General features: G+C 31.9%; 11 protein-coding genes and 1 long non-coding RNA gene across 23 annotated transcripts; 6 read left to right on the top strand and 6 right to left on the bottom strand.

The window, feature by feature from the left end:
* The first annotated feature begins 8,857 nt into the window (after positions 1-8,857).
* On the top strand, positions 8,858-14,134 carry LOC122584956. Of its 2 annotated transcripts, none has more exons than XM_043757048.1 (4): positions 8,858-8,960; positions 9,131-9,238; positions 12,222-12,412; positions 13,880-14,134. In XM_043757048.1, the coding sequence occupies exons 1-3, from the start codon at positions 8,925-8,927 to the stop codon at positions 12,387-12,389; spliced, it is 312 nt and encodes a 103-aa protein (XP_043612983.1). In that variant the 5' UTR covers positions 8,858-8,924; the 3' UTR covers positions 12,390-12,412; positions 13,880-14,134. The 2 variants fall into 2 exon arrangements, with proteins under 2 accessions (XP_043612983.1, XP_043612982.1); XM_043757047.1 differs by having other exon boundaries at positions 9,050-9,238.
* An 8,563-nt stretch (positions 14,135-22,697) lies between these two features.
* LOC122595484 (protein GL2-INTERACTING REPRESSOR 1-like) lies at positions 22,698-23,057 on the top strand. Its single transcript, XM_043767854.1, has one exon. The coding sequence runs from the start codon at positions 22,698-22,700 to the stop codon at positions 23,055-23,057; it is 360 nt and encodes a 119-aa protein (XP_043623789.1).
* Positions 23,058-27,327: 4,270 nt separating this feature from the next.
* LOC122595475 (serine/arginine-rich splicing factor 4-like) lies at positions 27,328-30,141 on the bottom strand. Its single transcript, XM_043767845.1, is given in 5 exon segments — positions 27,328-27,659; positions 27,662-28,196; positions 28,313-28,487; positions 28,599-28,817; positions 28,865-30,141. Coding segments are annotated over 5 exon segments (2,328 nt in total). The 3' UTR covers positions 27,328-27,537.
* Positions 30,142-36,608: 6,467 nt separating this feature from the next.
* Positions 36,609-39,065, top strand: LOC122603710 (ubiquitin-conjugating enzyme E2 variant 1D). The gene is made up of 4 exons (XM_043776495.1): positions 36,609-36,801; positions 37,690-37,829; positions 38,159-38,284; positions 38,774-39,065. The coding sequence occupies exons 1-4, from the start codon at positions 36,768-36,770 to the stop codon at positions 38,912-38,914; spliced, it is 441 nt and encodes a 146-aa protein (XP_043632430.1). The 5' UTR covers positions 36,609-36,767; the 3' UTR covers positions 38,915-39,065.
* A 2,904-nt stretch (positions 39,066-41,969) lies between these two features.
* LOC122607263 lies at positions 41,970-45,101 on the top strand. Of its 8 annotated transcripts, XR_006325024.1 has the most exons (8): positions 42,415-42,838; positions 42,924-42,946; positions 43,038-43,148; positions 43,446-43,490; positions 43,697-43,857; positions 43,950-44,026; positions 44,144-44,207; positions 44,838-45,101. It is a non-coding gene; the product is annotated as an uncharacterized LOC122607263 (long non-coding RNA). The 8 variants fall into 8 exon arrangements; XR_006325021.1 differs by adding an exon at positions 41,970-42,220 and having other exon boundaries at positions 42,698-43,148; XR_006325023.1 differs by adding an exon at positions 41,971-42,220 and having other exon boundaries at positions 42,760-43,148.
* Positions 45,102-50,023: 4,922 nt separating this feature from the next.
* On the bottom strand, positions 50,024-50,723 carry LOC122586112 (transcription repressor OFP6-like). The gene has a single exon (XM_043758220.1). It carries the CDS (start codon positions 50,684-50,686, stop codon positions 50,123-50,125), a length of 564 nt encoding a protein of 187 aa, XP_043614155.1. The 5' UTR covers positions 50,687-50,723; the 3' UTR covers positions 50,024-50,122.
* Positions 50,724-57,994: 7,271 nt separating this feature from the next.
* On the bottom strand, positions 57,995-66,148 carry LOC122579835 (lipid droplet-associated hydrolase). 3 transcript variants are annotated; one of them, XM_043752082.1, is made up of 12 exons: positions 66,062-66,148; positions 65,838-65,911; positions 64,258-64,329; positions 64,136-64,164; positions 62,561-62,611; positions 61,978-62,028; positions 61,748-61,807; positions 60,872-60,954; positions 60,094-60,241; positions 59,331-59,381; positions 59,123-59,227; positions 57,995-58,273 (listed from the first exon to the last, which is right to left on the bottom strand). In XM_043752082.1, the coding sequence occupies exons 1-12, from the start codon at positions 66,112-66,114 to the stop codon at positions 58,139-58,141; spliced, it is 912 nt and encodes a 303-aa protein (XP_043608017.1). In that variant the 5' UTR covers positions 66,115-66,148; the 3' UTR covers positions 57,995-58,138. The 3 variants fall into 3 exon arrangements, with proteins under 3 accessions (XP_043608017.1, XP_043608025.1, XP_043608032.1); XM_043752097.1 differs by having other exon boundaries at positions 58,201-58,288; XM_043752090.1 differs by lacking the exons at positions 64,136-64,164; positions 64,258-64,329; positions 65,838-65,911; positions 66,062-66,148 and adding an exon at positions 63,127-63,298.
* Positions 66,149-76,655: 10,507 nt separating this feature from the next.
* On the top strand, positions 76,656-81,131 carry LOC122584719 (putative HVA22-like protein g). The gene is made up of 7 exons (XM_043756768.1): positions 76,656-76,743; positions 77,105-77,190; positions 77,307-77,405; positions 78,648-78,704; positions 78,786-78,849; positions 78,973-79,173; positions 80,043-81,131. Exons 2-7 carry the CDS (start codon positions 77,159-77,161, stop codon positions 80,319-80,321), a joined length of 732 nt encoding a protein of 243 aa, XP_043612703.1. The 5' UTR covers positions 76,656-76,743; positions 77,105-77,158; the 3' UTR covers positions 80,322-81,131.
* LOC122595465 lies at positions 80,534-80,944 on the bottom strand. Its single transcript, XM_043767833.1, has one exon. The coding sequence runs from the start codon at positions 80,942-80,944 to the stop codon at positions 80,534-80,536; it is 411 nt and encodes a 136-aa protein (XP_043623768.1).
* Positions 81,132-81,646: 515 nt separating the features above from the next.
* LOC122606936 (transcription factor E2FA) lies at positions 81,647-86,120 on the bottom strand. 2 transcript variants are annotated; one of them, XM_043779832.1, is made up of 14 exons: positions 85,834-86,120; positions 84,967-85,159; positions 84,311-84,364; positions 84,128-84,213; positions 83,948-84,036; positions 83,797-83,851; positions 83,676-83,728; positions 83,541-83,591; positions 83,414-83,462; positions 83,243-83,308; positions 83,082-83,158; positions 82,468-82,678; positions 82,312-82,378; positions 81,647-82,074 (listed from the first exon to the last, which is right to left on the bottom strand). In XM_043779832.1, the coding sequence occupies exons 1-14, from the start codon at positions 86,062-86,064 to the stop codon at positions 81,947-81,949; spliced, it is 1,410 nt and encodes a 469-aa protein (XP_043635767.1). In that variant the 5' UTR covers positions 86,065-86,120; the 3' UTR covers positions 81,647-81,946. The 2 variants fall into 2 exon arrangements, with proteins under 2 accessions (XP_043635767.1, XP_043635776.1); XM_043779841.1 differs by having other exon boundaries at positions 85,846-86,120.
* A 7,095-nt stretch (positions 86,121-93,215) lies between these two features.
* Positions 93,216-96,219, top strand: LOC122605433 (2-Cys peroxiredoxin BAS1, chloroplastic-like). The gene is made up of 7 exons (XM_043778389.1): positions 93,216-93,473; positions 94,466-94,537; positions 94,650-94,731; positions 94,833-94,912; positions 95,030-95,155; positions 95,342-95,455; positions 95,914-96,219. Exons 1-7 carry the CDS (start codon positions 93,276-93,278, stop codon positions 96,028-96,030), a joined length of 789 nt encoding a protein of 262 aa, XP_043634324.1. The 5' UTR covers positions 93,216-93,275; the 3' UTR covers positions 96,031-96,219.
* A 3,179-nt stretch (positions 96,220-99,398) lies between these two features.
* LOC122585374 (cytokinin riboside 5'-monophosphate phosphoribohydrolase LOG7) lies at positions 99,399-104,967 on the bottom strand. The gene is made up of 7 exons (XM_043757506.1): positions 104,739-104,967; positions 103,731-103,828; positions 101,684-101,714; positions 100,904-101,003; positions 100,733-100,803; positions 100,330-100,473; positions 99,399-99,766 (listed from the first exon to the last, which is right to left on the bottom strand). Exons 1-7 carry the CDS (start codon positions 104,850-104,852, stop codon positions 99,671-99,673), a joined length of 654 nt encoding a protein of 217 aa, XP_043613441.1. The 5' UTR covers positions 104,853-104,967; the 3' UTR covers positions 99,399-99,670.
* Positions 104,968-118,074: the final 13,107 nt, after the last annotated feature.

Below are 118,074 nucleotides of genomic sequence, written 5' to 3'. Positions count from 1 at the left end.
GGGACTCTCTTCATACGCTCCACCTCTTCAGGTGTAGAAGCACCATTCTTGTTGGATAAATTAAGTCCTTCTTGCATAGGCAAGTTCCCGCGCTTAGAATTTTCCATCTTGAATCTCTTCAAGATCTTATCTATATACGCACTTTGACTTAATTCGATCAACCGTTTACTTCTATCTCTATAGATTTTGATTCCAAGTATGAATGCTGCTTCACCCAAGTCTTTCATAGCAAAACACTTTCCAAGATAAGTTTAGCGTCTTTCAACATTGGAATGTGATTTCCTATTATCAATATGTCATCGACATACAAGACAAAAAAAGTAACATTACTCCCACTAGCTTTGCGATATACACATGGCTCATCAGGATTCTGAACAAAATCAAACTTTATGATCCCTTCATCAAACCTTTTATTCCAACTCCTTGATGCTTGCTTTAGTCCATAAATGGACCTTTGAAGTTTGCATACTTTGTTGGGATATTTAGGATCGACAAAACCTTCTGGTTGTACCATATAGACTTCCTCGTCTAGAAAACCATTCAAGAAAGCAGTTTTGACATCCATTTGTCATATCTCAAAGTCATAGTACGCTGCTATGGCTAAGATGATCCTAATAGCTCTAATGTCCGCAACCGGAGAAAAGGTTTCCTCATAATCAACTCCAAAGAGTTGAGTATAACCTTTCGCCACAAGACGAGCTTTATAGGTGTGTATATTTCCATCCATGTCGGTCTTCTTCTTGAAGATCCACTTGCACCCAACGGTTCTACCATTTGGTGGAAGATCAACCAAGCTCCAGACTTGATTATCTTTCATGGATTTTATTTCCACATTCGCAGCTTCAAGCCATTTGTCAGATTCCGGATTTGATAATGCGGCATTGAAATTAGGAGGTTCATTCAAATCTCCTACTACGTGTTCTTCAAACTCAATCATAAGATTTAATCTATCACAAGCACGTATTGTCTTTGAGGACCTACGAAGTGGAATCGCTTCATCTTCAACTTGAAGTTTATCTTGAGATTCATCTCTTTGAACATTCCCCCCCCCCCCCCCAATTTAAAGATTGCTAGTATCTTTAGAAGTTGACACATCTTCTTGATGCTCATCAAGTTCAACAATTCTCCCACTGTCTTCTTGAGATATGAGTTTCTCCTCAAAGAACTCAGCATATCGATGGACCTTGACAGTGTTTTCCGTAGGAAAGTAGAAGTAGTAACCCATCATTTCCTTGGGGTAACCTACAAAGATGCACTTTATAGATCTAGGTGCAAGCTTGTCAGGCGTATCTCGTTTCACGAGTGCCTCACATCCCCAGACCTTTAAGTAAGACAAATGAGGAACACTTCCATGCCACAATTCATGCGGTGTCTTATCAACTTTCTTAGTTGGAACCATATTGAGAATGCGAACAGCAGTCTCAAGGGCATAATCCCAAAACGAAAAAGGAAGAGTCGTATGATTCATCATTGATCGAACCATTTCCAACAAGGTTCGATTCCTCCTCTCCGAAACACCATTGTGTTGAGGAGTATATGGAGGAGTAAGCTGTTGAACTATTCCACAAGCTTTAAGATAATCTTTAAACTCTTGACTTAAGTATTCACCACCTCGATCCGAACGAAGGATCTTGATGGTTCTACCGAGTTGATTCTCCACTTCACTTTTAAATTCCTTGAATGTTTCAAAGACTTCATGTTTATGCTTAATCAAGTAAACATAACCATAACGACTGAAATCATCCGTAAAAGTGACGAAATAGCTAGCACCTCTCCTTGACGCATGTCTAAAACATACATCCGAATGTATTAGTCCAAGCAGCTCTTTAGCCCTTTCTGGTTTATTTTGAAAAGGTTTCCTTGTCATTTTGCCAGAAACACAAGATACGCATTTTTCAAATGATTCATCATTTGTTTGCAAGACACCATCCCTTTGAAGTCTTTCAATGCGTTTCTTGCCAACATGAGCAAGTCGACAATGCCAAAGATAAGTCGAGTCCGAATTGGGTTTGACTCGTTTGCTAACATTATACATTGAATTATCCTTTGAATCACAACCACGCATATCAATTTCATAAATACCATCACAAGCAATAGCATCAAAATAATGAACATTATTTCGAGAAACTGAAATACCAATATCATTAAAGACATTAACGAATCCGTTGTTTTTCAACAAAGAAACTGAAATAACACCTCTAGTAATAGAAGGTGCATAATGAAAATCATTCAAAACAATTATTAAACCACTAGGTAAAACCAAATGATAATCTCCGATTTCTTCTACAGCTGTTGGTAGGCCATTTCCTACGAACAGTTGCAAAGATCCCGGTTTCAGTTTCTTTCCCCTTCTAAGCCCCTGTAATGAATTACAGATATGAGTACCACACCCAGTGTCGTAAACCCATGAATTCCGCTTAGAAAATGAATATAATTCAATGGTGAAGAATAAACCTGAAGTCCCGGACGTACCAGGCTGCTTCTTCTTCAACTCAGCAAGATACTTGGGACAATTCCGCTTCCAATGACCCACTTCATTACAATGGTAACAAGGTAGGTTCTTAGCGAGATGTTCCTTCTTTGCCGGAGGGGTCTTCTTAGGTTTAGGAGCAACAGCAATTTGCTTTCCTTTACCTTCAGCCTTGCCCTTTCCCTTCGGTTGTTTGCCTTTTTGGACCTTTCCCCCCTTGATCATGAGAACATTGGGAGTAGCAGTTTTCTTTGGTAACTTCTTTTCAAACTCATTAGCCATGGCAAGAAGTTCCATAATGGTTTTATCCATGCTATGCATAGTATAATTGCGTCCAAACTCTTCAAAATCCTTAGATAAGGACTTGAGAATTAGACCAATTTGTACTTGCTTTGCATAAGCATAATTCAACCTATCCAACTGCTCAAAATATCCTTTCATCTTAAGGATATGAGTGCTCACCGGTGTTCCTTGTTCATGTCGCATGTCATGAATTACATCCATAAGATCGAATAACTCCACGCTAGCTTGCTTCTCGAACATAGACTTGAGTTCAGTAAGCATATCACATGGAAATAGGGATGAGCAAAAGACTCGTAAACCCGTACCCGACCCGACCCGCCCGTACATCAGACGGGCCGGTTCTCGGTTCATGCTTTCAATGGTTTCCCGGGTTCGGTTCGGTTCGGGTCAAAACCCGCGGTTTATCGGTTTGACCCGTTAGACCCGAAATATACTATATTTTGATATTATTTCATCTTCAAAGCTTCAACTCTTCAAGAACTTATGTGTCTTCATCTTCTTTGGTTTTTTTCTTTCAAAAGTCGATCCAGAAACTTAAAAAAGGAAGATGTATGTGACTGTAAAAGGTATGTATAGTAAAGTGGACTTTTTTAATGGGGTACTTTGATCTTTGATTTGTACGTCGAAAAAGGATTTCAAGACAATTATATACTCTGTAATATAGTGTGTGTGTGTGTGTGTGTGTATATATAAGTAAAGAACCAAAGAAGGAAGGAGGAGGTTTACAACAACTCATTTTGTTTGTAGTTTCAACGTGGGGTGGGGTGGGCCGTGGGGTTGGGTGTAACTGTGTGATGTATTTATGTACATTAATTTTATTTAATATATTGTCTATACATAAATTCATGTGAGTGATATGGAATACAACTAGATAACTGGATGAGATGATTACGTGGAGAAATATGGAGCACATGTTGCATTATGAATCCAACGTATAATGGAGTGTGGATTTTAAATATAGGATTGATCTAACAGCTAAAAATGTTTCGTGTGTATACTTAATACTCCAGAATCGATATGCATTTACTTTTCTACATTCACATATGTAGTCACATACATCACTTGCTGCAAAACTCTTCATCTTCTATCTTCTTCTCCATCATTTTATTAAAAACCCATTATGCAACAGATTTTCACTTACATATTTAACCTACAAAAGGTTTTTAATTATCATATATATGCTTTCTGTATCAAGGCAGCAGATATTCAAAAATTTCAAGCCCAACAAGATTTCAAGCCTAATATCTTCTCGGGTCAACCCATGAAAACCGAACCCGACCCGCCAAAACCCGAGCCCGAACCGACCCGCCCGGGAGGTTAACGGGCCGGCTTTCGGTTATGTTTTTCATGCAGTTTCGGGTCGCGGGTCGGGCCGAGTCATTCCGGGTCGGGCCAGGTTTTGACCCGTGCACACCCCTACATGGAAATGAATGCTCAAATTGCTTTTGTAGGTCAGCATTCATGCTTCCCAACATCAGACAAGCGACCTTATTATGTCTATCATATGCAGCAGCATAATCCGCTAATGTTCATTAGAAGCATTGGCAGCAGGAGCAACGGGTCTTGGCTCTTCAAGGACTTGGTATTTCCTTTCAGCTCTCAAAACGATCCTGAGCTGACGATACCAATCATTGAAATTTGGCCCAGAAAGCTTTTCCCTTTCCAACATCGACCTAAATGCCGATTGATGTATGTTTTAAGTGGTATTGTTTGTTGCCATCTACAAAACAGACAAGTTCAATTATCAGTATCCTGATAATTATCCTTAAGAAATGTAATTTTACCCTTGTTAAATTCATCTAACAAATTACTTTCACTAAGGCTAGGATCCAACTTGACATACAATCATTTCATCAGTTGATCTGCTAGAAATGACGGTATTCAAAAGGTAATCGAGAATCGATAATTGCATTCATGCAACTCCTAGAATTATGGGACTTACAACAACACTGTAAAGGGGTATTAAGTGTTTTGTAAACATGTTTCGTCCCATCTTATGCCACGGGTTAAGGTCTCACCTCTTAACTCGTTTTAAGTCGCCCAATTAAGAACAAGTAGATAGTCCACCGCTGTCTCACAACGAGTGGTAATCCACCTTGAAGAGATACAATTCACCTACGTCTCACATAGAGCAAAAAACACTGGCAAGTGTTCTTAGCAAAGTGGGTGGCATTGACTTAACTTTAAATGGGTAATGCATTTGATGTGAATCAAAAGTTTATGTTTGAAGACTCATGCATAATCTTCGAAACATAATATTTAATAAAATTATTTGTATAGTCTTACAACACAAGAGAGCTCGGTAGCTCAATTTGAACGCACAAAGAAGCGCAAGGGCAAAGGTTTGCGATGAACACAATTAAAAACCCGCCCTTTTAGAAGGCTAGCGCACTCCAACTTATACCTCTCTTAGAGTTTGTTCAAATGGGTGAGCTGGTGTATCTCAAGGTTGCAAGACTCTAATTTTATTAATGAAATCTCCATTTCGATAGTTCTTAGTCAAGTTTATTTTCAAAACCAATTTTTGCATCATCTTTATACAACTTATAAGCAATACAAAAATTAATAAACTTTACTAATGCCGAACTACTTAATCAAGTAACAAGTTAAGGTAGGCCACCTAAACATGGTCACTATGGTTCATGCATATGTTTAAACCCGGCTCCCCCTTCCGGAAAAGAGGACCACATGCATCAAGTTACCTTGATTGCGTAAGCCTTTAAACAAAATAACTAACAATTAGCACATAAACACATAAAACATGTTGACTGGAAATTTTCAGTAGCTTCACGACCAGTTTAAGCCTGTTCTGGTCCGATTCAGATTTCGACCAGAACTACAAAGTTGTATCCCTATGAGTCGACAATTTACAGTCCGAATTTGGGCTTCTAACTCATTACCGATTAATAAATATGAATTTTTTAGTAAACTATCGCACATAAGGAAATTTACACGAAAAATTCACATTGTCACATAATTATCTAATAATCAACCCTAATTATTGGATCATCATGCTTTGCAAATATATCTCTATATATCCAGTAAAATCACAATAAATTTTGCATGAATTTCTTGTGATTTTACTATTATTTAACAACTTTAAATAATCAAGATGCACATAATTATGCAATTCATCACATAAATCATGTCAATTCACAATTCAAAACTTGCTTGAGGGTTTCAATCTCCATTGAATGAGGTTGAAAATTTAATTAAACAAAAACCCTAATTTTTATTTAATCAAGATCCGATTTAATTAATTAAAAATAAGAAAAACAACCTTTTAATTATTTAACAATTAATTGAAATCAACCAACCCTTAAACCCCCCTTCAAGTTTTGATCTTTGTAAGTAATAGATCACATATGTGGCTCGTGATACCACTGTTATAATATGAACACATAAATAACCATATAATCACGAGTAAGCGCAACGGGAGAAATCGAAACATATATGTAATCAAATTAATTAACAAAGACTAGAATTGAGTCGTGTACCTTATGCAAGCTCCAATAAAAATAATAATAACAAGATTATTATTAATGCTTAGGGTTTAAAGCAAAACTCCTCTACGATCTCACACTAGACACCCCGAATAACGTATGCTAGTACTCGATCACAAACCAAACAACCTTTTGCTTGAACCTTAAACTTCAAAGTCGAAACCCCTCAAGAAGAAGGAATTTCGGCCACTTCAAAGCAAGGAAGAAAAAGGAGAGAATTTGCTTATGTGAAAAAGTATATGAAAAACCAAGAATTAAGCATCTATTTATAGGGCTTAATTAGGTTAATCCTAACTTGGAAAATAAGCAACATAAAGGCTTAAACAAGCCTTCATGTGCCGTCCCCCCTTAATGGGCTTTAGGTCCAAGTTCATTTTCCGATTTTCACATTTTAATCATCCTCTTTAATGAATTAAATATAACTAACCCTTTAATTATGTTTAATTAATCATTTCGTGATCAAACTAATCAATATATTACTTTAATATATCAATTAATATTATCGAGTTACCGTGTCATTTCGTGTGACCCCGTAGGCTCAAATTATTCCCAGACATGCGATTTATAATAAAATGATCACACTCCAACAAATTGATCATCTGGTGTCTTTATCCCAAAATGACATTTGTTTTCTGTTGCTTGACATCAATAGCATAATGTAAATCTTGATATGTGATATGTATCATTTCAACCTACAGAAATAATTTACGATTCAAATAAAATATGTCTATATAGTTATATATGTTTTTAATTGGTGCTGGTAATACTTGATCAAGTTTGAAAATTTAATCTAAAAGAAATTCTATGACTTGGTTTGGTTTGGGCCAACTTTTTGGTTAACAGGTAGGCACATAAAGACTATTTCTTTTTGAATACGGAGTAAATATTTTATGGAAAGAAACTAACCTATTTGACTTAAAGCCAATCCAATCAATTAGGGACAAATGTGTAGTGCCAATTTTTAGCAAATTGGTAAGTTTTGACAAATTATCGACTAATGACAAGTCGACACGTGTCGTTGCAAAAAAACTAGCCAAAACTTGCCAAATTACAGGGTTTAGCAAACAAAACTAGCAAAAACTTGCCAATTTACCAATGCCAAAAAACATATAAAAGGTAACCGGGAATTAAAAAAAGTTGTCGGAAAACATAAAAAGTGATTTTTTTTTTTATATAAAATAGAAACTTGGGCTCATAACTTGGGGGTCGGAAATTTTGAAAGTCGGAGACGCCATGGCTACTAACTCGAAGGTTTACCCCGCCAAGATACGTCTCGGATCATCTGAGTCTCATTTTTACGAACATTTGTATCATCATCCCCCATTTAACGTAACACCGACAACCTAACTGTTCAACGATACATCATCGGCTAAAACTACTTTTTCCGGCTATCTATTGCTTTAATGGAACAAAATCCGACAATGCTACCAAAGAAAAATCTGGCAACGCTATCGCTAACTTAACACTACTAAGTTAATTACAAACATGCAATATATATAAGCAGTTCACTGTAAACCCAATAAAGGGCTCGCCGGAAAACTGCAGCAGCAGGAGGAGTTAACCGGAAAACCCAAGAAAAGGCTCGCTGAAAAACCGAAGCAACAACAGCAGTTCACCGGAACCCAAAAGGGCTCGCCGGAAAAACGAACTAACAAAGCAACAAGTAGTCAAATAGCCAACTACACCCTTGCACAATCCAAACAAAGATTTGGCCGTAAAAAAGTGAACATTTCTGGCCGGCAACCACCGGAAACCCCAAAAAGATCCCACCGAAAAGGATGCTATATAACGTTAGGAGCATCAACAAGTTTTATCGGCATGTATTCCGGCAATAGAAGCCAAGAAAAACATAGATCTATCCAAATATTTCCGGTTAGGTTTCCGTTGATAATGAAGTTTTTGCACAAGAACAAAAAAAAAACGATCACAAAGGCACGCCCCCGACGTTCACAAGGATCGGCCAAAACATGTCGATATATATAGCCAAAAACTAACCGATTAAACTTGCCAAAACTATAGGTTTGCCAAAGAGCCGAAACTAGCCGATAGAACAAGCCGACTACTCCCTTGCCTCTTTTTTGACTTGTGCATTTATCTGTTGACTTGGAATAGGTCCAAATTAGTAAATAATAATTTAGGGTTGAAATTTCTAACTACAAGTTATATTAAATAACTTCAAACTCTACATCATATTAAAATATTTAATAAGCTCATTAAATTTGGAGTTAATTACAAAAGTCATCCTTGCGATGTGCCAAAAGTTACAGGTTTCATTTATATTTTTCATAAATGATGATTTTGATCTCCGACTTTAGAACCCGTCAACAATTTTGGTTCAAAAACGTTGACTTTATGGCCAAAAGTGTTAACTTTTTATACGAAAGTTATTGACTTTTGGACCAAATGTATGGACGTGTATCAAAAGTCCGATATCAAAACCCTTACTTATGAATAATAAGTGTGAAACCTGTAATTTTGAATAAACTATGGGGATGATTTTTGTAATTAACCCTAAAATAAAGCGTAAACAGCAACTTTGTTCTGTTCAAAAAGGTTCTTCTATCTTCGTGTTTGGATTAATCCATAATTGGGTCGCAAATTGAAAAAAGCTGATTACGATTCCATAACCTCTTTACCGACCACAGTACATGCAGTTTTGTATTGTAATTAAACAAGATATAGTGGTATGAAATTTGATTATGTTAGGGTTTCTACTTTTAGTTTTCATATATTAATTTAATAATACTGGATGTGTATATATATTTTGTAACAGGAAAGTAGTGGTGGTTTTAGCAAAATGTCCAGGCCACTATTGTTAATTATATTGCTATTTTTGATGGTGTTGACTTCTCAGTTTGATTGGAACCATAAAATCATAGCCGCCGAATCACAAGCACGATCATCGGCTTTGTCGAATAAGCAACGTTATGTTCTCGACAGGCGAGAATCTGTTAAAGAGAAGGTCAGTGTGTGTCGAGTAACAAGGCTAGTTTGAATGTTTGTTTCCTATTCTTTTACTTACTTGTATATGTTGCATAGTCGTCTCCGTGATTCTATAGCGGCGGCGATTAATGTAGTTTGTTGACGTAAAAGGGATAGTGTAGTTATTTTAGGAGTTAGAAGTTGTAAGTTGATTTCATTAAGGGTATTACAGGTATTTTAAGTGAAGATGTTTAAAATAGTGAATAAGAGGGAGGAGCATATTAGGGTTATCAACCATTTAGTTGGAAAAAAATGGAGTGAACAAATGTTTTACAATGTAGTATTATAGGTATAAATATAAATATAGATATGATGTCGCCTTTACCTGGGGGCTTGTGGAGTGAGGCCGAATAAGAGCGAGTGTGTAGTTTTACAAGCAACAATTTTTATAAATATAGTTCAAGTTTATATCTAGGTGTAGACATATCCTTATTGGAATACCAGATAAAAACAATAGAATGTGATCATGGATGATTCACACTGGTATTACGTGATTTATAATTTATAGATAAATATATTATAGGATGCTAGAAGGTGTTACCTAACAGATTTCTAGGAAGATGGAAACTGATTTAAAGATGTTGCTAGTGATTTTCTGTTATCATATTCCTGAATTCTGGTCGTGTTATGACTTAAAGTAACTTAAAAAGTTACCACAAGATATACCTGTTCATGTATGCCTTATGGGATTAAATTCATGAAAAGAAATTGTATCCCATCATACCATATATGGTCCAAATAATAGACAGAAGTTTGGCTACAAATGAGAGGATGTACAGAGTCAGATATATGGTTCAGGTAGAATGGATTGTGGAGGAATTTTGAAAATACTGCATGATACTCTCCGTTAGAAACAAATTAACTAGCACCATCCTTGATCTTTAGTTATTTTTGTGCAATTACTCCATAACTGCTCTCTTGGATAATTTCCTCAATTCATGTGAACCCCCCTCAACTGATTGATATATGTCAACTCTCGATTGACAGATCGAAGGACGTCTTTAACAGACTGAATGAAGAATAGATCAAGTATTTATCTGGAATGTGAACTAATCATACTAATCGACTCATCCTCATGTCCAGTTGTCTCTGCTTTTTCTTGTCTAAAATCATCTTTTTTTTTACAATTAATGTTATGAATTTTGGAAACTTCAGAAAGCTTGTTCTTGATTATGTGGTTCTTTTTGAGAATTGATGCAACTTTACTCTGCTCTGCTTGACATCTTTAAGGCTGTTAATATGTTTGTTTTTCAAGGCATCACAACTCACTACTCAGCAAGACCAAACCTCTTTGGGGGTTCTTGATCTACAAACTGATTGGATGAAGAATAGATCAAGTATTTATTTGGAATTTGAGCTAATCATCCTCATCCTCATGTCCAGTTGTCTCTGCTTCTTGTCTAATCTTCTTTTCAAGAATTGATGCTATGAATTTTTGAAATTTCAGAACGCTTGTTCTTGGTTTTTTGGTTCTTTCCGAGAATTGATGATACTTTACTCAGCTCTTCTTGACATCTTTAAGGCTGGTAGTATGTTTGTTTTTCAAGGCATTGCAACTCACTACTCAGCAAGACCAAACCTCTTTTGGGGCTCTTGATTTACAAACTGCCATGCAGAGTTCTTTATTTAGAAGTATCTCTTTATATTCTAATTTTCTTGTCCTTAATCTGTCATTGTCATTCAGGAGGGTGTTTATCACCTCAGGACTAAGTGATTGAACATAACAGGCAATAAGCTAGATATCTTTAACGATAGGGCTAAAACAATGTTGGGACCTAGGGAAAGGTGGGGTGACACCAGAGTAAAAAAGGGAGTCAACACTGCTTCAGATGGTGTAGTCATCTCTAGTGTAGATTGGTAGAAGTGAAAGTAGAGAATGGAGATTTGACCGAGTGTCATTAGCTAAAGGATATGGACATGGGAGTGTACAGGGTGATGCTGTTTGTTTTCCACAGAGATGCTGACATGCGAGTGTACGGAATGATGCTATATGTTTTATACATAGATGCACTTGGACCGCTCTGATACTCTGAACTGATCCAAGGCTTGATTCCAGCTTAAGTGGTTCTCGCAAAAGAATCTCAAGGCCTAGTTCCTTTCATAATTATTGTAAGAGCCAAAGTTGGGCCCATTTATGCCGGTAGCGATAACTGGGTAAAGCCCGGTCCTTTGGGTCCAATTTTCTTTCTCAAGTTTTTTTTTTTTCTCAATTGATAGTTATTAATCAACAGGGTGGCTTATATGTGCATATAGAAAAGTATTGGACTCTAAATAATGTATTATTGTTCCTACGCTCAACATTAGTGTGTCTGTAAGTCGAGATGAATATTCTGCTAACAAAATCAACTAATAGAATATCTGATTTAATATCAAATGATGATAAGATACAGTACTCTATGCTCAAAAATCCTTAACATATTATATTATTATATGTGAAATTTTTGTAAAGATAAAAATTTAGCGTATTGTACTTTTTTTCTCATTAATACTAGTTTATGTTTGGCGGTGGCTCTACTTTTAGCCACTTATTGGGCTTTGACCGAGACCAGGCCTTAATCAGCTACTATTGAAGTATGTTGCCCCAAGTTGGAATGAAGGGCCTTACCAGTTTCATGACTGGGTTTATCTTAATCGGGTCTTTTGCAGATCTATCCCGGGCCTTTTACTGTTTGTCTTTGGTTGGGTTCCCCTTTATAGCATTAACCAAGTTAGTTTGAGATGCATGAATGTTAGCTAAACCATTCTAGGTTATGATAATAAGAATATGGTTAATTGTGCCTAGAATAGTAGTAATCATATATCTGCATTCTGCTTACTATGAAATAGTCTGGGTCATTGGTATCATGGGGACTCTGGAATTCTTGCAGATAGTTAAATACTTTTAATAACTCTGGTATATCACCTGCAGTGGGCTACAATCTAAGTAGTATTCATAACTCTTGTATATCATCTTGCTATTGCAGATAATCTTATCTCAGGAAAAGCATATCCAGAAACTTAAAACACTTGTGCAGTCTCTTCAAGAACAGTTGCTGCTGTGCAGCAGTGGAAAGGATGAGTTTGTAAATGACATTACCAGTTCATTGACTGAACTATTAAATGACCCCAGACAGAAGCAAGTCTTGGAATAGTCAAGATCATCTTCCCTCTGTAGGTAATTTTCTTATTAAACGTTGGACTTTGCATTAAAAGGTTACCAACTTTGGTCCAATCTCTATCTTAGGTGACCAACTATTTTAGGCCTTTAAAACCATGAAAAGTTTCAATTGAGATTACCAACTATTAAAACATCTGGTCTAAAGGTGATAGGGCTGTTGCCCGTTTGTTGCCAAAATGATGATCGATTTGACCATGCCGATTTTTTTTCATACATGGCGCTGACATGCATCTGAAAATTGGAAATTTTAGATAATTAACTAAAACCTATTTTTGAACCGTTGATGGTTTCTCTTGGCCTGAAATAAGTTGGTTGTTACAAACAGAATATGACCAAATCTGGTTACCTTTTGTGCAATATGCTCTTTGAAACTTAACTAAGATGATAGTTTAAATTTGGCTCTCACAAATGATTAAATGGCTGTATATCTATATCTATAATGAGTGGCACTTAGTGAAGTAGACATGTATTTCTTGCCGGTAAATCGTGATGTAAAGGTAATATGGCCCATTGCTCGTTGGTAGTCAAAATGATGACTCGGCATCAACTTTTGACCATGTCGAGTTTTTTTTTCATACGTGGCACTGACTTGCATCTGAAAACTGGAAATCTTAAGATAATTACCTGAAACCCATTTTTGAAGCTTTGATGGTTTCTCTTCGCCGGAAATAAGTTATAAGTCGGTTATTAAAAACAAAATCTGACTAAAATTGGTTACGTTTTGTGCAATAAGTACTTAGACTTTAAACTTTACTAAGCTGATAGCTTAAGTTTGGCACTCACAAATGATTAAATAGCTGTATGTCTATATCTATTATGAGTGGCAGATAGTGAAATAGACATGTCTATCTTGGTAAATGGTTATGGAGGTGAGCTATCTATAATTTGTGGACATTTCCCTTGGTAAATATGTTAATATTTCTTATTTATACTGTTTGGGAATGCAGTGGCTGAATGCTCAAATCTAGAGCAGAAAAAGAACTATATTCGTGCTAGAATCTTACTTTAGGCTTTAGAAGTGGTGGTCACCTCTTTTTATCCATCGGGTTATCTTTTTATACTTTGTGTCAAGTTTCATTCAGGTGTACTCCAACTATATGAGATGTAACATGAGAACAGAAGTGTGTTTTTTATGAGTATTATATTATTGACATTAATCTTAAAAAAACGACAATTTAATGAGACAACAACCTTTGTGCTTCAGTTATTAAGATGAATCAAGAAACAACTGCTTTCTGTTGTTGATGTCAGTAAGCTGTTTTTGTTTCAGATACAGGCTATATTAATTGTTACAGGGTGTAATCTAACATGTAGATATACATTGTATTTGATTTTTTCTGGCTTTAATCCTCAGCTTGTATTGTTTTATCTGAAGAAATACGTACGATGATGTTGACCGGTTTAAACCTAGAATGCTCTTTTGGATTCATTTAGGAAATTAATACAAGTTTTCGCCTTTTGCAGATTTATGAATACATGGGTGAATAGGCAAGATTTGTTGTTCATATTGTATTGGCCTCTAAAGCAGGTTAGTTATCAAATCCTTACATTTTAATGACATCAACTCTTCATGCTAACGGGTTGTGCTCATAAATTGTATACTTAATGTGTTGCATTTATATTAATAGTTGGTCGTCTGTGTGTTTAGTTTTGTAACATGTGCACATTCAATACTCTAAGCTACCATCTATTTATCAGATTGAAAAAATACCGGAAAAAGCTAGTGATTGTAAGTTACATGTGTTTCCAGATGTTCTCCTAGGCTCTAATTAATTGATCAAGGTTGATAACATGTTACCATTATTATTGTTATATGGTGGCTAATAAAACATTGCCATTGATACATATCATGCATCAATTAGTTATCATTTAATAGATGCCCTAACTTTTGCCGTTATCGTCTACTTTGAACTTCCATTAAAATAAAACAACCCTATTGATTCGAAGTATAAAGATTGGCCCCTTGTTGGGTAGAATCAGATGCACACCTAACTTGTGTATATTTTTAATTGGTGATAGTAGGGACGGATGTATGTTACTATAAGATCGCCAGATTATTATGAAAAGATTAACGGTGCACCAAGAATTGAGGTCCTGAACATTAAATGCATCCTAGTACATCCTGCTCAAGTGGATAAATTCTAGTTCTTTCATCTATTTTTAGAAGAGAAATAATTTTAGCTATTAGTATGCAATTTTTATAAAACAGAGGTGGCAAAGGGAACTGGTGGGTAATGGGTCAAAATGTTGGGTTTTTGTACAAGTTGAAATAGTTTCAGGTCAGCTTGGTCTGAAACAATTTTGGTCCACATTTTAGATTTTTCTTTTACATGTAATTAGCTTGCCAAATATGATTAAAAAAAATAATTTTGAAGCTTGTGAGCACAAAAAAGGCACTTTGGGTCACTTTCAACATATTTCCTTTTTAGTCAACAAGAAGAAGATACCGAATCACCCCAACTATTGTTTTTTAACTTCTTGGTTGTTAAGAGATTAAAAAAAAAACCTATCCACCCATTTACCAAATTACCAGTAAATGTAAACTTGTTGGTGTATACCAACACTTCCCGTTCTTATGTTTTTCCTTTTTATGTTTTTCTTTTTATGTGAGCACCATGCCAATTCTGTACTTTCAAGTAGAGCGGAACATTCTCACTCATGTCCAGTGAATGTAATGGACCTTAATGCCTGAATTTGAACACAAAGAGTGTTCAAAATATCAAATTGTATTAGATTTGAATCTAATCTGGCAATTGAGGTGTAAGCACGTGACAGAATTAAGAGTCACGTGATGAGAAACAAGCAAGTTCCAAAATCTGTTGAGATAAAAATGTTATAGGTGAGATTATTTAATAAAGTATTCTAGTTGAGACAATAAATTAAGGTCATGGGAAAATGGAACCATATTTATTCATAGAGATAAATAGATAGATGAGAAGCCCCACTGTAATTTAAGTTGTGTAACCATATAATTATATTTATATTTATAATTTATATTACATGTATTGAATTGTTGGGAATGAAGTTTGGCCAGGACTTTAAAACCGGATTCCTTAGTAGTTGGTTTGACAAGTTTCATTACTTCATGCATTACTATAGCCTCCAATCCAATTTACCAAGTATTTATTTTCTAAAACATTGTACCCTTAGACTTAAATCCTGATTCTATATTTAGGTGTAGTAGGTTGAAATGGTTAGTTTCAGTAACTGTATAAATAACCGAAACGGTTATATTCATAACTACAGTTCATTCATCATGTTCTTGTCGTAAGATTAATGTCTTTCTGATGAATAATTTATGTATCCCTGTGTAGATTGATCTATAGTCAACAAAACATTGGACACCTGGATAAAAAGTAGGTTTGGAAATCGAATTCCAGACTAGTGCTAACTGATATCTTTCCCAATAACGTCTAAGGAATGCATTTGAAAACCTTAAGCGCGGTTTGAGTTACGGTGCTAGCTCAGACCAAGCCAAAAAAGTTTAATGATTGATTGCTGGGAAAACAAGGAAAAAGACGAACCATTGGCCCATGCACGAGTTTAAACATAATACATATGTTATATAAAATTAGATATCTTATGTCTGGACAGAGTCTGGCTCGATCGCACCTGAATCAAATGTTTAACTGCATGCATGCTCACATGTCTAATCATCAGGGTACCAGGTACCAACAGGCAAACGTCTCAAGATGTTATGCTGACAGTTTATTATCACTCTAATAAATAAATAATGTTGTGAATAGTAACAAAAATATAGTGGTTGAGTTTTCTTGTGGCCGTTTCTACTAGTATTATAATTATCTAATATGTAATGCCTGGTAGAATTAAAGGATTTTTTTTAGAAATAGCATTTCTTTCTTAACGATATATCATATAAAATTGAGACAATAGTAACCACTTAACTACACCATGATCGAAGTGCCACAAATGGAAAAGAAATTACATCGATTGAAATGTGAAATTTGTGCCATGACCACGATATTCTTGATTGTAACCTTGAGTGGTGGTCAGATGTTTAGGTCTTAGTTCTCTTCCACTTATTCATGTCCAGTTTTGTAACACCTCGCTTATGACAATCACAATATTAACATAACTTTGTTTTGGCAAACAAATAAGCCCCCCCCCCCCCCCCCCCCCCCCCCTTCTTTCTCTTCTTCTTCTTCTCAGCCAATAATCGATTGGAATGAGCACAATTGATTTTTTAGAATTTTGAGAGCTCAGGGGTGGATGCAGAGGTTAGTGATTTGGTCTTTTGAGAGCTAAGGCGCGTCTCATGTGTGACTCGGGAGTGGATGAAGAGGTTAGTGATTTGGTCTTTTAAGAGCTAAGGCATGCCGCGTGTGTGATAGTCTTGTAGAATATAGTTTTCTTCTTCGTCTACGATTGCCTGTATAACATGTTTTGCCTTTTTAAATCTCCTCCATTAATTTTGTCATGTATACTTCTGGTTAGATTCATCATTAGACATGTTATTAAGACACAACAAACATTTTGCATGATAAAATGTAATGTAAATATCATTTTCATAAAATCATAATCATGTTGGACTATCATTTATTCATAGAATAATTAAATATTTATCGTTTTTGTGTATCTAACAACAAAAATTTGCATATAACCCACTTATCTTTGTGGTTTTGACAGAAAGAAAAACAACATGTTCTCTTGCTATACTGATGGTCATTTCCCAAAGATATATAGGCAGCAATTGTAAACTAAAAATAGAATAGATGTTATCTATTTTGAATCTTAAACCCACGATTATAAGATTTATAGATCAAAATAAACAACTAAAGGAAATGCCACTAGCTATCTGCTCTAATTATGACATTGCTATAAAAATTTATGTTATATACAGCTTGAAGAAGTTAGTATTGCTTATTTTTCGGAAAAAAGGATCCATCTTTTTCTCGTTTTCTTTCGTTGATCGTAAACTCTATAGCCAACGGATATGAACGGCATTAAAACTTATGCAACTTCCACCATCATCTTTCCAACGACCACATAGCCTGTATTTAAACTTCATCCGCGTACATAAGATACGGATGAAGTCATAGTGAGATATACCGGTTTGAAAAACTAAATGTGTATATATATATATATGTATATATAGATACAAATCTCGAAAAGAATTCATACGCACGAAGTGATGATAATACTGAAACATATTAAATACATTCATATGTATGTCGAGATTATATGACATGTATACACATTAACTTCAAGTGTATTTATTCAAGTAGTTACGTACTTATATAGATTGAAACAATGGACACTATGTCCTTATATAATTGTACTGAAGTGTTGCTCGCGCATTGCAGCGGCGACGGTCTATAACGCTTTAGACACCGTAACGGTTTATAGCGTTCAGATTACTTTCATGAGATGCGGCAATGCAGGATCTAACCATATATATCATTCTAAAAATAAGTCGCGTATTAGGTGCAAAAAAATAATGAAGTGCAAACACTAACCATGAAAAATAACCACTTACAATTGTAGGGGAGGAGACCATGACAATTAAAAAATAAATAGTCAAAGATTAAAATTTAATACGAATATACAAAAGACATAATTGGTTCGTAATTTCGTGAGTTATAAAAAGGTAATTATTGTTTAAACATTTTGTAATATAATTTATGACAAGTAAGATGTTTTTTCTTATCCGTAGCAATACCTTCGAGAATAATTTTAGAGTTAATGGGGATTTTATAACAATAGAGGTTTGGGTTTTTTTTATTAAGGGTAATTTTGGAATTTTAGAAATAAGGTGTGTGAAGATAGTTTAAATATAGAGGATATATTAAGTAATTCAAAGGTAGAGAGTTAAATGGGGGAGAAGGTAGTTTGTTTATATAGGTAATATAGATTGTTACATAGAACTACATGTAAACTGGTTTAATACCATTATTAAGTGTAAGATGTTTTTTGTTGAGAAAATAAATATTGGCTTAATTGCCAAGTTATATGCATACATATGTATACAATTATTAATATTTAATAATTTTCACCTTAATACTATCATTATTGTTACGTTTTAACTCTCTTTATTATGTATACATTAAATAATTAATAATTATCACCATAATACTACCATAATTTTTACGTTTAAATCTCTTTACTATACATGGTGGCTGATGTTGGCGATAAAGATGAATTGATGACATTGGTTGTCAAATTGATGATGGTCGTAATAGTGGTTGTTCTGTTAATAGCAAAAATAGTAAATCTTACAATGGAAAGTTTTGGTGTATATTGTACTGATCATAAGCTGAGTAATTAATTTAGCGTTCATATAACATGTTACTTCCTTCGTTCCAAATTTATTGGTCGATAACTTTTCCGTTTTACTATGTCCCTAAATAAATGTTAATTTATAAACTCTGCCAACAAAAAATCATTTAGATAAACATAGTTGACATTATCAGTTAGATAACCAATGGACAATACTGTAATTATGTAAATATGAAAAAGTAAATCATGTAACATTACCATTAAAAGAATGAGGTTAGGGTTTATGTGACTGTTAGACACCCAAGCTCGGGTGTAGAACCTTTCACATCTTTTTTTTTAATCCATAAAAATCATGGGGGGCCAAACATTTATAGATATATTAAAAAATTAGTATGTGAGGGGTTTTACACCCAAGCTTGGGTGTCTAACAGCCACATATTCCATTTTCTTTAAAAGAATATATGATAAGATTTTGATCTTTGACTTTCATTTTCATTACATTCTTGAGTTTTTTTTTAAAAAAAAAAAGAGGAAAGGAAAAGAATAAAATAAAAAAAAGGCATTTTTGAGATATTTTATAAAAAGAAAAGAAAGGGGATGACGAGAAAAGTCATGCCTTTTTTAAAACAAAACTTTCTGGCCAAATGGCTTTGTAAAGGAAAATTCATAACCTATTAGAAAATTAGTAATCTACCCTATTCACAAATGTATGGAGTAATTATACAAAATGGACATTATTGTAAAATTCCTTTCTTTTTACTTTCCTTTTCCTTTCTTATGGACTCGAGAATGTTATTAACTCTTTATTTTCTTTCCTTTCCTTTCCTTTTCTTTATGACTCGAGAATGCCTTTTTGTATATTTAATTTTTTTTCTTTCTTTCTCTTATCTAATCTTTTCATTTCTTTTCTTTTAATAAAAACTCGAGAATACAGTGTTAATGTTGTATGTGGCCTTGTGACTAAGCGTGTTGACATCCACCTCTCAACCTCTTGCTCACCACTTATCTCCAACCGACTTATACCACCTCATTTGCCCCTCACTCTTACCGCAATTCATTTTTTCATTGGCAACCCACCACCCACACTACACTATACCTTAGAAATACTATTGGAAGAAAAGACAAAAAGACAAAAAAGAAAGAGAAAAAAAGAACTACCCCTAGTCGATGAAGTGAGTCATAGAACCACTTAATCTCACCATATGACGCGTAAAAAGGGAAAGACTGTCGTGTAGCAGTGTGGCGCCATGCCAACCACTCGCTCACCACCTATACGATCGAACACCCTAATCCTTGTCATGTTTTATCTTATATGTTGTATGTGGCCTTTTTACTAATCCCTGTCATGAGGACTTATTGATGTGACAATAAAGAAAAATAATAGATCAAAAAGATTGCATTAAATAGAGGGATAGTTTGAAAATTAAAGAAGTGAAATAAATTTAATAACTCTATGCCGATCATATATAAATGAAAAATTGAATGTGGATCGTAAAAGAAATCAAAAGGAGTGTGGGTGGGAATTGTTAGAAATTTAGTTTTAGATATAAATAAAAGCATTAGATACAGCTTTATTATTAGGTGTGTACCTTTGGTGTTAATATTTGCATGTATATTGGTAGCTACAAGTTAATGCATGAACTATTTAGTTTTGGTTATTTGTACATTTGGTTTTAGCATATGTACATTGTACTTGCATCCATGTTTATTGGTAGCAATTGCCATAGCTTATTGCTATGTGGATGAATTCCTAATGACAAAATGTTAGGTTTTCATCTTATCTGACCGTTGTAATTAATTGTTTTTGGTACTCGTATTTGTTGCTATAAAATTTTTATAAAAATTTTTGTATATTTTTAATCTTATGGAGCTGCTATTGTCAAGTATTAAAACAAAATAAATATGATAAGAACTTGATTATTGGATCATGATAAAACTAATGTATAAGGATCTCAGAGCACGGGTATATACTTGGTGCATAACGATTTCTATGATGAATAATGATTTTCGGTCAAAGGTAAAAAAATTGTTTATTGTTTACTTTAAAACTTTTCCATTATAACCACAACGGTTAAAAACTAAAATGCAATATTGTAGCCTTACGCATCATAAGAATTGAAATACTAAGTGTGTGTTTTATTTATGTTTCGGCTAACTTTTGATGTGTATTACTTTGTTGAGTAATTAATATATCTTTTCAAAAAAAAAAAAGTTGAATCTTAGTATCGGTATCACAATTGGATATTTATCGACTCACCCGTACGAGTCATATGATGTCAGTACAATACCTCCATACTAACCCTCATATGATTTGGGCACCATGAAGGTTCAAACCTACATCTTTAGAATTTTACATGTGAGCCTAAGCTTCATTGGTAATTGATACTTTCAAAGAAATTATTTTTTAAGCCAGCGGGGATCTAATTTGAGACCAAGGTTACCAAATATCTTCATTATCCCTAGGCCAACTCCTATTGGAATATCTTTCCGAAAAGAAAGTATTATGGTAAACATTTTGAGTTTATCCATGGGTTATGAAGACCATATAATGTTGGAGTAGTTACGTTAATTTGGATACACTAGTTATTTGGTTAATGCACTACATTGACATGTGGCTCCAAATTTACTTGAATTTGTGCACATTTTAATTTGCCACCTTGTAATAGGTCATTGTATCTTATACAAAAACTTATAATAGAAGACATGAGATGTCGGCAGTTATATATTTACCGAAGATTCAAATTGTTTTTAGAATAACCTTTGTAAAATGACGTTATATCTTATGTTATTGAGTAGAAAACAAAAATAAGTCAATATCCTTTCATGGAGATTGGCAAACAGCCAAACACATAAAGCACCTATACGCATACTTATAATCTAGACAAACTGGCATTTGTGATGTTCATACATGGTGCCCTATTTATTATGTAGATCAACAAACAGAACTTCATTTTTTCACTTCACCAGACCGCTAGAAACTTGTGGCAACACATTAAATCATGGTAGAAGATAGGGAGCATACACTTAGCCAAGGTATATGAGTATTGTATCTTGAGAGTTTAAAAGTTTGTAAAGCTTTGAATTGAATGCAAGAGTTCAAGCAACAATTCGGATTCTTTTGGGAGACATAAGACATCAATAAAATTTTATTAAGTAAAAACCAAGTTACATCTTGGGATTAGAATGTAGTAACCTTTATTACTCTTAAAAAAACATGAAAGGGATACTCTGGGACTATGTAAAGCTAATTTCGTTTGTATAAATTTCGTATAGAATTCAAGTCCTTTGCCTTCTAGGTTCTTGTTAAAATGCATAAGACATTAATTCCCTCCTTGCCATCTAAGAAGAAGACTAATTTGAATAGAATTAACCATAAGATCCTATCTAATAGTAGTTAAACTATCTAAAACGAAAACAAACAATCAAAAAGGAACCCAAAGATTTAAAAGGCAAGATGAGAACACCAAACTTGTAATGCAACATGATAAAGAAAGATAAAATGATATCTAGTCACACAAAAAGTTAAACAAGCAGGAAATTTGACACATGAAAGTTATAATTACACACCAATATTGATTAAATGAATGACAAATGCCTAAACAATGAATGATGGGGAAGGAGTTGGCCTTCAATTTGTTGTAATTGCCATATTTACTACTTATTTCCTTTTTCTATACTCTTCTTGGGATCTTTCCATCATTTATTACCATCTCTCTACCCCCCTCTCTCTCCTCTTGGTGTTCTTATATAAATTGGCTAGCTTACTACATCCTCTAAACCAACAAACCCAACTCACTTTCTTGTGCTTGTTTTCTTGATCACCACCTTAATCCCCTTCCTCTCTCTATTGGTCTTGACAAAAAGCTATCAACTTTAAGGTATACAAATATTACATACGTATATATAAAATCATGGTTTTTCATGATCATGTTGTTTCTTGATCAATACTTTGACCTTAATATATTTCTTGTTTCTTTTTTTTCAGGGAGTTGACTTTCATCTTTTCATACTCAAGAATCTTGGTTTTGAAGCAAGCTAAGGAAACATGACCAAAAGAAATGATAATAGAGAGGTACTTAAACTTGACTTGAAACTAAACCTATCACCTCCTAGAACTCAATGGCCAGTCATGACCACCACAACCGAATCACCAAACCGGTCATCACCTATTACCATTTCTCCAACCAACTCATGTGTGTCATTGGAGCTTGAGACCGCTGATCATGATCATGAGCTCCGATACTCGAGCAGCCCGGAAACAACATCGATGATGCTAGCCGGATGTCCACGGTGTTTGATGTATGTTATGCTTGCTGATGAAGACTACCCCAAGTGTCCTAAATGTAAGAGCACTGTTTTGCTTGATGTTTTGCTTGACAAGCCTATCAAGAAAATGAGAAATTAGTTAATTAGTTATTTTTTTAGAAAATGGTTTTCAATATTAATTAATTAAAGTTTAGCTCTAGGATATTAGTGGGAATTTAATTATTATGTTTTATTTCATTTTGTAATGAGTGATGTTTACCTAAAACTCTTTATGTAATTTGAGGTAATGAAATATTATGTTTGAATGATAATTCCATTTTTAATGTTTGTTACACAAATTAATAATTAAGTTTTCACCAAAAGAAAGGTGGTTTTACTAATAAGCCAATTAACTAAATGGTTAATATTTTATTTAGGATAATATGTAGATAATCTCAACATTCGACATAATTTGTGTAAGCCAACTAATCTTAAAAACGAAAAATAGAAATGTTTATTGCAATACGGGCCTAATTTTGTTTCCTAATTAAGACTACTCTGTTCCGTGTCCTTGAAAAGGTGCCACGTCCAACAACTCTAAAAGTTTGACTAGTAAATAGTCAACTGTCAATACGAAATGTCCAAGCAAAATAGCAAATAGTTCCAAAGTATACTTTTGGAGGAAAAAAAAAGTTTAAACTTTTATGTTTTATTTAGCACTGAAACAACCAATAACCTAATTATGAAAACTTCAAATATTACTTTAATATATGTTATATAATTTTGTCATAAAACATATTATATTATTACGAACATGGTACCCGCGCAATGCGGCGTCAGTAATGGGGAAAACGGTCAGTTTTATTAGGGATTTTGGGTAGTTACATAAAGAAAAAAAACAAAAAAATTTAAGGGCAAATAAGGTATTTTAAAAACAGATTTACTTAAGGAAGGGGGGAAATTTGCTTTATTAAGGAGTAGAGATTATTATATAAATATGTATATGTATATCTAACTTAAATTGCAACTTTGCTAAAGTGCATAATGAAATACTGTATTTCACCGGCCGTAATACTATTCAAAGGTGTTTCAAGTTGATATGTATTAATGACCTAATGCATACTTTGTATGTAATCGCCAACTCCATAGATAACGACTCGTTATTCATTTATGATTTCAATTCAAAAAACAGAACACTTAAAATGTGAGTCAAAAGAGTTATGGCATGTTTAGTTGAAAAAAATGTTTTTAAGTTTTTCATTTTTAGTTTTCTAGAAAATGAAAAGGTTTTTTATTTCTAAAAAACCCTTGAAAATTTTGAAAACGCGTTTAAAATAAAAGATGGAGTTTTCATTTTTTCATTTTAGAAAACTATAAAACATGTTCAAATTCACTTGTTTTCTAATTTTAGGTTTAGAAAATAGAAAAGTGAAAACGAAAACTGAAAAAAATAATTTTCTAATTTTAGTGCAAAAGTTGGAAAAAGGGAATTTTCATTTTCTAGGAAAACTTTTATAAAAAATTACAATTTGAACGCGTTTCCTGTTTTTCATGTTTTCTTGTAAAATGAAAATGGAAAACAAAAGAGATTTCTTGAACTAAATGCACCCTTAGTTCTTTTTTTTTTCTAGAACAGTGCGAGTGAAATGAGTTAGGAAGCAATTTAACAAGGTGTGATAAGGGATTTTAGGTTTAGGACGAGCTTAAAGATAGCCCCACCCCAAAGATATAAACAACAAATTTGACTTGGGACCTGTAAAGCAAAATATGCTTGTATAGTTGTATCTAACAAATCGACCACTCAATCAGGATGTTAATATTTAATTAATAAATTTATAGACACTATATAAAATATAATTTTTAGATATATATACCAAATAAAATTTAAAATTTTAGGCCCTTGAAAAATCTAACTGTTTCTATGGACGTTCACTTTCTCTTATGCTTACGCTCCCCATCATTTCACCTATTACTTTTGTGTTTTTTCATCATCAAATCAATCAACTTTTGGTTTGTTGGTGTAATGAATTTAGTTCTTGTTTTACTGCAATATTTGGGCATTTATATCCCCAAGAATTACTTCTAGTATGGTTGTATTTGTTTAAATACATTTTTGTCATTTAAAACTAGCTAGAAATCATAAATTTGAACCAACTTAAGGAAGTTACGGTCTAGTTTTTCCCTTTTTTTTGTGTTTTGGTTGTAAATGTTGATGAAAAGTTTTTATGGGAATTATAAAGAGTAAAGATCCTATTTATTTCCATGCATGTTCTTCAATTAATTAATTACAATGTTTTTATTTCTTTCTCTCTTTTTCTTGTCCACCTCAAACTCACATGATCACTTTATAATAGCTACTTCAGAATGTTCAAAAAATAGCTACTTCATTTCATCATGTCTTAAATAGCAAGAGGGTGTTTGAGTTTGAGTTTGTGTTTGAAAAACTATCTAATTTAATAAAACTTGTGTTTGGCGAATTCTGTCTCCAAGAGTTTAAACACAAGATTTGAAAAGTAATCTGGAATTGTCTTTCAAAATGTAGTTTAGAAAACGTAAATTACGACTTATATATTACCTTGTAGATCGGGTTGAGATTTAGAATAAACCTCTTAAGGAAGACTAGAAGAACCAATAGCAAAAATCAGATAATTATGTCAATTGTCAAACATATACACTAACTACATCATATAAGATTATATCTCATGTTAGTTAATGTCAACATACATGCGGCGTTGAATGTATGATTCACAAAAACAAAATAGTAGTAGTATAATAAAATAAAATAATACATGTGGTGAGATAAATATAACTCTATATATAACGGAAAGAATGGCGAGAGTTGTGTATGTTGACCATGGAAGTCCATTTGTGCAAATGCATGCTTGTTCATGCATCTTCAAACAAACTCAACAATATTATTATTATTATTATTATTATTATTATTATTGTTATTGTTATTGTTGTTGTTATTGTTATTGTTATTATTAAACAACCAACAATGACATAAGGTCAAGGTGTGCTACTATACAACTAGATGCGGTATTTAATACTTGTTACACATATATTACTTTCTTTTGTATATTGCAAATAAACTACGAGGCCCTTTCGCTCAATACGTAAACGTTAATCCCATAATGGTGGCAATTTTGATTCAGCTTGTTCCTATATATGGGTCGATCTGTCTTTTGTTTTATCTTCAACCGGAGTAGTTGAACTTCTATAATTTAAAAAAAAAAAAAAAGTTGGATCGATGTATCAAATCACATGCAAGACTTCACTCACAAATGCATTCTAATGAACAAAACTTTCCCATGTCAAATTTGGTGTTATTCTAATACGAGTATATAATTTTGGTGTTTATGGGACGCCCAGCCCGAGTCATTTTGACTTGTATACTAAAAAAACGCGGCCACCTTCTGTTAAAGTTTAACCAAACCGACAAATGCGCGCAACCATATTGCAGCATCAAAACAGGCCTCACACTTCTTTTTTTAGATCCAAAAATGCGGTTTGAACTTTATACGGAAAATGAGATATGTTGATACCCGTCAAACAATTTGATTTGATTATATATATACTGGTTTTCAGTCGACATCAGAAAACTAATAAGCTATATATATTGATCAAAGAGAAACAACACAATAAAATAATAAATAATCAAAATCTACTTTAAAGAGTTTGTTACTACTCAACTTCAGAATGTCACGCTGATAAGTGACAATGGTTGTTTCTATGGTGTGGTGATAAATACATTAGGATTAACTTTGAGCAAACACTATTTATCATAAATATAACCTCAAAGATGCAATACTAGATTGATCATCATATGTTCAAGGGGCAATCAGTGAATGCAAACTCGTGTATGCAATGCAATAAAGAAAACAAGAGAGTAGTTAAATAAAATAAACAAAAGATTAACATTAAGCAATGTTATAAGTCTTAAAAGCCTCGAGCTATCCTAATTTTCTATTGGGATGAACAGAAAGTCATAAAACATTAAAAGGGATAGCTGGAAGAGGGTTGGGTTGTGTTCTATTTCAAACGGGCAAGATGAGTAAAATTAAAGAAAAGTAGCCAAGAGGATGGGTCAACTGGGCTAAACAGGCTGAAAGTTTCATAAGATCTAGATTGTTGTTGTGAAATCTTTTTAGTGATTATAACTAACACCCCAACAAACTACAACTTTTTTAACAACAAAATGGACAAAAGAGTTCGCACCACACCCAACTCATTGTGAGTGACCCATCTCTGACCTGCCCATCTTGTCACCCGACTTGGTAAGTGGTAACTAGTAAGAAACTATAATTGAATACTTGGTAGTAACACCCAATGGTTAACAAGAATTGTCCAACCAAGGTGTACAACTTTCCATTTCAAATGTATGCATATATTATGATCCTAACATGACATCACAACCATCGTTTTACAAGTTTCAGAAAATGCTTAATAATATTAAGAATAATCATTTCATCGTTTATGCTCCTTAGCAAAAGCATGTTAATATATAAACATGAAGAGCATGTATGAAATTAAAAGACTTTTAGTCAGTACCTACCTGCCAAAGCTTCACAAGATAAAAGTCTCAGCAATGTACATTTCCAAGCATGAATTACTAGATCAAGTATGTAAGTTGTCAACTTTCAAGACTCCTCTTCACCCCACCCACTACTGCTTCTGACATATTTATCAACAATCCCAAACTCCTTGTTTTGAAAAATTCTTCGAGCATAATTCTCGATTGAAATTGGACCCTTTTTAAGCAATATATGACTTCCCAGGGCCACAACCGAGCACAACCAAAAAATGATTCCGCAAGTAAACCTTTGTCAACTTCTACTGGTTGCTTCAACCCATAGTGCCTTAGGACCATTAAGATTTCTTCTGATGTCAAGCACATTGATCTGGTAGTCTTGTGGGATGGTGTGTTAAATTCTGATACATCAAAATCACAACTCTGAAGATCCTTTGTCTCTCTCTGACTAGTTGGGGACAGAATCACATCATTAAGAGCGTCATTCTCAAGCAATGGCTTAGACAAATATTTTCCTTCATCTAACCAAGTATCCTCTTCACTCTTTTGAATATGGTTCGTATCCATGCCGTTATCCACTTGTGAATGTATCGCTGCATTCCCATTTTCCACCAGTTGTGCACTTCCAACTTGAATGTCATTCTGTTCTTTGGGATATTTTCCTTCATCTAACTGAGAATCTTCTTCACTCTTTTGAGTATGGTTTGTCTCCATGCCCTTGTCCACTTCTGAATGTACCACAGCATTCCATTCTCCACCACTTGTGCACTGCTAACTTGAGTGTCATTCTGCTCTTTGGGATATTTTCCTTTATCTAACTGAGCATCTTCTTCACTCTTTTCGATATGGTTTGTATCCATGCAATTGTCTACTTGTGAATTTACCACTGCATTCCCATTTTCCACTAATTGTGCACTGCTAACTTGGAAGTCATTCTGCTCAGGACTGTTAGCTTTCAAGAAAGAGTCCTTTTCGCCATTTTGCAAACTTGGAGGTGTTGAATACCAGCAGCCAGATGATGTAGTTGCATACAAAGATACACGAGAGCTTGAACGAGACCTAGAAACCGATTTCGACTTGTGATTTTACTACTTAAAACTTTTTGCTATGGAAATAAAAGTTAAGGAAGAAAATAACGACTAAGATTCAAAATTTGAGTTTGTAGCAAACCTTGTGGAAGACTTCGAATAAATTGAGCTTGACCTAGACCTAGAAACCTTGTCATCTGACTGGATGGGACTTGACTGTGGCCTCCTTAATTTCTTTGCACGATGCTCCGGGCTCTGACTTTCCCTGATCCGTTTCACCTTAACATACTGTTTTCCCTGGGATGCTTGAATTCGGTTATCTGCTGTAGAGTAATCAGCCTTCGTGTATAGACGGTGCTTCCTATTACTGGATGCCTCCCTAGTGTCCTTATGTGACCTTGTGGTTACAGCATCTTTAGCAGGTAGCTCCCTTCCTCGTGGTTCCGTAGCTCCCTTCCTCGTGGTTCCGATCCCATCCTTCCCAGTCCATCTTGATCTTTACTGTTGTAGTTTCTTTTATCACTTTGTATATGCTTAAATCTGTCAAGTTTCCTCTTGTAACCCCATTCTTCGGGACAGTTTTGCATTTTCTGTTCCAATTTCCTACAGTTGTAACACGCCTGTCGGGTTTGATCCAGATTTTGTTTACTAGCTTTCACAACCCCTTTCCTTTGTTGAAAGTCTTCTGCTGTAGGGTAGCTATCTTGACGAACAAAATTAATTTCATCGCCATCAACCCTTTTGTTACTACCACTGCAAGGTTCATAACGATCAAACCTTAACCCTTTGTTTAACTCATTTTCGTTTTGTAGGTCATCAATCTGCTCTTCCCTTTCACCATTACTGGATGCCTCTCTAGTGTCCTTATGTGACCTTATGGTTACAGCATCTTTACCAGGTAGCTCCCTTCCTCGTGGGTCAGATCTCATCCTTCTCAGTCCATCTTGATCTTTACTGTTGTAGTTTCTTTCATCACAGTGTATATGCTTAAACCTGTCAAGTTTCCTCTTGTACCCCAAGTCTTCGGGACAGTTTTTTACTTTATGTCCCAATTTCCCACAGTTGTAACATGTCTGTAGGGTTTGATCCAAATTTTGTTTACTAGCTTGCACAACCCCTTTCCTTTGTTGAAAGTCTCCTGTTATGGAGTAGCTACCTTGATGAACGAAATTAATTTCATCGCCATGAACCCTTTTGTTACTACCACTGCAAGGTTCATAACGATCAAACTCCGAACCCTTGTTTAACTCATTTTCATTTGGACCTCCACCTATATTTGACAACGCTTTCTTCATACCATGAATTTTTTCATTCTCTTTATTACCGTTTCTGGCATCTTTAGGCTCATCTTTTATAACTGGTTGCTTGTGACTTGTCCTAGAATCATTTCGACTATATGAAGGCAGTTTTCTATTAACATAACTTTCATCTCTACAGTTTCTTCCATGTGAATTCCAACCTCGATAACTAGGCTGGTTGTTTGACCATGACAATGTTAATAGCTCACCACATATCTTCTTTCCCTGAAGCGTTCTAAGTGCTCTCTCAGCATTCACAGGATAATCATAAACTACAAAACCATATTTATCTTTCACTTGTAAGCTACAGCGACCAAACCTTTGGAAAACTCGTTCAAGCTCATCTCTACGAACACAAGGGGTAATCTTTCCAAGATGCAAAGACATCCTAAAAACAAAGACAAATAACACAATGTTAGCTCATAGAGAATGAGTACAAAATATGCATATGATTGATTTAGGATTAATAAAAGCAGTCTCTGAATTGCTTAAATTTAGAGACAAAAATATTTAGATACTATTAACTATTGAAGCAATCAAGCAAGACACAGATACTTTTTAGGTCAGGGTCACCCATGCAGAAAAAATGAACGGGTCAGACAGCTTGGGTAATAACAGCCAATTTTAGTATTGGGCAGGTTGACGTGAAACACTTCTACTCTTGAATTTATACTTATTTTAATATACAAAGTGAAAATGTGATTAACAAAGTAAAAATATCAATCCACATTCTTTTCAAAAAAAACAATTCTTCCATTTTACCCGTTAGACTTATCAAAGACTACACAATTTACACGATTATACAGATGGGAAACTACACATAAAAGCGTAAGTAGAAAGGACATTGGTGCTTACACATTGCTGATTCGCCATTTTTACACTTTGATGCATCAAAAAAAGTATATGATTAGTCCTTTTGGAAAAAATGGTGTATCAAAAGTGTATAACCCCTGGACTTCTAACATTTTGTTTTTCTTCAAAACTATACTTTTTGTTTAAACCTTACCCTTATACATATAACAGCAATTAGTGTTAATTTATTACTTTTATTATTATTATCATTATTGGGCCTAATTCAAGAACATAACAAAGGGTTTTTGGCTTTCTAGACAAGTTAAGGTCTCATGTGTAGATATTTGATGTTACTTTTAGGAATAGAGATACAGATACTATTTTATTTAGCATACAAATTATAGCAGTCCCTGCGCATAGACTTATATATGCATTTTGCTCTTTTTACATATACTCTATAGCACACACATAGTATACTTCACTACACTCTTGTCGGAAATCATTCTACCCTCGAGTAAAGGTATAACCATAAGCATCTTACATCCACCGTACCCCTGCCCATGACGAAATTGAGTATCGCTATCGTTGTGTAACAAACGGATTCCGTACTTATAAGTGAAGTCCAATAATAATATTAATAAAATGCTAAATATAGCTTTAGGACTTAAGTTACCGAATACCGTGCATAAAAAAACTGTAATTTCCATATCAAAAGTTCACCCATTTTATAGTATACAACTATTTTATACACCTATCTATCAAAACCTAATAACTAATAAGGAAAATATGCTTAATAAAAGTGTTAGATTTATAGATTAAAAAGGAAAAATAATAATAATAATAATAATAAATAATAATAATAGTAAGTAAACCACAAACTAACATAAAACAATCAAGAATAGAGTAAAACTTGTTGTTCAGAAAAAAAATATATAAAAAATGGAGTAAACATAATAAAATTGTTGCTTTATAAATTAAAAATAAAATAATAATAATAATAAAGATACAAAATGAAAGTAACCCAAATACTGAGATAAAAGAATCAAGAATGGAGTAAAATTTGCTGATAAAAAACAAAAAAAAAAAAAAAAAAGAAAGAAAGAAAAAAGAATGGAGTAAAACTCATGAACTTGACGCAACCCACCCCAAATAGCTTACATTTGATCAAACATGTTATATGCATTTTATATATATGGTAAAAAAGTAAAAAATAAAAATAAAAATGGTAGATGAAAAAAAAGCTCACCTGATTGAAAATGTGGGTAGATTTATTTATGGAATGATATGAGATTATGATTCAACGTTGCCGTTTTTACGAGCGATTATACTTTTTTTTAGGACAAACATCATAAAGGTTTTTTGGACATCCAAAAATAAATAAGGGTTTTGGATATTTTTCCTTTTGAGGATTGTACTTTTTGAATAGTTTACTTCTTTGCGAGGGTATATACCAAAAGAAAGGGTGAAATCTTTTTCTATTCTTTTTCATTCTTAACGTAAAGATGTGATAAGTAAATGGGAATCGTGTATAAAGTCATTTTATGAATTATTAATCGTATATCATGTTACGAGTCTTAATACCCGTACGATGTACGGATTGACCATACGTATATCATACAATTGACGTTTTGCAACGATTTTGTAAATTCAAACATACCCTATTACATTCATTCAGTCCCTTCAATAGTAATAGTGTTTAAAAGAGACTATATAAGTTAAGAAAAATGTGATCCGTAATAGTAATAAATGTTAGTTGTTTTAAAACTTAATTAAAACAAGATTGTGTGGCTTTAATTTTACAATTAACCAATCAAAAGCTATATTTACCTACTAATAAGCTCATCCTATCCTAAAATCTCTATAAATTTTAATTTAAGCTCATTTTATTTAAAATTGGACTATCTATGTAAAAAGATATACAACTTATGAGATTAAATTGTAGGAACAATTTTTATTTAATTCTCAAATATCAAATCAATTGGAAGTGAAAAGTTAAGAATTCATATAAATGACTAAAACATTACATACTAAAAAAACAATATAAAGTATAATAAAGTTTATATTATCATATAACCATGTGTATACACGATACTAATATATGATAATATACATATAACTAATCATAAATAAAATATTAAATATAACCAAATAATAATTGTAATAGTAATAATGAACAAAGATTATATGTTATATCTATGGTTATGTTTTTGAAAAATCTAAATAATAAAAGGATAATTGGGAATAAATTTGCATACCTTTGTTTATGTGTATTCCGATCTTTAATACCATTCTTGAGTAGAAAAGACTACACTTAACATAAATAATTTATGAGATCTACGATTAAAGCATTAAACTAAAATAAACAAATATAATTAAAGACGTAGATATACGGCTCGAAGTGGACAACATGTAGTTGAGTAAGAACTTTTTATAAGATGATAACTTAATATTAGAACAGGAAACGGAAGAAGAATCGTAAATATATATATATATATTAAAATAAGAAATTAGTTAAATAAGTTTTCTTTAATTAATAAATTAATATGATTAAAAAGACACTTGTCGCTTTAATAGAATGCCACATGTCAATTAAAGGATGTTACAATCCTTTTTAGTTTATTGGTATATGAGTCGTATCGTAATAACAATGAAATTTAATATTATATTTTTTTGAAAGGCGTAAGTCATTTGCTCGCAATAAAAAGTCTATTTTATGTTGTCTTAACCGGGTCTGCACTATAAAACCCCCTCAGTCGCAATACCTTGTATGAGAAAAAATCTCTAATTAAACCACCTAAAGACACAATATTTAATTAGGATAAAACTCTGACCCTCAGTAAGACTGGAACCTGAATTTTGCTTCACTAAAAGACTTGTGTTAAATACCTTATACTATTGAGCTATCTACTCATTGGTGAAATTTAATATATTATATAACAAAAATATATAATGTATGCGTGAAAACATACATTTATTCATAATCTTATCATGTTTAGTAAAAATGAGATATGTCACATGAACGTTGCCCCAAGAGACATTACGATTATGTATATGGTAGCATATAAAATTAAAAGTATTATTTAGATATTTATTGTGTGTGATGATATGTAAAACATGTTTTGAGGATCATTTTATACATCATTTAATTAAACGTCATAGGAATTACAAAAATGTTAGATATGTGTCATTGAATTGTAGTTGCCATACAACATAAAAGTAAAAAAAAAAATCAGTTAGAAAAGCCAAACACTTACAACACAATACGTAACATTTAAAACCCCAAACAATATATTCGAGTTTATATATTCTTTACAAACATGTACATGAAAAAGGTAAATAACAAGGGCTACATATACGTAAAATTCATACTTGTATCAAGAATTTATATTGGTATATAGATATGTAAGTTCATTGGTAGAAGATGGTTGTTAGTATTTAAAAAGAAAATGAATATATATCTAAAATAATAATACATAATTAAAAAAAGCAAATAAATATTAAAATAAAAAAAATCCAAAAAGTAAAAATAAATGTTGGCACAAAATTCAATTCATGTAACACTGCATTGTGGGTTGGAAATATTGTAAGTATACTTTATTAAGTTATAAGTAATGTTTATTGATAGTTATAAAAGATTAACATAAATCAATCTCTTAATTTACAAACTCAAATAGCATTCAACGATATTTAAGAAACGTTTCGTAACTCCCCTTAAAAATCCAAACAGAACTTAACAAATAGTAACATCAGTCAATCTCTCAATTTACAAACTCAAATAGCATTAATGTTAAGACACGTTAGAAAAGGACCTCATTTGCAATAGTTTCCGTAACTCCCGTTAAACATCTAAACAAAAATTGACGGTCGTTAGCTAATTAGGATCAATATTGCAAATGGAGTTAAACACAAAATTAAAAAAAAAATCATGGCACGAAATCCCAAAATTCAAAGTTATATATATATATAGGGTAAAGTTATATATATATGGTAAAGTTATTTTGAGAATCTTTTTTTTTACGAGAACCTTTGAAAACTTTTCAAATCAAGCCCAACCGATGATTAATCTTTACATGAAAATTGTTTTCTGAATAACTTCTGTGTAATTTTGAAGTTTCTAATTGTTTGGAAGCATGATTTATCATCCGTTATATAATTATGTGGAGATTTAAATTCTTGATCATATGTGCACGAATATTGCTTTGATTACATGTGATCGACTTGCATACATGTGATCATAGTAGTATATATATAGTAGTATCTACTTTTCTTATTACTTATTTTTTAAAAAAATACTAATAAACATTATTAGTAAAATTTTATTATATTGAAATGATATCCTATTTATGTTATCTATCATTTAACTCCTAAAATACTTACATTATCTATTATTTTACATCAATTACCTATATTATTTGTGGTCACCGGTCAATGCCCTATCACAAAGGTAATCCTTTTAGTTTTAAAGAAAATGCTAATGACATTCATAATGATTAGTGTCTTATTACATGCATAATAACCGAAAAATAGTAATATATACATAAAAAAAACACCCCCGAAATTTTCACAAAGCAAAATACAAATTTCAGCACACTCAAATAATTTATACTCACAACACTTAGAATTGTCATTAAGAAAAATGATTACTTTATCTAAAAGACTTTTTAAAAAAATCTTCTTATTAAAACATAAGATTTTGACATGTATTTCCATTATTTTTTTTCCTTACTAATTCCTTATTTTGATCTTATAATAAGAACGATTTTTAAAATGATAGATTGTGTTTGTTTGTTTTTTCTCTATTAAGTTATGTATGGATTTTTAAGAAGATAAATTTAATTTTTTTAATGAATTTACTAGATTACTTTTAATGAAATATTCCTTTGAAAAAAAATAAATAAACGTGTAAAAGTTGATTCATTCTGAAATTACTTTTAAACCCCAGTGGCCAGAGGTATTTACACTTCCCACTATGCGGGGCCCGGTGGGTTTTCTTCTAGGGTTGTGGGTTCGAGCCTCGGCTGACACAATCTTTGGGTTTCCCATCTAGGAATTTTTCACAAGGAGGGGGGCCGAGAGACTCCAGCTTATGCTCAGCATCTCGCGAGGTCCAACGGTAGTTGGTTAAAATTGTCTCCAGCCACGTCTGAGTCGAAATACACCTTTCAAAAAAAAAACTGGAAAAAAAAAGTTAATGAAGAAATATTAGTTCTATTTGTTTTCAACTTTTTTTTTTACCGGAAGTGTCAGTTGTTAATGATTTGAACCCGATCAATGACATTCAAAGAGGCAGTATGATAAAAGTTAGAACCTGCGCACTATTGCATAACAGGATTGATAACACGTATTCTCACACACTCAAGAGATAAATATCTGAAACAATAAGGAAGCAAAATTTGATACCAGGCTTTCAAGCCAACATCCCCTCTATCAGATTCTTCAAAAAGGGCCCTAGTTGGCCACTTGATCTAAGACCAAGTGGTTTAGATTTGTTTTTAGCTATCAAATGTTGAGTAAATAAAATAATTGAATAAGTAATATAATATCGATATGAGTTTGATTTTATTTTTTTATTTGTCTATTACTTTATGAAAAAAATTATCGACTTTAAACACTTTTTTATCTTAAAGTTTTCATTTTTATTTATTTCTAGTTTTTTAACTTCTTTTTTAAATCAAAACTATTTGTAAAATTTTATGTAAAGTTGTGAGAACTAATTGTACCAATATATTGAAACCGTCAATCGACGCTGCAATCACCATCGGCCAGTTGCCGCCGCAACCTTAGCTGTCGCTAGTCGGTGCCGCTGCTACCATTGTCGTCGATTACCACTGCCGCACGCCGACACCACTCGTCATCGTCGTCGTCGCCACCATCACACCGCCGCATCGTGTAGATAACCTTCTAGTATAAAATAAGGTAAAACAAATATTTTTTTATTGAGCTAATTTTAAATCCAATTGTAACTTTATTAAAAATAATAATAATAATAAACCCTAATAGGATATACAAAATAATGGTTATCCTCAAACTAATATATGGCGTTTCGGCCTATACGATCGATCACTTCTTGTTGTATTTTATCTTTTCCTTTTTCTTTCTTTATTCCCCACTCACCTGTTTTTTTCCCTTTTCTTTTTCTTCTTTTATTTGTATCATATCTTCCATCAAATCTGTTAATCATCACATTTAATCACACCCAATTTTGGGTATAATATTATTCAATGACGCTTGGCTCAGGTGGATCCAGTGTTGTAGGTAAATTTCCCTTCCTTTATTTATTTATTGTTTACATAATAATATAATATGTATAATCATGAACCTTGCATTTGATCTGCTGGGTGTCCCCAAAATTTCATTATATTGTCTAAAGATTAAGTTTTTATAATACCCAATATCTTTAATTGTTGTATTATTGAATCTTTATTTTGGATTAGTAATTATTAAGAACATAAGATATTGTTATTAATACATTGACTTGAACATTTATATAAAAAAAAATATATATTTTTGTCAATTACCCTGGTGCTTGTTAATTCCCAATATATCTATCATGTAATTAGGTTTAATCAAAGTTCTACAGGGTTTATTAAAGAGAATTGATATTCGTACCACAAAACTTGATATATTTACCATACAGTACAATTATTAAATCATAATAAGTTAGTAAAACATGTTTGTGGTAAATAAATCAAAAGTTGTGGTACGAGTATCATCCCTTTTATGAAAAATATGTGCTAAGCTTATTTTATTCTTATTTTATGGATGGATACCCCGAATTGTCGCGTACATCTGAGTCCAAAACTCTACCTTCAAGGAAAAACTTCATACATATACTGCAATCTGGCAGTACTTTATTTCTTTGTATATATAGCTTAATATAGTTGTGATCAATGGCCATTTAAGAGCTAAGTTTGTAAATTAATTTTTAGGTAATTAGAATTTCAGTTTAGACTGATTAATAGTCCATTTTGAACCTAATTAGATTAGTGTATGAATGTGTGTACAACAACGGTACTCAGTATCTGCATAAGCGGGGTATGGGGAGTGTATCTATGTGTGTGTGTTTTTGTGTGTATGTATTTGTATTTTTATTGTTTGTGTGGAGATTTTGTATTTTTCTTAAGTGTTTGAAGCTTGTTGCAGTGCCTAGAAATTTCAGATTGTTGGAGGAGCTTGAGCGCGGGGAAAAGGGTATTGGAGATGGGACCGTGAGTTATGGAATGGATGATGGTGATGATATTTATATGCGATCTTGGACCGGTACCATTATTGGCCCTCACAATGTATGTTTTTTCTTTCCTCTTTGTAACTTTATGCTTCACCATTATACGACATTTTGAGGCGTGTTTTGAAGTCTTCATTTTCATTTTCTTAGTTTTACTGCTAATCAGCTCGGCCAAATCATTATTTTCATGCTAGCTGCAACAAAACTACTGATTTTTGTTTATACAGATATCTGTTTACTCACTTTCTAGATTAATTCGAGAGCCGTTTACTCTCATCTAACACTACAATTGTGGCTTTATTTAAAACAGATTTTGTGTCGATTCCATCTATGTTATAAGCCTAAGCATAACTGTCTGTCATATTTGTTTTTTGTGTTTATTTTCAGTCTGTACATGAAGGGCGAATATACCAATTGAAGCTGTTTTGTGACAAAGATTATCCAGAGAAGCCTCCTACTGTTCGTTTCCATTCACGGGTTAACATGACCTGTGTCAACCATGAAACTGGCGTGGTAAGAAGCTATTACTGTTTGCTATAAGTGTCTTGCATCATAATCATCAATCCTTGTGGCTTTTACTTATTACTTTGCTTGATTTATGTCTAAATGTCTTACTTGTGGCTTATACTTATTACTTTCCTTCTGTTTTTCCCTCTATATATCAAATTATTGCAGTACTTACTAAATAACCAACATTTGTCAACCACTTGAACATTTAATCATCTGATTGTAGCACATCAAGCAGCAAAAGCACATCCAAACATTATCTCCCTATAACCTATTATATTCCTGTTTGTTATCGGATACTGTTCACCGAAAGTGACGATCACTTTCAAGAGTGCACATTCCAGAAGTGATAGCACAACGAAATGATTATATTCTTGTTTCTCTTGGGCATTATGACAGATTCTTACAACTTACATGTTAAGAATTTAAGAATGTTTGATATTTGAATAGAGTTACTTTTTTGGAACAAAAATGATTACCTTGTTGGTTCTACAGGTGGAACCGAAGAAGTTTGGGATACTAGGGAACTGGCAAAGAGAGTACACTATGGAAGATATATTGATTCGGTTGAAGAAAGAGATGGCAACTGCCCACAATCGCAAGCTTGTTCAACCACCAGAAGGCACTCATTTCTAGCTTGTGCTGAAGAAATCGTAAGAATGTTATGATAGTGGAAATTTGATGATTGCATCTATATGGCTTCATGGCAAAAATGTGAATGTTACTGTTTGATTAAAATGGGATTTGTGTTTGTATCAAATGTTTAATATGTTTATCCTTTTGCATATCTCATACTTCTTTGGGTGATTGCGAGGCTCTGCATAACTGATTATATATAACACTTGAGCGTTTGGCCTGGCAATGTTATTAATGAGTTATGGCTAAAGGTGGCAAAACTGGTCAGGCAGACAGGTTAGACAAGAAATTTAGCTTACCTGTTGGCCCTAAACAATCCGTTAAACTGTGCATAAATGATTTGTATTTCAATTATGATAACTGACATTTATTTTTAAGAAAAATTTTGGTACCGTTTTTAAGAGCTAACAATCTCTATCACGGATCTCTTAACACGACACAACACAACACGCTTGGCCTTAAGAGGTTTCGTGTTTGGCTTTAACAGACCCGGATCTGTTAAGCAACGAATCAAATTCAAGTTTTAACCGTTCTCAGGTTTCTTATCATGTAATTTGTTAAATTTTGTGTCGTGTTCGTATTTAGAAAAATTGTGCTCGCATTTAGTCTCAACAGATTCGTGTCTGTCGTACATGATGTCCCCTATACCATTTTTTGCATATGAAAAAGAAGATGCTAATTCATTAATTGCATCGTTACGTATTTCCAATTTTCAAATGATACAAGTTACGAAATCCGTATTGTATTGAAAATATAATATCATTGCATTATTAGATCCAGTGGGCTGTAACCATACCAAACAAGTGTTGGGCTGCCAATAATTACATTGGATCAAACTTTCTTGGATTTTGTTAACATATTACAAACTTACATAGTTACATCTATATAGACCAGGTTAAATTTCATTATTAATCTCGAAGAATTTTACATATATTATACGAGTTGAGTTTCCACTCTCATTATTGTACGAGTTTGACCATACTGTATTTTACCAACATTTCATTATTAATCTCGTAGAAGTTTACATACATTAATCTCAAACTAGTGTCATTAGTTGCACAATACATAAAACTTGTTGGAAAAATTAAATTTGATCCCATAAATAAAGTTTTGGTCGTTTTTAGTTTATTGTACTTTAACAGCTCTTTTTTTTCTTTTCATTATTCTCAAACTAGTGTCATTAGTTGCACAATACAGACGATGCTACTACTACTACCAATAATTATAATAAAATAACAATTTATAGGAGATACTTTTTAATTGTCATCATATGGGACTAGGTTTAGTCGAATCCATTGACCAAAATCATGATTATGCTTTGTTTACTACTTATGAAAAAGGAAATGATTATAACCATTTTAGGAAACACATGACAGGGGCACGTGCACAAACTCATTTCACATGCTATGATTATTAGGAAGGAACCACGAAATCTTTGGTCCAAAAGATATCATCAGAAGCATTTTTCTGAATTTTAATATCAAAGAAGGTGTTTGGTTGATAAACTTGAAATCATAGAACTCATAAATTTATTCATATTACAAACCCAACCAAAAATGATGGGTTTCAAAATCCAATTTCATTCCTAATTAGAACCCAAATTCATAATGATTATTTCATGTAAGAAACCAAACCAGACGCCATTTTAGTTTATTGAATTTACGGTAATAATAAGAAATCGATAATGAGAAGGTAAGTATAAGAACCAAAAGGTAAGGACAAACTATAAATATATGTAAAAAAAAAATTAAAACACTAGCTCGTTGCAAGTTCATGGAACTAGATGAGCATGCAGCCGGACCCTCTTTAGTTATTATCGTTATTAAATATAAGTAAATGCGATAAGAAGTTTTGAGGAAGCTAGGCGTGCATTGGCGGCTAGCATACATGTTCATGATTACAAAGGCAGACGTGAATTAAACATTTGGCGACTATGATATGATTTTTCTTTTAATAACTAACAAATATTAGTCATTGGATTATAAGTTAGTATATATCAATCAAAAGGATTTAAATCTCAAACCGTCACATAAAAAACCTTTATTAATGGAGACATCTTCATGTCCAAAAGAATATAAAGAATGTGTGAAAATTTTACAAAAAGAAGGGTTTTTGATCAGAAAATGAAAAATTATTATCGGAAAAACAAAATGTGACCTGAAATGAAATCTAAACAAAAGAATCATATTTGTATAATTTCTGAAAATTTATTAGATTTATAACTTAGTAAAAAATAAAATTAATACAAGTCATACAACTATATTCAAACTATAGTTAATTACAAAGATCATATATCCGTGTACTTTGTCAAAAATTAAAGTTTTATCCTTATCATTTAATTATTGTTTTGATCTTTTAATTTGGAGCTCGTCAACAGTTTCACTACAAAAAAAAACAATCATTTAGAGACAAAGGTAGTGACTCACAATTAAAAGTCGCTATTTTGCGATGTGAATAAAGACTTGTTTAGCGACACCTTTCTTGTCATTGTCGCAACTTAAGTCGAAAATCGAGTCGCAAAATATTTCAATTTTACAAAGTCGCAAATGTTGTAGCAAATTAAGTCGCAATTTTGCGACTTTCTTAAACATGTGGCTAACAATATCGTAATCTTGCGACTTCCTAATATACATTGCTAATGGCGGCGTCAATTGGCGTCATTTGATTAACTCATCTCTAAAGGTGTCGTTAATTTGCGTCTTCCTATAAACGAGTTGCTAATTGAGTCGCTTAGCTTTTGATGTCTTATTTGTTGCTATGGTGTAGTTAATTTGTGATATTAAAAGATATATTGGTATTTTAATGTTTTAGCTTTTTGTTATTTTGACTAAAACTTTTTTAAGTTTTTTTCTTTCAATTTTGTTTTTAATATTACAAAAAGGACAATAATTGGTTTCTTAAATAAATAAACATTAAACTGAATATATAAATAATTTTTACATACTTTATATATCAAAATATCTATTTGTTAGACGACTTCACAATTAGCGTCTTTAAATTAATTTTTTATTTTTTATTGAAAATATAAAAATATCATCAATGAAATATCCTCTCAGTTTGTCTATAACTCCACACCAGAGCTCAACCGTATTTTTTCATTTTCTATAAAATCTCAAATCTATCAATCGAAGCTCCATGCTGAATCTATGATATCCGCCGCAGTTAGGAGACCGTACCGCCACCACCTCCGCGACCTTACTTTCACCACCACAACAACCGTACCGCCACCGGACTGTAAAGCCATCGCCGAGAGGATTATACCGCAATGACGATCTCCACTGTGATTTTAGACCGATCGCCCGTCATGTAAGTACTCTACCGCCATTTCTATACAGTTGAAGATTAGTTAGGTTAAATGATATGCCATCTAGGATTTCAATTATTATGAGTATACTATAAATCAATCAATCAATATATATATATATAATATGTATATATTATAGCTATTTTTAGATTTTTTTTGTGTGATATGTTTGAAATTATTATAAATATACTATAAATCAATCTATAATATTTGCCTGATAGAATTCTAGGGTTTTGGAACTAATTTTGAAGCAGTGTAATTACTTTGCCTCATTATTTGTTTCACTTAGTTGTATCAAAAACTGTCATGAGAGAGTCTTTAGTATGTAAATGACTATAATAGTTTTGCAGTCACTTAGTTATTATAAAAGCTGCCATGAGCAGTTTCTAGAAGTTGGAAGATCGACGAAAGAAGTTTTAGCTAGACTTAATCATAAGTTATCTCTCGTCTTCTGTTATTATGAAGAGTGTGTTTATTAGGTGAATGAAATGACATATGGTTTCAACCAGAAGGTCCAAGGGTCCTAATGTTTTGACTGCAGTTTCCTCTAGTCGTTCTGTATCGCTTACAGCTCCATCGCAGGCAAATTTTATATCAGAGCCTTCAAACTTTCAACAGAGGTTTACATAGCAATATTTCTTTGTTTTTGTTTAAGGACGTAAATTTTGTTGGGTAATATGGATTATGCATATGTTCCTTTTTCAGGGAATCAAGAGAGCCCCTCCCCGGTCGAACTTTTCCCTCGATAGTTTCTTCTAGTCAGGTTCAAATCTCTATATATTATTGCCTTATTTTGTCATCTTTGTTTTTGTTTGACAGGTTTCTGCGTAGCATTGGTTTCCACTACAGGCCTGGACTTTGTTCCGGTTTTATGAGGCATGTAAAGCTCTCAACATTAGTTGTAGTGCTGGGCTCACTGAGATTGAGCAGGTATATTTTCTTCTAAAGTTAGCTTTCGTCATTCTTTGAAAATTTTGTGCAAGTTGACCGTTAGTTTTGAATTATTGCAACTTAAGCATTGTCCAGAAACGAATCTCTAAGTTCAACTCCATACCATTCCAATTTAACCTAGATATCCTTATGGTTAAAGTTTATGATTTTTTGGATATTTTCAGGGGAATTTGCGGTAGGTTGTTGTGGTTATTTGTTTTCATTTTACTTTTCTGTTCAACGTAAAAGATTAAGTGTTCAGTTGCATATATTTACTTGTCATGCTTATATATGCAGAGATGACTTTATTGGACAAATGTTTGACCTAATCGCAAAGATTAGGTATGTAAAATGTGTTGCTATTAGTTTTTAGCTTATCCTGCTATAAGGAACGCACATTAGAACTCTCTGTATGGTTCAATGCGAGAGACTCAATAAGACTGCAAAGGTTTTAGCTTATCCTGCTATAAGGAATAAACGTAGAGTGCAACATCCAGAAAACTGGTGCAATGATTTTTGTGTCTTCATAACATGTGTTTTCACAACAGATTCAATGCGATTAAGCTGTACAATACGAATGGAGAAGGTGGTGAATGATATAATGAGTTTTGCTGGAGAAGATTTATGTATTTATGCTTCAAGTTCATTGATGGAAGATTACACTATATGGAGCTAAACTCACTTCCGGGAAAGTTGGCCAATGATGCAGGTCTAGTTTCTTTTGGTTCAATAATTTTTTACATGAAATTAAGCTTTCTTTTGTAAATTTATATGCAATTGATTGTGTTGGTTATTATGCAGATGGTAACATCCCGCATCTGATTGGTTTTATTCCGAGAGAAAAAAAGTTTCTTTTACTTTAGACAATGATGCATCGGGTGAGTTTGTACGGTTTGCTAAAATTCAGTGATATATAATCTATTTGTGTGAGAAAGTTAGTACTGATGCTAATTGGAATTGCTCAAATCTGATATGGGCTATCCTATTTATTACAGTTGGTGGAGATTGTGGACAGGGGTACTGATGCTCGTAATTTCTTGCTGGACATTATGGACAGAGGTACTATCTTTTTCTTAATGTAGTATGAGGATTTAGAGTAACCAGACCTCTTTCAAAGAAGTATCTTGAATGCCTTATGGAAAAGTTAGTCAATTAGTTATTTATCTATGTACTTAAAATTTTAATATATATCATATATTGTAGGACCCATCTAGACGTTTATTTTAATCACGATTAACCCGTTAACCAATACATCATGGACTGTCTCATGACCCTAATCTCGATATACTGATCATGACTCGAGTCTATCCTTATGTTTTAACCTATTTGTGTAGCTTGTAGGATGGGCAGATAATGAAAATTCGACCCATTTACAAGCCTAGAAGGCTAGAAGCATGTACTCCCATAAGTATCTATGTAAATATTACTGTAGCCTCTTTCTTGTATATATTTGGACTCATTCCACTTCAGGAGTGTCCAGTTGTCCACTTGAGTTAGCATGGAAACAATTAACAAGTGGACTCAAAACATCCTTATGCCCCCTAGTATGTATCAAGGAGAAGTATAGTTATCGTTATCGTACTAGTGGAAGGTTCATGCTCTGGTTGTATGCAAGACGTGTTCAAATACAAAAGAGTCTTTCTTAGGGTACTTGGTAATCTCATGACGTATTGCTTTTTTGTCTTTCAGGAACTAGATGGCAAAACAAGATATTTTAGAACTGGGTTTCAACACAGATGTGACAATTCAGAAGTGTCTGAAGAGAAAAGAGGGTTTCAAAATAGATGACAATTCTGAAGTATCTAGAGGGACAAGAAGTGGGTTTAATCTATAATAATTTTTGATGTTTAGTTTTTAATTGAAGTTACTTTTGATGTTAATTGGCAATAACTAACTAACTTAATGTATAATAGCTTGAATTTGAATGAGAATTTTCAATTTTCGTTTGTGTAATTATCAGTTATTTAGCTCAAAAATGATCCGTTTTGATATAAGCAAATCTTTGGCATATAAAAAGAGAAAAATGAAACGACCATGAAAATTTAGCTATTATTGGCGTCAGAAATAGCGACATGTATAGCGACTTATTTAAAATTAGCGACTAGGTTAACGTTGTAGAGAACGTGTTGCTAAAAAATTTTAGCGACTCTATGTAGGAAACGCTATTATTGTCGCTAGTTTTAGCGTCTTACATTATATGACGCAAAAATCTGCGACTTTTTTCTAGAGACTTCTTACTTGACATCGCCAAGTGTGTCGCTAGCTTTAAATATGTCGCTAAAAAAGTCGCTAAACATGACGCTAAATGACATTTTTCTTGTAGTGTTTGGTCCAAAAACATTGAGTATTTGGCCATATTCGTTGACTTTTGGATCAAAACTGTTGACGTGACTTCAAAATCAAAGATTAAAACCATATCAAAAATAGGAATGAAAAACCCTTAATTTTTTACAAATCACTGAAAAGATAGTTGTAATTAACTCTACAAATTAACTAAAATTTACTGTATGTACGTTGATATTTCAAGTAAACCGTATGCTTAATTTTCCTACTTTTTTACGGCCTTTCTGAGACTCATTACTTACCACATCAACTCTTCTCATAGCTAGCCCCTTTCGAGGCTTAATTATTTACTGCACATTTACTCTTCTTATTTGCATCTACAGTATTTCCACCCATATTTGCATTATCACCACTTATAACATGCTTTTGGTACTATTAGTAAATATATACTAGGATGAAAACATATAAATAAAGACATATGTACAAAATAGATACATACAGACTTATATGTATTGGGCCAGTCAATAAAAATATAGTATATGTCAAAAATACAGAAATAAATACTCGTATGAATTTCACAATTCATATATATATATATCATGCGTCAACTTATAAGCCACATAATGTAATCATCTTGGATACATCTAAAGGGAATGATAATCTTCATATTATATCAAATTATCAATCATCCTAGACATTATGCTAACTACAAAATCATGACATGTGACCAAATCAAATAAGAGATTAGAAAGAAAACAATAAATATTGATAGAATATACATGTCATTTTTTCATGGTTTTAACTTTTAAGGAGTTAGAAAAATCGATGAAAGGATTAATCATTTTTCATATCTAAATATATATGCAGTTGAAATGCCTAAAAATCTTGTATCACTTTCGTTTGATATATATATATACACACGAATTATCATTATCGGTTATGTTCATTTATTAACTACTCTTGCTGGTTTAATTATTATAATGAAAAAAAGAATAGATATAGATATAATCATATAAGAATGTAAATGCACCTACCGCAAAGGCAAATTTCAAAGCAAGTTCTCATGAATATTGATTTCACTGACAGCTTAATTCAATGTAAGCAATTTAAGTTCATGATCCATTTCATTTGATACACACATCAGTACAATCTTCAACGAAAGATGCAGGCATGCATTAATAAAATAAACAAATGATGATCAGACACCAATTAAATTAAGCCAAAACAATTAAAACAAGATACTGTAAAATCTATATATATACATGTCATCATTTTCTTCATAGATATGATCTATCTTTTTATTTCCGTATAATGCACTGTACGTCTAACATACAACATATATATTAATTTAATAAGCTCGTCAAATAACTGAATAATGTGTGTGGTTGTATTTTAACTTTAAAAAAAAAAACATTTTCAGTAAAGGATATTGATTGTAGTATATACTTTATCTTTTTAACCGGAAGGTAATTTAATTGTTCTTTAAACATAATAGACAACATGTGTTATATTGTACGTACGATAGAACCATGTGAAACAAACAATGATCACAAATTTTTATATACACGTACATATATAGTTACGTTATCTTTTTTTCCCTCATTAGTCATTACCAAAGCTATGATGATGGAATGAAGAATAAATTGTTTAATATGGTCATTAAAATTGCATTAAACTAAAGTAGTGATGAGTGGCACTAGCTTGTTTTATATACTCAACTAGAAACTTTCAAATCCCGATGGGTTTTTTAACACTTAAAAAGACAACTGTTGTATCTCCAAACCCCATGTTGTGAATCTTTGACATTTGACCAGACACTCCCGGGCACTTATTTCATTTCATGACTCTACTGGATAAATAACACTTATAGATACAAAAAAAAATATTATTTTTCTCTGCCTGTTTATATATTGTCAGTAGTTTTTTTCTAATAAAGGTACGATAAATTATGAACGTATAAGGATAGTTTATTTATTTATACATATACACATATATTTTCATTGATATTGGCACTTCAATTTAGGACAGTACGTACGATAACTTCAGTAATCAAGTATAACCAGCAATTACCTTATATATATGTTAGTTGAACAAAACTAAAGTAATTAGAAGAGTAAAACCAATAATTTTCTCACACTTAAATGTGTGGGAAAAAAAAAGTTAACACTATCAAATGTTAAAAATATATTAATTGTTTACATTTAGAAATATGAAAGTCAAAATATCTTTTAATTAGTGTGAAAATATTTAACATTTGTTTATATTTATATAAGGATAGAAAATTATTATTTTTAAAATTTTCACTTTTTAAATGTGAAATTTTAATACATAATTTTGAATTTGATAAAATCACAATTTTTCTCACACTTGACATTTTTTGTTGTAGTGAGATGTTGCATTTAGTTTATAAGAAATAATGATAAATGTAGATGCAAACACACAAGGGTTACCATAATACCATATATTTCACGGATATGTGTCATGATGTGATATGCAGTTGTGGAACTGCGCGCATATATATATGGAATACGAGTAATTAACAAAGAGTTGAGATAGACTGGTATAGTACATGCGTGTACGTACATGCATATATATATATATATATATATATATATTATATATAACTAGATTAGTCTTTATATCTTACTTTTTGTTGATTTCTCGTAAATTATATATAATCTAAAGAATCATAAAAGTTGAGATGAATGATTATATATTATAATAAATTGAAATAAAATATCAACAAAAGCAAAAGGTATTAAACCTTATTATAAAGAGAGAGTTGTAAAGGTGAGAGCATATAATCCTATAATATAGAATTATAAACTGGTGTTCGCAATGTTGTCTCCTTGTCCAATATCAAAACTTTCAAATAATCCCGTTTACATTTTAACTGTTAGCATTTTTCTAAAATCACCACAAAAACTAAAAGTTTCCAAAGATTCATCCGAATGCTTAATGGTCGAATATTATTTAAACATGCGCGGGGTCATGCGATCAACACCCATAACCGACTTTTTTTTATGTTTAAGTGAATATATTTAATGCCATTAAACTGATGACGTGTCAAGCTCCTAGACCAAAACGATATGAAGATGACACGTAGAAAAAATGCGACGCGGCAAGCAAAAAAATATGTCACATATGCACTTGAAAATAGAGAATTATATAGATATAGATATAGATAATACATTTAATTTATATTATGCGTACAAATTCATATTCATACATATATATAGTTGTCAAACAGTCATGAACAGGATCAATTAGTATTAGCATAGTAATAAATTGTACCTTTGTTTACTCAGACAAGGAGCTAGCCAGTGAGGAAAAAGAAAACATAGAATATATGATCGATCGATCTATACTTACATGTAGTTACTACATGTACATATATACTTGATCCACTACAACAATGTTGCATTTTTCACACTTTTAATTAGCACGAACAAATTAAAAATTTTGTCACGCTTTTATGTGTGTAAAATTATATAGAAATAAAATAGTGTAGAAATTTCTCCACACTAAAAAGTGAGACACTAAAAGTGTGTAGTTCACACTTTTAGTGTGGACTTTCACAATTATTTTGTAACACCTTATTTGTCCACGGTAACTAAAAATTTAGTGTGCACAAATGAGGTGTTACAAAATAATTATAAAAGTCCACACTACAAAGTGTGAACTTTTAGTTATACACTTTTTAGTATTGAGAAATTTCTACACACTTTTATTTCTATATAACTTTACACACATGAAAACGTGACAAAATTTTTAATTTATTTACACTAACTAAAAATGTGGATAAATAAAACATTATTTGTAGTGATCATACTTTTCTATAACTATGTATACAAACGTATTTTCTACATCATTACGCTTATCTTTACTATTTAATAAAGTAAAAGCCTATTTTTATTTTTAGAAAGTTCTGTCTTTGAAATACCGAAAGTGCCCTTTGACATTTTATGTTTTTAATAAATTAATTTACACTTCAACCCTTATCTTCTAAAATATTTTCACTATCATCTTTATATCAACCTATAATCCTACAACATTTGACACCGCCACCACCACCAATAATACCATCACCGACAACACAAAACCGTCGTCCCCGCTAACGTCACCGCATTGCTCGGGTACCATGCTCGTATCAACTAAAACAAAGTTCAAACGAAGAACAATATTGCATAAATGGATATACGTTAATTAGCAAGTACTTATTTAAATTACTTGGATTGAAATTTACATTCACATAAATGACATTGCTTGCAAATTAAGATAATAACACAAATTAACTAAAACATTACTTATTAATTAGAAATGATGTTAATATTTAAAACACTTTTCAACATCATTACATGATATATATTCCTAACGTACACACTAATACAAACTACTCCCTTACACTATAAATGATGTCAACATTTCCAACATCATTCATATTCCTAACACACTAATTAACACAAGCTAATTAAAACATTACATTATAAATGATGTTATTAGCACTTTGAAAATACATTTCACCATTTTCAAAGTGCTAATAACATCACATACCTAATTAATTAATTAAACCCCTGCAATTTGATCTAGCTTGTGCTACACTTGACAAAATCAAATCAAATTAATTAACATGACACACAACATTAATTAAATTATATATCACGTGTAGATGGAGTGATGATGGTCAACAGCTAGCTAGCAGCAGAAGCATGCATGTGTTTGAAAGACAAAACATTATTCCAAATCTCAGTGAAGGCCCGGATTATGATTCCATGATAATACGGAGAGTTGAGCTGCAAAAAACAATTCAACAGCTCTCTCAAATCATCTTGTCCGTATATCTCTTTCTCCATTATCATTTGCAACATTGACTCCCGGAAATCTATGTACGGGTCATCGGAATCTTTCTCCACGGCCAGGCTGTTGCCGCCGATCCGGCCAAACCCTTGAACGGCTCTTAAGCTTCTCACTTCTGAGTCATGATCGTCTACCGGAGAACCTGACGTTGTTCCGGTTGTTGTGGTGGTGGTGGTTGATGGGGTTGTATCCCATGACGTGGCGGCGGAGGAGTGGTGGTGGTGACGGCTGCCGGAGGAGTAGTAATAATGGGAAGAATGGCTGCTTTTTCTATATCTGTTGCTTGGTGGTGGTTTTGGGTTGAAGATCTTTGAGAGTTTTATTCTCCGGCAGCCGCTGCCGCAGCCGACGGCGACCGCGGTGGTGTTTACTATGAGTTTTTTCTTGATGGTTGGCATTGTGTATGTGTGTGTGTGTTTTTTTTTAAGGAGTGGGAAGTTTAGTAATTTCTTTTGTTTATGAACGTTTTTTGTTCCTATTTATAAATTGGCCGGGTTATTTATTTATTTTTGGTTTACCAACAAGTACATGCTAACGTCACAGTACCTTCGTTTACAGTTTCGTGACAGTCCAATCACGAGGATCTTTCTATACAAAGAAAAAGAAATCGAAAGGAAAGAAATCATTTGCTATTTTACTCCTTTTTCCACGTAAAGTTATATAACATCTTCTAAACGTATAAATTAAATTCCTGTTTATATGTTTGTAAGGTATCTAATAAATTAGTATGTAAATAACAAAAAGGTATTACGGTTATCTTCGATGGGGTCTCCTTAGTTGTATATGAATATTCTTTGCCATTAAAATTTGTCTAAAAGTAAGATTTTTTAATGTATATCTTTACTAGGAGATAATCCTCTCAAGTTATTATCATGTTAGGGTAATTTTGGTCTTTAGATGAAAATCAAAAGTCAAGATTCAAAGATAATGTTTGAATGTTAACCCTTGATTTTTTCATTCAAAGATCAAGACTCCCCAACTTGACTGATCAAGTTGGGGAATCAACTTGAGGAAATCATCACCCGTCTTTACCTAAAGGCTAGGCTATCTCCAGTACTATTTTTTTTGTTTGTATATTAATGTAATGATATGTAAGGATGTTTGTATTGTTGGAGGTAAAATTAAAAGATTTTAAAGATTTATAAAAATATAATGTGTCAGTTCACAAACGCCCTTAGCATCGGAGATAATCTAATATGTAAACCAGTCAATGTATATATGTGTCTAGAAATTTTATTTATTTTTTATTTTTTGTTTGAAGAACATAAATTACATAATTTTTTAATCTCACATTATACAAATTAATTTGTTCATTGAACAACCCGGCCCACACACACTTTGTTTGATATATCATATATGTGTCGAAAATAGATTTTTTTTTTATAAAAAAAATGGGTTCACCCTTTTCTTAAAGCCGTACATCGTTCTTACACACCAGTTCCCTGCCTCCCTCGATGCCAAGCACATTGCTTGGATGACGTCAATTTTATATATTGGTTTATTCTTTGAGAGAAATTTATATTTGAAAAGTATGCTTTATGCAAATGTATACCTAATTATTTACTTCATATTCGATAGTTAATTGATACTCAATTAGATAGTTACTATTTAAATCATTTTTAAAATGATTATATTGCTACAATTTCAAATTTTCATTTTCACCAATTATAAAAGAGTATATATATGATCAGAAAGTAAGAGGTCTTAGGTTCAAGACTTAGGAAGTACATAGGTAGTCTTTCTATGAAGGCTTGGCTTGGGTATACCCAGGTTCAAGTCTGAGAGGGCAGGTTTACCCCTATTGATCGTCGTGCCTTCGGGCGGATTAGTAGGGGGTTTTCCCCCCATCAGGTATATGAAATAGGCATTTTTATTTCAAGGAAGCTCTCTAACGCGGACCCGATTAAGACAACATATGTTAGACCTCCCGCTGTCGAATCACAACACGAAGTTTTCAAGCGAAAATCACCTTTCAAAAAAATATGATCAGAAAGTAAGAGACTTTGAAGAATCAACCAAAGCTAGTATTTTACTTCGAAGAATCAAACAAGTATATATAAATGGATAACGTACGTATAACAAAAGAATCCTTGGATGCTTTAAGAATAAATCAATGCAGTTTAGTTTAATTTTTTGATTTAATATTGTTAAATCATAAGATTTAAGTATACTCCAACTTAGCTAACTAAAACCGAAAACCTGGTATAAGTCAATATAACGTCTTATAAAAACAAACAACAAGCATATATATATATATATATATATACTATCTTATAAAGTATTTTGCCCTTTTTTTAAATTTTAAAAGATGATTTGAACTACCTAAATTACTCACCTTTTTTATTCACTAATTTAAACATCTATACCTAATATACCTATATTATTCTTAAATCTCAACTACTCATTTTTTTCTCTCTCCTCAAATCTCAACTACTCATTTTTTTTCTCTTCTCCATAAATCATTTTATTCCTTTAATTTATTCAAAATATTTTATCTCAAAACCGTATATCGATAAATTATAAAAATTGTATGGGTGTTCTTAAAATTTCATGTTCTTTCATTAGAGATGTCACTTGATATAATTTTGACGAATTTTTAAATCCGAGTACAGAGCCCGTACGACTAAGGCATTTAGCTATTACACTCTATGACTTATCACTCCTTATGACCTATCACCCCCACTATCTCACCGCCAAATTGTGCGGGTACTATTGCTCGTCGATTTATAACATGAACTTGATGGTGTGACAATTCTTTTAGTGTCATTTTGACAAACATATATCGTTGTATTTATAAAAAGTTGCTATTATACTGTATTTAATTAATTATACATACAGTTTAAAATATTCCTTCAATTTGATTACTTTGTGACATATGATTTCAATATTTTGTAGGATTTAATGAAGTCGGACAATGGATTTAGAACATGTAACTCGACGATTGGATTATGAAAACTTGAATCATTAGATTACTACATCAAATATATATAATCATTAAGGTAAGAGTTAAAGTAATTTACAATCTTAGTCCATTATTATATAATACTATATTTATTGTTGGATCTTTCAATCTGTATGAAAGTGAAAAAGTAATATTTTCTTCATTTTTATTGGTTGGATTATATGTGGATGTGACATATTTGCTAACTTGGCAACGGAAATCATGCTACTTGTCGAAATACTATTACCCTCCACATATTGTTTTTTACTTTTTTAAAAAGTAAATTTTATTAACTACTCCTCCCGCAAAATTTTAAGGTAAATTTTATTAACTCCTCCAACGAAGTTTTGCAAAGAGCACACTAGAACCTTACAATATTAAAAATGCACCAGGTTATATAATAAAATTATACCAATATTCCCACAAAATGAAATGATGTTTCCCTCTACACTTATACGAAGATACCCGAGAGACAAAGTGTCATGCCAGACCTTCTCCAAGTTCACCTTGTCATCATTGAATCTTACCTTGTTTCTTGTTTTTCGAATACACCAGCACCCACAACTATGGCAATACCTTACATTGCTTTTGACTTCTTTTTGCCCAAACCCAAATGATCGTGTAGCTCCACATATTTTAATTAATCTGTTATATATTCATATTATATAAGTATGGTATATTTATCAAGTTCTGTGACACTAATATCATTTCATTTTCAAATTCTCTTAATTTAAAAACAATAGTTTTTATAAAAATTAATTTGTTAAATAAGATTTATAATAATTTGTCATTTAAAAAAAAAAAAGAGAGAGAAAATATTTTATAATATTTTTTTAATTTTATAATTTTGCAGTTATGATTAGCACTTAATAAAATACTTTTAATATAGAAATAGTTTGTATTTTAATAAATAATTGCTAGTACTAATACCTGTACGATGTATGGATTTCTTATATCTTGTACGATTCAGTGTTTATATATATCTATGAGTAATTCTATTACCGATATGAAAAAGGATAAAATAAATATATTAATTAACAAAAATAATGTTTCATATCATTATAGTAACAATCATATACACAAACGAAAAATTGTTACAGAATATGATATGTAAATAATATTTAATATAGCATAGATTGGAATATATAAACGGTTAAAAAAATAGTAGATAACAAAAAGGAATTTTAATATTATAAACTAAGAGTCTGCTTATTTGTGGTTTGATGGTTTAAACAGTTTGTGTTAATACCGATAGTCACAAGTTCAAGGTTGACAACTACACTCATATAAATATTATATAACTAAGAAGAAACATAAATTTTAGTTGAAAGTTATAGCACATTAGCACATGTAATAATAAGAATAATGAATGAAATAAACTATTAAGAATATTAAAGTTCAAATATGATAACTGAGTTAACTGATCCAAGATTTAAAAAATAAAAACTCAAATCAAAAATTTTGATTTCAATAACTAAATAACTATATAAAGAAATAATGTATACAGATTTGTTGCGTGAAAAACATGTGTCATTTAAACACTATTACAAATCATGTTTTAATATAATTTATTGGTAGATATCTTGTATAGAAAGATAAAGCTAAAGAATTTTATGCTCTTAATTTTTTTTCATTTTTTTTTAACAACGAGTTAGTAGTTAGCAGTTAGCATTCAAAACACCACAACAACATCCAATTGGACAGTATATGGTGTTCGAACCACGCATGCCTGGGATAAACATATTAAACTTATAAACGTATAGTATATCACAGTAACATAATATCATGTTAAAATATTAATATTTCTGATCAGAAAGGTTCAATCGAGACATAAATTTCTGAAATAAACATATTAATTTAATTATCTGATGAAAACTGAATATAATAATGTAGATACTGCCAAAATAAAATAAAAAAAATAATAAGGTATAAATGGAAGAATTTGGAAGCTGGCATGACAGCAAGTCATAATCTTTGGGATTATTATTATTTTTACAAAACTATTATATGTAAGCATTATATGTATACTAATTAAAAACTTTATTAAGGGGGAAAAAAACCCATATAAACCGCCTGGTTTAACTCCAATGGATCCCAGATCCCACTCTGGCTTTTATTTTGTACTTGTTGGCTTGTTGCTTCACCTTAATTATACGGATGATATTTTCTCAATTTTTTTTATCATCATAAATGTAAACTATGTCTGGGGAGTAATTAAAAAAATTCTCATTTTAGAATCTAATATTAATGTAGTGTTATGGAGCTATTAAATAAGAAAGTTCGTGGGACTTTGGTTTATGATGATAATGTTTGAAGTAAATGTGGCAAGCTATCAATTCTAGTTGACATAGAATTTTATTTTTTTAATCGATTACAAGTTCTCTAAAATGTTCTTCAATAACCGAATTGATGCCTTCCAAAAGGAAAAGGGGTAACAAAATTGATTTTTTTTATTTTTAAGCGGCACTAGGGGTAACAAAAATTATTGATCGACCTGGCTATTTATTTACCTGAAGCGAAAAAGGATTAAACAATATCTCGATTACGTAACATTGAAACCTTTCTATATACAAGGTTTTCTATACCATTAGCGGATAAACTTTTTTAATTTTTGTATAAGTTATCAGATAAGTTTTAACTCATATATATACGTTCTCATCTATATGTCAACATGATTTGAAGCTACGACCCTAAAACGTCGTTTGAACTAGAGGCGAAAAGATTTTCAAATGTTCAAAAATTAAACAATCCATAAAAAACATCAAAATGGGGCAAAGTGTTAAAATCCTATATAAAGTTTTAAAAATAATCTATGCTTGTAGAAGGTAAAGTTTGGAAATAGAACAATTCCTTCTTAGTCAAGTGTACGATTTTCTTTCTGTTTTGAAAAACTCGATTCCTGATCCGCTTGCCTCAAAATGACCTGGACCAAAATGAAAAATCAAGATACATGACAAAATTTAAATTTCTAATGAGACATTAGCTCCTCTAACCCCCTTTGATACCACCCCTGATTTAATCCAAAATCTTATCTAAACACATCAAAATGTTTGACTATTATCCTACATGTAACATATAGTTTTTACCTTGTAGCATATGCTATTTATTTATTATTTTTCTTTTTTCTGAAAACAACTATTCTATATCAAAAGTAAATAGTTTGAGTGAAGATAAATTTTTTATATGAGATCGTATTGTGAGTATTCAAGATTCCAACCTATCAATATAGCCAAGATCGACTATATTCAGTGTGTTTCTCAATTCCGTTGTTTCTAAAACATTTTGTTACTTTAGAATATTTTTTAACTATTAAGTTCAATATAGTCGTCTTATCTAGTTGAAAACGAAATCGATGCAGCTCATTTTTGCCTGTGAATGTTTCAAAAATGTAATGATGTCATTTTATACTTGAGTTTCAGAAACTATTGACACCGAGTTTGTATTTGGATTACTCATTTTGGCAAACTAGCTATGATGATATCTTAAATATTTGGTTCCGCTAGAGTTACTTTATTTTTGTCCCACACAAATATAACAAGTTCACAATGACAGATTGATACCGACACCCTATTTGATAATAACAAGGTAAACGTTATAAACTTGTGTTAAACATACTTATATGAACAATCATTATCAATAACCCTCACTTCCTGTTTACGATGGTTTCAAGTCTCGTTATTTCAAAAGAGAGAAATATAATAACCATCACCAAGGTGGTCTAGAGATCTGAAATCCTGACATCCTCACAAGATGCGTATGTTTGGGTAACATCTTAGGGGCGAGTCGGGAAGATGTTTGAACACGGACACAAGAATAATCTAATAATGACCAAATACATCTTGGTCAAAAGACTCATCTTCTTAATTAACCTTGATAAGAAAAATCTCGCCAAAATTTTTTTTTTTACTTTAATAAAAATTAGTTTAAAAAGAAGGCAACTCAATGTAGTTCCAAATGCATCAAGACTTATACTCATCACTAGAACAACTTGCCAAAATTTGAGGTATTACTCTACTTCAAATTGAAAGCATTTGAAAGACATGACAAACATTTCATCCACCTGCAAGGACTGTAGAAGAAATGAACATTATTACCTTCTTCAGAAATTCTGTAAGTATGCATTAACTCTCTCACCATTTAAAGATTGCTCAGGCTCACAAGTTACCAACAATCATCATATCTTTCCATTCCGAATCAATCAATAAAAACAAATCGCCCCTAAACACCACCAAAATCCACTATAATATTATTCAGGTGTTAATACACACAAAATTAAAAAGAAAGAAAAAGATCGATTACTATCATTTTTTGGTGTTTAAAGAAAAAGATCGATTACTATCATTTTTTGGTGTTTGTATATTGCACGCTTGATTCTAATAAATGATTAGATAGGATCAAATTAAAGGATAAGTGATCAATTATTGGTTTCTTACCGACCAATCCCACAAGCATTAGAGAAGTTAAAGGTGGAGCATATCAATAGAAACTGATTATGATCATCTAATTAGTCGCCTAATTGTCATATTCTAACCATTAAATATCTGATAACCTGGTTTAAAAAACGTAGCACCAAACGCCCCATAATAAACTTCAAATAAAGATGTATATTGTGACTTTGTCCGGGAAATATAGGCACAACTCTCTATGCATTTGGAACTACTTTTTAAAAGCAAATTTAAACCAAACAAGGATTAATGCTGCAAATGGGATTTCTATGGTTCCTATGCAAGATGCATAAATAAACAGGAGGATGATAGAGTACGAATTTACACAAGATAGGGTGCACGTTTTGCATTGCTTTACAATTAAAGAGGAAGGTACAACACATTAACTATTCAAAAGGTTCATGTGAGCTACCTAATAAGCCTATTGAACCTACAAAGATTAAACCATGGTTCACATCAAATGATCAAAATATGGTTTTGTTGATCAAGGTAGCAACATGACGAGCCACCCACACTGAACCGGCCATGGTGCAGCAAAAAGAGTGGGTGTGCCCCTCTCGTTCGACTTCCACAATAGCATCTGGAACCTGCTTCACTATCTGAAATCAAAAAAACTGTTTGGGCTTAATACTTTTTCATTGAAATAATCGTAAACATGAATAAAGCAATAAATAAGATGGGTTGAAACTATTTTAATGCTAACTATTGTTGAAGCATGTTGCATACATTAGAACAAAATCTAAGTACTTCGCATTTATATAGCTTTAATCCAAATGTGATTAACTAACTATTGTGTAACTAAATAATAAGCATTTGTGTTTTAAGACGGTTGATCAGAATTTTGATTTATAGAATAATCAGGTAATGAAGAATTGAAGATTACTTTTTTCCCTCTCCTTACCCATATCTCCATATTTAATACTATTAAAAAGTTATTATTATTATTATTATTATTATTATTATTAATACTAATTATTATTATATATGATATTTTGTTTAAACAAAAACATCATTTGTATAGTCAATAAATAGTAAATGGTGTGAAATTTGAGAATTTCAACAATACACAAAACATCCGTTTTGGCCATTTTAGATAATTTATTTTGACAATCGCAATCGGCCCACGCCAGACCCACCCATAGGCCATATCAATCATGTAGAGGTAATCAAGTACAGCCAAACCCAGCTCATATGGTGGACTGATCCAACTTTTCAAGACAATCTTTCAAATGAATACGGCTCCTATCGAACCTGAGATATTATCAAATGCCACCATCTCCGGACGCAACTAGGCTATACGTTGGAAGCACCATTTATCTTATTATCTAGTAGCTTATCAGATAATCAGAGTTTGTCAAGGAGTCGAACAATTTCAACTTCAAACACTATCTTGAAGTAGATAATACTATCCCAAAGATATGTAAGCACGAATGACATCAATGTTTTACCTCATCATGCATGCGCAATGGAGCCCAGTGATCATCATCACCATACAAGTATGCAATCCGATTGTGCTTTTTCCTCATAAAATCCCAATCCGGTTCCTTGTATAGCTATATAAAAGATGTCTGTTATAATTCCAATTTTGTTTCAATGTGTTTTACATATCGAAGGAACAAGATGGTAAGCTTTTCTAATTTCGAAAAGATTATATACCTCTTCAAACTCGGTCATGGCCAAATAAAGCACATTGTTCATTGTGTGATACTGAAAAGGATAAACAATAATACTTGATGTAAGTAACTATTATATCATCTTCCAAATAAAGCACATTGTTCATTGTGTGTGTGTGTGTACACCTTCCAATATGTGGGTGTATAAACTATAAACTTCAAAAAATAAAGTCAAAAAGGACTTCTAGGACCACTTTAACAAAAATAGAACAGGTCCCATACAAACTGACACAATAATTCTGAATATGAATGTATAATTATATGTTTTTCTAGATGATAAATGATAAATACTAAATATATAAAGTAGTGAGATGTCCTATACTTATTATGGTTGTCCCAGCAAGTTTAATTTTTTTTTTGGGTATAAGTGTAAAATGCATTCATATGTTTTCATTTTGAGTAGATAATCTATATGGTCGAACTTCTATTTGAGGTAAAGTTTCATTTGTTTTACTTATATAGCCAATTTACAGAAACTTTGAGTCAACGTAATCTGACCTGATAAACAGCCAAAGATGTGGTACCTTGTGGTGTGGTACTTTAGTCACGTTGTTTTAATCCGACTTTGGACCTAAAAACTGGCTATCTTAACCTTATATTAAAAAATTTGAAACTATGATGAATTTTTCTAGTGCAAGGTTCCAGTCACGTAAAATAGACTGTTGGCTTTGTTTTTATGCAAATTTGAAATAATCCATATAACCTCGTCTACAAATGAAACTTTCAGTCAAATAAACTGGACCCACCTTAAGAACACTTGTACAAAGAGCATCAATAGCAGTAGAGGACCATGATTTCGCCAATGAGTTTTTTGCAATAAATGCTGATGCCCTAACTGGTAGCAATCCCAACAATGCGACGATCGCACTGATCAATCTAGATGCAAATCGGGATCTGCTTGAAACATGTTTTAAAACTTTGTCAAAGAAAAACTGAGTATAAAACCACGATTTGGTGATCATAGTAAAAACACCAGTAACATGATAGAAGTGGAAAGAAAGGCAGGTTAGGTAACGGGCAACCAGGTTGGTTTGACAACCAAACACCTTCGTCCATTTATTATTTATTATAGTTACGATCAAATAACAATGTTGCAACAAAAATATAATATCTTTGACAAAAAAAATAAAAAATAAAAATAAAATAAAATAAATAAAAAAGTAAAAAAGTGAAAAACAACATTAGGTTGTATGCATCAGAAAAAAGACTTTGGGTGACCTTTAACCCATTCATCCCATTAGGCCCGTTCCCATATTACCAACTATATGCCTTTTAAGCTAAGAATCATAAAACACTACCAAAATCGACCCATTCACAAGTAAGTATTTCTACAATGCCACCTCTCTATTATCCATACATCATATTATACTAGTTAAAAAAGGGGGAAAGAAACATTTCTATATCAAAGATTCAACAGACAACGTTCAAAGGTGTCTGCTAGATAAGGGTCATTAACTTTTGCTGCAGGAATGTAATGGTAGTTTAGTGATATGGTATTAGCATGAAGGGTTACAGTAGTTTAACCTTGAAATTTTCTTGATAATCGACTGTTGATGTGACTCTGAATTCACAGCCAAGAATGGATAGAGGGCAATAAAATATGCAACCTGTTATATCAGACGGAAGCATGAGAAGATAATACATGCTACCAATATAACAAGGTCAATTTCGGTTCTATTTATTGGAAAACGAGACAAACAGGCATATATGACAATAGATCAAAAAGAAAGAGATCATATCATCAAACATGTATGCTTAGCATCATGATTCACTTTATTTACAAGAAAAATTAGCATATACCTATCTTTTTCTCCTCTTCTTTTACCCATGGGTTTTCAACTTCACCTTTTGTTGGGACACTAATCCATGGGGTTTATGCAAAGCACCCCTCAACATAAACCGACTAAATTTCTACTTTATAACTAAAATTTCTTTAATAGATTATGGAGGAAAACAGAATATCAAGTGGTTGCAGGTACAAATTTCACATTGAACAAATTTTAGAAGTAGATATATTATTTTACTTTATAAATCAAGATACATACATCACACAGGGTTAATTCACTAATTATATTGAAGATGTAGTTTCTAATCATAATTAAATATTTGCAAAAATCAAAAAAAGGGACAACAAAGTGTCAGTTTAGTGGGAGTGTCAGACCAACCCAACCCATCTCATTTTAACTTGTACGTAAAAAAAAAAAAACCCTGCTTTTACCCAAATCCATTCTGGCCCATTTTTACCCCAATAGACATGATCTTACCAAGCCCATAAGATAATAAAAAATACCTGCTTGACCGGAACCCATATCGCTCATTCAGCATATATACCTTACAGAAACCAATCTAGGGAAAGAAGGGTGAAACATGAACTAAAAATCTGCAACTTCTTGTTATTACCTTTTTGGGAATTTGTTTAAATATTTCCAAAGACATGTAGGACCCAATGGAGTGCCCCACCTGTAGAGGAGATATATGATGTTTTAGTTTCAGGTATTTAATGTAAGAAATGCGTTCATCTCCAAAACGAAGAGACCAGATAAAGAAATCAAGTTAAATAGTTGTTAATATATGAAAACTTTCACAAAAAATATTTTGTCGTACTTGATCTAAGAAGCAATAAAACACACCACTATAAGAGGGACTTCCAGTGCTTGCAGTTCCTGCTGAATGAAATTTATCTGGGGGAACGGGAAAAGAGATCAAAATCATGTCACTGACGACTCTTTGTTATTATTGATGACGGAGATAAACATGACTGCTTGAATTTGCATCTTGCTACTGATTATCTTATTTTAATGTATCTTGTAGGTGTAATAAACATTTTTTTATGAATAAAAAGATTAACAGATTGTCCAGAACTAATCCCTCCTACTAGCTGCAGCGAAACTAATTATCAAGGGTAAAATCACACTTTATAAGTACCTAGTTGCCCCTTTCTCAACATAAAGTCAACATACATTGACAAAATAATACTCTCATCCTGCTAGACACATCAGACATCTCCTTCGACAAGATAGTCCCCGGTCATTTTATGTTTAAATCATATAAACTAGTCAACACTTGAAATAGCTGATTATTTGACTAAATCAGTAAAACAGCTTCAAGCGGCAAACAATCATTGATACACTATCAAGTAAATCTAAGATCAAGAAAGATAACCTTATGATCAATTATAAACTATCAAGTAAATCTAAGATCAAGAAAGATTACCTTATGATCAATTTGTTCCTTCAGTGAGAACAACTTTCTGTTCTCCCAGTCCTAACAAAATACATACAAACAAAGAAAACAGATGAAGTGTGATAACAAAGTACTAGTCCAAAATAGACTGGATTTATCTCACAACATAAACACTTGACATAAAAAGCAAATATTTCGATCACATCCCATAAGATATAAAGAAAAAATCTCAAAATGAACTTTAAATAAAGAAATACATCAAGACAGCAATAAATTAATACTGGCCGAAGATGAAATATCCTAAGCTTTGTAATACACCAATACTCTTGGCAAACATAAAAATGATATGACTAGTGATTACCATGAAGCAATCGTAATATTGTATGGTGCCATGCTCATTTTCCGTATTTTGACCTCGTGTAATGTTCTGATACAGTGTATCTACAATATGAAATTTCCTTTGATTGCAGGTTTTATGGGTAAAACTATTAACAAGGAAACAGCTAACTATTTGGACGACAAAAAATCAGAGTAAGTTCTTAAATTTAATGATTCATATATCTCAATAGCTCAAGGTGTCAGTTTTAACCACTTACTTCTAGATGTTCCAAAAGAGTCAAAAGGTTGACTGGATCAAACGCACCCCATTTGTTTAAGGCATAAAACCTCCTTAACCTTGGTGAAATTCCTTTAAATGTCTTTCCCATGTCTCGAACTCGAGACCTCCAGCATGTAAAGCTAGTGCTCAACCACTGAACTATAATGGGAAGTACACCTCCTAAATCTTTTTAATCTGAATATCAGATAATAATAATTAAAATATATAATTGACACACTAATTACTTATTAGAAATCTAGACAAAAAGTGTTTATCAGTTAACTTGGTCAGACCTCATTTGACATGTACCAAAAAAGATGCTCATTTTGAAATGAACCCAATTTGCCACCTCTGAATTACTATCAAAAGTGTTTATTGACATTATTTTTATTCTCATCATCACTGTAGAAAATAACAAACGCTGAGATTGCTGCAAATCCTATAGAAATTCACCCAAAGTTTAATATGTATCCATGTCAATTGCTAACAAATTCTCTTATGGCACAACCAAACACAACATTTGTTTAGTTAGGGTATTCGCTCGGTTGTATCAGTTTATCCCCGAGCAACTAAGTGGAACCAATCGGCTTTCAGTTGATCCCTTAAAAGTTAATAAAAGCTAAAAATGTTGCTAAAAACATACAAATAAAAGCTAAAATTGTCAGTAACAGTAACCTTAAGTTCCAGATACACAAACAAGTCAATCCATCAAAATAGATTTATAAATGTTATATTGACAGCAAAAGAAAAAAGAAGCTAAAAGTAGATTGCCAAATTGTGCATCATATATATCAACATCTTGTTTTAATCACACTTCCTATTTTAGTTTGATTAAAGAACTCATAATGAATATATCAAGCACATGAGAGCTTGTATAATTTGAACCCTGACAAAAGAACTAGGTAATCCTACATAAACAATTGCAAGGCATACATTACAAACTTGTGAGATCAGAAAAGTGTGCACATCTTGGGTAACATTAGAACTTGTAAAACCATAGAACATACCTTTTCTGAGTGTGATATATACCCAATTCCTGATCATAAAATACAAATACATATTATGATGTTACATAATGCTTTCATCTTGCAACAATTGAAAACCATAAAAATTCGCAGACAGTTGTTACCTGTAATAGAAGCAGTCTCTCCCATTTGCTCGTAAAGGGACTCCAAAAAATCAGTGTAAAATGAAATAACTCCTGTAGCAACAACTTATATTATCACACAATAATTTAAGTATTAAAATTCAAGAGAGATATTTCCTCCATTCCACCAATCCATCAGTAGATGGAGTGGTACCCATTACCAGCCCACATGTGAAGTTGAGAGACGCGGGTGCAATCCTTGGGGATGCCCAAATCATGTGGGTATTAAGTGAAGGTATTTTACTGGCATCATAACTCTTATGGGGTGGGATGATGGGGATCCAATGTGGTTCCGGGGACAAGGTGCCCTCCTTTACCCTTTATTTCCTCCATTCCAAGAAGGTATAACTTTTTACTATAACCCTTAAATTGCAATGCAAAAGTGATGTGGGAATTAAAATCAAATTTGATAGCATCATTATTTGCTCTAGACAGTATTGTGATATTGTCTATATCTATACTACTCCATATTATATAAAGCAAAACTCTACCCCAATTTAAGATGAAACAAATGTCGATGTGCCATATCACACCTTTTTCCATCCAAATACAAAAGTGACACATCACTCATTCACTCCCCTCTTAGACTATCTCCAATGTTGTTCATGTCCTTATGTGCCCTTAGCTACCAAATCATGTGCTTACAAATCCTTATAAATCCACAATTCATTTTCAATCCTATTATATCCTTACCCTCCATAATTTCCACCTCAACACCTACCCTTTACGCACAAGAGCCAAGTAAAAAACATGTTTTTTACTTTGGGCCCACCCCGTCACATGAATTGAGGCAAATCCCATTGTGCAAGGCACCTCACCTAGGGGGCTAGGGGCTTCATAACATGGATATGCTCCAATGGTGAGGACGTCCAAGGGCCTCAAAGGACTCATCTTCAAGAAGCCATTGAAGATAGCCTAATAGCACCACGATTATCTGCCATCCAGCGTCAGCCGCCGATTATGTTTTCTAATATTTAATATTCTATTTGAAATCTAATAATAAAAAAAGATAAACTACCTAAATCTATCTGCCGCCGCATAACAAAGATGCCATTATAGATTTCTAAAATAACGATTATGAGCTGCAATTAACTATAGCCTGAAATCAATATTATGTATCCAACTTAGAACATTTCAACTCTCTAATCAAATTTTTTTTCATTTACTATGTACGTATCCAGACATCCAGTGATATTTGTTAATATGGCAACTTACATGTATATCACGTCAGCAAAAGTACCATCATTCCATCAAACACATACAATAACAATATATGGGAGTTTGATACAAAATATAGAAATGTTCCAAGTTGGATGCATATAACAGATAACAGACAACAAACATACGACATACCCCAATCCCGCTATAGGTGGGTATGCTGGAGGTGAAATGTAGACGGGTATGCTGGAGGTGAAATGAAGACAATCATCATCTACCTAAGGGTAGAGAGACTACATCTAGAAAGACCCAACAAGAGTGTGTAGAAGTATATTGTGTGTGTGTGTGTGTGTGATGGTGACGGTGTATATATAGAAATATATACTCGTAATAATATATACTACCTGGATTTCCAGGAAGAAAAAGAAGATGCATTCTGGGATTTGTAGCATGAATCTCCACCAATTCTGTCTTCCTACTGCCTTACCATAATAATCATAAAAACAAATATTTTACATTTATCATTGAAACCCCCAATCACATATATATAGATACACAGAGACATTAATAACAAATACATACATGTAATAATAATAATATAAAAGGGGAGGAAGGGAATAGGAAATACCCGGAAACGTTGCACAATCTGAGACTGGATTTGTTGGAAATGAAGTGTCCCATTTGGGAACATGAATTGGCACTGTAGCGAAGAAGAAAAGGGGGAGGGAAAGACAGATTTCTGTTTTTATTAATAATAATAATAGATGAAGATATGAAATGGCAACAAAGATCGGTGATGGGCAACTGTTTCGGTAACATCGAAGCAGCTTCCCTTAACTAGTCAGTACTTTGGTTGATTTAATTTAGATTAGATTAACCAAAATGAGCTAGTGGTAAGTTTCTAAACAAGATACAAGTGTTACCCTTAACATATTTACTTATTTAGGATCGACCGATATAAATTCGAGATTTATATGATAAATTACACTTTTGGTCCCTGAACTTGGCACAATTTTTACTTTTAGTCATTAAACTTCAAAATTTGTAAATTATACACTAAACTTGTCACTTTTGGTCACCACATCAACTTTGTTACCTTTCCCCCGTTAACTTGCCCAGATTCTTTAATTTTTATTTTTTTTTTAGTTTTCGTCTTTTTTATTTATTCCATTATTAAAAGTGATAATCGATGAAAAATACATTCAAAACTCAATCCAATTATATGATTTATTACATAATTATATAACACAAACAAAAATATTTACAGTTAATAATAAGGCATTATCGATTATTCAGAGAACAAAATCTAGGACATGTTACTCCGGATAACCATTACATTATCTTATTTTTGTGATAGTTTAGTAATAGTTAATAAAATAATTAAGGAAAACTATATAAATTTATATAACACAAACAAAAATATTTATGGTTAGTTTGAATAAATGAAATAATTGATATTCTTTTTGAAATACGATGAAATAATTGTTAGTTGAAATTTTTATTTATAAAGTCAGATTTTTTTTAGTGCATCTATTTGAATTTTTTAGTATTCTTATGTCTACTTTAACCGTAAATATATATGTATATTTTTGTTTATGTTATATTAATTTATATAGTTTTCTTTAATTCAATTTATTAACTATTGCTAAACTATAATAAAAATAAGATATTGTAACGGTTATTCGGAGTAACGTGTTCTAGATTTTTTATCTCTAAATAATCTATAATGTCTTATGATTTAACCGTAAATATTTTTGTTAGTGTTATATAAATTTGTAATAAAACATATAAATGGATTGAGTTTTGAGTGTACTTTTCATCAATTATCACTTTTAATAATAGAATAAAAGAAACGGAAAAAAAACTGGGAAAAAAAAAACAAACTAATGAATCCAAGTTAACAGAGGAAAGGTAACAAAGTTGACGCGATGACCAAAAATGATAAAAAGTGGCAAGTTCAGTGTATAATTTATAATTTATGAAGTTTAGTGACTAAAAGTGAAAAACATGTCAAGTTCAGGAACCAAAAGTATAATTTATCCAAATTTATATGGTGAGTAGGTTTTTTAGCACATGTTAAACTTTTTCAATAATCGTGTGGAATTCACCTTTTTAATAACAACAATTTGTTTTATTTGTGTTTATCTGATATGACGCGGCTCACGCATGGCATATGTTCACATAGTGGATTTTTAAAGAATACACGTATAATAAGACCACTAATATCTCAGGCACGGTTGTGCGAGATGCGAGATGCGTGAATCTCGCAATGCTAGTCGTAAGAGATCATTTATAATAATAATAATATGAGATTTGGAGTGTTACGTTTCAATTGTTATAATTATATTCAGTTTTTATTCCGTTCTCATACTTAATACTTGATTATTGTGGTTATGAATTTATAGATTTAAATGTCTAAGTGTTCTCCTTATAATAATGCAGTCAAAGTAAAAGTCACGATCTGATTTAGTTTATGTTGAACTAACACAACTACTCTTCACTCTATGCATATTGTGACCAAATTGATATTTAGTTGGATGCGTAATATATGAGATTACCTTATATTTCCATTCACGAAATACTCTAAACTATAAAAATATATACTTTGTTAATAGCACATAATTCAAATTTGAAGTTTTGAGCTTTGTTTAAGTGAAATGTTTATTTGAAAACTAAAATTTCTGTAAAAACTAGAAAATTGGCCAAAACACATTGTTATCTGAATTTAACACAACGTGTTTTAATTGTGTTTAATAGAAACACAATGTGTTTTCATTGTGTAATCTAAAAACACATTGTTATTAGTTTTAAAGCACCGTGTGTTTTTTATAGCGCGTGAAAATCAGAAAATTGTTCAAACACACTGTGATATGAACTTGACACAATGTGTTTTCTAAAAACTCATTAAATAACACATTGTGTTAAATTCAAATCACAGTGTGTTTTGGTCAGTTTTTTAATTTTCACGAAATTTTAGTTTTCAAATGATCACAATTTTTTTTAAAGGTATATGTTTTTCTATAAAACATAATAAAACCCAATTAAAATAATATAGCCTTTATCTAGCAAGTATAGCTATAACAACTACAGCTCATGCTTCAATGAAAACTTTAATAAACTTTTTTCGATTTATCTGATGCATAGATTCGCCTTTATCTAGCAAGTATAGCTATTAAGTTGTAACTATCAGCTTACCAAGCTATATTCAAGATTATTATATCATGAAGATAATTGGTTGCAATGCATATTTAACTTTAAAATGATCATACATAGCGTAACATCAAAGTAACTTAGTTTAATAAGACCATTGATATGTCATATTTTATACCCATTTCCCATAGCTTAAGTAGTCGATTATTGAGGTTTAAGAGTCGTTTTCGTATATATTTGGTGCGTTTATGGTATTTGTTAGTGTTTCAGGGTGTTAACAGGTACTAAAGCGTTATTCTGGAGAAAACGAAGTTTCTGGAGCTAAACGAGTGTTTATGGACGTTTTACGAGGCACGGAAATGTCCTAGGAAGTTGGTCAATGAAAGTCAAACTTGGTCAACGCTGGTCAATTCAGAACTGCGACGCAGCACAATTCCAGAGGATCTGACTGCTTCGCAGTTGGGTAGGACTGCAACGCAGTTGTATTATGAAGGAACCTGCTCTTCGGTCAAAGCTAGTCAAGGTCAACAATAGTCATAGCCAACTGCGACGCAGTTGGGGGCGGTTTCTGTGTTATTTCGGGCAACTATAAATAGAAAGCATTATTATTCTAAAACCCTATCCTCACTTTTTCCAGACGATTTTTAGGTTCTTTTTAAGGGTTTTTCTTATTTTCAACCATTTGGAAGGATCGTAAGCTCGATTGGAACCATTTCGTTAATCGTTTTCAATTCCTTGTATTCGGTAACGATGAATTCTTCCATTTTGATTTGTTCTTTCATATTTAATATGATTGGCTAATCGTCTTTTCATCCATCTTGATAGAGTAAAACAATATGTAAGAATTGCACAATCTTTTATAATTCAAGTGATTTGATTTAACGTTGTGTCGTGATCTTAATCTATTAACTCTTTGTCATTTGATTATTGTTTGCGGATAATTTGTATTCAAACTTAGTGGCAACTAGGGTTGGGTAGAAGTTATTTTGATTGCTTGGTTAGGAGCAGTTGGTTCTATGATGGGTACGGTAGAAGGTAATTAATAATTAATAAGAATTAATGGGTTGATGGTTGGGTACAATCAATAGACACAATTGTTATCTGAAATGATCAAAACCATTGTTGAACTAGATGAGTTATAAAAAGGCGTCTCGGGGTATCGGTCTTAATAATGAAACTAGTTTATACAAGAGAATCAAATAAGTTGTAAACCTGACGGGTACGGGGTTGAATATTAATTTGAATCTCGGTCATTTAATCACTAAATTGAATTTGAACTTCATCAAATGTGCAATCTCAACATGTTGTCGAGTGAAATCAAGATAGGTGACCTTTAAATCCTTGTTTTAAACAACAAACTCTTTTTTCGATTAATCCTAATGGATTACTAACAAATTTTACTAACTACTTGCAAAGTGGCAAGTCGGCCACAAAACCCCCCATTTTACTTGAATCACTTAACAGTTACAATTGCTTATAAAAGTCCTTGTGAACGATCTCGGCTTACCAGTTTTTACTATACTGCATACGATCAAGTACACTGACTGTGAGTGTGTAGTAGTCAGTCTTTCGATAAATCGTGTTTATAAATTTAAAGCTAAATTTCGCACATCAACCATACATCATGAATAAACTATAGCTAGTTTCAAATAAATTATATTAATGATGATTAGACTCCTTTTGTTATTGCGATTTGGCCATATAATACATCTAATCTTACTACCAAGTGAATATTGATGTGAACGTTTTAATAACATTCATGATTCTCAAGACATTTATACATTTAAGTGTTTAAAGGCTACAACATGAGAAAACAGTTATAATATGTAGCAACGAGATTTTAGGTATTATACCTTGATTTTGATCAATTGTATGAGTTGTGAACATGGAATGGAGCCAAAAATATCATTAAGTAGATTCACAATCAAAATTAAAATTACTATTGTATAATATATGTATGTGATGGGCTCATATTATGGTGTAACTTTCACATGACTACATTTGTCAAGCACATCTTGACCCTTTTGTTGAAGCATTATTTAGTTGTATACTATTTCCTTTTGATCGAAAAGCATTATTTAATTATGTTGAAAAAGCATGGACCTTCAAGGCAATTTATGATTGGATTGTAATCTAAAAAAAAATAAAAAATTATATAAAAAAAAATATATGATTGATCTTCCATTATCAAACAACTTAGTATAAGATTGTCATCATTAAAATATTTTAATGAGACAAAGTAACATATAGAAAGATGACTCGTTTCGTCTTGTTTGATGTCTTGTTTTTGCTAAGCACCAATATAGATGGTTATAAGACTATGATTCCCTTGAATCAATTTTGAATTTTACAAATATGAACACACTTCAAATTACATATTGGAAAAATTACACTTTTGGTCCCTGAACTTGGCACATTTTTCTCTTTTAGTTACTAAACTTCAAAAATTACAAATTATACACTGAACTTGTCACCTTTTTTTACTTTTGGTCACATCGCCCAGTTTCGTTAGTTTTGCTCCATTAAGTTGCCCAGATTCATTTACGGTTAAATCATAAGGCGTTATAGATTATCAGAAAAACCTACAACATGTTACTTCAGGTAAACATTACAATATCATTTTTTTATTTTCGTTTATTAATAGTTAATAAAATGAATTAAGAAAAACTATATAAGTTTATATAACACACTAAAAAAAAATTACGGTTAAAGTAGACATAAGAAGACTCAAAATTCAAACATAGCCACTAAATAAATCTATCTTTATAAATAAAAATTTCAATAACAATTATTTCATCGTCGTTTAAAAAAAAACAATTATTTCATCTAATCAAACTACTATATAACCAACAGATAGTAAACTGTAAACATAAAAAATTTGTTTCAAAACATAATAAATGAATATGTATTTTCACTAATCGGCCAAAACAATATATAAGATCTGAAGTTGGACCGATTATCGATTTTAGTTATGGAATAATGGGAAGAACGAAAAGTGAAAAAAAATTAACGAATCTGGGCAAGTTAACGGAGAAAAACTAACAAAGTTGACGCGGTGACCAAAAGTGAAAAAATATGTCAAGTTCAGTGTATAATTTGCAATTTTTGAAGTTTAGTGACTAAAAGTGAAAAACGTGTCAAGTTTAGTGACCAAAAGTGTAATTTTCCCTTACATCTTTAATAAATATTAAAAGAAAGAGAAACTTTATATGCCGCTATAAATAGAACACCACGTGTCGGTAATAGGATGTCTTCATCCTGTTTTAGTTTATTGGTATATTATATAAAATAAATTTATATGAAGGTAATAAAAGAAAACGTTATTCAATTAGAAGTTATTCAGCCGATGAAGTTGTAGAAAGTTAGTCTCTCATTCGCTAACTTATGTGATTGTTTTTATTTTAGTCTTTCTTATACCAGTTTTTATATATTTTTTTGTATTCTTTTAGCTATTTTTATATTTTTGATTATCTTTTTCCAGTTATTTTGTCAGTTTTTTATACGTAAAATGTATTTATTTTTATTTTTTTTGTGTTTCTCTCACGTTTTACGCAGGTTATAATCTAGTTTAAGTGAATATGAAGAAACTTTAAAATTGCAAAAAATAAAAAATAAAAACCTACTAGTAATTGTTTTTAACTGGTAACGAAACGATAACACCACTGTTTTTGATGTACCTAAATTGAACATTTCAAAAAAGTTAATCTGATGAAACTTTCGAATAAATTCGTTTTTTATTCATCAAAACATTTGTTCTATAAATTTAACTGGCTAAGTAACTTATATAAGGTCGCGTTTGTTTCACAGAATTTGATAGAATCTAATGGAATTGGAATTGGAATTGAATTTCATTCTTTAGTGCGTTTAGTTGTTCAAAGAATAAGAAATCCCATTCCGTAGGAATGTAAACATTCCATCATTTGATGGAATCTTCATTCCATGGGGATGGAGGAATGAATTTCATTCCTTATGTTACTTGAATTCTCAAAAAATCAAAACATTCCGTCAAATTCTGTTCTTTCAGATTCTAATTCCTTCTAAAAATTTCATTTCTTCCAAAAACATTCTGTAAACCAAATGCGTCCTAAGTTTCAATTTTACTGATTCTTGTTACATGTAGACTTTGAAAGAGTTCGGATTACATGTGGGAGTTAATTTGATTCAATGGTTGAATCTTTCTTCTTACTTACAAAATTTTGCATTTCTGTCCGCTAGTAAAAAAATAGTCAACCAAAACTCCTCAGTCACTTTCACTTTGAGTCTTACTTCACCTTATCTTTACTTTTTCAATAACTCTGTTTATTTTTAGTTGGTTTTATTGTTTAAGAAAGAAATAGTTAATTGGATTTTTTTTCAATAAAAAAGTAGTAAAATATATTACTTTTGAATTAGAAAAGCGTCATTAGTTTAATTTTCCTTTAAAAAAAAGTATATCTATTTTCGACATAATTTGTTTCAAAAGATAGACATTTCTTAGTTCACTAAATCGTTGATATGTGTTACATCGGTGCTGGGCGAGGTGCGTGGACTCAGTGTTTTAAATACCGGTATTACCCGGGATACCGGATACCGGGTGGTACCCCGATACAACTATCCCGGTATTTTGTCCGATATTTTCACTATTCAATACTGACTGGTATTTTCGGTATTTTTTGGTATTACCGGAATGGTAATACCGGTATTTTGATAAATTTTTTTAAAACTTTTTTTAAAATTATTTTTTGATACTTTGATGTTATGTAATGTTATTTATACTTTAAAACTTATATTTTGTTATGAAATACTTATTTGGTATTATTTTTGAGTGGATTGTATTTGTATTTTAACTATTTTCGTTAAATTGTAACAAGTTTTGTAGGATTTCTATAAAAATAAAAATACAAAAATTAAATTACCGTGCCGGTACGTACCGGTCGGTATACCGGTACCGGGTACCCGACCATTACAACCAAAATACCGGTATTTAAAACATTGCGTGGACTACTAGCCTGAACAACAAAATTCTTGGAGCATGAAAATTTCACTATTTCATTCAATGCTATGCTATTCTAGAATCATAGAATAGAAATTGTATGTTGATGGCAAATCAAAACAAATTTATACGTGATATAGATCATTGGGTTCTGCCATAAAATTTCTTACACTACGACCGACGTGTTCTTTGATTCTTGTATCATACCAACACGTAGCAGCATTCACATGTAATATTTTCATAATTAACACATGTAATAATGTCATATTTGTCCCTTGTTTCTATTGATTTAAAGTTCCGTCAAAAGACTAAAAACATCTATTCAATATCAATTGTACTTGTTACTTTGTTAGTCTTCCGTTTTATGAATGATCAGAATATACATGTCCATATCGTTTATGTACGTTTATTTAGGCTAACCGGAGTGATAGCAAACCCGGTAGCAATCCACTGGATTTCGCCCCCGAGTTGCCGGCTACGCCAGCCCGCGGTAGCAACCCACACATGAAGCAACCCGCAGAGGTTGCAAGGGAGAGGGGAGGATTCGAGGTAACCCACGTGCATCTTTCCTATTCTTTTGTTTTTTTGCTAGACTTTATGTATTTTTAATTAATATTAAATGGTAAAAAAGGAAAAATAAAATATAAATCAATCATTAACCTACCCACCTTTCAAGCAATACCACTCCCTCTTTTTTCCCAGGCAACCCCCAGCAACCCAATATGCCACATGGCGCGCAGTGGTGAAAGTAGCCCAACATCCAGCAATACCACTCTGGATAGCCTTATAACTTCTAAATCATTGTTTGTCAGTGTCATCGTTATTGGATGATGTTTACTTGTCATAGTTATATAAATCATTTTTATATCCGTTTACTTAAAGTGTTTTGGTTCTTTGCATTACAAGATTGGACAATATTGTTCAGTTTAAAATTTAAATTGTGTTTCATCGTCAATTTTTGTCATCTAATAAAATATAATACAATAATCTTTTCTTATTCCCCGCTTCTATATGACCACTGCTCCTAACTACCACGTGAGGACGAGCAAAAATCGAAGTGACAATTCAAAAATCGATTCAAACCAGGGAAATCGACCTATACACATACCTCTACTTACATGATAGTCATAGTGTAGGCAATGTTACCACTAGTGTTATCTAAACTATTTACTCCCGGCCTTCTCTATTCTGAAATATATAACACGCACATCGTGTGCGGCCTCACTACTTTCACATTTATTTCTTAACTATATCACCGCCGAAGGAAGCAACATAAACCATTTTATACTTATTGTTGTTGGAACTTTTTTTTTTTTTTTTTTTTGGTTGGAACTTATGTCATTATGTGGAACTTAAGTTTTATTATTATATTTATATTTATATACTCGTATTATATATATATATATATATGAAAAAAATGAGGATATGATTGTTAGATATTTAAGTTTTAGAATGGAACTCCTCCATATTAATATTTTAATATTTATTGTATAATGGATAAATGATTGGGTCTCCATAGTTTTTATAGATTAAAATACTAAGATGTGAAAGGTTCTACATATACCCGTGCAATGCGGCGGCTATAGTTAATGGCAGATTAGCAGTGGTGGCGATAATGGTGTGATTATTAATCTAAAAGTAATTAATGTAAAGGTAGTGTAGTTATTTTAAGAGTTAATAAATGTTTGTTGTAAATAATTTCAACAAAAGTATTATAGATATATTATGTGAAAAATATATAAATTAGTGAATAAATAAAAGTGATAGTTTGAATGTAAATAAAATTAAAAAATATTTTAGAGATATTTTAAATAGATATAGTGTGTGGATTGATAATTTGTTGAAAACTAAAGATATTTTTAATTTTTTGAAGATAAAAAATTAATAAGAAAAAGAGGTTTTTTATTTATATAAAAGTAAAGATAAGAAAAAAAGAGAGATTGATTTGTACTAAAATGCAAAAGTTAATATAGCAATACCTAGCACGTTTTTAACTATCAATATTCTTAATCAAGGTTGGGAAAATTGTGACTCAAACTCGACTCGGCGAGTGGGGGACTAGGGGAGTCATGATTTTTTGGAGAATCAGACTCAACTCGGGGAGAATTCGGATTAAAAATTTATATACAAACATAAGTATTTTTGAAATCATATGTAATAGAACTTTAAAAAAATATTCCAAACTTCAAATTTAAACATAATTATTTAAAATCATTAACATAATAATTCAAACGTTAGATTAGTTGATAGATTCACGCTCCATCATCATTTTGTTCGTATCAAGGTTGAAAAACTCTTAAATCAGACTCGACTCGATGAGGTGGGGAGTCAGGAGTTTATTTTGGGTACTCGGGGCATTTTTACAACCTTGTTCTTAACTCTCAATATTATTATACTTAAAAATAATGGTGTCACATGAATATTACATTGTTATGACAATTAATCCTTTTTTTCTTTTTTTCAATTATCGAACTGAAAATTAAACTTTTAATATTTGAGAAAAATGAAAAACAATTGCATCACACCGGCTATCAAAATGATTGATATCACTTTAACCTATATCACACTAGGTATGAACAAATGACCTCAAAAACTGGAGATCCACCTGAATCCAACCCGAGTTTTGTTGGGCTTTGTCCGGTGCTTATACCTATATGGCTACATCACACATTCATCACTTTTAAGCTCCAACAAACCTTGATATATTAGTCTTTATCGCATTGCCTGTCACACATAAATAGAAATGATCTTAAGTGCAAACTCAATGTTCGATACTTCTATGTAGTTATTTTCATTAATTATCATTGATAAAAACCTAACAGATACTAACAAAGTATTTAGTTTGGTAATAATCTTTGAAAATATATAACAAACTTATATAAATCGATGAAATGACCAAAACCTATTAATTAATAATTAATATTTAATAAATTTGTAATATCCATTTTCCAAATAAGCCTACAAGAAAGTTTACAAGAGGCGTTGGAGGCAAGTAAACCCCACTTCCCCAACCGCTTACTTTTATAACATAAATATACACACATACATATACATACACACACATGCTTATATAATAAAAACACCACTTCCTTCTTCAACAAATTTCCTCCATTTGCAGCTTTCTCTACTTAATTTTTTAAACCCATTTATATTTTCAAAAATCAACAATCTTTTTCTTACTTACTAAGGTATAATGTGCTCCATGATCCCCACATATTGTTCTTCATACTTAACTTAATTTGTGTTTTCTTGATTCTAATTGTGGGTTTTGCAAATTTGAAAAATTGATTGATTGAAAATGTTAATCTTGATTTATCTAGATTGGATTCATCTGAGATTTTGTGGCGATTTCAAGAAAATTTTTTTTTTATTGCTTTATGTAAAGATTTAATTTATCGAAAAAAGAATTATTCTCAGCTGACTGTATTCATCTTTTTCACTTTTGTTTATTTGGATTAATTATTAGAGTATTTGTTGTACTTTGACTTGGGTTTTAATCCAAATTGATTATTTTTGTGTAAATTTGTTTGATGATCAATATATGTACAGTGAAATTAGCTTACAAATTTGGCGGCAAAAGGGGAAGATTGTTAGAAGAAAAACATGTTGGGAGAGCTCATCACAAACAGTCTTGTGTAAGTCATTTTCTTAAAAAATCTATTAAAAAAAAAGAAATTTTTAGTTTTAATTTGGGGAACTAATTAGTGTTTGGATACAAGGAATTTTAATCCATGTTTTGTAATGGATGCAGTTTGATTCTTGGATATGCATATCCAGCTTTTGAGTGTTTTAAAACCATTGAGAAACATGGAGTTGAGAATGGAGAATTAAGATTCTGGTGTCAATATTGGTGAGTTTTTTCATCTATTATTATTGTCTTGTTTAACTTTTAATCTTGAAAAGTTGACCTAATTGTGTGTTTGGTCAACTACTTGTTTCATTTCTTATTTGTTCATGGAGGTTATAGATTGAGGGATATATTTAGCTTTTTCATGATAATGAAATATTAGATAATTTGTTGTTAGAAAACTTTCATGATTAGGCACCTAAAGAATATTGGATGATGTTAAGTACTAATGATAAGGTTTGCAAGTTACTTTTTGTTCTAATTATTGAAAGAGACATGTGTTTGCCAATTGACATGATGGAGTTTTAGTTGCTTGAACATGTCTTAATCAACCAATGGTTTAGTCAAATCCTTGAAGCATCCTATTTCCTACATATATAATTTATTATATGGTGTCACTTTCTATTTATCTTCACATGATAAAAATGATACCTTGAGGTGGCAGGTGGATGGGGTAGGGTAATGAATTTGGGTTAAAACAGTTTTTATTACTAGCTTGACCAAATTGAATTGGGTCGGGTTGAGAATATATTGTTTGTCAATTTCTTTAAAAATATTTATGTGTTAAGTATGATTATAAAAGTTATAGTCACAATAATAATCTAAAGCGGTTTAAAAGTTGTAAGTGTTTAGATTAGGCGTTAGCTGTTAATAAAATAAAAATAAAGTAGACGTTTAGCGATTTCAACTCGTTCTTTTTTTGATAGTATCTTGGTTAAGTTACTCATTCTTTAAGGTTAGATATAAGCATGCCCCGATATGATTCATCAAAAGTCAATGAATCTAATGTGTGTACTATTGTATCTAACTACTGGAATGAAGTATTTTAGTGTGCACGCAAACAATCAAGGATAATTAAAACAATGGATATGCGATTGTGTGCTTTCCTGCAAACCCTTCATATTCAAGATTTCATTTAACTTTTAGTTATGTAAAGAATAGGGGACCACACGAGTCATGCTATTTGAGAGGTTTTGAGTGATAATGATGATGTAAATTCACATGGTACATGTTTGCTTCTATGTCTCTTTTCTTTGAGTTGAGCTTTTGCACAATATAGCAAAATTTTAATTACATGATTGTTATTTTCGAAAGAATTTGATCTTTTTCCACCGAATAAATAAAAACATTTTTCATAAAGTCTGCAACTTTTATGTAACGTGTTCCGGGTGGTTTAAATTTTAACGATATGATCATGTGGATTGTTGGTTACGTATTGAGTAACTACTTTTAATTTCTTTTCAGGGTGATCGTTGCAATACTTACCGTTTTTGACAGGGTTGGTGATTTGTTCATGTCATGGTATGTTTTTGTTTAATACTTACAACCGTGTGAACCCAAGCCGGTTAAACTTAACCTATTTTTGTAATGAAATATTTGTAGGGTGCCCATGTATGGTGAAATGAAGCTAGCCCTCATTATCTATTTATGGTATCCGAAAACTAAGGTAAACAAAACCTAAGAACTTCATGTAGGGCAATACCATAGATTGGCGCAAAATAAAAAGTTGTAATTATATGATATGATATGGGTATAATAAAAAGGTAAGTTTGGGACCATTTTTGTGCAGGGAACCTGGTATGTATATGAAGCAATGTTGAGACCATTTGTAGAAAGGCATGAAACAGATATAGAAAGAAGTTTAAAGGAACTGAGGGCTAAAGCATGGGACGTGGCCATTTATTATTGGCAGAATTCTACAGAATTGGGTCAAACAAAGTTCTTTGAAATCTTTCAGTATTTAGTATCCAAGCCTTCAAGACCTCTTGAGGTATCATCTTTTTCCCCTTCTTTTTCAAGGCATTTCTTTTGCATATGTTGGTTTTTTTAAATAGGTTTGAATGTATATTGTTGAGTATATATTGGGGTGGGGGGAGGTCCCCAGTGTAATATTAATGCATATAACTTCTGTTTGAGTTAAATAGATCATTCTTTTGTTGAATAATGTTGTTACAATTCGATGTCCCAAAAGTTGCTTTTCAAGACAACCTATGCATACCTACACTTACTTGTATCCAGAGAGCCAGGATTTAACGTTGAGGGAGACTCAACCATATATCTTTTCTGATCGTTGTATATAATATAATGTGAAAAGACATAACCATTTTAATAAAATGTTAGTAAAATAAAATTTTATTACAATGGTTTACGTTTATGAACCCAATGTAAAGGTTTTACTTGCACCGTCATGGCTAGAAATCAAACATTTATAGATTGGAGGTTACTTGGTTCGAAAAGACCTTTGTACTAGTTAGTTATGAGCTAGCCTTGCAATGAAAAGCATGGACGGTTGGCGGGGGCTAAGCACCCGCCAGTCTCCCTACTGGCTCCCTCCCTGCTTGTATCGAGTTGTTACCAAAACCATATATGACTCCCTGATATAATTTTATAAAGTAGAAAGTCTAATCAAATCAACTTAACCTGGCCCATTTCAACTTGCACCTAAGTTGACTTGTTTTGAGCCGTTACACGGAACCTGAGACCAACTTATATCAGTATGTATCACATCGCTTGAATGGTTTGATTCTCACAAAACATAGTTCTTCCTTAATTCAATTCGTCTCAGCAATCTTTTTTCATAAATTGTTGTTCACTAATGCTACATTCTAAATTTTGTAACCTTTTCTTTTTATCAAACAGGTTTTACAAAGTCATCAAAACTCCGGAGATGGACGCCCTCCGCCACCTCCTGTCAACCCAACCTCATTTTTCCGATCAGTTCTGTCAGAAGAGAGGTGGGAAGCCACACCCACAACCACAACCACACCCACCGCTCCACCACTGCCAAACACCAGCCGACATCACCCTGTATACGCTGAAGAACTCCATCTTCCACCATCACCAAGTAGATCGTCTAATTCAGTTCCAGGTCATAGAGAACCCGTTTGGCTGAGATTTCGACGATCCAGGGGCCTCTGATTCCTTAAACATACAATGCTCGATGTACAAATTGTAAAGAAACCAAAAAAACACAGAAAAAAAAAAAAAAAAAAAAAAAACTTGTATTCATTCATTCTATTCTTATTAACATTTTGCTTCTACAAATTAAGAAATTAAGAAAATCAAAGATGGGGTTATACCACCTTTAGGGTCAATTATCTTCTGGTTTTTGTGTTGGAAGACATAAATTATCAGAGAATACAATTGAAGAAGACGGCTACGACACGAAGGATGGTACCGGAGAATCGGTTCCAAATCCGGTGGAAAAAGGCGGGTCCATCGGATTCTGGGGTGGTTGACATGGGTTGTAAATAAGCCCATGCCGCCTGTTTAACAAGACGGTTACGTATCGATATTTCATAACCACCCAAGTGATGAGCTGCATAGCATGGAACTCCTCTTGGAGACTGCACGACGATCCCTGCTGATGGAAGGATGTCACGGAGAGAGGTGTAATTATAAACAGGTGGTTTGATGGAGGCCAACTCGAAATCCATTGAAGAAGAAGAATAAGATGATGATGATGATGACGACGTGGCTCTGGTGGTAGTAGTGGTGGTGGAGATGGGTGGTGTTGTGGTGTCATTAGCGACGGCGGCCATAGCAGAGAAGATGAAACTTGAGAGGTTATAGAGACAGGGATATATGATAATGAAAAAGATACGTATTTTGAAAAGATGTTTTGTAGTAGTCTTTTGTAGTATGAGTAAAGATAATGATTGGCGTATACTGTCGATGTCTTAACCAGCAGCCTTTTTGTATATATTTTCTTCCAAGATTTCTATATCATTTCTATTCCTATAAATTACTCCGTATATATTAATCATAATCCCTTCTATATTAGTTAAAACCTTGTATTTCAAATTCCTGATTTAGTATTAATTGCAAATAATTATTGTATTAGTTTTGAAATTAGCCTTTAAGTGCGATATCTGATTCGTGAGTTACTAAATAAAATACCCTTTTGAGAAATATTTTATGGAAAGCATTGTGGCAATAGCATCTCTATAGTGGCATCTGATTTGTCTATAATGTATTAAATTAGGAAAATTAATCAATAATATCTTTCAAAGATTCACATTATACAATATATACGAATTTTTATGTTCTAATGTAACATGCAGACAAAAAAAGTGGAATGATGCTTTTTGAGATCCAATCCAACAATTTGGTCACATCTTACAAAATAAATGAATTCATATAACTGAAAGTAAGAAAAAAAAAATTGATTTAGTGAGCGATTCATATATATGTGAGTAAATAGCTTTTACTAATTGCTATTGCTACTTAAAGGTTAAAGAGTATAAAATTAGCAACCACATTCATTACTATTATAATTAAAAGTTAATTAAAAAATGAAAATACAAGTACAAGTTACAACTATTGCAAGGAGATTGTTGGTATAGAACAAAAACATAATCAAGTTTTATTCCCAACCAGCTCCAACGGAATTTTCTTCTACTGTACAATAAACCTCCTTCCTACCTGGATTTCCCTTCTCTCTCATTGTATCCGCCTGGCAATCTAAGATGGGTCTTCAATATGAAAACCACATTTCCCGGCTGATTTAGTTGACTGTTTTGATGTTTATTGTTGTATGTAGCTCACCTTGGTGCACCGTTAGAGGTTGCATCAGCCTGACCAGATGGGGTAGTTGGTCTTGGTGTCCCAACTTCTGCCAACCCGAACTCTTCACTAAGTAAGTCAACACCATCCCACTGGATTCCGGGTACTATACAACTAGTCAAGGATATTTCTTTTTTTGGTTAACTAAGGACATCTATATGCCTATCATTATACAAGTAAATTCACATTATTGTTTTGCATCTTAAACAGTCTAGTTTCTTTACCACAAAATATTGGACAAATAGTCAGGCCCCTTATCTGGATTATATGATATGTTAAACATCATAAAAACCTTGATACTATATATGTACATATCAATCGAAGAGCAAAGAAGAAAGGATACACTCTGTGTTCCACATATCTGTCAGAGGAACTTCTCGGTCTGATAGAAGCCAATAGTCTGCATCATTCTGCAAAAAGTACGAAATATATATTAATCTTGTAAGGAGCATGTTTTAACTTTTAGCACATAAACTGTACAAGAAACATAATTACTTACATCAACTTCTGAAGGAACTATCCTCATGATCCTGCTAGGCGAACCTTCAGGTAAATTAGGATCGGAGTTCATACTATTAACATGTTGTGGATGTGGACCATGTGGTTCAGTAGTCACCTTTGGATTACAATCAGAGCCAGAATTAGTTGCAACCGGTGCTGTCATTGGTTGTTCGCCACTATCAGCATCCTCAAACTTCTCTTCGAATTGACTACAAACCCCAAAAGATCGCCATTAGGTTTTAAGAGAAACAAGTGCCATGTATGTATATCAGCATATCATAAAAATTGTAACCAGAGTAGCTACTTCGATCAGTATACTTAATTACTTATAATGGGATCATTTGGGTTATGCATCGTCTCTTACAGGTCAAAAAGGTAAAACAAATTAGTAGAAAAGATCTTGAAAGAAAATGATACAAAAATCGACAAAAGTGTTTTTGATGCATAAAACCTCCTAAATTACTTTTGAAAAATCAAGAGTATTAGTGAAGTGGTTTATATTTGATACAGATATCCAGCTTATATTATATTTATTTTTATTATTGAGAAAAAGAAGCTTTTACTGACTCAACCCGCCCATATTGCTACCCTCTAATCAGAAGCCAAGTGTACCTGACAAGATATACATCGATAGGGCCCATCGTGCTTCTAAGAATTATCCTATACCTCCTTTGTGGATAATCAACAGCCTGACATGTCAAGAAATAAGTCCCTCATTGCATGAAAACCATGAAACTTTGAAAAAAAGATTTTATCTCCACTTTCATACTCACCTCATCAGGGTCTGGGACTTCAAGAGTGGTCCCATGAGGAGCCTTAATTGCTATTAAGGTTTCATTCTGTAATATTATAAGCCATCAGATTTTATGAAAGTATGGAGAAAGGGTGAATTTAGATATCTAAATAACAAAATTAAATAGGAACTTGTTAACTTTGAACTGCACCTGGAAGCATGGTAGACCTTTTATGTCATCTTCAGTAACAAAAAGCCATCTAAACAATGGGAGCCTGGGATATCAGAATATATCTTAAATTTAGTGTATTTAAATCAAAAGAGCAATAAAATGTTACTTTTGATTGCTATTATCCTCGCTCAGGTCCCTCATTTTTTCCTGCATTTCGCTGCAAAGCCAAAGAATCAACTTAACAAGATGCATTCATAGCAACAAAATTGGCAACTCTGAAAATGTACAAAATGCTACTAACCTTATGCTTTCATCTAATCTATGTTCTTCCAATGAAAGTTTTTGGACTTCCGACTGTGGCCAAAAAACCAAAAGTTGGTCAGTCACTGACGATATGTAAAACAATCAACTACAGCTCATACCTGTAATAGATTAATATCTTCCTCAAACTCCCCGGGTTTTGAAGCATCAAGACCTCTAAACAAATAATCAAGACATTAATATAAGTTTATAATGTAAGTAGCTACTCATCTTGCATGATGTGTTGTTGAAACTAGCAAAAAACAATCATACTTCCATCTGATCCTATTTTTTAGCTTCTTTTCGATTAAACCAATTCCTTCAAGAACATTTGTTATGTCATATATCCGTCTCTTCTGCACCTGTACCATATGAACTACTTAAGCCAGAGGTTATCTAAAATAATATGCAGTGTACTTGATTTCAAGAACTTTTATTTATAAAAATTAGTACCTCCAAAGTATCAGCAGCATTATTCAAATCAAGAGTGCCATCTTCAGCTTGTTTGATGAGGTTGATGAACTTTTTTGTTAATAGGCCTGCAAGGTTTTGAGCTTTATGTTAACATTAAAATCCATTTGATATTCCCAAAAGACCTATTCAAAAACCAATAGAAAGAGATAGGACAAAAGTTACCTAGTGAACTGTCATACCGGCAGCTGCCAACGGGAGTAAGCGGGGAAGGTGAACCTGCGGTGAACATAATTAGTCTTCATACATAGGATAAAATGTGAAGTTGTTAAAAGTGGTCCACTAATCTCTATTAGCCCTTTGGGAAACCGGATATAAACTTATTAAATACTAACTAGCTTTTAAAGTTCAGAGATATAGATTCAGCTCAGTTAAATATACATGTTGATGATTAGCTCCAAACTAGTAGCAAACAAACTAATTAGCACCAAGTAAAGTAAAAACTAACCAATTGCGCTTCGTTTAACATCGTTTCAGGTCCTTTTAACCTCATCTCAGAAGAGGTAACTCTTTTTCACAATAGTTTCAATTTTGGTCATTGTATGTATTAACTTGTTAAATAATCAAACAATAGTAAACTTATATATACAGATGATCTCAAGCCTAAAACTTCAAACAGCAAAAACTTGGTCAAACTCTACTTCGTGCAACCCATTGTATTGAAGCTGATTATCTAAATCTGCTCGCTAAAATCCACAAAATTACTTTCAAAACAGACATCAAAACAGCCCTTAGACCAAATAATCAACAATGTTTTATTCGAATTCAGCATGCCATACAACAACGATACTATTACAAACATATACAGACATAAGTCTCACCGGCATTTGAAGTAGGGGTCTGCGGAGGAGCTTTGTTGTTTTTTGTGACCTTTGCACGACCATTTACCTTCCCACCTTTTACTGATACAGGAGTATGAAGGGGACTGTTAATCGTAGCAGTGTAACCAACACTTGCCCATTCATTTGTTGGAACTTCACTATAACTCGTTCCGATTTTTCGCTTCACTGGTTGCTAAACAACAATCATGTACAGCAAATTGATAAGCATGTGAGCTTCAACCACAGAAATAAAAAACAAGAACTAATTCAAGAATCTCAAAACACACATTCTGACAATTTAACAAAGCACTTTGTACATTTACCATTCGTTCAAATTTTACAACTGGCATTGCTATCTTGTCTCATAAAACTCAATTTGAAGAACATAAATCATATATAACATCTTCCTTTCTTAACTGTCTCAGACGTAATCCAATACATCGTCTACAAAAATCATACATTTACCACCACTCATCTCTGTTATCAAATACTCACTCACAAGCCACACACAGTCACACAGTATATCTTATTATCCAGAAAACTTTTATCTATTTCACACGAAGAACAAAATCATCATTTCCTTTATACTTCTAGCAAATTTAGTTCACCAAATAACTTTAATATCAAATACAGATTACATAAATACACAGAAATCCAGACATTTGGATTTCAAAAGAAAGCATATAATTACATTACAAAACTTACAACAAACTGAACAACAGTCAGCTGAATTAAAGCATAATATACAGAAAAGTTAAAACAATTACACAAATATAGATATATGTAAAACCTATATATACATACAAACCTAGTAACAAATTATAATAACAATTAGCATAATTAACATAAAATAACAGTGTAAACTACCGGAGATTTAACTATAATTGCTTCAGGCTGTTGATCGGTCGTAGTACCGCCATCGTTAGCGTACGGAAAACGGTGATAATCATCGGAAGGAATAAACGGCGGTTTAGTCGATGAAAACGGTAAGTGACGTCTCATCGGACTTAAGATCTGTCCTCCACCAACGCCGGCGCCGCCTCCGGTGACCGGCGGTGGTTGCGCCGCCTGCCGATTCGGTGCTCGAGCTTCAGACATTTATTTATACACTTTATATAATTATATATATAGAAATATGATTGCGTATGTATATAATTGAATTAGAAATAAATTAGGGTTTATAAAAATTTGGGGGAGGGTTTAGAGAGAGAAAGTGTTTAGAGAGAGAGAAAGTGGGGGAAGGGAAGAGAGCAGAAAACGAGGGAATTTTTTTGGTTTGGGTTCGGATTAGATGTGGAGGGAAGAAGAAAGCAAGTAAATTACTTAACAAATTCTTTTTTGTTTACAGTCCTTGTACTTTGGGTGTATAGACTTATAAGTCCTTTCAGTTTTCTTAGGCTGTGTTTGATAATAAAAAATGATTTAGTGCTGAATGATTTTAAAATTTGAATGTTCACCAGTTCTGAATGAATTTAATTCTGAATTAAAAGTTATGTTTAAAATCTCTCCTGAATCGGTAATCTGAATGATACAAAACTACCATTTTAACCTTCTGACCGAATTAAGTTTGGTACATTTGTTCTATTTTTATTTTTACATATAGATGGCACTAAAAAAATTTAAAAACATAATATTATAAATCATACTCATAAATATTCTCTTACATTAATATCCTCTCACACTTATATCCGTTGAATTCATCAAACATTAATTTGAAGCACTTAAAAATAGTTAATTAGCAATTTGATCACGTAAATTGGCCATATATTCATTTCTTTGAGGACCTCATTCAACTCCATGCATGTTTTGTTCCTCGGCACACCCATGTTGTTCTTCTCTAGCAATGATAGTACTCGCGTCACATTCCTCAAAAGGTTGATCTTTTCCTTATAAAGTTAAGCACCCAAACAAACAATCATCATAAACACAATTTCATCTTCCAAATTCATCTGACCTTAGAACATAATATAAAATAAAAGGATGGCATTAGAATTACATTCTAGCATATACCAACCATTAATTACTAGTATACAATTTGTGATTAAAAGATATAATAGATAAGCAAAGGATGGCATTAAGAATTCACAAAAGCAACACAATTTGTATTCTTGGCATGCACCAAAATCCAATAATTCATACAAAAAAAAAATGTGTAAATGCTACAGCTTCTTTGTAATCAACCTAACAATCCAAATTTACTTCCATCATTCTTAATCCATTTGTACAACTCTTTAATTTCAATACCAACCAGAATTTCCTAAAATTGGCACTCTCACAAAAAAGCAAAACGATTTTAGAAAATGGTATAGTCAAAATGATTCTTCATTTGTCGTTGATTGACAATAAAACCAATGTATTCTAGCAGTTTATTCTCAAGAGATAGATCCTAATAGCCATGAAACAAATAGAATTCCTAAGCAAATATGTTTCAAACAAGTAACGGAAATGCAATGCGAACATTTCGGTTCTTTTGCTACTACTCTGTAAACAAGCATTCTACTACATAAGCCAAGAAAAAAATATATTACTAACAACTACTAATTAATCAAAAAATGATGTCACAAATATCATCAATTAATCAAAAAGTATTGAATCTGACAATAATAATAATAATAATAATGTTGTTCAAAAAGTAAAATAATAATAATAATAGAAATAATAAAAATTTCGTATTTAAAAAAATAACAAATAAGAAAAAATTGAATATGTGTACCATACCTTTACTCAAAAGAACAAATGGATCAAGTATTATGGTCAAGGATTACCTATTTCAATAATAAAAGAAAAAAATGGATGAAGTTAATTGAGAAAATAAATAAGAAGAAAAGAGTGAATGAAAGTAATAGAAAAAAGAAATAAAAAGGAAAAGAGATCAGAGGAAGATACCTTAGTGAGCATCGAAGTAGAGGAAGGAGTAGAGAAAAAATCTGATAGAAAAAAGTGGTGTTAGAAGGGAGGGTAGTAGGGTAAAAATTGGACAAGGAATGGTTAAGAGAGGGCCTGGAAGTGGAACTGTTCAGAATTTTTTTCCCCTTCATTCAGTGTCGTTCAGTGTTCAACACAACTTAACAAACAGATGGAATGTTGACCGATTCAGCATTTGGTGTTGAATCATTCCATTCAGTTGTTTTCAAACACAACCTTAGCCTCTACGATGCATGATATCGTTCATTTAGGTGTACATTTTGATCTTGTCTTAAAACAAACTTATTATGCTTTATTAAACCATACAAAAATTTGTATTAATAACATTAGCAGATTACTCGCACAATAAGGCATAGTAATTGTGGTGGTGAGGTAATTAAGACGTGTTTTTTTTATGTTTTTTATGAAATATAAAATTGAAAAATAATTGGTGGTGTCTATAACCAAACATGATGTTAAGGTTTCAATTTCTCACTCCATTTATAATATTACATGAAATGAGGAAAGAGCAATCAAAATTGGCCACACAAAAAGTACCTACTCAAATAATAAATAAAAATATTAATTTTTTATACTTCATGAAGTTAATGATTTACACATACTTAGGTTATTTTATATATCCAAACAAAAACTTAAATACTTATTAATTAAACATTAGCATGGTACCAATGCATTGAATTGAATGTCATTTACAAGGTGTCTCATGTAGTAATTATCAAAAACAATAGAGGTAGGTAATCAATTAAAATTAAGACTTTCAGTTATTTTTTGTGGAAAGAGGTATTTTAGACACTTCCTCATATGTAACTTTCAACATGAGATATATATATATATTTTTTATTGAGTAGTGTAGATATAGATATATTAATGTCATTTGGTTTTAGATCAATTGACATGCTTTTTTAATATGAATACTTTATGGGTTCATTGGATACAGAGCACTTTTTTGGAAATAAATTACGTATTTGATTTTGGATTTAAAGTTTTACACTAGTATATGGTGATGTCCAAAAACAAAATAAACATATTTAAGGTTGGTCCTTAAAAAAACGACAATTGTCACTTGGTTTCCAAAAGGTATACAAAGTTAAAAAAATCTCTATACTTCAAAGCTCTTGTAAAATTGATCAGATATTGATATTAATTTATTTTATAACTTAAAAATTCATTAGAATTTGAATCTTACTTTTTATGTCTGTAAAAGTGGATTATTAGGGGAGTTTCAAGAGTCATGAGTTTCATTTTTGCATGACTCAAGCTCTGCATATTACTCAATTGAATGTCAATGTGGTGTCTCGAATGTTAACCATCAACTACTAACTCTTTGTTAAGTATATATAGGTTTTAGGCAAAATAAAACAATTATTAAAGTAAAACAAATAAAACAATAGGTTTATCTTCACTAAAAATCACGGTGTATCATGAAATCGTTGTGCATCAATTGTTTCGTGAATCTTCGTGCATCAATTTAATTATGATCTAAAGGTCAAGATCTTATCTTATTTGTTTTACTTTAATACTTGTTTTACAATAAACAACCCATATATATATATAGTTGTTAGGTAGTTAAGCTTAGGTGTAAAACATTTACATATTGTTTTTTTAATCCATAAAAATCAGGGGGCCATGTGATTTAATTAAAATTCAACAAATATTAAAAAATTAGTACGTGAGGGGTTTCACACCTGAACTTAGACGTCGAACAACCTTATATTCACTTTCCCATATATATAATAATGAAAATTAATAACATCATCATTTAGATATAAGGATTATTATCTGTAAACGTAATTAACTATGATAAAATGTTTATGTTATATAATGATCTCGTAAAATGTCTATAATGCAATGAACCTCAAAATCTTGGTTATTTGATGTACTAGGGTATATGTGGCAACCATATAATCTTATCACGTGTAAGTTATTTGATTGGTCACTTACATATAATAATCGAGATTTGAAAGTTCATTATATGACATAGCCAATTTACAAGATTTTAACATAACATAAACATTTAGTCATAATTGATTACATTCATAGATAATAATCATTTTAGATATACGTGGTTTTCTCATTAACAACATTATATCATAATTTTATTCTTAAATTATGCAAATGTTTAGGATAAAATTTATGACATTATGAAGACTATAATTAATCAATTCTCACATGTGGAAAGTGAAAGACTCCCTTGACTGTAGATATATGCATATCCGAACTTTACAATTTAACATTTTAAATACACCTCACTTTGTGTTAACACATATGCCAAACAACTTTAGAAACATTTTAGGGACTATGCAATTCTACTTTTCACATGTGCTATTTTTTTTTTCGAGGCATATATGAGTTTTATCAGTCGTCTCGTTTTAAAAGACCCTTTTCTTCTATATTAAAATACTAGCTAATCATCCCGAGTTCAACTCGGGTTAACTTATAAATAAATAAATCAAATTCTACTCGGGTAACTTTAAAATATGTTATCATGTTGAAATGTATGATAACAACGTTAAATAAATTAAAAAGTTGTGATAAGTTATTATGTAAATAATGTAACTAAACGGAAACAAAACTTCTGTAGCTGTACACACATGTTGAAACATATACGGGTGGTAAAAACAAAAAGTAAAACATATACTAAAAGACACCATAGTTTCGGCCTATTATAACGGAAATTAAGGTGATTAAAATCTTACATAATAGTGTAAACATTTAATAAAAATCTATATTAATGAGATATATTTAAAAAAGGTAGGATATTTTAAATTTTAAATCAATAAATTATAATAAATTATGATGATGTCATAATTAATTGAAAGGATGCATGAGAATACACAATTTTTTGAAAACTTAGGTCATCACAATCTTCCTTTATTTATATAATAGATGTCTCATATTTTGTTTATTTAGAGTGATAAAAAAATTATTTCACAATAATGATAAACTAAAAATAAAATAAGGATAATGATATATAATAACGATAATAACAAACACAAGTTTATTAAAATAAAAGGAAAAGACTATGTAATTAAAAAAAAAATTACACTAGTTATGCTAGGTTCGAACGTATGTACTTAATAATTGAAAGAAAAAAAGCATTACCAATAGGCTAGGTATAACATTTTGTAATATTCTTTTCTGTTTATTAATATATATGGTTGAACCAGCAAAATTTTAGGCATTCACAAAACATTGGTCCTGCTCGTTTGCGCGGACTGCACATGTCCAAATCTGGCCCTAATTTATTTTCATACTCGTTGATAGAAGTTATTCTTGATTGTTTTATGCAATTTTGTATTATAAAAGATTTGACTATTTGTTTTAAAATTAAATTTGTTAGTTCATATAATTTTTATTTGTACCTTATCATTTTTATATTTTTACCATTTATATATTTATGTATTTTACCATCATCTGTATCTTTAAAAATTCAACCAACATAGAACGACAATTTTTATATATATATATATATATGTCAAATAATTTAAAGTCGGTTTCCCATACTATCACTAGTTGCTGCATTATTATAAGTTTATAATTGAATTTAATTAGTTTTATTTTATAAATCTGGTTTACACGAGAGTTTAAATTTTTTTAAGAAACGATCCATCACATGCATCACGCAAGCACAAAGTCCATAAACGAAGTAAGGGTTAAGTATATGTGTGTATGTAACATGTGACCAACTATTATAGTATGATAGATACTTGAGTTGGGTTCATTGTATGTAAGTAACTTGTTAAACTGAACGAATCGTGTAAATAATGTGCTAAATGTTGATTTGAAGGTCACTCATTGGGCCACGTATCATATGCCAGATGGTGCCACATTAGTATCCAATCAATTTCTTACATGAGCCATTCAGTTTAGCAGATTACTTCTAAAGTTTTTTACATACAATAATAAGGTAGTCACAAGTTACATACAAATATACTTAACCCATAAAAACTCAATTCTTCTATAACATAACGGGGCGGGTAATTGATTTCATTTCAATTTGATTTGATACACTACACTTCTACAAGGAGAGGTGTACTTGTTTATAGATATGATGACCAACAAGGCTACCGAACTGACATTTACCATATGCTTCAATTATAGCACCCCAACAATCAAATTGAACTGAAGTAAATGAATAAAACTACTCGTATTTTACAAAAGAATTGATGCACATTTTCTAATAATACCATCAATAAGGCTGCCGTTATAATTCACCCTAGGACCACAAATGTCGAAATGAATATTGGGATGTCTTTTTTTTTTCCTACCAATATGACAACATGTACATCAAGCATCCTCGTATTTTGTTGTAATGTTTACTAACTATTAAAATTGTGGTACCTAAGTTAGGTATGAAAACCGTGCTTCATCTTTCTATGGCGATTTAGAAAAGTAATCTTTTAACTCTACAACAACGAAATTCAATATATACATAAAAAGGTGAGATGTAAACAAATATATATTTATGGGTTTATGACGTCAAAATGTAATAACCAATGCACGAATGTTTATATAGGTGTATGTATTTTAGCTTTCAAATTTTGATCATTGTATGTATCTCATTTAACCCTGGATACATTTAATGTAGAAAGTTTGAAAGTTTACTACCTCGTTGTGATTTTTATTATATAATGGAAAAAGTTGGAAAAAAGAGAGACATGTTGCTTTTAACGAACTCTTAAAGGCAAGAGTAATTACGTAATTACACATAATAAAATAATTCACATTATAACTTTTATCTATGCTACTATATAAAGCATCAAACCTTTTCATTTTCTCAAATTATAACTTTTAACTACCCAAAATACTTATCTTTCTATTCACTAATGTAAACATATCAATGATTTACACGGCTAACTACCCTTAATGAAATACTTACAATATAGATTTTTTGACCCTTAAAATAACTACACTAACATTACCGCCACCACCACTTGTCACCGTCACCACACAGTCTTCATTGCCACTATCGCCACTGCATTACACAGACACATATTTAGTCTTTAAAACTATCTACGCTATCATCTTTACATTAGTTATGTTACTGCAATCAACACCACTTGATGCCACCATCACCACCAATATTCGTCATCATCCCTACTAAACATCGACACCTACAGACCACCGTCATCGTTATTACCAACGCATTAGACATATACCCTTCTAGTTTTTTTGGAAAGTTAAGTAATAACGTTATATTTTCTCTTATAAAAAAATTGTTTAGATTGCCAAAAGCACAAACCTAACATAACTCCCACAAAACCCCTATCTTGATTTTTATCCATCCCTTGACCCATATCACCTCACAATCTTCCCTTCCACCTTAAAAATACAACAAAATCCACTCACACAAACATACCACACTTTGAACAAAAAAGCAGAAGATGGCATTGGCTACTTCTTCATCATCATCTGCTTCACTATCTCTAATTAGTATTTCTTCCCCAAACCCTAAATCTTTCATTTCCCCCAAATCCCAATCTTTAAGTTTCTCAACTTCATCTTCTTTCAATTTCAATTTCAACTCCAAATCCCTCCTCCGCCCTTCCTCCGCCCGCCGCAATGCTTTCGTCGTCAAAGCTGTATGTATTTCCCATTCTCTACATTTCATATATACTTTTTTCAGAAAGTTGTTGTAATTCTGTAATTATTATCAATGTAGCATTTACTTGTTAATTGTCAGTAATATTTATTACTCCACTTATTATCTCAAGAAATTATAGTGGAATTATATACTCTTTTTCTAAGTTGCTTAATCTATGAATGTTCGTATGGGTGTATGTGAGAGTGTCAGATGGCAAATTTCCGTGAAAGGGTTCGATTTTTGTCAATGTGGGTATGCAATTTCATTTTGCAGATTTAGGAGGAAAATGGAAAATGATCAAGAAGTTTAACGTAATAAACGAACTTTTGACATTAGCATTTACCATTTGCATTGGACTATGTTATCTAATTGTGAGAAGTTAGAATTCGTAATCATTTTATGTTATATAATCCACATTGACAAAAAAAAAATCTGACTTTTATATCACTTGTGGCAATATTTTCCACATTTATGTAGTACATGACATTTTTATGCATAATGCAATGGTCAAACGAAAACGAGAAAAAATGCTGAGGATTATAAGAACCATAATATTACATATTAATTCACATTTTAAAAATTTGTAATCTTTTTGTGGTTTTCAGCTTCTTTTTTATTTGCTGTAATATGAATGGAATTGATCCATGCCAACTAACATGTAATTTTGTGGTTTTCACGCTTCTCAACCTTTTATAGTTCTTATCTAAATGTTCCATCTTCATGTATGTAGATTAGAAACCGTGCAATGTACTGCAATTCTGCAAAAGCACTACTTATTTATTAATCCATTACGGCTAATTTTCAGGATAAAACCAATATAGCTGAAATATTTGAATTGGGTAAAATCTTGACTCCAAAGGGAACTGTAATTTGATTTTGAGCCATTGGATTGAGAATACTGATTACTTAGTATCAAATACAAATGATTGGTTAGTTTTTTTTTTTTTCTTTTTTCTCTACTTCTCATATTGACATGTTTTGCTTTTGTAGGGACTGCCACTAGTGGGAAATGTTGCACCAGACTTCGAAGCTGAGGCTGTTTTTGATCAAGAGTTCATTAACGTAACTTACTAATATAGATTGTGTCAGGAGTATATGCAACTTTTACATGTCCTTATCTGTAAACAAAGAACCTTGAAAACATTTTAACTCTGTTAGAAATTTGACATTGCAGGTTAAGCTATCTGATTACATTGGGAAGAAATATGTCATTCTATTTTTCTACCCATTGGACTTCACCTTTGTTTGTCCTACCGGTGAGTAGCACATCGTTTGTTGAACATGAAGGTCTTTTATTTTCTTTAACATTATCTGCTCTAAACTTTGCTCATTTTGTTTTTGTGTTTATTTAATGTAGAAATCACCGCATTCAGTGACCGATATGCAGAGTTTGAGAGTATAAACACTGAAGTATTGGGTGTTTCTGTGGACAGTGTGGTAACTATTCCCGACACTCTTCTACAAGCCATCAGTAGTGTGTTATTTCCTTTCTTACAACCTTAGTTTACTTTGTTTACATAATGTGTATGATTTTCCTTTGGTGCTCTTTTGCAGTTCTCCCATCTTGCATGGGTTCAAACAGATAGAAAGTCTGGGGGTCTTGGTGATCTTAACTATCCACTTGTTTCTGATGTGACAAAATCAATTTCAAAAGCTTTTAATGTGTTGATAGAAGACCAGGTGCGAGTTTGCATATAATCTTTAGCTTTAGTTTTGTGTTTGGACCATTCATGTATTATCTATTTTACTTGGTTATGTTACATCATCTAAAATTGTTACTGCTATACCATGTCAAATCCGCAGTTTACAAATTTTATGTAGAAAATGAGTATCAATTATTTAGTGTTTTGGCTGTGGGCGTTTCAGGGAATAGCATTGAGAGGACTTTTCATAATCGACAAGGAAGGGGTTATCCAACACTCCACAATCAACAATCTTGCAATTGGTCGAAGTGTTGATGAAACATTGAGAACACTCCAGGTAAATACGCATCAGTGGACTAGATGTGGCAAGATGGGTGGGGTGGGTAATATGGCTTGGATTGAAACAAAGCTAGTTCAGTTGTACGGGCTAAAAGGGCCGGTTTTGATTTGGTTGATCCCCGCAAGTACTTTTGGTTTTAAAGATAATCGATGTTTTTTTTTTTTTTTTTTATATTTATGATTATAGATACAATTTCTAACGATATAAAACTCTGATTAAAACGATTTAGGTAAACATAGTTTTTTGTCAATTTTCAACCGGACAGGTTTGACTCGTGACCATTTTAGCTGCTTATTTTTTTTAATTGACTTGTTTGAAGTAAACTTGCATCTGCACATTCTTATGTTAATGAGTCGGAATCGCCAGATCTGTCATGGACCATGAAGTGGTAACCTTAATATGCTGATGCCCTCTCGTATGTATTGGTTAATTTTATTTCTTTGTTTGTACTGCAGGCATTGCAATTTGTGCAAGATAACCCAGATGAGGTATGCCCAGCTGGATGGAAGCCAGGGGAGAAGTCAATGAAGCCCGACCCTAAGTTGAGCAAGGAATACTTTTCTGCCGTATAATCAGTAACTATCTTCCTGGAAACAAAACTGGTGTATCTCCATTGTTGGTTAAAAAAGATTGGCAGATAGCGGTTTTTGTTTCTCACAATGTGCTATTTTTATCGAATTGAATTTTGGGAGTATTTTTTGTTGTCCGGGTTATAAACTTGTCAGAACAAGATAATGTTACATGTGTCTTATTACATAACATCAAGCACGAGCCAAAAACATATGTACTGTGAGCCCATTTTTTGTAGCATTGGTTGTAAGCTTAATACTGGTAATCCGAAGACTTGGTCTAGAGTTGCCAAGTGACCCATTTTCTGGTAATTATTTGGTTTGGGATATATGATTTAGCTATAATTGGTCAAGTCAAATGGATCCATAGAATTAAATTTATCGATAGTGAATTCAAATGTATTTCTTTTAGAAAGACAAATAATAAATTCACGCATCCTTTCAAAAAATATAAATAAATTCACGCATATTTACAAAAGGTGTTCATCATGGGACTAAATCCACAACCTTATTATTTGCTGTATTGCAAGTTAGTTTATATATCGTGATCAGTCCAAATTAAAACCCACAACATTCATTATCTGAAAGACTGAAACTCTGGAAAACTTCCAGTGAATTAGTATTTGTGGGTCAATGAGACCCGACCAGTTTGACCTGCATTTAAGTAGTATCCATTTTGACCCGTTACTTGATTCGTTCAACCTGTCCATTTTGTGACCTCTAACGTGGGCTTTTCATAATGGTAGCCCCCTTCTTCATTGATACTCCAACCACCAGCCGTGGGACGGGCGCCTCTAAATTTCCATATTAGAGTGCTGCGACAGGACGATAAAATTAACTGACTTTGAATAGCCTATAAAAGAATACTATGAGAAGTAAGCTGCAGGATTGTAAATAATAATAATATTTATAATAATAAGAGGAAGGATTCCACTGTTACTTGGCAATCTTGATGGTGGGTGGCCAACAGAAGCACAATTCATGAGGTTGAAAGTTTCAAACTAAGTTGTCTGTTGGTGGTTGCTATTAAAAGATATTATTCATATTGTAAGATTGTGTCCTGTAGTTTATACTATTTATCTTAGAAAAACTATTATAACTTTCATTGTAAAAAAGGTATAATATTATTGATCAAAGAAATGAAGTATGCTGGTATTATGTATATTTACTAGACTCCGGGTAGACAGCGGTTAAAGAAAGGATGGAGACTCCCTAAAATTATACAGTAAATAACTTTAGGAGTAAAAGTTGAAAGGATCTTAACCTTTGGATTGGATTGAAATCAAAGGTCAAGATTTGACTCCGGGTAGACAGTGGTTAAAGAAAGGATGGACATTCCTTAAAGTTATAGTTATAAATAACTTTAGGGGTAAAAGTTGAAAGAATCTTGAACTTTGGATTGAAATCAAAGTCAAGATTCAAAGATGTTCATCTTTGAATCTTGACCTTTAATTTTAGAGTAATGATGCTAGTACCACTATATTTTATTCATTTACCACAATATACCGTTTTTAATGTATGTACAATATAACAATGCATGATTGTGGTATATTAATCAAATGTTGTGGTACTAATATCATTTTTCTTAATTTTAATTTAAATGTTGAGATTAACAATTTTACCCATAAAGTTATAAGTTTAGGGAATCCCTGTCAATAGGTGTAGCAGCACCAATGCCCTCCCCTTTAATAAATTGTCACTTATAAGTTATAATCTATCTTTCAGCTCGTTATGATAAACTGTTCAATTGTACGTACAAAGTCATAATCTAAAATCACGTACAGGCTCTTATTTAAGTGGGAGACCGGCTTCACAACTACAGTAATTCGTTCCCCCACCCTTTGCTCGTCAGTCCACCAATATATATAAAAACTATATATCTATCAAAGGGTCTTTTTCGTATCTGCAGCTGCTTGGTGCCTATATATAAATCAATAAATGCATTATGCTGCTACATCTATTGTAACCTGCCACAACCACATGCTAACTAACTATAATTATCACTAGTAATGACTAATGAATCACCAGCTATATGTTCCTATTCCCAATCAGCCCAATGATAGGCCGGGCCGGGATGCATCCATCATTTGCATTACATTACAAGTTCACAACAATTAACAAAAGCTAAATAGCTATAAATATATACTTTTAATTAACCAAATTGTAAAGATATCGATCATGCTTTATAATGCCGGCCTATCGTAGGTCTGCAAGTTGACGACGGCTGACTGCATATCCATCACGCCTACATACTATCACCCACTAACGAGTATAATCTTGAATCCGCATAGACACTCACGGGTGATATATACGTTTGCACACTCGCATTGCGGATCAGGTCACGGATTTTGCCCTTAATTAAACGATGCTATCTAGCTAGCTAGATCTCTTATATAGATAAAATAATTAAGTGTCTTGTGATCCCATTTCTTTGGGATATAATGGAATAGATAAATACTTAGATTCCATATAGCAAAGACTAATTAATATAACCAATTAACCAAGAAACCTGTCGATCTATTCAATATCTGATTAGTATATTATAATAGATAAAATGCCTACTTAAAATTAGTTACAACGATATCAATCATATACTTGCATTCTGTTCCAACTACCAATGATAACTAGTAACATATAAGTATATATTTAGTATCTAATACGCATAAATACATCTATTAATTATTCGTAAAACATAACAAATACGTATGTCCATATTAAAGTATCAAACTAAAACAGGATGGATTTGATCCTTTGACTTTTAATATATATATATATATATATAGCTCGAACTTTTATCTAATAAAAAGTTGATGTACACACGTTATATAATAATTTATGATTTATGACTGATCATGATTTATAGGTTCTTTTGCATTTTAAATCTTGATTGAAAACCGCAATAAAAAAGTTGGATTAGATACACCTTTTTAAAACATGACTTGAAATTTGTACCTATTATTTATAATAGAACGGTACCCGCGGCGTTGATGGTGTTGATGTAATGGCGGCGGCGAAGATTGGCGGCGGTGGTAGTGGCGGCGATGGCGAATAGTGTAGGTATTGATATAATTTGGTTTCAATTAAATGTTGAAACTTAAAATGTTAAACAATGACTATATATGGTGTATAGATAATTTTAGTGGTATACATTGACTTTCATCAAATGTTAATATTAATTTTTTACATATAAAAATAAGTGAGTCCTTGCATGCTAATCCAATATCTGCATATCATGTTCTTGGAGAGATTGAATATCGTTAGTTGTTATTTTAAGTTTTTAACTGTAACTTAGCATAAACCTTCACAAAGCTGATATTAATTCTAAAGAGATTCAAAACATTGTAATTCTAAAGAAAAAAAAAAGACAGGAAACAAAAGCAAAATATAAATAGCCATTAAACTTGCAAAATATAGATAGCCATAACTTGCAAAACCAAGAGTATCATCTCCATATCATGTACATGAAACTTTTTAAGAGTAATGTGAAGGACATTAATCCCCCAAAATACCAAAACAGGCCCTTCCCATGGAGATGTACCAGTTCAAAAGTCTGTATATATATCATTCATATATACCCCCAAAGTATATATAATCCGACTACTAATCCCACCAAAAAAAAGGTTACTACGCATCGATCACACTTCTACGTTGGAACTCCTGCCTCCGGTACATAACTTAGTCTATCCACCTCGTCCCACGTCAACTTTGATGCAATTTCATCATACTCAGGAACAAATTCCTGAAATTTACGTACAGATTTTTCTTTTTGTTAGACTTAAATATATATAATCTTCAAAAAGTTATCTATTTATTTCCTGATGTAAGTGTAAATAATATCCATGATGCATGTAAAGGTTATCTTTATCTTTTCTTGATTACAATATGCATGGGAATAATCAATCTTTTTGGTCCAAAATATATTATAGTTGTAGTAGTTATCAGTTAAAAAGTCTTGATCAAAAGGGACTTTCTCCCAAAAGGCCAAAAAGGGTCCTTATGTTTGTCACATTCTCTTTAAACTTCTTGGAAACATCCTTTCAATTATTTATTCAGACTAATTACTTTTGACATCTTATTTCACGACAAACTTCTATTTATAGATTAAGATCCTTACGATTTAAACATTTTAAAGTTGTCTCAAGTTTTTAAGTTGTGAGAACGAAAACCGTCTACCAAATGGCCGACATTTTATCATGTTTATATATCTCTACACAAGAAAACCGACTTGAGAAGATCTTTATCTGTTAAACTACATGTCTAGTCAAGCATTGCATCTCTCGTATGGATACCAATGAAACTAACCTCGAGTTGTCTCACCAACTCTTTGGCTTTCGGAGCAGAGAGAATAATCCGTCGAGCAATTGGTGAGATAAAGCCTTCATCAACGGCTTTATCAATGAAAGACAGCAATGAGTTATAGTAACCATCCACATTCAGCAGACCAACCTGAACATGATCCACAATATAAGATACCGTTATTAAATGAGGGCCACAAATACAAAATACACTTAGGCCCACAATATAAAACTAATTAATCAAGAATCTGGTATGATAATGCAACAAATCTTCTAAACCATCTACTCACATGCCATATAATTCTTCTATATTACCCAACGTTTGACTAAAAAGATGCCCTTTCTAATTCTCTTGATGTTGATTAACAACTAATTAACATTATCAACGTATACGATGTTCAAGTTCTTACGGGTTTATGGTGGATTTTGAGTTGAGCCCATGTGATGACTTCAAGCAGTTCTTCTAGAGTTCCATAGCCACCTGAGAAATTCAAGAACCAAATATGACTTTAATTTTCAAAGATTTCGAATCTTTAAGCAAACTGATAATAAAATACAACTTATTTTCAAAATTTGTATACCCGGGAGAGCAATAAAGGCGTCAGCTAAACGAGCCATCTCAGCTTTCCTTTCATGCATATCAGCCACTGCTTTAACTTCACCAACCGGCTCACCAGTTATCTGCTAACCACAATTTTTATTATATGATCATATGAATACAATAACACTTTTATTTTGATGGGCTCTCTTTTATTCACTAACCAATTTTTATTATATTTAAGCAAAAAAAATATATTGATGGGCTCTCTTTTATTCACTAACCAATTTTATCTTGTATCACCCATATTTTTCTTTGTTAATGTAGAGAAAATATGACCGACAAAATAAATAAATAAATAACCTGAAAAATATGATCGAAAAAGACTACACATATTAACAGTTTGATGTCTATTTCAAGTTTTCAACTAGAGTGGACCAATTCAGTTAGAGTGTAACTAGCAACTAAAATATATATATGTAACCAGTTGATTTATTGCTATTTGTGGTTCAATATGCAAGAAAGACAAAATTGGAGAAATTTGATTTGAAGGCAAAGAGGAAGTTAGAGTAAAAGCAGTTTATATCAAGACATGTCCAATCACTATAAATAATAAAGAACCCAATACTAACTTTTATTAATTGTCACACTTTACTAGAGCTAAAATTTCCCAAAATCAAACCAGTGTACAACTATCAAAGAGCAATGTACAAGTCAATGTAGCTTTATATTTTTGAAACTTGAAATTTTTTAACTTCATTTTTTTGAGTTTTGATAAACAATCAAAAGAAGAAATATTTGATTTGAAGGTTCCTGAATATACCTCTCTGGGCATTAGGGTCCTTGGTATAACCCTGCAAGAAACAAAAAAGATTTCCCATTACAACAATGGTTGTACAGTACAAGTCACTTTTGCATAGTAAAATGAAATAATGGAAAATGGAAAGACATGCAGTTGGGACTTTTTCTTGTGATGCATTACCTAAATTGCCCTTTTGTAGTGACTTGTGGTAATATAAATAAAACAATATCCAATAGGGTTGGCAGCAGATTTGAAAAGATGAGATGTAAACAATCCTATTTTTATACAAGGATAGAGAGTAAGCTTCAATGTTGTAGTAATGTATAGAATGGTAAACATGTCTTTTTGAATTTTAACTAGTGTCCTTTTTTGAATTAAATAATCTTGAGAGAGACATACTTGAGTAACATCTAAAAGGTTATATACTTTTTAAAACAAGAAAAACTTTTTTACATGATTTGTTTAACCTTTTTATGTACAAACTACAAAGTCATAGTGTGGACTGACAGACCAATATGGGATGTTTTTATCTTTGATGTAATAATCTATATCTACATTTAAATACGAGTATGTGTAATCAAATAAACTCCTTTTTTTTTATGCAAAACACCATGCTTTTTTAGTGTTGGGACTATGTTTTCAATCTTTCACAAAATTAAAGTTGTCAACTTTTTTCAAGAAACTTGATGTTTATGTGCAGTTTTCAACAGGAAAAAGGAGAAAAAACAAGATGACACATAGCTTGATTAGTACACATATCAGAGTTTTTAAGCATTTGATCCCATGATGTCTGGCTTGAGCTCTGCCAAAACTCAATTTGCATAGAATACCGTGAAACATGCATAAATACCTTTGAGTAATTCTTGACATTAAAGGTCAAAATTTTATGTGTAAAGTTTGCAATTAGTATACATTCTTTTCATCTTCCAAAACAATATTTATCTTTGTCATATTTTCAAAATTTAAAAGACGAAATATGACCATGAAAATCAAGAAAAGGTAAGAGCTTAAAAGATATGTAAAAAACAACCCCATGTCACAAAAAGAGGCAAGAAAACAAAGAATTATGAAGTGAAAATGATGCATGTCTGTATTGGAAACTTACTATCCTTTTCCTACCATTTTAACCAAATACATCTATACCTATATCAATCATCAAGCTTTACTTTCTTTTTCATCCAAACAGAATAATGTATAGTGTATACCATAAAACCAGATGTGCTTGTTAATTTTTGATTTCTTTTCCTGAACTTTTGTATATTGTAAGAAAGTTATCAATAAAATTTTGATATGGTAAAACATATATTTATAGAGCACACATCAAACATTTGATTTAGGAATAAAAAAAGGTGGAATTTACACAAAATATTTGATAAATACACATACAATGCATTCATCATAGTTGTATTTTATGTGTATGAATTCGCTTTACTCGTCCCAAAATCAAGAAAAAATGACACTTTTACAATTTTACATAAATAAAACTTATTATTTTTTGGTGCAGCTTTTCTATAACATCATTCCCATTGGAGTTCAAAAACTTTTTTATCCCATGGCATAGTAATTTCTAAGTCATGGTTATAAACAAGGATAACGATAAATATGTCTAAAAGTATGTCTAATGCATTCAAGTTTTGACACATGGATTCCACATCTTCTCTTTCATAATCTTTACAATTGAATTTGTCATGTATCAATATCTCCTTATTAGGCATACTTTCAGGTTTATATTTTAGACACATTAATCATTTTCCTATAAACAAGCATCCTTTTTCCTCTTTATTTTAATGTATTTAAATACTTAAAACTTAACCCCATCATTGTCACACTTATAATTTGTAAACATATCTTTTCCCCCAAAACTAATATATGAGTATATATAACTAAATTTTTTGTTGGAAACATATCCTTTCCCAAGAATATATTCTCATGTTTTGATATTATACATGATTTTTAACATTAATCAATAATCTTCAATAAAATAGAAAAACATAGATAATAACAATCAAGGCATATAGATATAGATGCATAGACATATTGAATGGCTAGCCAGAGACAGAGAGCATACCCTAGAACATGGCGCCCACCATCATGAACTGCCTGAGAAACAAGACCCATCAGACCCACGCTGCCACCTCCATACACTAGATCAATCCTTCTTTCCACCTTCCCATTCAACACAACCCAATTAACACGTGTCACACACCCACTAAGCTAAACCATTCTTCACACAATCAAAGCTTAACCCCATCATTGTCACACTTGTAAACAAGAATACCCTTTTTTCAAGATTCTATTTTTTATACTAAGTTATATACATGTTTGGAAAAAAGAAATTCATATTTTTTTTATAAACCCCATGAGCAAAACAAAAACTGATGATGGGAGGGACTTTGTTTATTGGGAAAACATGCTTAAGAAAAATTGCCATTATACTAAAATGGCACGTTTGGTTCCCCATTCATAGGCACACACATACAGACACATACCATTCTGTTTGTTTTTTTATGTGTATGTATATAAATATATAATTTTTTTTTTGTTTGTTTGTATTCTTACAACCTCTCTTCCATAAACTTTGATCATGCAAAAAAGCTGCTCAACTGACAGCAGATTACAGCTATCATTTTCTCTCTCTAAAAACTTATCTCTCTCTCATGCCAAACACAGACTCTAACTCCCATTCTTTTACTAATTTTTCATCAAAAAATAATCAAATAACAATATAATCTTAAACAAGATAGAAAAGAAATACATATACTTTCGACCCATCTAAAATAAGTTGACAAAAAAGTAAACATTCCCCAAAATATACATTTATAAAGATTGGATTTTTATAGTACTAAATCAACAAACTAGCAAAAACTATTTGTGGGTATTGCTTATCAATGGTAATACAATATTGGGTATTTAAGCTCTTAAAAAAAAGACAAAAAATAATAGTATGAGCTACATTATAATGTTATACATGCAAAAAAAAAAAAAAAAAAAAAAAAAAACAACTTGAAAGTAAATGTAGATTATATATTTATATATAAAGCATAAAGATGATAAAAGTATATATGTATATAGGTACCAGTTCTTTGCCAAGGTCAATAGCAGCTTCTTGGTAGCTAGGTTTCTTTCCTGGGCTACTTCCACAAAAAACACATATTCTCTTAAATCTTGATTTTGTTGTTTCACCTTCCATATCTTATTACCTTCTGTTTTTATTATGTCGGAAATATATTGGTAAAAGATGATGATGGTGGGTTTGGTTCCTGGAACAAGGGAGAAAGAAGAGGGGGGTTTTGAGAATAATAAGAAAGAATGAAACAAAAGTGTGTTGAATGTTGTTACTATATAATATTTCTAAAAAGTGAAACAAAAATGAAAAATAAGAGAGACCCACAATATAAACACAACACCAACAAATGCTACCCCACCTCTCTCACGTTCTCTTAGCCCGTGGCCAAAGTGAGATTTTTACACATTGTTTTATATTTTCTCTTTGTTCACTTTCTTATTTTAATAAGATGGTTACGGGTTATAGTTTGGAAGTTAATAACACAAATCATCACATTTGTGTGACTTATCTTTTTGGATTATTTATAGTGAATTTCGTCTTCCATTTTTATCTTTTTAGTGGAATATATCCTTTTGAAAGATGTATGGTGTTAAAAAAAATTACATAGTTTTTTGTGTTTTTTATTCCGCGAAAAGATGTAAGATATTAAAAAAATAAAAATAAAGAACGAAATCCATTGAAAATCTTCACCACTTACTTCCACATTTTTAGCATATTTCACTCATTCGATTATAACAACATACTTACGGTAAATTTGGATACTTTTTCCCTTGAACCATGATTACTTGATGTCAATTGTATCTATCTTGATGCGCGGATATCATGTTATTCTACCCATAAATAATTACGATTAACACATTTTTAGGTCAAATTTGTCTTAGTTAATTTACTAGGTGAAAGTTTTATACCATTGGGTAATAGTCTAGTGGCCACCAGCCGCTACTTTCCAGAAGATCCTGAGTTCGAGTCTTGTCAAAGACAAACTTTAGATAATCAGGGGATCATTAAGTGGTTGAGATTCACATGGACACAAGTTTGGCTGGGAATTAGTGGGTACCAAATGATACATGGAATCAATGGGGGTTACTAACTAATTACATTTTTTCTAGGTAAAAGTTTTATTTATTGAGCATATTTTATCTTGTGTTATTTTTTTTTTGTGGACGATTATTGCGAGATACTGGAGATAGGATAATAGATTACAATAAAGAAGAGAAACTCGAAAGAGGGAGGGGGAATCAATAACAAAAATAGTAAAATTAAGTAATCATTAGCTCAATGGTTGAAATACCATCCCCTTATACATGAGGTCTTGAGTTCAAGCCTTGGGGAGGACATAAGGAAGTCCCTTTATGAGGGCTTGCCTTGGGTATACCCATGTTCAAGTCTGAGGGGGCAGGGTTTACCCATATTGATCGTTGTGCCTTCGGGAGGATTAGTAGGGGGTTTTCCCCCCATCGGGTATTTGAAATAGGCATTTCTACTTCGAGGGAGCTCTCTAGCGCGGACCCAGTTAAGACAACGTATGCTAGACCTTCCGCTGTCGAATCGCGACACGAAGTTTCCAGCGAAATTCACCTTTCAAAAAAAAAAAAATCAGATTTCAATGTTTGTTAATGATCGATGGTGGCACACCGGTTATTAATAGAAATTATTTCTGACACAAACCTTGTTTACATGTTAACTCTTTCTTTAAGATTTATGTCATTATGTGGTTGTTATTGAAAAATATATTTTTTGATTACATATTAATACGCAAAAGCATCCTATAAAATTATGTTTGTTTATGTGGTTGTTATTGAAAAATATATTTTTTGATTACATATTAATACGCAAAAGCATCCTATAAAATTATGTTTAACAAAACTTATGTTTTTTTTTAAAGGTTTGGATTATTTGCTCGGGGATCTAGCTTACGTTATTTTAATCGGGTCCGCGCTAGAGAGTCCCTCACCCTCAATACCTGGTAGGAGAAGAAACTCCCAACTAATCAAACTTGCTTCACTAGAAGACTTTATTGTGAAATTCTTTCAAATGTCTTCCCTAGGTCTCCAACTCGAGACCTCCAACATGTAAAACTGGTGCTCAACCACTGAGCTATTATGAGAAGTACAAAAATTATGTATAAAATGTTCAACTCGTCATTTTCCAAACATTAGTGTACGTTATTAATCCATAATCGAAGTAAGAATAGTTATCTCGTTCTAATAAAGAGTTAGAACATGTTCTTTTAAGTTTCAATCAAAAGATTTATACATTAGCGGTATGTGCTAACACAACTAAAATATTTTGGATTGACTACAATTGTATGGATCATTATACGGCCGGATCTGTTTTTCAATTGAAAATGAAAAAAAATAATACATTATCCCATACTTAGAAAATTAAAATAATTTTAGTTGAAGATAATTAAATTTATGAACGTCTAGATATTATTTTCATGTAATTCATTAAAGTTAATGAATGACTAGTTATATTTTCTTGAGTTTGTTAAGCTTCTTTTCATAAATTTTTCAAATACCTATTTCAGAAAATAGAATTAAATTTAACTTCAATTCAATAATCTAAAGAGAAAATTAATACGAGTATGTCGTAAAAAAAAAACTGAAAGAGAATTTGAATAAAACTAATGATAGATCCTAATAATCTTCTTTTAAATATAAGATCAAAGTACATGAAAAAATTAAAGAATTTTTTTTATAGTATTAAGGGTGATGGCATCGTGTGAGTGGTAACCGAGTAAGTGGTGCGGCCCCGCGGTTGAACACCGCCGCCGACATGAGAGCACGCATGAGTGGTGGCTTTCGAGTGGTGTGGCCACGCCGTGGAAGAAACAAGTGGAGCAGGCAACGACTAGTTTAACGGATATTTTCATTTGTTCATTTCTTTTTTTTTCTTCTCAAAATTTGTATATAAATACACTACACACACATAACTCAAACACAACATACACACTAAGACACACTTTCCTTTTAAAAAAATCACAAATCTTTATTAAAAAATCAACACGTAACACACATCCATACTCCAAATCATGGCAAATAACATGCCAAATATGTTCATTATTTATTTCATAAATCCCCAAATATCTATAAGAATAAACCCTAATTCATTAGAAATCAAAATAAAGATTATACCTTCAAGTAGATATGTATTTCAAACACTCAATCATCGATGCAAGACCTAAAATTAACATCTTTGCCCTCTTTTTGCTTTCTTATTTTCGGCCATCACTACACCACCACCATAAAAATGGGTTTTATTCAAAGATTATTGTCATCTTTTTGGTTATATTTGTTATTTGATGTATTTTCTTCTCTACTTTCTTTGATTTTCGGATTGGGAGGGTTTCACCTTCAAGAACACACAAAAAGATGGAAAATTGACATATTTTGGTTCTGATATGTCCATTCATATGCATCTTCCCATATCGTTTCTAAGTCGTTTTAAGCTTAATTATGTGTAAATTATATGTATATTCGATGCTTTGATGGTATTGTTAGTGATTTCAGGCTTAGAACAGGTAAAATGGTTAGAAACAGCTTTCGGAGGACTAGAAAATGCACTAGGATGGTTCGTGGACGCATACGAGTGAAGACGGAATAAAAACTACAAGTTTTGGCTGAAAAAGAGTGGTGCGGAGCATTTTCTCATCAGAAACTTGGAAGTTGTTGAAAAGCAGGGAGGTGCGACGCACCAACCCTGTGGTGCGTCACATATCGGGCAGGATTATTTTTGGAAACAAGGCCAGGTGCGCCTCACCTGAAGCTTGGTGCGTCGCGCCTGTAGGTCGGTTTGTGAAGACTTTTTGCAAACTCTATAAATACAAGACCATAACCCTCCCATTCGATACACAATCACCTCTAGTTGATTTTAGGGTTCTTTGGGGCTATTCTCAGCAGCTTTTTCGTCCATCAAGGTCCAAGGATTGTTCGTGAGCTTCAAGGCATTTGTCGATTTTCTTAGCGTTTACTTGTTTTCTACACATTGGTACAATATGTTCTTCTATATTTTTACTCTTTATGCTTTATTTTTGATTATGAGTAGCTAAATAATTCGTCATCCACTGAGATGAAGTGATACATTGAATAATGGTTGCATAAATCTTTGAATTCAAGTTGATTTGATTTAACGTTGTGTCGTAATCTTAGCTTATTAATTCTTTGTTATTTAACTTTTAATTGCGGATAGTTTTTGCATGATCTCAGTGGTAACTTAGGTTGTGTAGAAGTTATTTTGATTGCTTGGTTAGAAGCAATTGTAACTATGACAGGTACGGTAGAAAGTAATTGATAGTTAATAAGGGTTAACGGGTTAATGGTTGGGTACAATCAATAGACACAATTGTTATCTAAATAACCAAAACAATTAGTTGGCTAGAAAAGTTATGAAAGGCGTATTGGGGTACCGGTCTTAGTAATGGAACTAGTTAATTAAGGGAATTGAATAAAGTAACGAACTTGATGGGTACGGGGTGAGTCTTTGTTTAGTTCTCGGTTATAAAATCAACATATTTGAATTGATTCTTTAAATATATGCAACCTAAATAATGTGTATCATGGAGTCGAAGTGGATGATCTTCTCATCCTATTTGATTTAAAACAATTTTTTTTTGATAAATTCTAAGGAATTTCTAACTCTTTCAATCAACTAACTTTTAATATAAAAACTAAGATGACGTGGTGTCTTTATAAACCAAACTTTTTCTAAATTACTTAAAACTCGCTAGCTCTTTGTAGTTTTCGTGGAACGAACATTTACTTTCTTTAATCTATATTACATACGAACGGGTCCACTGCCCGATTGTGTGTGGTATTCGATTCAGAGTATTTATAAGGATTTTAATTTAACTAGATTTTCACACATCAGGTTCCTTAATCCTTATTAGGATGTTAAGGCCGAAATTTGCAAGTAAGTCCCTACAATTTGATCAATTTTACAGCTTTAGTCCTTTCATCCAATAACATAACATAACTTGCCTTATTTCTAAAAAAAAAATTGTCCTTTTTCTAACATTCTCTTTTATAACTAATAAATTAGGATAAGTTCTAAACATAACATTATAACAACAACAACAACAACAATCTATATATAAATAATAACCTTTTGAATTTGGGATGTTTCAATGGTTGTCTATGATCATATACCAAGACTAGTATGGTAAGATGAAAAAAACTAGTCGGTCTATAACTAGGTGTAAAAGGTGATTCACTTGTAACCGGGAAATCCAGAACCATAGTAATTAGAATGAATTGAACATGATGCTTAACAATGTTAGACGCGATCCAGTGACTTGTAACCGATCATTGTGGTCATCGGAGAGAATTATTATCTGGTCATGACTTAAGAGCCGGGTAACTAAAAGATGAACTAGTAACACAAACTTTAAGTCATTAATGCTTAAACAATGAATCTAACGAGAATTTGTTTATAGGTTAGTGTGAGTCTAACGACAGCACTAGTAATTAGGCAAAGTGAATCTAACGAGAATCTGAGCCGTGATTAAGTTTCCAACAGTCCAACAAACGGGTAGGATAGTATTTGGTCGTACCATGAGATCGGAGATGCCAAACAAGTATTTTAATTTTATTACTGTTATTTGTTTTTTCAAACTATTTTCAAACTGAGTCTCTCGCTGAATAAGTGATTGCGGTTTTTATTTACTTTTTATTGCATTAGTATAATATGAAATCGTGACAACACCACAACCGCTAGAATTACACATATTATTAGATTAAGTAGTGCAAGCGTCCATGCGAACGATCCTGTAGCTTATCACTAGACTATATTGCATTGACCGAGTTCTCTGCTCATAAGTGTTTGTGTGTTTTAAGATAGTTACTTGTACAACATTATTATAAATTTAAAAGCAGAAATAAAAACGAACATCAAGGGTGAGTGGTGGCAATGCTAACAAAATTTAGGTAAATGGTGAATAAGTGGTGAATTTGAGGTGACATAACGTGATCGGTTGAAAATTAGTGGTGAGTAAGTGATGGGTGGAGGGGATGTCATCACCCTATTATATATATATATATTCTAAAATGTTATATGCTTTTACAAGTTCTCTAAGCATACAATGTACAACCATGTATTGCATCATAGCTAAAATCTTAAGTTTTTTTACTCTTTACCTATGGAAGTGAAGGTGGGGTTGTCTCACATCCAACTTGGGTGAGAAATCCCTCACCTCTTGATTTTTTTTTTCTATAAACATCATGGGGCGAAATCATTTATTCACTATATAAAAAATATTTAAGAAATAGTTTGTGGGGATTTTTTCCACTTAAGTTGGGTGTGAGACAACACCACAATCACTCTTCCCTAACAAATATCTACCTTAGGTAAAAATAAATACCCTTCTTTCTAGCACCCTCTTTTCACCGACTTGCTACAATAATTACCTTTGAATAAGTTGTAAAGTTCATATCAAATGAGAATATATACCAATAACACAATAAGGTACACAACGTTATGACAAATGATTTATAAGGTAATTGTTATATCTTTGTTCTTATGACCTTCTATGGATTTAAGAGTAGTTTGTTAATATTTAAGGTGGTTTGGTGAAGTGTTTAGTATGATAATTTATTGTCAATTTTTTAAATTCACCCGTGTAAATAAGTAATACGGTTGTAAATTTGACGTGAAATGTACAAGTCATTATGCATATTTTATTTTTTATTTATTTTTATACCTTAAAGTTTCTGTCATTTAATTTTTTTACCCCATCATATAGTACAACTTTATGTACATAACATACAAAATTTCATTATTTGTCTTTTTCATTTTACCCTCTAAAATTTTTATCCTTTAACTTTTGCTTTCATCATAGTTTTCGTTTTCCGTTTTGTAGGCATCAAATTTTTGAGGATCTCATGTTTCTAAACTTTGACACGTTTACAGTACATTGGTTATGATTATTTTCCTTCGATTTGTTATATGTATATCGTGTCTTAATATATATATATATATATATATATATATATATTAAATTTCATCATTGTTACTTTTTATGTTCATGTAACATTTAAGCAAGACATCATATTACATGATCTTAGTCAAAGTGTTATTGTATGCATTATATAGCTATTAAATTGTTATATGTTTTTTATACATCTTCTTATCATTATTAAACATTGGTTATGACTATTTTCGTTTGATTTGTTATATGTATATCGTGTCTTAATATATATTAAATTTTATCATTGTTACTTTTTATGTTCTTGTAACATTTAAGCAAGACATTATATTACATGATCTTAGTCAAAGTGTTATTGTATACATTAATATAGTCATTAAATTGTTATATGTTTTTCATACATCTTATTATTATTATTATTATTATTATTATTATTATTATTATTTATATACGTTATTTATTATCGCTGTATATCTTTTAAAGATATAGATAGATTTTAATATTTGCTATAACTGTATTTATATTACACTAATATTATTATATATTGTTTGCATCCAAAGTTTTTTTTGTTAAAAACATGTTCCGCCGAGACGCGACGGTCCCAGAACTAGTTAAGTTACTATTTTAATAGAATTAACCATTTTCTTGTCAATAGTTTAAGAAAAACATGTTCTAAAAAAAATCTAATCCTAAAGAGAGAGAGAGCAAGTAATATTCCGTGTCCCGTGTCGTGTCCCGTGTCGCCTATACATACATTTGTCAAATACCCAACAAAATAATTTCAAAACCCCTTTTCTTACTGGTGATGTTCATATTTATTTTCATTCCTTTGAAAATTATTGAAATTATTAGATAAAAAATTGTATAAGAATGTGTAATTATAAAAAAAATATATCACTAACTGTAAGAAGTTTTAAAATGTAGTAACATATTGTATAAGTATGTGTAGTTCGTCAGTTTTTTTTTTTCTAGATCTTCTTATTAATTTATTTTGTTCTAGTTTACACACATAATTTTACATCATATCATATATTAATCACATACATCTTGTGCAATAGTTACATTTCATTTTAACAAATTTTTCATGGATATTTAAACGAAAGAAAAAAGAAAGTGACTTTCGTTGATCATGAACAAGTTTGAAAATACTATTCAGATTCGAAAAGGTTGCATCGATATATTATTACGCATAATTTGATATTTGCATTGAAGGTAAGTGGGAAGATTTAGCCTCTCATTGTAATAAAATCATGTGGATATCTATATTATCACCAATTTTGATGTACATAAAAGTATATATTTAGACCAAAGTAACTCATTTTATAAAAATGTTAATACTTTTTGCATAATTTTATACTACAAAAATAAAAAACCATGGTGTACCTATATGGCTATATCTACACCTAAAGCCATGTAGTGTGAAGAAATCTACTTATTATATAAGTTGTCTAATAGGTACTTTCAACATCACCTCTTACGAGATGACGGAAAATTAGTTCTACCAGAAAACTGAAAATCATTATTTCGTATGCTAAAAATGATGTCATGATTCAAGTTACTACCATTACATGGCATTTACACACGCTAGCTACAATATGTGAAAGAATATAATGACATTGTATCTCTTCCTCATTTTTCTTTAAAATTAAAAAAACAATCTTTCAAATTTTACTTCTCTATGAATAATTTATAGTTATTTTTAAACTTCTATTCACCTTTCTTAATTTTTATTCTCTGTGATATACTCCTAATACAGGATGTAACTTTTGAGTTTTGATGTAAAAGCCTAATAGATAAACCAACAGCCCTGCATAAATTGCTTTCGAGTTTTATCAACTTTTCTAGAGCGCCCATGTCTTATAGGCCCATTTATATTCTAGGACTATACTACTACTATACTATACATGATCTTTATGGGCTTGATTCTTAAATTTAGAACAAGTTTTGCCTCTCTTTCTAGTATAGGGACGAGAAAAGAAAAAGAAAGAAAAAAACACTGAATCCGATCATGGATCACGTATTGATTTGTACGAACCCCATTAAGGATAGGGACCGAAATGCATATCTTATAGTTTTTGAGATTGGGACGAGGATAATACCACCTTATACGGGAATGATACCGGTACGGCGGTACCGGTGACATATGGGACCCGTACCGTCGGTATTGGGACTAATACGGGATGGTACTAGTACACACCCATTCCCACTCTAGTATTATTTGATTACTTGTGTATTTATACATACTATAAATACCTTTGGGAGTATAATAGTTTTTTTTCTTTTCTTTTTTTTTTTAAAATGTGGATCATTTGCTCGCAACATGGGATCTAGCTTCGTTGTCTTAACCGGGTCCGTGGTACGGTGGTAGATAGCCTCCAAACCCCCAACTAAAACGTCCGAAGGCAGGACATTTGATTAGGGTAAAACTCCGCCCCCTTTGCAGGACTTTATTTGTGAAATTCATTTAAATGTCTTTTCCATGTCTCAAACTCAAGATCTCCATCACGTAAAGCTGATGTTCAACCACTGAGCTATAATGGGAAATACTGATAGTATAATAGTAATTAAGTATTTGTACAATCGCAATTACCTGTATATATAGTATTTTATAAAGTTATAATATTAAGATCTAGTATAGTATTTATTTTTATAGTTTAATATCATTCTATGAAAGATTAGAGACCAAAATGCATATTTTGGTATCATTCCTTTAAATATTTGGTCCTGTGTAATTTTTAAAAAATACCTACACATTGTTATAAATAAGCGACTTTTCGGTACAGTTAGGGATACTTCTAGTTCTAGCCCAGATGATTACATACCAATAACTACTGTCACTTACTAATAGGAAAGCAGTGGAGTTAAAGCCATCATCAGTTATCACAGTTTGACTGTGAAAAACGTAAGAATTTTTTAGAATAGTATCCAGGTATAACTAGTTGAATATATTTATTTTCTTTATTATTTTTTCGTTTAAAAAGAGTCATAGGTGAATATATACGTATTTTCTAGCTAGCGGTCAGCCGAGTGTCTATTTAGTACTATGGGCTTTTAATTTATTTTTGGAGTTTGTTAGTCATAGCCCTGCATTCCGTTAGCAAATACTCAAATATGAACATTCATTGATAGTTACCATTTCCTGGTTGAAAATTATTTTCCACGAAAGATTATTTTTGTGGACAACATTTAGTGCAGTTTATTCATAACCCAAAGAGCTACAAATTGCAAAATCCTTTATTTATTTCACCGCATTAAAAAGTGTTTCATATGATCGTACAATATAACATTCTAAAACATGTGTGATATACAACTAAAAAAGTGGTGTGCCAATTAGGATAGCTAATTTGTTTCTTTTGAGTTTTTCAATATATGCATTATTGATGTTTAAAGTTTTACTTTAATGTTGTTTCAAATATTTAAATCAAGTTATCACCGACGATCGAGATTAAAAGTAAGCTTGATGAAGATGATCAAGCATTAATGGAACTAATAACACGACTCCTTCACATGTAAAGTGCCAATAATGATCAGTCAAACAGTGAAACACATATATAACAAACTGGGCCGTATATATAAATTTCTCACTTCTTTAATTGGGCGCTTGAAACTAGCCCATAAGAAAGTGATTGGTGATGTTACGGCCCACTATTCCACCCACATTTCTAAGCTAGTGTCCTGATGATCCAATATACGTAATGTAATAGCGGTCGGATATCCAGTGAGTTGTGACTTAGATTGTTGAGCTTTTCTTATTTCACTCTGTGGCACACAATTAATTAGCAAAATATAACAGATCTGTGGGATATTAATCTTGACTTATTTATTACTGTTTTGTTTAGTATTTTAGTACATGTTTGTCTAGTTATTAGATAGTGTGTACCAATTAAGTCATAGTTTGACCGGGTTTGATGGTTGTGAATGTTTAAGTGCGATCATGGCTTTCTAGTAGTTTGGAATGGAAGGTACGTTATTTATAGACTTCTAATTTTGTGGCATAAAAGTGCAGTTTTTGCAATCTCTCTTTTCATATCATATTCTCCATATATTTTATCATATATATTTAGAGTGAGTTAAGAGTAATATTTGGGCCTGATTTCCAACAAGATCGAGAAAATACTTAATATGTTAATTCGAGGATATGGTGTCAAAGGTACCTAGCTTCTTAATTACTTGTAGATCACGAATATACATATTACTCGTGATAAAGTTTAATCCCGACGCTCATGCACTTAATTAATTGCTCCAGATCAGCTAGCCTTTTGATGTTAATTTATATATTACTCCATAATAATTCTTCGGGCTAACAATAACACATCAATCAGAAGGCTGGCGGCCGGTACGTCGTATGATACGGTCATCAACTCCTGGTTTTTAACATGTATTTTCTCAAATTAAATGTGTGTATATATATATATATATATAGACACCATGTCATGACTGGCATAACGCATTTTGATCAATTGTTTGTATAGAGATTTCCACAGCAAAAAGCATACAGAGCATATGCTACCAGATAATTCTCAATTGTATGATATATATATATATATATATATATGTGCATTGAATCTAAATTGTACCTGTACATGATCGTATTATTCTCTCTCTTTTTTACTTTCTTTTTATGTTACACTAATAGTATTAAAAAAACCACAGTCAAAGAAAGGAGAAGTATTTTTGATAGCAACTTAAATAATGAATTAATATATACTCATATATAGCTAGGGAAAGTGATGAAGAATATAAGCTGGTTTAAATGCAACACATGGAATAAGCAACTTTTTGGAAAAGGAACGTCTTGTGGTACGTAATTCGATTATCCCACTTTATTAACAACACAAGGCTGTCATGTCAAAATTTGAGCAACTTTTTCCACTCCTCTCTCTCTCTCTGCAATTTCAACCTTTAAAAACTTTAAAGCTTTTCCTCCTTTTTTTTTTTTTTCCTCTCTTGATAGACACCTAAGTCACCTCAAGTTTTACATATATATATATATTCAGTTGCTCTATATATGTATCTATCCACAAATATTTATATTAGTTAATTACCCAAGTACCAACTCATTGGATGGAGGAACATATCATGGTTTCAAAGAAAAATGATTAATCTTCTTAAATATTATCCTAAAAATCCTCTTAAAACCTCAAAACTTGATATGTGGATTTCACTCATTCTCTTTTTTAATATTACCCCCTGATTTTTACTTGTGTCATCATTTAATAGCTAGGAGGATTATTAAGTTATTAATTTAAGAGGATTCATCATTACCCGAATGATACGTTAACTCATCAAACAATTTGCAAATCATTCAAGAAGAAGTTTCTTTTTTTTCCAGTAAGTAAACAAATATGAATGATTCAATCGTGTCATTTAGTTAAATGAATAAACAAGAGCGTTAATCGTGTCATTTATCTATGAATACTCAATCAAAAGCGTTTCCTTTTTTAAATATCAAACTTGTATAAAAAAAAACTTGTATAAAAAAGCTTGTTTGCGCCAACAGTTTATACAAATTAAAAGAGATAGGATAAAATCGAAAGAGGCTTACACTCCCACTCTTTCCAATATATACATATATCCGTTTTTCACAATAGTAAACCAATGAAGACACAATATCCGAAAGGGTACTTTCAGCACACAGCTTGAGTGAATTGATAGTAGCTTCATTTCTATGCTTCCAAATTATCCAAATAAAATGGTTCTTAAGACAACATTAGGGGGTCCTTGAGGATTTATAGGTCAAGCTGGAAAAAAACCAATTTTTAATTAATTGGAAAATAAGGACTAACGAGAAAAAAAAGAAGGTGAAATGAGGCCTTCAACAAGATTCGATCCAGTAACCAGATAAAAACCGAAAACAGAAGTCCCTAATTAATATCTCACTATATATATACATTTCTTCACTTGCAAAAGGGCACTGTCCTTCTTTCTTTGATTATATAAAAAAAAATAGGAAGAATTTTAGGAGTATATATATATATATATATAGAAAGGTCATACTAGGAACCAAAAATTTACAGAAACTTTTAGAAACCTTCTTTATATGATTGCTTACACATGTTCATATGACTATATAATTTCTTAAAAATGTTCATAAGACTATCTGTATACATTTGATTAATTACCACTTATCTCATGAAGATATTTATTTACAAAGTACTGCATACATATGATTGATTTGCACAGATGTACTCATAGCACTATTCACGCACATGTGATAATTGAATATATATATCTCCACGTAATTGTATAACTGATGATAATGTATGCTTTTACATAATCGTAAAATCCAAAATTACGTTAAATATCTCGAAAACAATAAAAAAAAACAATCGTCATTTAAAGAATAATCAATGATTGAACTTAATTTAAAAAGTTACTAAAAGTTTCTTCAATTTTTGGGGTTTCTAAAATAACTTTTCACTA

Source organism: Erigeron canadensis, chromosome 1, assembly GCF_010389155.1.
Source record: "Erigeron canadensis isolate Cc75 chromosome 1, C_canadensis_v1, whole genome shotgun sequence".
NCBI classification, from domain to species: domain Eukaryota; kingdom Viridiplantae; phylum Streptophyta; class Magnoliopsida; order Asterales; family Asteraceae; genus Erigeron; species Erigeron canadensis.
The sequence above is the reverse complement of the archived record's forward strand: the minus strand, read 5'-3'. Positions and strand labels throughout refer to the sequence as shown.

What these genes read in the sequence shown, in the direction of transcription:
- LOC122579835 (XM_043752082.1), bottom strand. Translation starts at nt 66,114, where the DNA reads ATGGGACACTTCATTTCCAACAAATCCAGTCTCAGATTGTGCAACGTT. An exon ending in AGGAACAAATTGATCATAAG is followed by an intron (nt 62,029 to 62,560) that starts GTAATCTTTCTT and finishes CCGTTCCCCCAG; the next exon opens with ATAAATTTCATTCAGCAGGA. An exon ending in TGGAAGTCCCTCTTATAGTG is followed by an intron (nt 61,808 to 61,977) that starts GTGTGTTTTATT and finishes TCTCCTCTACAG; the next exon opens with GTGGGGCACTCCATTGGGTC.
- LOC122586112 (XM_043758220.1), bottom strand. Translation starts at nt 50,686, where the DNA reads ATGCCAACCATCAAGAAAAAACTCATAGTAAACACCACCGCGGTCGCC.
- LOC122595465 (XM_043767833.1), bottom strand. Translation starts at nt 80,944, where the DNA reads ATGGCCGCCGTCGCTAATGACACCACAACACCACCCATCTCCACCACC.
- LOC122605433 (XM_043778389.1), top strand. Translation starts at nt 93,276, where the DNA reads ATGGCATTGGCTACTTCTTCATCATCATCTGCTTCACTATCTCTAATT. An exon ending in ATGCTTTCGTCGTCAAAGCT is followed by an intron (nt 93,474 to 94,465) that starts GTATGTATTTCC and finishes TTGCTTTTGTAG; the next exon opens with GGACTGCCACTAGTGGGAAA. An exon ending in GTGTTTCTGTGGACAGTGTG is followed by an intron (nt 94,913 to 95,029) that starts GTAACTATTCCC and finishes GCTCTTTTGCAG; the next exon opens with TTCTCCCATCTTGCATGGGT.
- LOC122606936 (XM_043779832.1), bottom strand. Translation starts at nt 86,064, where the DNA reads ATGTCTGAAGCTCGAGCACCGAATCGGCAGGCGGCGCAACCACCGCCG. An exon ending in CAATTATAGTTAAATCTCCG is followed by an intron (nt 85,160 to 85,833) that starts GTAGTTTACACT and finishes ATTGTTGTTTAG; the next exon opens with CAACCAGTGAAGCGAAAAAT. An exon ending in AGATTAGATGAAAGCATAAG is followed by an intron (nt 83,592 to 83,675) that starts GTTAGTAGCATT and finishes TTGGCTTTGCAG; the next exon opens with CGAAATGCAGGAAAAAATGA.
- LOC122603710 (XM_043776495.1), top strand. Translation starts at nt 36,768, where the DNA reads ATGACGCTTGGCTCAGGTGGATCCAGTGTTGTAG. An exon ending in CCATTATTGGCCCTCACAAT is followed by an intron (nt 37,830 to 38,158) that starts GTATGTTTTTTC and finishes GTTTATTTTCAG; the next exon opens with TCTGTACATGAAGGGCGAAT. An exon ending in TCAACCATGAAACTGGCGTG is followed by an intron (nt 38,285 to 38,773) that starts GTAAGAAGCTAT and finishes TTGGTTCTACAG; the next exon opens with GTGGAACCGAAGAAGTTTGG.
- LOC122585374 (XM_043757506.1), bottom strand. Translation starts at nt 104,852, where the DNA reads ATGGAAGGTGAAACAACAAAATCAAGATTTAAGAGAATATGTGTTTTT. An exon ending in CGCCTTTATTGCTCTCCCGG is followed by an intron (nt 100,804 to 100,903) that starts GTATACAAATTT and finishes TGAATTTCTCAG; the next exon opens with GTGGCTATGGAACTCTAGAA. An exon ending in TCAAAATCCACCATAAACCC is followed by an intron (nt 100,474 to 100,732) that starts GTAAGAACTTGA and finishes GATCATGTTCAG; the next exon opens with GTTGGTCTGCTGAATGTGGA.
- LOC122584956 (XM_043757047.1), top strand. Translation starts at nt 8,925, where the DNA reads ATGCAGTTTTGTATTGTAATTAAACAAGATATAGTG. An exon ending in TAATTAAACAAGATATAGTG is followed by an intron (nt 8,961 to 9,049) that starts GTATGAAATTTG and finishes ATTTTGTAACAG; the next exon opens with GAAAGTAGTGGTGGTTTTAG. An exon ending in GAGAATCTGTTAAAGAGAAG is followed by an intron (nt 9,239 to 12,221) that starts GTCAGTGTGTGT and finishes TTGCTATTGCAG; the next exon opens with ATAATCTTATCTCAGGAAAA.
- LOC122595484 (XM_043767854.1), top strand. Translation starts at nt 22,698, where the DNA reads ATGACCAAAAGAAATGATAATAGAGAGGTACTTAAACTTGACTTGAAA.
- LOC122584719 (XM_043756768.1), top strand. Translation starts at nt 77,159, where the DNA reads ATGTTGGGAGAGCTCATCACAAACAGTCTTGT. An exon ending in AGATTCTGGTGTCAATATTG is followed by an intron (nt 77,406 to 78,647) that starts GTGAGTTTTTTC and finishes ATTTCTTTTCAG; the next exon opens with GGTGATCGTTGCAATACTTA. An exon ending in TATGGTATCCGAAAACTAAG is followed by an intron (nt 78,850 to 78,972) that starts GTAAACAAAACC and finishes ATTTTTGTGCAG; the next exon opens with GGAACCTGGTATGTATATGA.